General features: G+C 46.0%; 1 protein-coding gene across 1 annotated transcript; it reads left to right on the plus strand.

The window, feature by feature from the left end:
• The first annotated feature begins 11,824 nt into the window (after positions 1-11,824).
• On the plus strand, positions 11,825-99,496 carry LOC126232177 (cell surface glycoprotein 1-like). The gene is made up of 2 exons (XM_049942474.1): positions 11,825-13,057; positions 99,299-99,496. The coding sequence occupies exons 1-2, from the start codon at positions 11,825-11,827 to the stop codon at positions 99,494-99,496; spliced, it is 1,431 nt and encodes a 476-aa protein (XP_049798431.1).
• The last annotated feature ends 44,683 nt before the right edge of the window (positions 99,497-144,179 follow it).

Here is a 144,179-nt window from a genome sequence, read left to right on the forward strand (position 1 = left end):
TGGTCTGCACTGCAGTCGAGCTCTGGCAACGTCGTTCTCTGTTCATTGGCTGACTGTTTTGTGACGTCAGATGCGCAGAACGAACCTAAACTCGGCCGCCGTCGTAAATGACGCGCACTATAGTTGCCCAGAAGGCTTTGTGGACAGTCAGGTGCAACGCCCGGGCCCTCGGTGAGTCAGCTACCCCTACCTCTGGGTTTTATGCAACTCCCAACGCTTTCAAAGCCCGTGCGCAAGATTTTCAATTCCCCCCGCTCGCTACGTGTGAAGTATTAGTCCTGCAGAAGAAAATGAACAGGCCGTTTTTGTAGGAATTCTGAAGTGGTTAAATTTTGTACTGGGATACATTTTCGCTAGACGCTCGGGGCCAGCAGTAAGAACTAGCGAAATGTGTAGCGAAGAAACGAGTGTGGAGGGAAGAAGCGAGAGTGTGGAGGGAAAAAGCGCAGGAAACGGAGGGCGGCAATACTGAGCTAAAGTTAAAAAGTCGAGCCGCGAAAGCCCAGTGGTCCAAGTCCGGTCCCAGGTCGGACGATGGTACTTTGTGTTACTTACCAAAACGGCACCCTGGACAGAACTGTCGAGATGAGATGAAATCCGACACTTACCTGCAAAAGGCAGAGAAGGCCACGTTTTATACACACGAACACACAATGTCACAATTTATCACAAAACATAAGAGAGAAGGAGTGATGAACCTGTCCTGTCTATACTGTGTGTGTGTGTGTGAAAGTCACTACACACCTGCATAAACTGCAACACAGAAGCATTACCTCTGGCTTAGTAGCCGTATGTGGGAACACCGTTATGGTACCGTGTGTGGTTCTGGGGAAATACAACTTTTTTGAACAATTATTCAAAATTCAAAACGAGCAGTATGGCAAACTACGGGGAAATAAGACAGTACGACTGGACGAGGAGTTTTCACATCGTGACGCTTCGGATTTACGAGGACAGTGCTGGCAACAGCACTAGGGGCGTTTGAAAACTCTGTGCAAAACTAAAAACTACTTACGTGTTTGGGGTAAACCTTTTTCATTTTTCGACACACTCTCCTTTTAGACTTACACACTTCGTCCGACGCTGTTCTAATTTGTCGATCAACTGGTTCAACTGGCTCTGAGCACCGTGGGACTTAGACTGCTGAGGTCATCAGTCCCCTAGTTATACCTAACTAACCTAAGGACACCACACATATCGATGCCCGAGGCAGGATTCGAACCTGCGACCGTAGCGGTCGCGCGGTTCCAGACTGTAGCGCCTGGAAGTGCACGGCCACACCGGCCGGCCAAACGGTCGTAAATCAACAGGAGCTCCGTGCTCGATTTATTGTCCAAGTAGGATTGTTACAGCAGTGCCTAAGCTTGCGTTGCAGAGGTAGCGCCCTATCCCGACAACGTTAAATTTAGTCACTTGGCTTCCCTGTATTTCCGGGACCACTGTAGCCATTGGCACGAATCTTTTACAGGACATTAAACTGTATCTTCTGAAGTACAATACTTGCATTTCAGCCACTGCGTTCGAAAATACAATTTCTTAATTACACAGTTAAAATTGTGTACTTTTTTACGTTACCCTAAATAATTTTACTTATATGTAACATTATATTCTCCTTTTAGTTCAGTAGACGCAAGATATGTACGTTATTACTCCCTGGAAGTTTGAATACTCTACTGGAGGTGGTTTGCGGCATTTTGGGAAAAATAAAACAGAACATGTAAATTTTCAGGAACAGCTTCTGAAGTTCCAAGAGACTGTAACTCATTTAGTATACAGGGTGATAAAAAAGTCAGTGTAAATTTGAAAACTGAATAAATCACGGAATCCTTAGTTAGGTTTAAGCTCTAGGGGACTGATTACCTAAGAAGTTAAGCCCCATAGTGCTCAGAGCCATTTGAACCATTTTTTAACAAAGTAAGAGCATATGGACTATCAAACCAATTTTCTGATTGGATTGTAGACTTCTAGATAACGGAACACAGCACGTCATTCTCAATGGAGAGAAGTCTTCCGAAGTAAGAGTGATTTCATGTGTGCCGCAGGGGAGTGCCGTAGGACCGTTGCTATTCACAATATACATAAATGACCTTGTGGATGACATCGGAATTTCACTGAGGCTTTTTGCGCATGATGCTGTGGTATATCGAGAGGTTATAACAATCGAAAATTTTACTGAAATGGAGGAGGATCTGCAGCGAATTGACGCATGGTGCAGGGAGTGGCAATTTAATCTCGATGTAGACAAGTGTAATGTGCTCCGAATACATAGAAAGAAAGATCCCTTATCATTTAGGTACAACATAGCAGGTCAGCAACTGGAAGCAGTTAATGCCATAAATTAACTGGGAGTAGGCGTTAGGAGTGATTTAATGCAACCCAATACCAAAGGAAGCGTACGCTTGTTCGCCCACTGCTCGAATACTGCTGAGCAGTGTGGGATCCGTGTCAGACAGGGTTGATAGAAGAGAGAGAGAGAAGATCCAAAGCAGAGCAGCGCGCTTCGTTACAGGATCATTTAGTAATCGCGAAAGCGTTACGCAGATGATAGATAAACTCCAGTGGAAGACTCTGCAGGAGAGACGCTCAGTAGCTCTGTGCGGGTTTTCGTTGAAGTTTCGAGAACATACCTTCCCTGAAGAGTCAAGCAGTATATTGCTCCCTCCTACGTGTATCCCGCGAAGAGACCGTGAGGATAAAATCAGAGAGATTAGACCCCACACAGAGGGATACCGACAATGCTTCTTTCCACGAACAATTCGAGACTGGAACAGAAGGGAGAAGCGATAGAGATACTCTAGGTACCCTCCGCCAGACACCGTGAGGTGGCTTGCGCAGTACGGATGTAGATGTAGGGGAAGCAGACACGGGGCCCGTGTTGTTGTTTTCAGAGCGGTGTGATGTGCGGGATTACGGCGTTCCGCTAGTTTATAAGGCGTGGCGGGGTGGGGGGAGCAGCAGGTGTTGGCAGCGACCCTGCAGACACCGCAGGCAGCTGCAGCCGCACCTGGCGCCAGCTGCACGCGTGCCGAGCCACGGCACACCTGCCGCGAGCCGGCAGCTGCAGCTGCCTGTGGTGTGTGGTGTGTGCAGGCTGTCTCTGTCACGTGCCGCCCCTGCCACATTAATATGAAGGCCGGCTCACCGCCGCACACTCACACTCTCTGCAGTGGGACAAGCGTCGCCGGGGTTCTGCTACCATGGCGACCTCTGTTCCAACCACTCGAGTCCCAGCACAGGCCGATAGCGCGGCTTTCTGGACCTCTGACGTGCGCGCTGCAGCTACCGAGGAAAACTCGCGCACTGTGCCAAATAGTATCACGGCGCAAAAGGAACAAGAGGAGAGGCACAGAGAAGCAGGAGGCGAGATAAGAACGACTACGGACAGAGAAAACAGGGAGAGTGGGAGGGAGAGAGAGAGAGAGAGAGAGAGAGAGAGAGAGAGAGAGAGAGAGAGGGGGGCATAGAGAGAGAGAGAGAGAGAGAGGGTTGGAGCAGGAAAGTAGAGAATGAAATAGGAACTGAGAGAAGACCAAGTGCGACAGTGTACTTTTTTAATTGCTTAGGCTTCCGCGGCGAGAGGCAGTCGACATGAAAGTTCCTTGAAGATGATGGGTACGAAACCCTTCGAAACGTTGCGAGAAGACGACGCCTTCACTCGGCTGATCACCCGAGAAGATTTCACGAATGAAAGTTTTCTGGCTACGATACCGCGTCACATGGTAAGAAAAAAATGTTTCGGCCACGGTTGCCGCGGCCTTCTTCTGCGTCTACTGGTGACCGTGGCCGAGCTCCATGGGCTCCCTTTGGAGGGTTTGCTTTTCAGTTCTGAACTGCACGTACTATGACTGCTACAGCCTGTCGGTAAACTGAAGAGCGAGCGAGCGAGCGAGTCCCCACTGTGGCTACCCAGCCAGCTGCGTCACGAGGCGCTTCTACAGGCTGTTTCACAACGTAGTGCCGGCCCTGCCGCGGCGCGCGATTTAAATCTGTGGCGACGCCGCGTACAGATACGTCTCGGCTGCATTCATTTTTAGACAAATGCATAAAAAGTAAGGAGAAATTTACAATTTTGTGTGTTGTATTAGTCTGATTTGCAGTACTTTTATTGTCACTGTCTTCGTAAACGTGCCTCTAAAGCATGTGTTCAATGATATGCATATTCGGTATTTACTCTGTTGTCATCTGTCAGAAAGGTTACGTGTGTTTTGGTAGCATCAACGATTCCTTACTTATGCGTCCTATTGGTCGAGACTGACGTTCGCATAAATTGCAGCCCTTTGATTGGGACTGGTAATATTAGCCGACAGTTCTTTTTGGGTCGCCTCTTTAATACACGCTGTAATAATATTAGAGACGATCGAACGCTCGTTTCTCCCCAAATACCTCATCTTCTTCGTATTCTGCACATTTTCTTGCAATGCTAGACGATTATCCATCAGTAAGTATACAAAGTTAACTGACTGACACTGGCAACTGAGATTCCAGGAGCAGAAAGGACGTGTATCACTGCACGCCGACCTACTCCGCTAGACAGGTAACGGGCGACATATTGTGGGTGCCCCTGTAGGCCGGCGGCAGCCTTCTTCCGGGAATGGCCACTCCCCCGCACCAAAAGCGCTGCCCGCTCTCCAGTTTTACAGACAGACTGTAGGTGCCATGCCGCTGCAGATGTGTGTGTAGCAGGCGGACTTTCGGTCAGCGAGAGGGGGGACCTTCCAGAGCCCCCGGAGCGCCGCCACACACACACACAGAGGAGCGGCCGGCTCCAAGCTGACCGCGGCGGAGTCTGCTCTCGGCACTGCTGGACGCTATGGAGTCTGACCCTGGCTGCGGCCAGGGTTTCGCCAGATTACCGTGCTTCTGTTGGCGGCACGGTTGTAACATTTATTTATATATTTATTGCTGCGTGGGACCAAATTAAGGAGAAGTCTCCATGGTCATGGAACGAGTCAATACGTGAAGTTATAACACGATAGTAGAAACAGATAAAATGAAATACAAGAAACGTATTCAGGCCACAATTCGTTAGTTTAAATAAAGAAAATCAACAATGTAACACTGGAATTTGCTTAATTTTTCAGCTCTTCCAGGAGCTCCTCGACAGAATAGAAGAAGTGAGCCATGAGGAAACTTTTCAGTTTGGACTTAAAAGTGTTTGGGCTACTGCTAACATTTTTGAGTTCTTGTGGTAGCTTATTGAAAATGGATGCAGCAGAATACTGCACTCCTCTCTCCACAAGAGCCAAGGAAGTGCATTCCACATGCAGATTTGATTTCTGCCTAGTACTAACTGAGTGAAAGCCGCTAACTCTTGGGAATAAGCTAATATTGCTAACAACAAACGACATTAAAGAAAATATATACTGTGAGGACAATGTCAGAATTCCCAGACTATTGAATAGGGGTCGACAAGAGGTTCACGAACTTACACCACACATAACTCGAACAGGCCGTTTTTGAGCCAAAAATACCCTTTTTGAATCAGAAGAATTACCCCAAAAAATAATACCATACGACATAAGCATATGAAAATATGCGAAGTAGACTACTTTTCGCGTCGAACTGTCACTTATTTCAGACTCTGTTCTAATGGTAAATAAAGCAGCATTTAGTTTCTGAACAAGATCCTGAACACGGGCTTTCCACAACAGCTTACTATCTATCCGAACGCCTAGGAACTTGAACTGTTCCGTCTCGCTTATAATATGCCCATTCTGTCTGATCAAAATATCGGTTCTTGTTGAATTGTGAGCTAGAAACTGTAAAAACTCAGTCTTACTGTGATTTAGCATCAAATTATTTCCCACAAGCCACGAACTTATTTTATGAACTACATTATTTGTAATGTTTCAATATTACACACAAGATCCTTCAGTATCAAGCTGGTGTCAGCAGCAAACAGAAATATTTTTGAATCACCTGTAATACTAGAAGGCATATCATTTATATGAATAAGAAACAGCAGCGGCCCCAGCACCGACCCTTGGGGAACGCCCCACTTAACAGTGCCCCATTGCGACTGAACATTACCACTCTCAATATTGCGGAGAATTACCGTCTGCTTTCTGTTCTTAAAGTAAGAGGCGAACCAATTGTAAGCTACTCCCCTTAGTCAATAATGGTCCAACTTCTGCAGTAATATTTTGTGGTCAACACAGTCAAAAGCCTTCGTTAAATCAAAGAAAACACCTAGCGTTCGTAACCTTTCACTTAATCCGTCCAAAACCCCACAGAGAAAAGAGAATACAGCATTTTCAGTTGTTAAACCAATTCTAAAACCAAACTGTACATTTGACAGCAAATTATGTGAATTTAAATGCTCCAGTAACCTCGTATATACAACCTTCTCGATAACTTTAGCAAACACCGATGGCATAGAAATAGGCTTTCCCGTGTACCGACACACACTCAATGCGTCCCGGACCGCACGTAAGATGAACGCACAAATGTTATTAAATTAGGAATCAAAATTTCCGGGGGCAGAATCGCACAGTGCCTACACACGTTTCTCCAGAGCAAGGACACCACACGACAGTCGCATTTTTGTAACTTCTTACACCGATGGCACGTCTCGAGTTCAAAACTTACATGCAGTTCTGCCAAAGAAAACTCTGAACGATTCTCGAGAATACCGACCACTTCCAATACAGCAATGTAAGGCGGAGTCTTTTTGCGACAACTCGTGTGGTTCTGCGCTGCCGTGCTCGCTCGCTACAGTAGGAGCCTGGATTCGATACCAGCTGTGCATGTTTTACGAGCGGTAAACACAAAAAGACGGAAAAAATTAATTCGTGGCCTTTTTTAACTTTACAATCTCGATTTAGAAAGTTTTTTGATTAAAAATGTTTTACAAAAGATTGGTAACGAAGAGCAGATGTGGTTGGAATTCAAAGCAATAGAATCGGCAGCAATTGAGAGATTTATACCAAATAAATTAACAAAGGACGGAGCTGATCCTCCTTGGTACACAAAACGGGTCAGAACACTGTTGCAGAAACAACGAAACAAACATGCCAAATTTAAACAGACGCGAAATCCCCAAGATTGGCGATCTTTTACAGAAGCTCGAAATTCAGCACGGACTTCAATGCGAGATGCCTATAATAGTTTCCACAACAAAACTTTGTCTCGAAAACTGGCAGAAAATCCAAAGAGATTCTGGTCGCATGTGAAGTATGTTAGCGGCAAGAAACAACGGATGCCTTCTCTCCGCGATAGGAATGGAGATACTATCGAAGACAGTGCTGCCAAAGGAGAGTTACTAAACACAGCCTTCCGAAATGCCTTCACAAAAGAAGACGAAGTAAATGTTCCAGAATTCGAATCGAGAACAGCTGCCAACATGAGTAACGTGGAAGTAAATATCCTCGGAGTAGTGAAGCAACTTAAATAACGTAACAAAAGCAAGTCTTCTGGTCGAGACTGTATGCCAATTACGTTCCTTTCGGAGTATGCTGATGCATTAGCTCCAAACCGGACGATCATATAGAACCGCTCGCTCGACGAAAGGTCCGTACTCAAAGACTGGAAAGTTGCACAGGTCGCACAAATATAACACGTGTTGTCTTCGAACATTATGAATTACCTCAAAGAAAACGGTCTATTGACACACTATCAACATGGGTTTAGAAAACATCGTTCCTGTGAAACACGAGTAGCTCTTTATTCACATCAAGTGTTGAGTGCTATTGACAAGGGGGTTTCAGATCGATTCCGTATTTCTGGTTTTGCGGAGGGCTTTTGACACTGTAGCACAAAAGCGGCTTGTAGTGAAAATGCGTACTTATGGAATATCGTGTCTTTTATGCGACTGGATTCGTGACTTCCTGTCAGAGGGGTCACATTGATAAGTGACGGAAAGTCATCGAGTAAAACAGAAGTGATTTCTCGCGTTACCCAAGGTAGTGTCATAGGCCCTCCGGTGTTGCTTACGTATATAAATGATTTAGGAGACAATCTGAGGAGCCGTCTTAGCTTCTTTGCAGGTCTCGCTGTCGTTCATAGTCAAAGTTATCATAATATCAAAACAAATTGCAAAACGATTTGGAAAAGATGACCCTAAGTAAGGCAAGTGTGACGTCATACACAAGAGTGCTAAAAGAATCTGGTAAACTTGGCTTACACGATGAATCAGTCCTGTCCGAACAAATTACAATTACGAACAACTTTAATTGGAAATAAGAAAGAAAATGTTGTGGAGAAGGCGAAGCAAAAGCTGTCATTTATTGGCAGAACACTTCGGTCTACTAAAGAGACTGATCCTTAGCGTATAGGATTGACGGAGTACACAGAGGAAGTTCGAAGGGGGACAGCACGTTTTGTATCGTCGCGAAATATGAGAGAGTGCCCCTGAAATGATACAGGATTTTTGGGGAGGGGTGGGACACACTAAAACAAAGGCATTTTTCGTTGCAACGGAATCTTCTCACGAAATTTCTACCACCAACTTGCTCCTCCGAATGCGAAAGCATTTTGTTGACGCCGCCCTACACAGGGCGAAATGATCGTGACGATAAAATCAGAGAAATCAGGACTCGCATAGAGAAACTGCTCGCTTTTCCCGCTCGCCGTTCGAGAGTGGAACGGAAGAGAGACACTGTCGATAGGAGAGCAATCACGTGCACGTAGCCGCCAACACCCAGTTAGGAGTCGACACGTGCACAAATTGAACGTACGCCACACGGGCTCCCGTGTCTCGGCCTACGTGTCAGCGCCTCCAGGCTGGCGCGCAGCCTCCCTCGGCCGCTCAACTCGCGTGCAGCGCGGAGTCATTTTCAACGCGGTTCGCTTTCGGCCGCCTTCACGCGGCGTCAGTTGCTTTGCTCGTTGCAGCCTGCTGGAGAGGCGGCGGACACGCACTGCGAGTACGCACAGATCACGTGGTCACGTGGCCACGCCCCCCGGGGCCACGCCTACTCTACAGCACAGTGGATGCTGTACCACGCCTCCCGATCACTGCTTCCAGCTGTGCTACATCTACACTACTGGCCATTAAAATTGCTACACCGCGAACATGACGTGCTACAGACGCGAAATTTAACCGACAGGAAGAAGATGCTGTGATATGCAAATGATTAGCTTTCCAGAGCATCCACACAAGGTTGGCGCCGGTGGCGACACCTACAACGTGCTGACACGAGGAAAGTTTACAACCGATTTCTCGTACACAAACAGCAGTTGACCGGCGTTGCCTGGTGAAACGTCGTTGTTATGCCTCGTGTAAGGAGGAGAAATGCGTAACAACACGTTTCCGACTTTTATAAAGCTCAGATTGTAGCCTATAGCGACTGCGGTTTATCGTATCGCGACATTGCTGCTCGCATTGGTCGGGATCCGATGACTGTTAGCAGAATATGGAATCAATGGGTTCAGGAGGGTAATACGGAACGCCGTGCTGGATCCCAACGGCCTCGTATCACTAGCAGTCGAGATGACAGGCATCTTATCCGCACGGCTGTAACGGATCGTGCATCCACGTCTCGATCACCGAGTCGACGTTTCGAAGACGACAACCATCTGCACGAACAGTTCGACTTCGTTTGGAGCAGCACCGACTATCAGATCGGACACCGTGGCTGCGGTTGCCCTTGACGCTGCGTCGTAGACAGAAGCGCCTGCGATGGTGTACTCGACGACGAACCTGGGTGCACGAATGGCAAAACGGTATTTTTTCGGACGATTCCAGGTTCTGTTTACACCACCACGATGGTCGCAGTCGTGTTTGGCGACACCGCGGTGAACGCACATTGGAAGCGTGTGTTCGTCATCGCCATACTGGCGTATCACCCGGCGTGATGGTATGGGGTGCCACTGGTTACACGTCTCGGTCACCTTCGCATTGACGGCGCTTTCAACAGTGGACGTTACATTTCAGATGTGTTACGACCCGTGGGTCTACCCTTCACTCGACCCCTGCGAAACCCTACATTTCAGCAGGATAATGCACGACCGTATGTTGCAGGTCCTGTACGGGCTTTTCTGCATACAGAAAATGTTCGACTGCTGTCCTGGCCAGCACACATTCTCCAGATCTCTCACCAACTGAAAACGTCTGGTCAACGGTGGCCGAGCAACTGGCTCGTCACAATACGCCAGTGACTACTCTCGATGAACTGTGGTATCGTGTTGAAGCTGCACGGGGAGCTGTACCTGTACACGCCGCCCGAGCTCTGTCTGACTCAATGCCTAGGCGTATCGAGGCCGTTATTACGGCCAGAGGTGGTTGTTGTGGGTACTGTTTTCTCAGGTTCAATGCACCCAAATTGAGTGAAAATGTAATCGCATGCCAGTTCTAGTATAATATATTTGTCCAATAAATACCCGTTTATCATCTGCATTTCTTCTTGGTGCCACAATTTCAGTGGCCAGTGGTGTATAAGCAATTTTAAAACACAGAACGAGAGGTTACGTCACGATCACATGGATACATCTGACAAACTGCATAGAATTGCGAAAAAATGACGACGCAATAGGTTTAAATTGATCGAATATTCACCGAAATGGGGAGAATCGAGGAAGTACTTGCGTACCATCTGGTTGGCGCAGAACGAGTTGCACATGCGAACAAGTAAGCGGCAGCGAGAGGAATCCCAGAAAACGTCGACACGGAAGCGAAGGGAACCGGGGAAGCAGCCAGTTTTCTTTCCGTCGAGGAGCGTTGTGCTGTACGTCTACTGAGGTGCCTGGGCCAGCAGGACAGAGCGGATGAGGTTGTGGAAAGGAGGCCAAAGTGAGTTCCTGTGAGTTGCACTCGACATACAGACTTTGTTTATCGACACACAATATTACAACAATGATGCGAAACACTGAAAACTGCAATCGACCTGCTCTGATTAACGTCAGATCGGCTGAAGGCCACGCTCAAAATCCGAGACGCTACACCTAACCAAGAACTTTAAATACAAGGTCCTTCTGGAGGTTTCACCCAAAAATATTTTATAAATGCTCAATGTAAGCAGCCTGAAGGCCTTACTAATTTAATTTTGATGGAACTTGGCTGGAGGCCGCATATTAAGCAACCAAAAGGCAGAAGGCCTGATCTTAGAACATTTCATATAAAATTCGGCTGAAGACCCCATACAAAAGCTTAACAATCTTATGCCTTAAGGGCAAGACAAGAACATTTATTTAAGACATGTTGATACTCGGCTGAAGGCCACACATCAACCAAATAACTAAAACCCAAACACGAGGAACGGCTGTCACAAGTTTCCAAGGGTCGGCCTGGGGTTGTAAGACTAACGCCCGTTTAGGTGAGACAGGCAGCCTGTCCAGCGACTTCTTAATCTGGTGGCAACCCAACCCACAGACAGCCGACAGACCAATCCACAAAATCAGTTCCGCTCCACGCAACCAGCAAAACGACCACAAGATGTCAATACGACGACACACCCAAAATATTGGCGCCCACAACGACCGACAACACTTCAGCTGTCGAATTACACACCGCGCTGGACAGCAACAACACGATGAAGTTACGTCAAAGACCGGTGCAGGTAACCGGAACGTCAACGGCCACAAGGTAGAAGATACCGCTGGTCAGCTTCGATAAGAAGGAATAAACTAAGTTAAGTTAAACTGCACAGCAAGACGGCTGGAATCTAAGCTGACTCGAATACACACACGTCGTTGCTCGTGGGAATGTCCCAAAAGAGACAACCACGATGAAACGAAGAAATGTAAACAGCTGAGGCTCGATAGTAGGTTAAGTGAGGACTCAACTTTCATCTCCAAGGTCAGCGGGCGACGAACTTCGTAGCACCCGCTAGCAGCACCCCACACTCCAACTGCGGCGCTGGCCAGAGTACCAAGTACACGTCGAATGATGAGACCACCGAACCCGACCCACCCCAACCCGTACGGACCGACCGACCGACCGACCGACCGACCGACCGACCGACCGACCGACCGACCGACCGACCGACCGACCGACCGACCGACCGACCGACCGACCGACCGACCGACCGACCGACCGACCGACCGACCGACCGACCGACCGACCGACCGACCGACCGACCGACCGACCGACCGACCGACCGACCGACCGACCGACCGACCGACCGACCGACCGACCGACCGACCGACCGACCGACCGACCGACCGACCGACCAACCAACCGACCGACCAACCAACCGACCGACCAACCAACCGACCGACCAACCAACCAACCGACCAACCAACCAACCGACCAACCAACCAACCGACCAACCAACCAACCGACCAACCAACCGACCAACCAACCGACCAACCAACCGACCAACCAACCGACCAACCAACCGACCAACCAACCGACCAACCAACCGACCAACCAACCGACCAACCAACCGACCAACCAACCGACCAACCAACCGACCAACCAACCGACCAACCAACCGACCAACCAACCGACCAACCAACCGACCAACCAACCGACCAACCAACCGACCAACCAACCGACCGACCAACCAACCGACCAACCGACCAACCAACCGACCAACCAACCGACCAACCAACCGACCAACCAACCGACCAACCAACCGACCAACCAACCGACCAACCAACCGACCAACCAACCGACCAACCAACCGACCAACCAACCGACCAACCAACCGACCAACCAACCGACCAACCAACCGACCAACCAACCGACCGACCAACCGACCAACCAACCGACCGACCAACCGACCAACCAACCGACCAACCAACCGACCAACCAACCGACCAACCAACCGACCAACCAACCGACCAACCAACCGACCAACCAACCGACCAACCAACCGACCAACCAACCGACCAACCAACCGACCAACCAACCGACCAACCAACCGACCAACCAACCGACCAACCAACCGACCAACCAACCGACCAACCAACCGACCAACCAACCGACCAACCAACCAACCGACCAACCGACCAACCAACCAACCAACCAACCAACCAACCAACCAACCAACCAACCAACCAACCAACCGAACAACCGACCAACCAACCGACCAACCGACCAACCGACCAACCGACCAACCGACCAACCGACCAACCAACCGAACAACCGACCGACCAACCAACCGAACAACCGACGGTCGCCCCGCTCCAATCTCCAGGCGGTCGGCGAGCACTGACTGTCGCCGCCTCTTTCCCCCGACTGCACTGCTGGTCCGTCCCGAACTGACTGCCAGACACACGACGACCCCGAAATACTGTCGGTCGCTCCAGAGACGGCACGACCGTCCATTTATCCGCACGCGCTGCTACTGCCGCTCACGGCAGCAAGTTGGTGACGCCAGTGAATGGAGTAAGGAAACGAGGCGGCAGTACCGTAACAGAATGTGACAAACAATAAACGGCAGGAACACGAGCCGCGCACGGCTCAGTACCACAGGCACACGCGAGTTGACTCCTGTAGCTGAACCGTCCGTCTCTAAACTTGCGCACATCTGCGTCAAAGGACAACAGAGAGTGGACGGGGTGGCGGACTCGATGCTGGACTGATGATGCACTCTAGAGAGCGAGAAGCTGCTGCAGGTCAATTTCATCCGCCGTTCCGTCAGGCTGCGTCAGTCGCGTGACGTAGCCTCCGTTCGACTCGTATACAGCCACGTCTTCTGTATGTGATGTAGAGCACTGTCTACTTGCGATCGTTAACGGCAAAACCTGTCGGACATCAGAGGAGTCCCATCTCGTGTCTAACGAAATGTCACACATTCCTCTAAACAAACTACGATTTATGCGATGTACTCCATCCCCTGCCGGATCTCGAGTGTAAAATCGAGACTTGAGTTTCATAACTAAGTTAGCGATAGGTGCTTGTGAGGCACTGTAATCCCCGTGTATACATTTATTTGACGGATGTGCTGTTTACAGAGTTAGTGACGCAATGACTTAATTTTCGCATGTTTATCTGCTCCCTTGTAAGCTGTATTCGCCGTTACTAACGATCCTTTTCTATAGGGCCGATAAATGCGTAGTATAATTTCTGAACCGTGACTGGATGTGAACAGCGGACACTACGCGTCTCCAGAAAGCTATATTGTACCAGTTTTCGTTTTATGGTTCGATAACACAGTTTATCGTAGAGAAACCGGGAAGAAGGATGTATGTCATGCGCTCGAAATATATTTCACATTGGAATATGGACAGCGCTACATTCCATACGACTGGTAGGTCGGAAACTCGAGCAATCAAACATTATAGCCGGTTTTTAAGTGCGGAACACTCTAGCCTTAGGGGTGTTTACGCTCTCCCTTACCGATAGCTTCCACGTACTGATCCTAGACTGGAATAATACTTTCAAATTGATAGCTCGGTTGATTTACGTAAAAATGCTTCAAATTCCATCCGTCTTGAGCTCCATCGCACACAAAAATCATCCGTTTCTTGTTCTTCTTAACCATCTGCTATTACACCACGATACTTTCAAATCTGTTAGTGTACATCGATAAGCCCACGTTGAGGATCTCGTTCCAAGATTTAATGCTGCCATTTTTACTACTCGAACGGCATCTGAAGAAAGTGACCGTTCGACGCGAAGATTAGTCTATGTTGCTTATTTTCATTCCCTTATGTGGTGTCGTATTATATTTTGGGGTAAGTTCTCCCATTCTGAAAGGATATTCTTGGCTCAGAAACAGGCGCTTCGGGCAGTACGTGGCGCAAGTTCGTGAACCTCTTGTCAGCCCCCTGTTCACTACTCTGGTTATTTTGACAATGGCCCCCACCTCTCTCTCTCTCTCTCTCTCTCTCTCTCTCTCTCTCTCTCTCTCTCTCTCTCTCTCTGGTTCACTGTCGTTTGTTGTTAACAATAAGCAGCTTTCACTCAGTCAATACTCGACAGAAATCCAACCTGCATTTACTTCGGACTTCCTTAACTCTTGTGCACAAAGGTATGCAGTATACTGCTGCATCCATTTTCAATAAGGTACCACAAGAATTCAAAAATATTAGCAGTAATACGCCCTTTGAAGTCTAAACTTAAGAGATTCCTCCTGGGTCACTCCTCCTATTCTGTTGAGGAGTTACTCGAAAAATTAAGCTGATCCTTATGTTATATTGTTGATTGCATTTATTTAAACTTAGCACTTGACTTTTTTCGGCTTCATAAACCTTTTATTTTTATCTGTTATTACTTTTATGTTGTATTTTCGTGTACTGAACGTTGCGTGACCTCTGAGATTTACTGATCTGGTCTTACGGTTGTTATTGTTGTTGTTGTTGTCTTCAGTCCTGAGACTGGTTTGATGCAGCTCTCCATGCTACTCTATCCTGTGCAAGCTTCTTCATCTCCCAGTACCTACTGCAACCTACATCCTTCTGAATCTGCTTAGTGTATTCATCTCTTGGGCCCCCTCTACGATTTTTACCCTCCACACTGCCCTCCAATACTAAATTGGTGATCCCTTGATGCCTCACAACATGTCCTACCAACCAATCACTTCTTCTAGTCAGGTTGTGCCACAAGCTCCTCTTCTCCCCAATTCTACTCAATACCTCCTCATTAGATATGTGATCTACCCATCTAATCTTCAGCATTCTTCTGTGGCACCACATTTCGAAAGCTTCTATTCTCTTCTTGTCCAAACTAGTTATCGTCCATGTTTCACTTCCATACATGGCTACACTCCATACAAATACTTTCAGAAACGACTTCCTGACACCTAAATCTATACTCGATGTTAACAAATTTCTCTTCTTGAGAAACGCTTTCCTTGCCATTGCCAGTCTACATTTTATATCCTCTCTACTTCGACCATCATCAGTTATTTTGCTCCTCAAATAGAAAAGTCCTTTACTACTTTAAGTGTCTCATTTCCTAAAGTAATTCCCTCAGCATCAACAGACTTAATTGGACTACATTCCATTATCCTCGTTTTGCTTTTATTGATGTTCATCTTATATCCTCCTTTCAAGACACTGTCCATTCCGTTCAACTGCTCTTCCAAGTCCTTTGCTGTCTCTGACAGAATTAGAATGTCATCGGCGAACCTCAAAGTTTTTATTTCTTCTCCATGGATTTTAATACGTACTCCGAACTTTTCTTCTGCTTGCTCAATATACAGATTGAATAACATCGGGGAGAGGCTACAACCCTGTCTCACTCCCTTCCCAACCCCTGCTTCTCTTTCATGGCCCTCGACTCGTGTAACTGCCATCTGGTTTCTGTACTAATTGTAAATAGCCTTCCGCTCCCTGTATTTTACCCCTGGCACCTTTAGAATTTGAAAGAGTATCCCAGCCAACATTGTCAAAAGCTTTCTCTAAGTGTACAAATGGTAGAAACGTTGGTTTGCCTTTCCTTAATCTCTTCTAAGATACGCCGTAAGGTCAGTATTGCCTCACGTGTTCCAACATTTCTACGGAATCCAAACTGATCTTCCCCGAGGTCGGCTTCTACCAGTTTTTCCATTCGTCTGTAATGAATTCGCGTTAGTATTTTGCAGTTGTGACTTATTAAACTGATAGTTCGGTAATTTTCACACATGTCAAGACCTGCTTTCTTTGGGATTGGAATTATTATATTCTTCTTGAAGTCTGAGGGTATTTCGCCTGTCTCATACATCTTACCAGATGGTAGAGTTTTGTCAGGACTGGCTCCCCCAAGGCCATCAGTAGTTCTAATGGAATGTTGTCTACTCCCGGGGCCTTGTTTCGACTCAGGTCTTTCAGTGCTCTGTCAAACTCTTCACGCAGTATCGTATCTCCCATTTCATTTCCATCTACATCCTCTTCCATTTCGATAGTATTGTCTTACCGATATGGACGTGTGTATTAAAAAGTAAATAAAGAGTTTCGTGCCTTCGATTTGCTTCTGCTGAACATGTGCTCTGTGCCATGACGGTTGTGCACACAGCCGAAGACATTTCTCCAGAGTGTATGTATTAACAGTTGTGGCGATTAGTGTTAAGAAATAATAAAGAGTTTACGTACTCTCTTCCTTTGACTGCATCTTACATACGTCTTATATACAGCGTCTAGACTGCAGCGCTGTTCTCTAGTGTCCGGTACACTTGTGAGGGATGCGCCACTTCGTGACGGAGGGGATTCCCCGCGCCGACAGGTGAACCTGTGGAGAGTAAACTCTTTGGCAGGGAGGTTCGGAAGCAGCCGACGATCAACGCCGGGGTCGGCGCAGCCACCGAGTGACGTCACGGCGACAGTGGCCAGCCGGCCCGTCCTCGCACGTGGCTGATCAATACGGCACGCGGCGCGCACGTGTGCACGCAGGGTCCACGCCCTCGCGTCTGACTCACGCCGACACACACACACACACACACACACACACACACACACACACACACACACACACACACACACACACTCGACGCCCTGCCAACGTCCACACCTCCTCGCCCCTAGACTGTGATGCGCACAATCAGTTAGCAGCTCAAAAGCGGACGACATTTCGTCGCTACTTAGAGACGGGAGCTCCGTACGTGACAGAGCGTCAAAGTCGACGTTCAGCAGACACTAGTACCCGCAACCAGACTCTTTAAAGACTAACTCCTGCGTAGAAAAAGCTGCAAGCACATCTACACGGACACATTTACGTGCCTGGCAGAGGGTTCATCGAACCACCTTCACAATTCTGTATTATTCCAATCTTGTACAGCGCGCGGAAAGAATGACACCTATACCTTTCCGTACGAGCTCTGATTTCCCTTATTTTATCGTGATGATCGTTCCTCCCTATTTAGGTCGGTATCAACAAAATATTTTCGCATTCTGAGGAGAAAGTTGGTGATTGGAATTTCGTGAGAAGATTCCGTCGCAACGAAAAACGCCGTTTTTTTAATGATTTCCAGCCCAAATCCTGTATCATTTCTTTAATACACTCTCCCATATTTCGCGATAATACCAAACGTGCTGCCTTTCTTTGAACTTTTTCGATGTAATACGTCAGTCCTATGTGGTAAGGATCCCACACCGCGCAGCAGTATTCTAAAAGAGAACAGACAAGCGTAGTGTGGGCAGTCTCCTTGGTAGGTCTGTTACATTTTCTAAGTTGGTTCAAATGGCTCTGAGCACTATGGGACTTAACATCTATGATCATCAGTCCCCTAGAACTTAGAACTACTTAAACCTAACTAACCTAAGGACAGCACACAACACCCAGCCATCACGAGGCAGATAAAATCCCTGACCCCGCCGGGAATCGAACCCGGGAACCCGGGCGTGGGAAGCGAGAACGCTACCGCACGACCACGAGATGCGGGCCATTTTCTAAGTGTCCTGCCAATAAAACGCAGTCTTTGGTTAGCCTTCCCGACAACATTTTCTATGCTTACTTTAGAAATGAGTCACCGCGTTAAATACTTGACGTTAAGCGTGAGAGGCACAATCCGGGTGGAAAGCGTCTCAAGTTACGTTCAAAGTTTGTTCCAAGTCGCTAAGTTGTTCGCAGAATGAAGGCTTTCAGTGCCGAATGACATACCTCCTGCTAAACCTTTCGCGATGTGAGGTCGTGCTGCAAGAAACTTTTCAGTTCCTGACGTTTCGTCCGGGACTGCGCCGGTCATCCTCAGAGGCGCTCCTCCGACGAGTCTGGCCGACTGACCGGTCCGACAGCGACATAAATACTGTCTGAGAGGGGGGCGTGGTCAAAATAGCTCGTCACGAGCAGAGATGATGCATGTTAGAGATAAAACACAACTATCGACAGTCGTCTTGCCGAAGATGAAACTGCCTGGCGATTGTGGAGAGCTAGTGTCCGTATGTCGCCGAGTTTCATTGCCTCGTCTTTCCTATTAAAATTATCCAGATGCTTACAAATTTGGATAATAATATACCGTATTAGATAGAATTTCTGATTCAGGGAAGTTCACTTCGTCCTTTCCTGACTGGAGAGCACGCTCTGCTACAGCCGATTTCGGACGTCCGACCGGTCAGTCGGCAACACTCACCGGAGGAGCGCCTCTGAGGATGACCGGCGCAGTCTTGGACGAAACGTCAGGAAGTGAGGGGTTTCTCGGAGCACGACCTCACATCCCGCAATGTTCGCTAAATTCTCTCATTGCCACAGACTGCATCAGTACGGTCCGGGTAGTTTGCGCTCCGCTTTAAGCAAAACCCAGTCTGTCAGGAATGCACATCTTATGGCGTCCTGTCTGCATAACTGTCTGTCGTATAACGATGTACATTCTGAGGAGGAGGAGGAGAAGAAGAAGAAGAACGAACAAAGTCACACTAGTAAAGGAATTATCCAAATGGGACGGAAATCGGCAGAAATGATGTACATAAAGACAAGAACGAACGACTACAAACTCACAAAACTGGATCATTTATTCTTCCCAACTTGAGCGAGGCAGTAACGTGCTGGTCGACATCTGGCAGTTATGCAAGCAGTTACTGGGCTCAACACCTATTGCTGTATGTCCTTTTTTTCTTGTTTTGTTGTGGTTTTAGGACGCAAAACTGCTACGGTCATTAGCGCCCGGTGTGTCACTTAGGAAAAGGTAAAAGAACGAAACTGGAAACCAGCTGCAATGGGAGCGAAACTCAAAAAATTGGGGACGCTAAAAACAGAAGGAAAGCTTAAAAAACCACTATAGAAGGTGGGTTGTTTGTCCCCCAAAAGGAACTTCAAGTGACTGACGTCATCTCAGAGGCACTAATAAACTCGAGAATGCGATCGGCTGAGCGCGTGTCATCTGCTAAAATGGAAGATATATCAGGCGACAGCTGTAGACGTGCGGGTAACGGAGTAAAATAGGGGCACTCGAGTACAAGGTGTCTTACCGTCCACAGCTGAGAGCAGTGGGGACAGAGTGGGGGAGGATCGCCGCTTAAAAGATGCCGATGGCTAAAAAGACAGTGCCCTATCCGGAGTCTAGCTAAAATCACCTCCTCCCGACGACGCGTTCGGGAGGAAGAGGTCCAAGCACAAGGAAGGGCTTTCACGTCCCGCAATTTATTATTGGGAAGTGTCGACCGATGTGTGTGCCATAAAAGAACAACACGACGACATAAAACACTCTGTAGATCGGCGAAGGGAATCGTGCGAATAGCTGGCCGAAGAAGAGAGACTGCAGCCTTGACCGCTATATCGGCCGCCTCATTTCCACAGATACCAACGTGTCCCGGGAGCCAGAGGAACGCCACAGACACGCCCCCCAGGTGGAGCAAGCGCAGACAGTCCTGAATCCGGTGGACCACAGGGTGGACAGGGTAGAGAGCTCGGAGACTGAGGAGAGAGCCGAGAGAATCTGAACAGATAACATACTGTATCCGCTGATGGCGGCGGATGTATTGGACAGCCTGGAGAACAGCGTAAAGCTCCGCAGTATAAACCCAACACTGGTCGGGAAGCCGAAATCGATTGGGGGTGTCGCCAACAATATAGGCACTACGAACTCCAAACGACGTTTTTGAGCCATCAGTGTAAATAAATGTGGCATCCTTCATTTGTGCGCATAGAGCAGCAAATGCTGACGATAAACAAGAGAAGGGGTACCGTCCTCGGGAAACTGACAAAGGTCACGGAGCAGGCAGGTCCGGGGCTGGAGCCAATATATTGTGGCAAATTCTGTCCAATTGCCGGTTCCGGTTGTCAAAACTCCGAGCTAGTTGCACCGCCCTGCCCATAATGCTCTAAGCGTCGTCGACTAGGGAGAGATTACGCGAGCCTGCTCGCCGAGGTAGAGTTTGATAAGCACGAAGGAGACAGGCAGCAGAAACTGTCGCGGTGTGGGGGCGGCCGTTATCTTGCCGAAATGTGAGCCCGGTACGGTTCTACCGTGATGCGCAACAAAATGGACTTCGTGGAATATCGCCGACGTACTGCAGTGCTGTAAGGATACTGAAGATGACAACTGAATTGGTCCTGAAATGAAATGAAACGGCGCCCCAGACCACTTCTCCTGGTTGTCGAGCCATATCGCTGGCGACAGCGAGGTTGGTACCCCACTGTCGTCAGTGGCGCCTCCGTACACATGCCGGACCTGGGATCCCAGTCACTGGAGGAGAATTGTCTTGAATGGTGAGCCCCACCTCAAACTGAGTCCCGACGAGGAACGTGTCGGACCTGGTATCCCAGTCACTGGAGGAGAATTGTCTCGAATGGTGAGCCCCACCTCAAACTGAGTCCCGACGAGGAACGTGCCGGACCTGGTATCCCAGTCACTGGAGTAGAATTGTCTCGAATGGTGAGCCCCACCTCAAACTGAGTCCCGACGAGGAACGTGTCGGACCTGGTATCCCAGTCACTGGAGGAGAATTGTCTCGAATGGTGAGCCCCACCTCAAACTGAGTCCCGACGAGGAACGTGCCGGACCTGGTATCCCAGTCACTGGAGTAGAATTGTCTTGAATGGTGAGCCCCACCTCAAACTGAGTCCCGACGAGGAACGTGCCGGACCTGGTATCCCAGTCACTGGAGTAGAATTGTCTTGAATGGTGAGCCCCACCTCAAACTGAGTCCCGACGAGGAACGTGCCGGACCTGGTATCCCAGTCACTGGAGGAGAATTGTCTTGAATGGTGAGCCCCACCTCAAACTGAGTCCCGACGAGGAACGTGCCGGACCTGGTATCCCAGTCACTGGAGTAGAATTGTCTTGAATGGTGAGCCCCACCTCAAACTGAGTCCCGACGAGGAACGTGCCGGACCTGGTATCCCAGTCACTGGAGTAGAATTGTCTCGAATGGTGAGCCCCACCTCAAACTGAGTCCCGACGAGGAACGTGTCGGACCTGGTATCCCAGTCACTGGAGTAGAATTGTCTTGAATGGTGAGCCCCACCTCAAACTGAGTCCCGACGAGGAACGTGTCGGACCTGGTATCCCAGTCACTGGAGGAGAATTGTCTTGAATGGTGAGCCCCACCTCAAACTGAGTCCCGATGAGGAATGTGTCGGACCTGGTATCCCAGTCACTGGAGTAGAATTGTCTCGAATGGTGAGCCCCACCTCGAACTGAGTCCCGACGAGGAACGTGTCGGACCTGGTATCCCAGTCACTGGAGTAGAATTGTCTTGAGTGGTGAGCCCCACCTCGAACTGGGTCCCGACGATAAACGTGTAACAGTCGGGTTGCGGCGCCCTGGAAACATATTTCAGTTTCAGAGTTTGTGGGCACCGCTCGGCAATCTGCGGCTCGTCAGCGACCGCCTGAGGCCGCACAACGGGCGGACCGCGTGGCTGGGAGTTCCGAGGTGGCGCTGTGTCGATGAAGGAGACGGCTGCGAGTGCCGATGAAGGCGGACTCTGTGACACACTAATTGCAGACATTACACAGCTCGCATAGAAATTAATAGTAGCCAGGTGAATCGCGATACCCCAAAAGGAAACATGTCCATTGCCATTATTTGCACGACGATTCTGAAGATGTAATCAGATTTTCAATATCTATATACATATAAAAGATATTCGTGTTAGTTACACTGTTTATAACTCGAGAACGGCTGGACCGATTTGGCTGAAAATTGGTGCAGAGGTAGCTTAGAACCGGGAGACGGACATAGGATACTTTTTATCCCGGTCGGCCACTATAAAGCGTGGTATAGCGAAGTGAGGGTTCCTCTCCCCGATGCTATTCAATCTGTATGTTGAGCAAGCAATAAAGGAAACAAAAGAAAAGTTCGGAGTAGGTATTAAAATCCGGGGAGAAGAAATAAAAACTTTGAGGTTCGCCGATGGCTGTGTAATTCTGTCAGAGACAGCAAAGGACTTGGAAGAGCAGTTGAACGGAATGGATAGCATCTTGAAAGGAGGGTATAAGATGAACATCAACAAAAGCAAAACTAGGATAATGGAATGTAGTCTAATTAAATCGGGTGATGCTGAGGGAATTAGATTAGGAAATGAGACGCTTAAAGCAGTAAAGGAGTTTTGCTATTTGGGGAGCAAAATAACTGATGATGGTCGAAGTAGAGAGGGTATAAAATGTAGACTGGCAATGGCAAGGAATGCGTTTCTGAAGAAGAGAAATTTGTTGGCATCGAGTATAGATTTAAGTGTCAGGAAGTCATTTCCGAAAGTATTTGTATGGAAGTGAAACATGGACGATAAATAGTTTGGACAAGAAGAGAATAGAAGCTTTCGAAATGTGGTGCTACAGAAGAATGCTGAAGATTAGATGGGTAGATCACATAACTAATGAGGAGGTATTGAATAGAATTGGGGAGAAGAGGAGTTTGTGGCACAACTTGACTAGAAGAAGGCATCGGTTGGTAGGACACGTTCTGAGGCATCAAGGGTTCAGAAATTTAGTATTGGAGGGTAGCGTTGAGGGTAAAACTCGTAGAGGGAGACCGAGAGATGAATACACTAAGCAGATTCTGAAGGATGTAGGCTGCAGTAGGTACTGGGAGATGAAGAAGCTTGCACAGGATAGAGTAGCGTGGAGAGCTGCATCAAACCAGTCTCAGGACTGAAGACCACAACAACAACACAACAACAACACAACAAAAACGCATCTGGCATGGAATAGCAAAACGCAAATGCCAGCTAACCGTGTACGGTTAAGCATCAGTAAGTATCATTAATTAAAAATTTAAAGAAATAATTTGTATTTTCTTCGAATCACCATTAAAAATGCCACGACCGAGACGATCGAATACTTCTCGACAAAGCCGTAATGCGATAAGGATACAAAACATTGCGTAGGAAAGGACTGAAGAAGAGCAACAAACTGCCCGTGAAGAGCGCCGCGTTAGTATGGCTCGACTTGATGCTTCTCAATCACGAGAGCAAAGTGAGGCAGCCCGTGAAACGGCTCGGTTGCGAGTGCGAAATCGTCGAACGAACGACAGAGATCGACGTGTAGATAATTCAGAATGAGACCATTGGTAAAATGCATTCGTTCAAATCTATTGACAGTGTAACAAATGAAGATGAAGCCACCGACTATCGAACTGAGTTTTTAAACTCCTCGGATGTGCCTGGCTTACCACCGCACAATTTACGCCTAATGGTCGGCTCCCTAGTAGCCGTGCTTCGAAACACAAACCGGCCGAAACTGTGCAACGGTACGCGTTTGGTGGTAAGTAAACTGACGAACTATGTTATTTACGCGTCGTTAATCAAAGGAAAATTCGAAGGTGACGAAGTTCTCATTCCGAGGATCCCGATATACCGTTTGAGTTTAAAAAGACTTCAATTTCCGATCCGTCTTGCATTCGCCGTGACCATTAACAAATCACAAGGCCGATCCTTGAAAGTTTGCGGTTTAAATCTGGAATATCCGTGCTTTTCACACGGTTAATTATATGTGGCATGTTCACGGGTCAGACCGTCTGCATTGTATGTTCTTGCGCCTTGTAATAAAACAGAAAATGTCGTGTATCACAAGGTACTTAATTGAGCAGTGGAAGCTATGCACAAAAAACAAACAATACAGAATCATTGAAATATTTATTTTTTTAATTTATATTTCCCAATAAGAAATTGAACTTAACATCCAAAATGTGATTATTTATTGGCTTTCAGGCGGAACAGAGTTTGGGGGGTCAGCAAGTCTTTACTAGTTTAAAGTTTAGTATCTGACTGAAAATCGTACAAGTAACACGCAGCAACGAATTTCCAAAATCTAAACGGTTCATCCGATTTCTTCGATCTATGTGTCTTTAGAAAGCTATTAGTGTAAACCTAAACTGGTACGAGTTACAGGCATGTAACTTGAGTAGTACACGAGTTACTGGAGGTCAAAATGGCCGATTACTATCGATCGCGTCAGGCCGTAAGTACTCCACAGTTACACGAAAAAACGGTAGCAGCATGCTTATAAACATATTTATTCGTCTATGTCTTTGTTTATATCCGATATATGCTATTCATGAAGAAATTGGTTAAATACAAAATTGTTAAGGCTTTCGTGGCCACTTGTTGACAAACTGCCTATTGGCTTCTGTCTCGGGTTCTTCGGCCGACGTTCATCTAATGATTTTTCTGACGTTTCGCCAGCACGAGTGGCTGGCATTGTCAAAGCTTCACCCGGCAATGGAGGGTGAAGCTTTGACAATGCCAGCCACTCGTGCTGGCGAAACGTCAGAAAAATCATTAGATGAACGTCGGCCGAAGAACCCGAGACAGAAGCCAATAGGCAGTTTGTCAATTGGTTAAATATTTACTGAGTTTTAGAAAGCACAGAAACATTAGGCTACTGGCCCACTTTTGCTTGCTATTCCATTATTATTATTATTATTATTATTATTATTATTATTATTATTTTCGATTATTCCAATTTAAAGAGAGCGTTTGAACTTGAATTTCTTTATGATGATTGTTTGTTTATGTTTTTCCTGAGCCCAAATTTTCTTCATGTGTTGACTGTGTTGTTTCTTTCGCTCCGCTGTCCATTTGCATCCTGGTCTCATCTGTGTTGTGGTGTCAAATTTATGTTTTTTGATGATGTTCTATTTTCTATTTTCTGCATCGTTTACTGTTATGTGTGCTTGTCTGAGGTCCTGTTCAACTTCTTTTATCCGTTTTGTTTTTCCCCTGCCTGAGTTGATGACTTTGAGAATTCACAGGAGCAAATAATAGAATAAGATGGGGCTTAGGTAGTAAGCATTTATGCTCCTGTGAACGTGAACGCGTTATGCAGGTCTCAGAGTCACTCGCATCCATCTAGAAAAGCTTTTACTGAGTTTAAGGAAGGCGATGTTGGCCTGATGTACTCGACGATGACCTTTGGCTACACTGTCTAAAGGATCGTTCTAAGAAATACAAAATTAAGACCAACCTGAAGATGCCTAAATAAGGCGAAACGTGTAGCTGAAAAATAAAAAATAAAATTGCAACCAAGACTGTTTTTAACCAATACTGTTAAGCACTGGTTTGCTGTATGCCACATACGGATTGGAAGAATTTCTACAACATAATAAGTAAATATCGCGTTATATTTAACTATAGATACGGCTGGCGTTAAGTGGCAGTTTCCCGAGTTCCAAAACGTTTCCTCTCAAACGCAACTCCACATTTTTGCCTGTGCTAATTGGCCTACGTTATAACAGTACTTTTCCTGATTCTTTGAATTGTTGTCACTTTGTGGAGCCACTTCCGTCAACACTGACCATACACACGATTTCACTTCCCGGCAGCTCTCGTCATCGGCACGTTGCTGACGCACGCTTCACGGTGCGTTATCCAGAGTCCCTCCACTGCGTCACACGTGCCCAACGGTACACGTTTGTAGGGCAGTTCTGTGCAGTGTCCGTGTGACGCAGCGTCTCGCGTGCTATTCTTTCATCTATCTGTGTTTCCATAACAACGTGGGATCGCGTCTCGTTTCTGACAACTCTCTCTATTTTCGCTCGTTAACCGCTACGCATGCCATAGGATTCGCCATGCAATGTCTTCCAAAAAGCCGCGCGTAAAAACGGTTTTTTTCTGTGTATGTGTGTGTGTGGGGGGGGGGGTCTCATACCTCGCGTTCTGCTGGTGACAGAAAGGTAGGGTCTCGTGTTTTGGTCAGCCCTTGCGCTAGGGACCATTTACACAGAAGGACTGCGTCGCTGTCAGTCGACTTAGGTTAATGGACCAAATCGTCTGGTTCTTTCTGCTACAGACACGCCATAAGTGAGTTATGGAGGTATCATCTAATCCGTGGGCGGTTCCCGAGAAAACCCGAAAAAACATTGTTTTCGAATACCAAAACCGACCTGTGGATTCCAAGAAGGGTACACACACAGCAAACGGCTGAAATTTTTTTACGAGACTTTCTTAGGATCCCGATTTCCAACAACCTTGCAAATGTTCTCGGTATCTCTATCCGTTCGGTTCAATGTTACCTCTCTTGTACACGTTAAATCCGGTGCGAGACGAAAACGTAATTTATGAAGTGACCTAGGACGCAGAAACGTGCTGTAAAGCTGTCGTTACGATAGCAACGCTTGTCGGAACCGCGTGATGTAATACCGAATCACACGCAAAAATTTTGTGCACGTAAAATCTAGTCTGAGGTGCAAAAGTAGTTTCCCGTTATTTCGATCTGACGTAAGTAAATACCTTCAAAACTTTTCCCAAGAACTTTTGGTTCAAATAGCTCTGACAAGGGAACCTCCCCATCGCACCCCCCTCAGATTTAGTTATAAGTTGGCACAGTGGATAGGCCTTGAAAAACTGAACACAGATCAATCGAGAAAACAGGAAGAAGTTGTGTGGAACTATGAAAAAAATAAGCAAAATATACAAACCGAGTAGTCCATGCGCAAGATAGGCAAATTCATGGATAGTGTGAGCTCAGGAGCGCCGTGGTCCCGTGGTTAGCGTGAGCAGCTGCGGAACGAGAGGCCCTCGGTTCAAGTCTTCCCTCGAGTGAAGAGTTTAATTTTTTATTTTCAGACAATTATCAGAGTTCAGGCACTCACACATAATCAACTTCGCTCTCCAAAATTCCAGGACATGTTCAGATTTGCTTGGACATTTGCAGGATTTGACGCTCTACACACGGAAAAATCTGAAAACGTTAAAAACATATGTTTTGACAGAGCACAGGGAAAACTATGCGACTGTGAAACTATTGCATTCATTTCTTGCAGTTTATGTGACAAACTCATGTTTTCATCACTTTTTTGGGAGTGATTATCACATCCACAAGAAAACCTAAATAGGGCAAGGTAGATGAATCTTTTTACCCATTCGCCAAGTGTACAAGTTAGGTGGGTCGACAACATATTCCTGTCATGTATCACCAGTGTCGTATAGAATATATCAGACGTGTTTTCCTGTGGAGGAATCGGTTGACCTATGACCTTGCGATCAAATGTTTTCGGTTCCCATTGGAGAGGCACGTCCTTTCGTCTACTAATAGCACGGTTTTGCGGTGCGGTCGCAGAACACAGACACTAAACTTGTTACAGTGAACAGAGACGTCAATGAACGAACGGACAGATCGTAACTTTGCGAAAATAAAGAAAATGTATTTTTTACTCGAGGGGAGACTTGAATCAAAGACCTCTTGGTCCGCAGCTGCTCACGCTAACCCTTGATGTTGCCTATCTTGCACATGAACTACTCAGTTTGTATATTTTGCTTATTTTTTTCATAGTTCCACACAACTTCTTCCTCTTTTCTCGATTGATCTGTGTTCAGTTTTTCAAGGCCTATCCACTGTGCCAACTTATAACTAAATCTGAGAGGGGTGCGATGGGGAGGTTCCCTTGTGAGCACTACGGGACTCAACATCTGTGGTCATCAGTCCCCTAGAACTTAGAACTACTTAAACCTAACGAACCTAAGAACATCACACACATCCGTGCCCGAGGCAGGATTCGAACCTGCGACCGTAGCGGTAGCGCGGTTCCGCACTGAAGCGCCTAGAACCGCTCAGCTACATCGGCCGGCCACTCGAGAGCTTTGTGGCATGCCAAAATTTTTTTAAACATTTTGAGCAGATGGAGTATCGCGTAGTTGAAAATACAGTGAAGCTGTCATCCACGAAGAGACATGTAAAATTTATGTGACGATTAACCTCAAAAGAATAACAGGTGGAAGGCACTAGATGCTAGGCTGACGAGGAAGACTGCATGCACTGATTGGCTGTCGTCTGGTCTAATAGGGATGTGTTGTATCGCTTTTTTATCCTTGTTAATTAACACGTGGCTGTATCGGTTGGTTATCCGGAGACCCCACTGCAATGTTCCCCCAGCAGCTGTTTATATATAGCGACGCTCGCTTGTAATGCAGCGCCAGTTTGTGATGTATTCCGCACGGGGAGAGGTGGTCTGGTCTAGTCTAGTTGTGCCCGCTTCCTGGCGACCCCAGGAGTCCGGTTACACGAGGGCAGAGGCTAAACGGCACTTCCCGGGACACACTAGTAGCGGCGGGGGCGCACTTCTCACGGCTACTCTCTCTGCTGTCTAGGCTGCTGTGGAGTACCAGGAAGTAGGGGAGAAGGCAGTAGGGGTAGCTAGGGAAGTAGAACGGAGAGACAGAGAAAGTTGAACGAGTACATGGAACAAGTAAAAGAGGGAGCCGAAAAAGTAGACCAGGGAAAAGGGAGACAAAAAATAGAAAAAGTAAGTGAAGACGCAAAAGAGGGAGAGGCAAAAAATCCGGAAGAAATAAAACGAGGGCGGAGAGAGCAAGAAAAGTCAAGCAGATAGAAGTAAATGCTGTACAAACAGGAAAACAGATTAAGTAACACAAGGAGAGATGACAACTCAGAAGAAATCGTGCAAGTAGAAACAATAATGCTATCAAAAGAGACGTTTTCTTAGACAATGGAGAAAAGAACAGCAATCGATCGCCAAATCCGCCGTTTTATTATAGCAGATCTAGATTTCGACTATTACATAGTCATCTGCAGCACTAAAAATTGCAAAACAGGAGAATCGGGAACGAATGTAAGATATTTGATAACGTAGCACCACAGAGTTATATACCATATAACAACAGGTGACATCAGTCCGAAGTGTGACGTAGGACAAGCAGGAGTCTGATACGGACTGAAGCCGTTGCTTATGCGAAGAAAATGTGACGTCTGAGACATACGGTGTCCTATACTGAGCCACCGGTAAATAGTTACACAATAGCGAAACTACATAAATTAAAAAAAACACAAATAACGATTAAAAAACATTACATTCCATCCTGTACTTACTATCATTGGGCGGGCTACACTTACGACACCGATAGTCATTTGTTTCTTGTGGTTTAACTCTCAAATGCTGTTTATACTGTTTCTTTGAATTCGAGCCGCATCCGGTCTACACTTCACTGTTCATTTGGAAGGAGTGGAGACTGTCTCTCAGGAAGGCGTCGAGCGAATTTTTATCTGCTTCCTTCAACAGGTATACTTCGCGTTTATGTTTGCTGGATTTTGAGTCTCGCTACGGCAAGCCTGTGTTTATATCGCCTCTGTGGATGATCGTACATTTTCTACGTGTTTTACGAAGTTTGTTTTATTAGTTCTGCTGAATATTATTCTCGTGAATATGTTGTCAAGTTACAAATGCTGTTTGTTATGTACGAAAGAGAATACGCGCGGAAAGTTAACGTTTTGTAAGTAGACACGCTGGCCTACGCAGGGAAAAGCTATTGTCAGAGAGTGTAATAAACTGTAAATGCATTATCGCTGGACGAGCGAGCGCGCCAAAAAGCAGTAGCAGTTCGGAGTCGCAAGGAGACAATTGGTGTCGTCGGTTGTGTGGATCCGCCGGTGTGGCTTTGCAAAACTGCGGAGACTAAAAGCATGTTTCCGAAGTGCGGAGCAGCGAAAACTGAAATGGTTGTTTAACACGGGCAAGCTAATTGTATGGCGTTTATTGGGCACAGTACAAACGCAGCAAGAGTATTTCACATAACATCGAGAGTACTGTGGACCGTTGGTATTTGCTACGATATGGCAAGAAGATCAACCTGTGCCCTGTTTTACCACTAAATGAAGCCGCTCGACAAATCAACGGCATCATAAAGTAAGATCTACTTTTTTTATAACTAGAAGTGTAATAGACAGACCAGCGTAGTTGGAATTTTTGTTTGAATAACACTGTTTTCGTGCATATTGTCACGTAAATAATTTTGCTAAGTCGTTATCCGAGTAGTATCGATCCTATCCCTTTGTACGAACCGAGATAATGGCGAAAATGAACTGAAAATGTAACGAACATTAATTTATCACATTATCAAAACATAATTTTTCCAACTTTTGGGCAATTAAACAATAATGAAATCTTTGGCTGTAGTACGAATAATGTCAGAAATAGAATGATGCAAAAGCCAGTATTAATTCGTTTCCTAAAAATAGAGTAACTTTCATCATAAAAAAATTTGTAGTAAAACTTTACGTAACTCGGGCACTGAATTTCACAGTCAAAGCACAGTTTGTAATTTATAGCTTGTGGCATAATTTATAACTTTTATTACAAAGAAATGTCAGTGTAACTGCTCGGTAAATGACCGTCCTTACCGACGAGTAAATTAAAACCATCTTTCTGCTCGCTACAGCTACGACAGTCAGAGTTACGGTGAATAACTTAACGACAGGTTTCCGTCCACAGCCAGGAAACAATCTTACTATAATTGATCTTTGAAAATTAATAGAATATGTTGTACGTGTCTACTATTTGATTATTATCCGACTACCGTCACGTGTGATGTGAAGTACTCTAAAGTGTGCGTTAGGTGCTGTTCCTACGTCACGACGCCACTAACTATACTTACGTAAGATTGCTCAGGAGTATAAAGTTCAGCTTCGATTTAATTATTTTTGTTACGATGAGGAACTCACGACCGTCGGTTATTTTCATTAATGACATGCCTCGAAAACCTTTCTTCCAAATTTTCCACTAAATACTGTTAATTAAGAATTAGCTTACATAATAAAAGTATATAAAGTTAACCGAACTGGAGATTACGAGGGGAGCACGAGGGCTGGGCGACAAGACGAGACGAGACGAGACGAGACGAGGCAAGAGCCGCCGGATGTGACGTGGCTGCGCGCAGGAAGCTGCGATCACGTGCCGGGGGTAGGCGCGGCCAGCACGTGTGCGCGCACACCTGGCCGACACACACACATACACACACACACATTTCCGGCGCGCTGACGGCCACTTCCGGTCTGCGACGCAGGACTAGCGCCGCGCGCACTGCCGGACACCTCCCCCACTCCTCCCACACTTCCGCGGTGCCGGGTTCGACGCCCGGCGGCGGTGGAGCCACGCCCTGCGGCAGGCCGCAAACACTACGGGCCGGGCTGCAACTCGCGCGCGCCCCGCACCCACCATTGGACGCCACTGTGCGGACGCTGCTCCACTCACTCACTCATTCATTCATTCATTCATTCGTTCGTTCCCTCGCCGTCCCTCTCACGGCACTGACAAACAAAGGGCAGTTCCGTATGCCACGCCGCCATCTGGACCTACATTTACATCAGTAGCCAGCAGGTCAGCTAACGGTGTGCGCCTGAGGGTACTTCGCCAACCGATCCCCCCTTCCACTCGTGAATGTCGCCTGGGAAGAATGATTGTCGGTAAACCTCTGTACTGGCTCCCATTGCTCGAATTTTCTCCGATCCTCGCCATTTGGCGGGACGTATGCGGGAGGATGTGGTACACTGAGGTCGCGAAAGTCGAGAGACAGCGATAGCGGCACACACTCACACACACGAGGTACGAAAGGCCAGTGGATTAGGGCGAGCTGCCGTTTGTGCTCACGTGAGCCGTCTGAAAACTTCGCACGGTGGGGAGTAACACACTTTGAAAGCGAAATGGCAGCTGGAGGCAGGCGTACGGGAGCTTCCGTTTCGGAAATCGTTAGGAATTCACTATTCTGATATCCACAGTGTCGAGAGTTGCTTCACCTGTCACCAGGGGCAACACAGTGGCCGAAGGGCTTCACTTAACGACCGAGAGCACCGGCGTTCGCGCCGATTTGTCAGTGCTAACAGACGAGCAACACTGCGTGCAATAACAGCACATATCAGTGTGAGACGAACGGCGAACGTATCCGCCAGGACAAGTGGCGAAAGCTGGCGTTAATGGTGCTACGGCAGCAGAGGACCGGCGCGAGGGCCTCTCCCTGGCTCCTGGCTGGCCCCTACACTACTGGAAAACCCCGGCCTGGTGAGGCGAGTCGACGACGCACATAGCCTCTTCTAGCGTCTGCGAGTGCAGTTTACTGGCCACCTCTGTAACCCAAACGGTCCCGTGGCGAAACCCGCCAATGTCCGTCGCATTTTCTACCTGCTAAGCGTTCTAGACCTCTGAACGAGACGGCCTACTGGAGATTCGGCCGAACGGTCGCCGTGTAAGCCACTTCCTTGGCGGACGAGTTACAGTCTTCTTCTGTATCTCCATCTTTTCCCACTGTGTGTTCATTGTACTTGCGATCGCTCTGGATAGTTACTGCTAGATATTACTGTTTCCAGTAATTTGTCACGAATAGTGTAGCTATACATTAGTGAATTCCTTTCCCTATGTATGCGAAATATGTAACATTTGTTCACGTTCAGGGCCTGCACCATTCCCCGACCGTCTGCACGTCGACACAGCCTCCTGGCGGCGCTGCTTCCTTACAGGCAACCGCGTCACCCGCTAACACTGTCCGACAGCTTGCGGCCATTGCTACTACTTCATTTATATTCACTGTAAACAGTAACGGTCCTATCACGCTTCCTCGGGGTTCTCCGGAAATTAGCTTTACCTGTGGAGAGATTTTGTTCCGTTACCAGCGACGTGTACGGCTATCTGGAAGGAAGTCTGGAGTCCAGTAAACAGCGGTGCTGCACTGTGTCAAATGCCTTCGTCAAGTCGAGGGACACAGAATCGACCTGGGCCGTCGTCTTTTCGAGGAACAGATCGAGTTGAGTTTATTACACACGAAATTTTCATTCTCCAAAAATTTTCGACATCGTGACGGCTTTCAACAAAATGACCTAGAAATATGTCTGCAACTACACTTTTCAAATGTGCGATATGTCGTGACAACGGAAGTACTTTTATGCCGTGTTCCGCTGTGTCTCTCGTTGTCCGTTGTCGAGTCATTTGAGGGTCGCTGCAGTAAGAACGAACCACGACAGGTAAGTATGTGCGGTATTTGTAAAGTAACTTTTTACTGATGGAAAATCGAACTGGAGGGGAATAAGCCAGACGGCAGTTTATGCGATAAAATACGGTTCTTCGGTACGCTTTTACGGGGATAGGGCGAGTGGTCGCCGTGGCCTCGACGGAGGAACCGCGCCGGCATTTGTTCGAAATGACTGAGGAAGGCCGGGCAGAGCAAGCTGATTCCTCCCGAATACGAGGTCTGTGTGTCGGCGACTGCCCCGCTCCACTCAGCTGGTCCCCACAGTAGAGCGTGCTTCTGCTTACACTGAGCAGCCAGTACATTCTGACGACCGACCTCCTATCGATATAAACTGTCGACGCGATGGCAGAGTCACCTGGAGAGCAGTGACTGCCGCTGAACGTGCTGTCCCTGTGTACCGGGTGATCAACAAGTCAGTATAAATTTGAAAACTGAATAAATCACGGAATATGTAGATAGAGGTGTATAAATACACACACATGCTTGCAATGACATGGGGTTTTATTAGAACCAAAAAAATACAAAACTTCAAAAAATGCCCGACAGATGGCGCTTCATCTGATCAGAATAGCAATAATTACCGTAACAAAGTAAGACAAAGCAAACATGATGTTCTTTACAGGAAATGCTCAATATGTCCACCATCATTCCTAAACAATAGCTGTAGCCGAGGAATAATGTTGTGAACAGCACTGTAAAGCATGTCCGGAGCTATGTTGAGTCATTGGCGTCGGATGTTGTCTTTCGGCATCCCTACAGATGTCGGTCTATCACGATACACTTGCGACTTCAGGTAACCCCGAAGCCAATAATCGCACGGACTGATGTCTGGGGACCTGGGAGGCCGAGCGTGACGAAAGTCGCGGCTGAGCACACGATCGTCACCAAACGACGCGCGCAAGAGGTCTTTCACGTGTCCGGCAATATGGGGTGGAGCGCCATCCTGCATAAACATGGTACGTTCCAGCAGGTGTCTATCAGCCAGGCTGGGGATGGTGCGGCGTACCTCTCACCCGTCACGGTACCAGTCACCGACGTTTTGCTGTCCAGCGCCATCTGACGGACATTTTGTGAACTTTCTTTTTTTTAGTTCTAATAAAACCACACGTCATTCCAAGCATGTTTGTTAATTTGTACCTCTGTATCTACATTATTCCGTGGTTTATTAAGTTTTCAAATTTTCCCACGAAGTAATGGCCGCTATCGACAGGGGATCTCAAGCTGATTCCGTATTTCTAGATTTCCGGAAAGCTTTTGACACCGTTCCTCACAAGCGACTTCTAATCGAGCTGCGGGCCTACGGGGTATCGTCTCAGTTGTGCGACTGGATTCGTGATTTCCCGTCACGAAGGTCGCAGTTCGTACTAATAGATGGCAAATCGTCGAGTAAAACAGGAGTAATATCAGGTGTTCCCCAGGGAAGCGTCCTGGGACCTCTGCTGTTCCTGATCTATGTAAATGACGTGGGTGACAATCTGAGCAGTTCTATTAGGTTTTTCGCAGATGATGCTGTAACTTACCGTCTAGTAAAGTCATCCGAAGACCAGCATCAGTTGCAAAGCGATTTAGAAAAGATTGCTGTACGGTGTGGGAGGTGGCAGTTGACGCTAAATAACGAGAAGTGTGAGGTGATCCACACGAGTAGATAATATTGTGGGGGAGGCGAGCCGAAGGTTGTGTTTCATTGGCAGGACACTTGGAAGATGCAACAAGTCCACTAAAGAGACAGCTTACACTACACTCGTTCGTCCTGTGTTAGAATATTGCTGCGCGGTGTGGGATCCTTACCAGGTGGGATTGACCGAGGACATCGAAAGGGTGCAGTTCGTTTTGTATTATCACGTAATAGGGGAGAGAGTGTGGCAGATACGATACGCGAGTTGGGATGGAAGTTATTCGAGTAAAGACGTTTTTCGTCAAGGCGAGATCTATTTACGAAATTTCAGTCACCAACTTTCTCTTCCGAATGCGAAAATATTTTGTCGAGCCCAACCTACATAGGTAGGAATTATCATCAAAATAAAATAAGAGAAATCAGAGTTCGAACAGAAAGGTTCAGGTGTTCCGTTTTTCCCGCGCGCTGTTCGGTTGGTTGGTTGGTTGTTTGAGGTTTATGGGACCAAACAGCAAGGTCATCAGTCCCTCGTTTCACATGTGGTCCATTCCGCTAATGTGACATCTCAGGAAAGTCAGAACAGTAAAAAGGAAAAGGCTAAAAGCGTAAAGGAGCAGTCATGTTGTCAATGGTAAAAACAGAACGAGGGAAGTCAGCAAGAGAACGAACCCAACGCTATGCTGAAGCGTGCTGTTCGGGAGTGGAATGGTAGGGAGATAGTAGGATTGTGGTTCGATGAACCCTCTGCCAAGCACTTAAATGTGAATTGCGGAGTAATCGTGTAGATGTAGATACTGACTTTTTGATCACCCGGTACAATGGGGAAGGAGCGCGGTCTGTTCGAGTCCGACTGAGGGCAGACTGTGGCGGCCCGGAGGCTGCACGACACAGGAGTGCTGTGGTGGGCGTCTCCACCACCTGCTGACGTCGTGGGTTGGGCGGTCAGCCCTCAGTACAGATGGCGGGCGCCGTAGGCTGGGCAGACTGGTAAAATAAGACAGGCCGCCAACTGTGGCGGAACTAACTTCGTCAGACTTCAGTCGTGGGCAGAGTACGACTGGGTCTGAACACACAGTCCTGACGGTGGGGCTCCACGGCCCACGATCTGCGCACGTGTCGATGTCGACGCCACCACATCGGCAGCTACCACAAATGGGCGTGCGATCGTTGGCAGAGCACTGGACGGTACGACGAATCCAGACACCTTCTCCGTCGTGTCCACGAGGGGCGGCGAATCCGTCGCCTTCCAGAGCGACACCCGTGCTACGAGACGGAGCGAACTTCTGTGCTCTGGGGAAGACTCGCGTGGCCGTCCCCGGGTCCAGTGGAGCTCGCGCGAGCGACTGCCACGGAGTACCGAACACCCGCCCCTCCGTGACGGTCGCGTTTCTCGTCGGCAGTGGCACTTTTCAACAAGATAACGCGCCGTTTCACGAGGCGAGGAGTGTGACGGAGTGGTTCGACGAACACAGTGCCGAGTTCCGACTGATGTGCTGGGCCCCCAACTCGCCAGAGCTGAACCCGAGCGAACACACCTCGCCTCAGACGTGATTTTGCACTACGCGAAGGAACTTGGCCCCCTTCTTGCCGCGGTGTACCGTAGGTCTCTACGAGAGCGTAGCGTCACAAAGGATTGGAAAAGGGCACAGGTCATTCACCGATTTCAAGAAGGGACGCCGAACACACATGCAGAACTATAGACCCATATCTCTAACGTCGATCTGTTGTAGAATTTTGAAACACGTTCGTATTCTATTCGTGTATAATGACTTTTCTGGAGACTAGAAATCTACTCTGTAGGAATCAGCATGGGTTTCGGAAAAGACGATCGTGTGAAACCCAGCTCGCGCTATTCGTCCACGAGACTCAGAGGGCCATAGACACGGGTTCCCACGAAGATGCCGTGTTTCTCGACTGCCGCAAGGCGTTCGATACAGTTCCCCACAGTCGCTTAATGAAGAAAGTAAGGGCATACGGACTATCAGACCAATTGTGTGATTGGATTGAAGAGTTCCTAGATAACAGAACGCAGCATGTCATTCTCAATGGAGAGAAGTCTTCCGAAGTAAGAGTGATTTCAGGTGTGCCGCAGGGGAGTGTCGTAGGACCGTTGCTATTCCAAATATACATAAATGACCTTGTGGATGACATCGAAAGTTCACTGAGGCTTTTTGCGGATGATTGGAATATTGAGAGGTTGTAACAATGGAAAATTGTACTGAAAAGCAGGAGGATCTGCAGCGATTTGACGCATGGCGCACGGAATGGCAATTGAATCTCGATATAGACAAGTGTATTGTGCTGCGAATACATACAAATAAAGATCCCATATTGTTTAGCTACAATATAGCAGGTCAGCGACTGGAAACAGTTAATTTCATAAATTATCTGGGAGTAGGCATTAGGAGTGATTTAAAATGGAATGATCATATATAGTTGATCGTCGGTAAAGCAGATGCCAGACTGAGATTCATTGGAAGAATCCTAAGGAAATGCAATCCGAAAACAAAGGAAGTAGGTTACAGTACGCTTGTTCGCCCACTGCTCGAATACTGCTCAGAAGTGTGGGATCCGTACCAGATAGGGTCCACACAGAGGCATACCGACAATCCTTCTTTCCACGAACGACACGAGACTGGAACAGAAGGGAGAACCGATAGAGGTACTCAAGGTACCCTCCGCCACACACCGTCACGTGGCTTGCGGTGTATGGACGTAGATAGATGTAGATAGAACGTAGCGTGAAGAGCTCATGTTCCCCCTGTGTGTGTATGGACGTAGATAGATGTAGATAGAACGTAGCGTGAAGAGCTCATGTTCCCCCTGTGTGTGTATGGACGTAGATAGATGTAGATAGAACGTAGCGTGAAGAGCTCATGTTCCCCCTGTGTGTGTATGGACGTAGATAGATGTAGATAGAACGTAGCGTGAAGAGCTCATGTTCCCCCTGTGTGTGTATGGACGTAGATAGATGTAGATAGAACGTAGCGTGAAGAGCTCATGTTCCCCCTGTGTGTGTATGGACGTAGATAGATGTAGATAGAACGTAGCGTGAAGAGCTCATGTTCCCCCTGTGTGTGTATGGACGTAGATAGATGTAGATAGAACGTAGCGTGAAGAGCTCATGTTCCCCCTGTGTGTGTATGGACGTAGATAGATGTAGATAGAACGTAGCGTGAAGAGCTCATGTTCCCCCTGTGTGTGTATGGACGTAGATAGATGTAGATAGAACGTAGCGTGAAGAGCTCATGTTCCCCCTGTGTGTGTATGGACGTAGATAGATGTAGATAGAACGTAGCGTGAAGAGCTCATGTTCCCCCTGTGTGTGTATGGACGTAGATAGATGTAGATAGAACGTAGCGTGAAGAGCTCATGTTCCCCCTGTGTGTGTATGGACGTAGATAGATGTAGATAGAACGTAGCGTGAAGAGCTCATGTTCCCCCTGTGTGTGTATGGACGTAGATAGATGTAGATAGAACGTAGCGTGAAGAGCTCATGTTCCCCCTGTGTGTGTATGGACGTAGATAGATGTAGATAGAACGTAGCGTGAAGAGCTCATGTTCCCCCTGTGTGTGTATGGACGTAGATAGATGTAGATAGAACGTAGCGTGAAGAGCTCATGTTCCCCCTGTGTGTGTATGGACGTAGATAGATGTAGATAGAACGTAGCGTGAAGAGCTCATGTTCCCCCTGTGTGTGTATGGACGTAGATAGATGTAGATAGAACGTAGCGTGAAGAGCTCATGTTCCCCCTGTGTGTGTATGGACGTAGATAGATGTAGATAGAACGTAGCGTGAAGAGCTCATGTTCCCCCTGTGTGTGTATGGACGTAGATAGATGTAGATAGAACGTAGCGTGAAGAGCTCATGTTCCCCCTGTGTGTGTATGGACGTAGATAGATGTAGATAGAACGTAGCGTGAAGAGCTCATGTTCCCCCTGTGTGTGTATGGACGTAGATAGATGTAGATAGAACGTAGCGTGAAGAGCTCATGTTCCCCCTGTGTGTGTATGGACGTAGATAGATGTAGATAGAACGTAGCGTGAAGAGCTCATGTTCCCCCTGTGTGTGTATGGACGTAGATAGATGTAGATAGAACGTAGCGTGAAGAGCTCATGTTCCCCCTGTGTGCGATGCCGACTACAGCGACCTGTCGAGGCCCCACCTCTTCCACGTCACGACGCGTCGCCGCTCCTATCCGTGCCAAAGGTGGGCATACCGAGTATTAGGTAGGTGGCCATTGTGTTCTGGCGGCTCACCGTATACTTCGCATTTCCTCACTAGATTCTAAAATATTATGGTCACGTATTTTGGGGAAATTGTGTGTATTTAGGCAACAGAAAAATATTATTAGGGTAATGGAAGGGGCAGACCAAATATCATCACCCACGCAGCTATTTAGGAAAAATAAAATAGCACGACTTATCTTAGAAAATAGATTAAGAAAAGGCAAGGCTACGTTTCTAGCATTTGTAGACTTAGAGAAAGCTTTTGACAATGCTGAGTGGAATACTGTCTTTCAAATTCTGAGGGTGGCAGGGGTAAAATACATGGAGCGAAAGGCTATTTACAATTTCTACAGAAACCAGATGGCAGTTATAAGAGTCGAGGGACACGAAATGGAAGCAGTGGTTGGGAAGGGAGTGAGACGGGGTTGTAGCCTCTCCCCGATGTTATTCAGTCTGTATATTGAGCAAGCAGTAAAGGAAACAAAAGAAAATTCGGTGCAGGTATTAAAATCCATGGAGAAGAAATAAAAACTTTGAGGTTCGCCAATGACATTGTAATTGTGTCAGAACAGCAAAGGACTTGCAAGAGCAGTTGAACGGAATGGACAGTGTCTTGAAAGGAGGGTATAAGATGAACATCAACAAAAGCAAAACGAGGATAGTGGAATGTAGTCGAATTAAGTCGGGTGATGCTGAGGGAATTAGATTAGGAAATGAGAAGCTTAAAGTAGTAACGGAGTTTTGCTATTTGGGGAGCAAAATAAGTGATGATCGCCGAAGTAGAGAGGATATAAAATGTAGACTTGGCAATGGCAAGGAAAGAGTTTTTGAAGAAGAGAAATTTGTTCACATCAAATATAGATTTAACTGTCAGGAAGTCGTTTCTGAAAGTATTTGTATGGAGTGTGACCAATGTGATGCTACAAAAGAATGCTCAAGATTAGATGGGTAGATCACATAACTAATGAGGAGGTATTGAATAGAACTGGGGAGAAGAGAAATTTGTGGCACAACTTGACTAGAAGAAGGAATCTGTTGGTAAGACTTGTTCTGAGGCATCAAGGGATCACCAATTTACTATTGGAGGGCAGCGTGGAGAGTAAAAATCGTAGAGAGAGACCAAGAGATGAATGCACTAAGCAGATTCAGAAGCTTGTAGGTTGCAGTAGGTACTGGGAGATGATGAAGCTTGCACAGGATCGAGTGAGCTGCATCAAACCAGTCTCTGGGCTGAAGACCACAACAACAACCACTTCGACGTATCTACTTAGTAGAAAATGTAATTATTGCAAAGGAAAAATTAAACTGTTACAGTCCAGACATCACCTCTAGTGAATCTGTGCAGAGGCACCACACAATGCAAGTAATGATTCTAAATGTGCAACACACAGAAATGCGCAGTCTTACTCCACCCCGACATCAGAGTGTAGAAAGCATCACCCGAGCACAGCCGTCAACCGTGAAGGCTTTCTTCGACAAGCATTGCTTCTACACAGTATCTACAGAAACCACATTTTTGCGCCAATTAGGATTGTATCTACATAGTGTATAAAGTAATAAAATATCGTGTAATATTACTTTTTACAAAAATGATGTGGCACTGATTTGGAAAAAGTGCATTAGTAATTAAGGAATGGTGGAATATCTTTCGTACAGGGTACAGTTGTACATCGCAGGACAAATGAATAAAATAAAAATAAACAAATTTAGATGTTGACTACTTTGCTACATACACTTAAGTTGTCTCGCTGGTTTGATAAATGTTCTTTGAATGAAGCGCCGCTATCTTATGTCTTGCTGTAGACTGATCACAGCAGTGAACTGAAAGTCAATAATAGAGAGCCAACAGCGGCGGAGACCGGCGTTCGCTGATGTAATGATTTTACACAGGTAAGACATTTGGGTACAGCCAAGTAAGTCGTCTTGCTAATTTATAAACACAGTCCCTGGCGACTGAGTTTTCTCCATCCACCTTATTAACGTAAGCGTACGTGTCTGCGAGACACTACACATGCGTATTTTTACCATATTTATATTTACTACCAGCTAGTTGCACAGTAATCTAGTGTAGTACAGCCACTCAAATAGTGTCTGCTCTATCTGCTGCAAATAATCGACGACAGACACATACAAACAATAAAGAAATAAAAAGCCGAAAACTTAGTACCATACTTTACCATGACAACGCCAGACCTCACACAGCTTATTATTTGCTGGAAGAAAAACATGGAATTCAAGTCCCATTATCCGTATTCACGTAATTCACTGCCCAACTATTTGTTTTCATTCCCATAGAAGAGCACCTCAAGAAGCTGTTTAGTCCTTGCAAAATCTAGTTCAACAGCTGTCGTCATGCGAGTGGAAAAATATGTTTCGACAATTGGTTGTAACACATGCTGAACTGTGAAAAATTTAAAAGCAAATATTTTGGGAAACTACATAACGATTAGTATTACAAAATGTTTTATTTCATTTTTTGTAAAAAACGTGATAGGCAGACCTGGTATTAAAAACGCAATTAGCGAGATGCAGACACACACAATCTTCAAGTGAAGCACCTGCCGACAGGCAATTGTTGCAAACGCCTCCGCCTGCCCGTTTTGCCGCCAGACTGCGCTGGTAGCACAATGGCGGCAGGCGGCCATTGTAAGTGCAGTTAACGCCGTGCTCGGATCTGCCTGCCTTTCATCTCCCCCCCCCCCCCCCCCGCGCTCGCTCGCACTCTCTCTCTCTCTCTCTCTCTCTCTCTGCAGTTCTTTTACGCGACGTCGCTGTTGCAGTGGCGTGCAACAACTTCCACGCCAAGGAATATCGCTGGTTAATCGCGCGACTAGCAGACGCAAGGACGGGAAACAACGCAAATCTCTGCGCTGGATGTGGGCAAAACACGCTGAGGGGAAGCTTCGTGGTCCCACAATGCAGCGCGCGCCAGACACAATGGGAGGGGACGATAATGAAACGGCAAACGATCCGGCGGCAGTAATTCGTTGCGCCGATGCATATTTCATTGCGCAAACGTCGCGGTGTGCTTTTGCTCGCGAAACACCGCCGGGCAAAGGCATTCTCTCGCTTTCGCCCTGAGGCACTCACTCCCTTTCTTCTTCCCCCAGCTTTTTTTGATAATGCCGGTCTTCCCCAATACGCAAACACTGCTGCATCGAGGGAAAGAATCGAGATACAGCGATACTTCAAACACACGAAGGATGGCCAATGTCCTTCAATTACATGGTTATTGGTGCGTACTGTATAAAAACGTTTTGCGTACTGAATTCTTGCACAATGTATTGGCATTTATTTGAATCTATCACAAAATATTCTAACTTCATTTTTGAAAGCGGTAACTTCGTCTTGACTCCTCCGATCAACGAATTGACGAAATGATCGGCAAATCTTACTCAAAATTATTCGAACTTTTTGTAAGGTCCCCCGCATTACGAATTACAGAGAGTGAGCCGTGTATACGTGTTGAATAAACAACTGTAATACAACAGCCTTCCAAGAACACGCCACTGATACAACAGTGCTACCAAACTGAAGGATCCATGCAATTCACACACTACTTTATCCTGCGAAAGCCTCTCGTAACTATTTCAACCTATATCCTTCGGAACCTGCTTACTGTATTCATCTCTTGGTCTCCCTGTACAATTTTTACCCCCTCCCAATCCACACACACACACACACACACACACACACACTCTCTCTCTCTCTCTCTCTCTCTCTCTCTCTCTCTCTTACTTTTCCCTCCAATACTAAGTTGACGATCCCTCGACATCTCAGAAAGTCCCTTCTTTTAGTCAGGTTGTGCCGCATACTTCTTTCTTCGCCAATTCTGTTCAGTGTATCTCCAGTAGTTACGTGATCTGCCCCTCTAATCTTCAGCTCCACATTTCAAAACTTTCTGTTCTTTTCTTGCCTAAACTGTTTATCATCCACGTCTGACATGGCCAACACATACGAGAAATGTCTTCACAAAATACGAGGGCCGTTCAGAAAGTAACCTCCGGTTGATTTTAAAAAATACACCAAGTTAAATAAAAATATTTTAATATATACATCTTACAACTACATCTTTGCACTATTTTTCTACATAGTCTCCATAGCGGTTGAGGCACTTATCGTATCTCTTCACAAGCTTTGAAATTCCTTCTGCATAAAAATCACCCGCTTGTGCCTGGAGCCAGCCTGTGACCGCATCTTTGAGCTCTTCGTCGTCATCAAACCGCTGTGACCCGAGCCATTTCTTCAAATGCATGAAGAGGTGATAATCACTTGGCGCCAGGTCTGGGCTGTAAGGTGGATGGTTGATAACGTCCCACTTGAAGGACTCAAGAAGGGCCGTTGTTCTGCGAGCAGAGTGAGGACGGGCGTTATCGTGCAAAAAAACGATACCGGAAGTCAGCATACCACGGCGTTTGTCTGTATAGCCCGTCGTAACTTTTTTATTGTTTCACAGTACACGTCTCGATTAATGGTCGTACCACGTTCCATGAATTCAACCAAGAACACCCCTTTGGCATCCCAAAACACCGTTGCCATCAGTTTTCTGGCAGAAAAATCTTGCGAGGCTTTTCTGGGTTTGGTAGGCGAATTTGAATGTGCCCACACCTTTGATTGTTCTTTTGTCTCAGGGTTCACGTACTTAATCCAGGTTTCGTCACCGGTCACGATTCTGTTTAACAACGGTTCTCCTTCGTCCTCATAACGTGACAGAAAGTCTAATGCAGAGGCCATTCTTTGAGTTTTGTGGTGGTCGGTAAGAATTTTGGGCACCCATCGTGCACAGAACTTACGGTAACCCAATCTTGCTGTCACTATCTCGTACAAGAGAGTCTTAGAAATCTGTGGAAAACCAGTAGACAACTCCGACATTGAGAAACGTCGATTTTCACGAACTTTTGCATCAACTGTCTGAACGAGTTCGTCAGTCACCAATGATGGTCTACCACTCCTCTCTTCATCACGAACGTTTTCTCGTCCACTTTTAAATAAACGTACCCATTCACGGACAACTCCTTCACTCATAACTCTCGGTCCGTACACGGCACAAAGCTCACGATGAATAGCTGCTGCAGAATATCCTATGGATGTAAAAAACCTTATGACAGCACGCACTTCACATTTGGCGGGGTTTTCTATTGCAGCACACATTTCAAACTGCCACAAAAACTAAACTAGCGCAGGTACGACGTTCACTCGACCACGGCTTGATGCCGACTGACCTGTTGAGTGCGTGAAAGCACAGATGGCGTTGCTACTCCCCCCACAACCCGCACTGTGACCAATCGGAGGTTACTTTCTGAACCGCCCTCGTATTTACCAACAGTCAAATTTCTACTCGACTTTAACAAATTTCTGTTCCTCGGAAATGTTTTTCTTGCTACTGCCGTTCTTCATTTTGTATCCTCTCTAAGGCACTCTCCACTACTGTCCTTTCTGACATGTTTCATTTATAGGTATTCCAGCTATTCTTTCTCCTTTCTGTTCCTCTGACTGACTTCAAAAAGTGCTCCACTTAGGTATGTGAAAAATCCACAAATATCTAAAGAACCTTAACCGATTCACTTCAGAATTTTACACGTTTCTCTAATAAGCGTTCGGGCGGACAACTGCTACACATTTTTAAATATATAGTGTATATATACACTACTGACCATTAAAATTGCTACACCGAGAAGAAATGCAGATGATAGACGGGTATTCATTGGACAAATATATTATACTAGAACTGACATGTGATTACATTTGCACGCAATTTGGGTGCATAGATCCTGAGAAATCAGTACCCAGAACAACCACCTGTGGCCGTAATAACGGCCTCGATACGCCTGGGCATTGAGTCAAACAGAGCTCGGATGGCGTGTACAGGTACAGCTGCCCGTGCAGCTTCAACACGATACCACAGTTCGAGAGTAGTGACTGGCGTATTGTGACGAGCCAGCTGCTCGGCAACCATTGACCAGACGTTTTCAGTTGGTGAGAGATCTGGAGAATGTCCTGGCCAGGGCAGCAGTTGAACATTTCCTGTATCCAGAAAGGCCCGTACAGGACCTGCCACATGCGGTCGTGCATTCTCCTGCTGAAATGTAAGGTTTCACAGGGATCGAAAGAAGGGTAGAGCCACGGGTCGTAACACATCTGAAATGTAACGTCCACTGTTCAAAGTGCCGTCAATGCGAAGGTGACCGACACGTGTAACCAGTGGCACCCCATACCATCACGCCGGATGATACGCCAGTATGGCGATGACGAATACACGCTTCCAATATGCGTTCACCGCGATGTCGCCAAACACGGGTGCGACCATCGTGATGCTGTAAACAGAACCTGGATTCATCCGAAAAAATGACGTTTTGCCATTCGTGCACCCAGGTTCGTCGTCGAGTACACCATCGCAGGCGCTCCTGTCTGTGACGCAGCGTCAAGGGTAACCGCAGCCACGGTCTCCGAGCTGATAGTCTGTTCTGCTGCAAACGTCGTCCAACTGTTCGTGCAGATGGTTGTCGTCTTGCAAACGTCCCCATCTGTTGACTCAGGGATCGAGACGTGGCTGCACGATCCGTTACAGCCGTGCGCATAAGATGCCTGTCATCTCGACTGTTAGTGATACGAGGCCGTTGGGATCCAGCACTGCGTTCCGTATTACCCTCCTGAACCCACCGCTTCCATATTCTGCCAACAGTCATTGGATCTCGACCAACACGAGCAGTAATGTCGCGATACGATAAACCGCAATCGCGATAGGCTACAATACGACCTTTATCAAAGTCGGAAACGTGATGGTATGCATTTCTCCTCCTTACACGAGGCATCACAACGACGTTTCACCAGGCATCGCCGGTTAACTGTGTATGATAAATCCGTTGGAAACTTTCCTCGTGTCAGCACGTTGTAGGTGTCGCCACCGGCGCCAACCTTGTGTGAATGCTCTGAGAAGCTAATCATTTGCATATCACAGCATCTTCTTCTTGTCGGTTAAATTTCGCGTCTGTAGCACGTCATATTCGTGGTGTAGCAATTTTAATGGCCAGTAGTGTACTACGCAAAGGTGAATCGTTGTCAGCGAAAGTCTCGAAAAGTGCTTCACCAATTTACTTCGAATTTTTGCACAATACTTTAACGAACATTCAGACGGGCACGGGCTATATACACTCCTGGAAATGGAAAAAAGAACACATTGACACCGGTGTGTCAGACCCACCATACTTGCTCCGGACACTGCGAGAGGGCTGTACAAGCAATGATCACACGCACGGCACAGCGGACACACCAGGAACCGCGGTGTTGGCCGTCGAATGGCGCTAGCTGCGCAGCATTTGTGCACCGCCGCCGTCAGTGTCAGCCAGTTTGCCGTGGCATACGGAGCTCCATCGCAGTCTTTAACACTGGTAGCATGCCGCGACAGCGTGGACGTGAACCGTATGTGCAGTTGACGGACTTTGAGCGAGGCCGTATAGTGGGCATGCGGGAGGCCTGGTGGACGTACCGCCGAATTGCTCAACACGTGGGGCGTGAGGTCTCCACAGTACATCGATGTTGTCGCCAGTGGTCGGCGGAAGGTGCACGTGCCCGTCGACCTGGGACCGGACCGCAGCAACGCACGGATGCACGCCAAGACCGTAGGATCCTACGCAGTGCCGTAGGGGACCGCACCGCCACTTCCCAGCAAATTAGGGACACTGTTGCTCCTGGGGTATCGGCGAGGAGCATTCGCAACCGTCTCCATGAAGCTGGGCTACGGTCCCGCACACCGTTAGGCCGTCTACCGCTCACGCCCCAACATCGTGCAGCCCGCCTCCAGTGGTGTCGCGACAGGCGTGAATGGAGGGACGAATGGAGACGTGTCGTCTTCAGCGATGAGAGTCGCTTCTGCCTCGGTGCCAATGATGGTCGTATGCGTGTTTGGCGCCGTGCAGGTGAGCGCCACAATCGGGACAGCATACGACCGAGGCACACAGGGCCAACACCCGGCATCATGGTGTGGGGAGCGATCTCCTACACTGGCCGTACACCACTGGTGATCGTCGAGGGGACACTGAATAGTGCACGCTACATCCAAACCGTCATCGAACCCATCGTTCTACCATTCCTAGACCGGCAAGGGAACTTGCTGTTCCAACAGGACAATGCACGTCCGCATGTATCCCGTGCCACCCAACGTGCTCTAGAAGGTGTAAGTCAACTACCCTGGCCAGCAAGATCTCCGGATCTGTCCCCCATTGAGCATGTTTGGGACTGGATGAAGCGTCGTCTCACGCGGTCTGCACGTCCAGCACGAACGCTGGTCCAACTGAGGCGCCAGGTGGAAATGGCATGGCAAGCCGTTCCACAGGACTACATCCAGCATCTCTACGATCGTCTCCATGGGAGAATAGCAGCCTGCATTGCTGCGAAAGGTGGATATACACTGTACTAGTGCCGACATTGTGCATGCTGTGTTGCCTGTGTCTATGTGCCTGTGGTTCTGTCAGTGTGATCATGTGATGTATCTGACCCCAGGAATGTGTCAATAAAGTTTCCCCTTCCTGGGACAATGACTTCACGGTGTTCTTATTTCAATTTCCAGGAGTGTATTTTATCAAACGAGACTGTACAAGTTTTTTGTTAGAAACCGACTACGGGAAAAAACTGCGGTATATTTTTTCCCTCGCACTCTGTTTTAGCAGAAAATTGCGAAGTTGTGTTTACGGCCTATCGGCTTGAGATTAGAACATTACTACGCGACCTGAATCATCGTACCCGTTTGCAGGTTGAAACTGTGCAATGCAGAGTCACCGGAGCTACTGTCCTCACAGATCTCTCTCTCTCTCTCTCTCTCTCTCTCTCTCTCTCTCTCTCTCTCTCTCTCTATTCATTTCGAGCGACTTCAATTCCGAAACAAGCTTTTGTTTGCAATAACAATAAACAAGGCCCACAGTCCGAGAGAGGGGCGAAGGGAGAGAGGCAGAAAGGTGGGGTAGAGAGAGAGAGAGAGAGAGAGAGAGAGAGAGAGAGAGAGAGAGAGAGAGAGAGATTGAAGGGAACGGAAACTGAACGTTGATCCTGTTCCCACAGTTATTTAGCAGTTGCGAAGCACTGCCCGGTTTGCTAGTTATTAATGTTGTTAGTATTAATCCGTAGGATCAGGAAAACATCGAGAGAACGATAACGCGAAATTGGCGGTTTTCATCGAAGTAATCCGAGATCTACTAGGTTGGTTGGGTTGTTTGGGGAAGGAGACCAGATAGCGAGGTCATCGGTCTCATCGGATTGGGGAAGGAAGTCGGCCGTGCCCTTTCAAAGGAACCATCCCGGCATTTGCCTGGAGCGATTTAGGGAAATCACGGAAAACCTAAATCAGGATGGCCGGACGCGGGATTGAACCGTCGTCCTCCCGAATGCGAGTCCAGTGTCTAACCACTGCGCCACTCCGCTCGGTCGAGATCTATTTTTACGCAATAACGTGATACATTCTCATTTTCCGCTGGAAAAAATGTTACAAAAGTGTGGCCGACAACTTACATCTTACCAATATCCGTAACTGATTGTTATTGAATGGTGAAATGCATTTACCTTCTTCGTTCGTAAAGAGTGAGGTTTTTGTATAGTCTTAAAGTAACAGTTCATTTCCCGCTTACAGTTAACAGATTGTGATAAGTCGTCGAGGACAGAAACGAAATCTGCCAAAACGTAACACCGAAATCGGCAAACAAATTACAGCCTCACTGGCAAAGAACGCAGCATTTCGCAAAAAATTCACCCAATTTGGTAAAAGTAACGCCGGCTCTGCCAAAACAGCAGCACCGGCTCTGGTAGAACCGGGTCGACCGAAAACTAGCAACAGCGAGGCGATACGGGCAAAAACGTAACAAGAGTCGAGCAAAAAGTAGCAGTGAACTGGCGAAAAATATAATTTTAGAAAGTAAAGCACAATTTCACAAGAAATAATGCAGAAGATGGGAAAAAATAATGTCGACATTGGCAAAAAGGACACCGAAATTGATTAAAAATGACAAGTAAAAAGAAAAAACCGTGGAAATTGGCAAAAAATAAGACGGCAGGAAAATTAGGCAACTAACAGCACTGAATCATCATTATCATTTAAGACCGATTATGGCTTTCAGCGTTCAGTCTGGAGCATAGCCCCCCTTATGAAATTCCTCCATGATCCCCTATTCAGTGCTAACACTGGTGCCTCTTCTGATGTTAAACCTATTACTTCAAAATCGTTCTTAACCGAATCCAGGTACCTTCTCCTCGGTCTACCCCGACTCCTCCTACCCTCTACTGCTGAACCCACGAGTGTCTTGGGTAACCTTGCTTCTCCCATGCGTGTAACATGACCCCACCATCTAAGCCTGTTCGCCCTGACTGCTACATCTATAGAGTTCATTCCCAGTTTTTCTTTGATTTCCTCATTGTGGACACCCTCCTGCCATTGTTCCCATCTACTAGTACCTGCAGTCATCCTAGCTACTTTCATATCCGTAACCTCAACCTTGTTGATAAGGCAACCAGAATCCACCCAGCTTTCGCTCCCATACAACAAAGTTGGTCGAAAGATTGAACGGTGCACAGGTAACTTAGTCTCGGTACTGACTTCCTTCTTGCAGAAGAGAGTAGATCGTAGCTGAGCGCTCACTGCATTAGCTTTGCTACACCTCGCTTCCAGTTCTTTCACTATGTTGCCATCCTGTGAGAATATGCATCCTAAGTACTTGAAACCGTCCACCTGTTCTAACTTTGTTCCTCCTATTTGGCACTCAATCCGTCTATATTTCTTTCCCACTGACATTACTTTCGTTTTGGAGATGCTAATCTTCATACCATAGTCCTGTGAACCGTGAACTCAATTTACCGTCAACTGTAACTGCTGTCTGACTATCTATGTAAAGACCTTTAATTGCTTGCAAAAGTTTGCCTCCTATTCCATAATCTCGTAGAACAGACAATAGCTTCCTCCTAGAAACCCGGTCATATGCCTTTTCTAGATCTATAAAGCATAGATACACTGAATGTGGCAATAAATAGCACCGAAATTAACGAAGAGGAGCACCGAATTTGCCAAATAACATCGAGTCTGGCAAAAAAAGAACATCAAGTTCGGCAAAAAATGACAGCGAATTTGGCAACAAAATAAAACAATTTTTTGTGTCCCTATTAATACCAATTTAAATTGACAGTGGGCCGCTGTGACCGAGCGGTTCTAGGCGCTACAGTCCGGAGCCGCGCGAACGCTACGGTCGCAGGTTAGAATCCTGCCTCGGGCACGGATCTGTGTGATGTCCTTACGTTAGTTAGGTTTATGCAGTTCTATGTTCTAGGGGACCGATGACCTCAGATGTTGTCCAATAGTGCTCAGAGCCATTAGAACCAGTTTTTAAACTGACAGTGCTGGCGGCTGCGTTTTGTTGGGCCAAAGTTTCGAGATACGGCGGTACTGTAACCTGCCATGCCAGCAGCGTCCCGGCGTGGCACGGACTTCCAGGGCGCGCCGGTGGCAGATGCCGCTGCTGGAACCTGCTGGAGGCCAGCACCTGCCGCCGTGCTTTCCAGCTCCAGACACACCTGCTCCATGCAAACCTGGAGCGCGGCCGCACCTGCCCGTCTCTCTCTCTCTCTCTCTCTCTCTCTCTCTCTCTCTCTCTCTCTCTCTCTCTCTCTCCCCCCCTCCCTCTCTCTCTCTCCTTCGCACAACTCGCCACTTGTGACATCTCTCACTCGCCTTCCGCCTCCCAACATACGCAGTGATCACAGAGTCCGACAACACATGGTAGGAGGAGGTTTTAACGAGGTCATTACAGTCGTAGCACAAGCTCGGATTAGGGGGGAAGAAGAAGAAAGTCGGCCGTATCCTTGCAAAGGAACCATCCCGGCGTTTGCCTGAAGCGACTGGCAGTTGTAACGCCCCAACGACCACCTTAAAGTCAATGAAGAAAGAGCATGAAGTAGGGAAAGTTTATCTTTGCCGATGAGCTGACACGAAAGAGTTTTGTCAACAACAGCATTGTACACCACTGATCGTATTTGTTAGCGAAAGAGAAAGAAGAAACATCGTATTTCAGCAATGGACAAATATCCGTGTGACAAATGTGAAATTAATATTTCAAAAGTTGAGTCCAAAGTAATGTCATCAGAGATAACTTTTACGTGGAAGAGAGTTGTAGGCGCAACGAAGAAGTTCAACGCGCCTACAATGCACTTCCGCAGAAGAAGTCGCTTGCTAGAACTCATCCAGTGCAGACGTACGAGAGCAGTTCTGATCTGAATTATTGAGAGTGCGAATCGTGACGACATTGTTTTCGAGTTTAGAAGTGTTTGTTGCGTGACGGGATTCACGGCTTAAGAAACTGATTTTATAAACTGAGGCAGGAACAGATAGACTCATTTAAGCGTGCACTACGGGTTCATTGAAATCTAATAACGGAATTAGTGAACATTGGACTTGGCTTTAAATTAGTTGGACTTTAAGGAGAAGTGAACATTCTATGAAAGAATACACGCAATTAGTCTCGAGTAGGACCAAAGAACACGACATCGTGAAGATAAAACAATTACGCTAAAGTGTTGAGTTGTGGTAATTGCCAAGAAGCTAATAACTCAATCGGACTGACTTAACTAAACTATTCTGTGTGCGTGTGGTGCGGGAGTTATAAGTAATTTAGTGACAAAATAACAATAAACTGTTCGTTACCAGTTAAATACCCGGTGTGGATGGACTACATCATTAAATAGTTTGATAAATTACTAAATCAACGACTACTCGTGAAAAACTACTTCACTGAAGTGCAAATATTCACGTCATTAGTTGTGAACTTCTTATAAAGACTGAATCAAAGAGTATCTCTGGATCTCGCTGCATACCAGTACAATTATTCCATAGCAACGAGACAACAGCGTAAAAAAACACTTAACTAAAATATTTCCTCGCAATCAGTGGTGTGTGCTATGCGAACGAGAGAAGAATTAATAACTACTGCAAATCCGGGCAATTAACAATGCAACATTAATAATTAAAAGTATCAATTATACAGGTCGCATAAGTGGAAACGCTGCGGACTTGTAACTGAGATACAACGACTACGCGAGGAACGCCTTTTCGGAAGTTTTTCAGGTTTTTCCTCCCGTTAATCTACGGGTACTGACGTTATATCGCATCGTGTCTGTGCTCTGCCGCAAGAGCTGTGGCGGTAGCAGCTCTACGGCGTCAACTACATCAGCACGCGGTTCGAGTCCGGGGGCGCGCGCCACACAGCTAAGGCCGGTATTACACTATCAAATTTCTTTGTCAAATATCTTTTTCAAAGATATTTGATGGTGTAATAGGAACTTTGTCAAATGTCGTCCAGTATTTGATCAAATCTAGGGCCTCGCTGTAGATTTTATCAAAGAAGTCGCTTGTCTTCTGTTCACTGCAGTGTGACATGTTACCACATGCAGCGCTAGCATCGCTGCAGCGTTCTGTCGTCTGTAGTGTTTTTATAAACATTGCCGGTAAATACAATTGGTGTGTGCCGACAACTACAAAATTAAGAGAGATGTATCAACCTGATGAGGCGCTTTACAACGTGAGGCGCCCTGAATACATAAATAGATTAAGAAGATTGGAGACCTGATGTGACCTAACCTAACCCTCTCCTGTAGCAAGGAGTGTGACAGTGAGCCTGTCTTCTGCAGATGCAGCAGTTCTGAAGTGAATATTGTGCTTTGTGATATGAGGATACACTTCACTCAGCACATACAGAAATGTATGCTCATCCATTCTTAAGTAACTGATGTAGTGCACTACTTGACGTCTTCCACTGTAAGCTCACGTGACAAGTTTTGTTGAATGCTTTTATCGTGTTGTAAAACCCACGGCTTCACCCAGATTAGATTAGTTTTTCGTTCCATAGATCTGTGTTGAGGAGATCCTCGTGGATGTGGAACATGTCAATTTTTTTAGCGTAAATAACACTACTAATGGTATGAATAAATACATCATTTGTTTCTATTAAAAATTTCGTCAATGGAGTAGAAGGAGTTGGCCACTAGTAAGCCTTTCAGGCTCCTTTTAAACTGATCTTTATTTGTAACTAAATTTTTCATGTTTGCTGGCAAATTATTGAAGATGAGTAGTGGACCCCTTTTTCAACTAAAGTAAGTGCTTTTAAGTCCTTGTGCAGATCATTTTTGTTCCTGGTGTTGTATGTATGAACTGAGCTGTTCGTTGGAAAAAAGAGATATATTATTTAGGACAAATTTCATTAAGGAGTAAATATACTGAGAGGCAGTAGTTAGCATACCCAGTTCTTTGAAGAGGTTTCAGCAGGACGTCCGTGAATTTACTCCACAACTAATACGTATTACACGCTTTTGCACTCTGAAAACTTTTGTTTGAATTGAAGATTTACCCCAAAATATTATACCATGTGACATTATGGAATGTGTGGTGTCACCGCTAGACACCACACTTGCTAGGTGGTAACTTAAATCGGCCGCGGTCCTTAGTACATGTCGGACCCGCGTGTCGCCACTGTGTGATCGCAAACCTAGCGCCAGCACAAGGCAGGTCTCGAGAGACTGAGGAGACCTCGCCCCAGTTGTACGGACGACCTAGCAAGGCGCAGTTAATCCATATCTGGAGAGAGATTCATTTGTATCACCATGACATGTACAAGAACAAGCCATTAAAGTTAAGTATGATACCCGCTACGTACTTTTCTTCATAGCATTAATTACTTATCCTGTTCCAGTACTTCACGCCCGTCTGCGTTAGTTTAGCGTGCATTAAGCCACTTCGATCTACAAGGTGTTGGCCCAGCTGCCGACACATCAGAATGAAAGTAGGCAAGCTTTTTCTTTTTTATGTTGCCTATGTCTGCTATTAACACTCAAATTGCAAATACAGATTTGTTAAGGCGTTTCTGCAGTTCTGTGGTGTGCTCCTCCCAACTGAGTTTATTATCAAGTTGTAATCCCAGGAATTTAAAACTGTCAACCTCATATGTACGGTTCCTTTTTTCCCCCACTTCTTTTTCGCATGTGCACACAATGCAATTGCGCTACGTGCAACTGCTGCGCTTAATAACAAGTTGTTGTTGTCAGCCATCTTCAACTTTGACGAAAAATTTGATGAGAGTGTAATACCCCTTCTAGCGCTGCGTCAAAGATCTTTGTCAAATATATTTGACGGAATATTTGATCACATCTTTGATCAAATCTTTGATCAAATCTTTGACAAAGAAATTTGATAGTGTAATACCGGCCTAAGCGACTCACGCTGACGCAGAGTCTGGAATGGTGGAAACTGTGACTGCTGACCAGTGGCGACGGATCTGCAGTTCTGCACAGCCCGCGGATGGCCACCGTTGGCGAGATGTTGGCGACCTGGGAAGAGGTCCGATTCTGACGATGTTTTGGAGACGCAACACGCGGTTACCCCTCGCGTCACGGGCTGTGGAGCCGTCGGGTACGAACTAGAGGCCACGGCTGGCAGTGACTCAGCAAACTCTGGTGACGTGACGTCTCGGGCGCCGGTATCGCGGTTGAGCCGTCGTAAAAATGGCCGATTTGAAGAGTGCGCCGCAGCGCGTAGTGTGAAGCAGTCGCCCTCTGCTTCTGGCGGTGGCGCTGCTGTGGCAATCGCAGCTATGGTGTCTCCCTCTGGTGGGAAAGCGGAAAGGTTGCCTGTTCACGTGCATTTAAGGGGCGCTATGAGCTCGCCAGTCGGTCAGTCTGGGCCAGTCTCTCGTCACCATCGGCTGAAGAGCAGCGCCTATGCTGCTGCCAGCCCGCCCCGATGGGGAATTGAAATACAATAAAGGAAAAAAAAAAAAATCGTCACCAGCTTGCTAGTCTGTCTCTCGTCGAATCTGTCGTGCAGTGAGAGAACTCGGCGAGTGGGGCTTAGTTCCTACACGAGTCTGCCCCTTTAAGGCCCGTCCACACGCAACGATCTGTCTGCGCACATCACATCTGCGCAGAGAGATCGTTGCGTGTGGACAGAAGATTTGCACCGACCTGAGGTGTGTGCGAACCTGGAAGTTGGAGTTGGAGGTTTGAGCGAAACCTCTCAAATCTGTGGGTTCAAACCACGTCTGCGCAGAAAAGTTGGAGCGTGTGGACAGGAGATGGCCGCAAATCTGGCGCGAAACAGCTGTTTGCTCAGTCTAGCGTTTGTATTTGTGCGCACAGGGCATTAAAATGGCTGATACTCGTCACTGTTCTCGAGAGTTTGTTAGTGAATTCATTGAAGTATATAGAAACCACCAATGTTCGTGGAAGACTAAAAGTAAAGAATATAGTGACCGCAACAAAAAGACAGCACCATACAAATGCTCTAATTGAAAAATTGCGGGCAGTTGATGCCTCGACAAACAGAGAAACAGTAAAAAAAAAAAAAAATCGTTGCGAACTGTTTACCGAAAAGAGTTATCCAAAGTTCAGAAATCTAGAAGATCTGGTGTAGGAGTTTTGTATCCTGGAACAAAAGTGGGTAACAGGTTGCTTCTACACAGTAGCGACCTGAAAATGCCTACTCACAAACAAAGTAAACCATAGCTCATTGGCCGTGTAGGTATATAATCTCTAATAATGTAGGCCTGCTGTGTTTCAAACACGTCTACAACACCGAGAATATTATCTGTAACTTGACAGACTTAATTTACTTGACTTGCCTTCATGAACTCGTCCTTCAGGACAGCGTAAATAGCTTCACACGTGTTGGGTATCATTTCACTCAACTCTTGTTTCGATATTGCAGTTGCAAATTCCAAATCCTTGTAGCTCCTTCCTGTTGCTACGAATCTTAATGTTACCGCCATCCGTTCACGAGGAGAAACTGCCCTTCTCTGTACAAGTATTTTGTCTCATAATATGAGGGGGTTACAAGCTTCTAAGTTTCGACAACCATCCGCAAATTATTTCGCCAGTCGTTAGTTTCGACCTGCAACTCTCGCAGTTAATTTACGTGAGAAAACTGCTTTCGCTTTAGCAGCCACTGTCTACACCATTTTGATCGCTTTCTCTGTTTCCTGCGGTTGGTCTGAATGTTTTTTGCAACGCAAGTTGCAAACACAGACCACAACAGAACTTCCTCCATTTCTATGGTTCAAAATAACCGAATTAAATTTTTGACGTTTACGGGGAGCGTAGTCGCTTGCCACTGATATTTCTTTTCTACACAGACAGACGGCGGGCGAGTAGTAGATTGGGGTTTGTGTCGTGTGAACAGACCACATTTGTAGCGATCTTTTGCACGTGGACCGGGTTTTAGGCCGCCAGTCTGCTCGAGTTTGCTCAGGCAACGGCCATTGGTGGTCGGATCGATCGGTCGGATCGGTCGGTCGGTCGGTCGCGCACTGAGACACGAGATGCCTTGTCCGCCTCGAGCGTCGGCGCGTGTTAGGTCGCCACGTGAGTCCAGTGGGCCGCGCCGTATAGCGAGGGTAGTGGCTTCGCGGCCGACACGAGAGCAACAGGAGTCAACCCACGACATCGGTCTGGCCGGTGCGAGCTGCGGCGCCGTGAGACGGGAGATCGGCGCGCCTTCCTGCGTCCGTTGAAGCCGCTGGCAGCGGACGGTTCGGGAGAGCGATTTGGGGCTGCTGCGCCAGGTCTTCACGAGAAGTCGCAGTTTATTAGAAGTGATTGGTGATATCTTGTTTGATTTACTCTTATTAAATTCCACTTGTTTTCTTGGTGAGGTCACCAGCCGTTTTGCTATGGGGTGGTTCCACCATTCTTCTCCGTTTGCCCACCCGCAGGAAGGTGGTTGTTTATCAATTGGGTGGTCTGTTTTTCACTTGTGGAGTAGGGGCGGGTTAGAGCAACCTGCGGTTCGGGTTGTTCGGTAATCTCCATATCAATCTACCATACGTTAGTAGCTGCCTCTCTCATCTTTGTCGGATTTGGTGTGTTAACGAATTTATTGCTTGAAGTGTAACGGCCTAATACCTGAAATATGTTTTGTTCTTTCGAACCTTTGACATTATTGCCTATGACCTTGAGAGGCGGTAACTGTGGACTATAGAGCATCTTAACTATTGTTTGGCCAGCATTGTACAATTTTATATAAGATTGCATTTCGTGGGCTTCTATTTAAATGACCATTTTAGTAAATAAAGTTGCCACCTTTTCACCGTAAGACTTTTCTTAGAACTTAAAATCAAGTTGCACCTTCGGTGGCAAAGTTAATATTTTAATTGTTAGTGTTTTGTACCATTTCCATCCCTCCTACTGGGGTGCACAGTTGTGTGCTTGTGTAAATTGTTAAAATTCTTAGTTTAAAGTTATCTAGTGTGTTGCAGATTTGCACCAGTGTAGTCTTTCAGAGGCTGTTGTGAGCGGTCTGCCCGGAAGCTCATACAGTCAAAACTTCCTTCTTTCTGCCTCTGAATAAATTGTAACTTCATATTTAGACGGTGGTTTCTGATTATAATTTTAAATCTGTTCCTGTTAAAAATACTTTTAAGCACTATTAAAGTGAATAAAATTCCCATTTGTTAAAAGGAATTTGGTTACGATTGCATCAGTTACTACCGTGGCAAATACTTCGACGCTTACATAGTGTGATTAAATGTGTTGACGTTCTTGTCGAATCGCTAGTAAATAAAATGAATTCTTAAGTATAGTCTCTGAAAATAAGTCACGGTTCAGCGGTGTCTTTTTCCAACAGGACAACGCTCGTCCAGACTCGGAACGCGTCACTGTGAAATCAGCGCTCAGGCCAGCCAATCGTTGCCACGGAGACCCCACGTCCGTCCCTCATACAACACGTGTAGCATCACCTGGGACGTCAGACTGTAACACTACAACGTAGCAGTTCGTAATCGTCGCAATTTTTCTTTTCGCACTTTTCATAGGAACTCGAGATCGGTAACGTATAAGCCAAAAGCGGGACAGATGGCGCGGGAGGACAGGCGCCGCACTTCGAGAAATTCGCCAGCAGACATTGTTGTGCGCGCGGCGCTCATTGTTGTCGTAACCGCTGGTGAGATCAGTTGACTCGGAGTTTTTGTACTTCAGGAGCGGAAAATAGAGGAGAAATTTAAGAAAATAGCATTTCGAGACCGAAGTAAGTCAAAATTTTTCACGATTCATTTCTAAAGGCGTCGGTACACGGACCGTGCTGTCGAACATTAACGCTGAGCGTGCCGAGTTCGACGTGCTGCTGAACGCTAAGGAAAGATGCGACTCGTGCACACGGTACGTGGGCCCCGACGTGGTATACGCGATCGCAACGCACTCCAGTGGCAGTTGAGGGATGTTTCTAGTTCGCAAATCACACTGTCTACTAAACGGGCGCGCGTAAAATTCCCACTTCAGCTCTATTAAATCGCTCATTTTCTCCATTGTCCACGAAAAGGAAAGTACCATGTCCGATCAATAAGGACACATGCTTATAGAAGTTCCATTACAAACAGTGCGGTACAAATTTGGAATACTTCTCCGCATAAGATAAACATTATTTCATCATTCCCACATTTACTAAAAACCCCAAGGTCAGTCTTACTTGATCACTGTTCCTACCCAGTAGCAGAATCTTTGCAACATGTGAATTAGGAATCATAAAAGAAGAAGGAGCAAAATATCTTTATACAAGTAGCGCAAGCTGTCCTTTAGATTAAGCCAATCGAACAAAGTCACCCCTCAAAAAAAGGTGAACTTGCATTTACATAACATCAAATATTATAGTCAATACATTAGACTAATAATAAAGTATCAGAACCTAATAAAAACGCGAATGTTAGGGGGAGAAAAATTGGTTGTGTCAGTACGCGAACCACCGACCCCCCCCCCCCAAAAAAAAGGGCAGTAACGCTATTCATTACGCTAAACCAACATCATACATTTAGTATCTAATAATAATATCTTACCATTTGCTAAAAACTTTAATCGTAGATACATTAGTAAATGAAATTTAATTATAACAAATTGTACCAAGAACAATGCTTTTGTGTGGATCTTCAGTGTGTCGCTGCCTTCAAATAGCCTACTCTCACTATACACAAATTGCAATAATTCTTTTGCCACGAATATGTTTCTGATTATTTTATTGGCGCGAATCACACAGTTAACAACGAATTTTCCAGTGATTCTCAATTTTCTAGTGCTCGGAACGGCATATATACATATATGCTTGAAATGAATGCCAATATGACGCCTTACAGCTCTGCACTGAAGGGAGACGGCGTGCGTGTGACGTAGGTGGCGTTGCGCCATGTCATTGGTCGACGCGCAGAATATCTGAGATGCCAGATATTGGCTCAGCACGTTCGGAAAGACTCCCGAACGTGCTATTCCACGGATGCGCGGTCCGTGAGCCGGAGGCTTAATAGTATGTACTAGTAGATACGCGGCTAGTAGCTTAAAACTTTTATTTAGATTGTGCAGTAGAAACATTGTACCTTATGTCGGTCTTGTAATGGCTTCTTCCGATTACGTCTTTGGTGAAAATGGGGGCGCGGCGTCTGTCCCTACGAAACCGGACAGATGACGCGCCATTACTGTGGGACAGATGCCTACCTGCAAACATTGCACAAATTTGGCTACTAATCGACCGACTGATCGAGGCAGCTGCTGTCTGAATGACAACTCAGTGAGAGACTCCATCAAAATTGCTGGAAAAGATTTCACCCGTTCCTATACTGTCTCAGAGAAATCAATCCAAAAGAAAGCAATCAGAAAGAAATATAACATCAGACGATTTTATAGCAACAAAAAGAAAGAAGATCACCGAAAGAAACAAGAAAGGAAAAGCGCTTGTCCACAAAAACGTAGCAGCTAAAAGAAACCAAATCCCGCAAACTAGAAGGCAAAAAACCGCCAAAGAGACGTCCGTCTGAAGCCAGTTTCAGAAGATGATGATGATATTTTCCTACACGGTAGTGTCTCCGAGGAATTAAATTTCAAAGAAAACGAATGTGTAGATTGCCTTGAACTTTACCAATAAACAACGTCTACCGCTAACTGAACTCAATGTGTACGATGTTGTTGGTGACTTCACGAAATCGTGCACTCTCTATGAGAACATGTGTCGTTTGTGTGGACGACTTAAAAATAAACTTGAAAAACAAAAATCAAGGTCAATGTCATTTTCAATGTATTTTGCCATTGGTCATCTGTCCCTCCCCCTTCAGCGGCATCTTGCCCGGCACTTACTAATTAATTGAAATTTCAAAAAATGGTTCAAATGGCTCTAAGCGCTGTGGGACTTAACATCTGAGTTCATCAGTCCCCTAGACTTAGAACTACTTAAACCTAACTGAACTAAGGACATCACACACATCTGTGCCCGAGGCAGGATTCGAACCTGCGACCGTAGCAGCAGCGCGGTTCCCGACTAGAACCGCTCGGCCACATAAGAATGTTCCTTTGTTATAAAGTTTTTTGTAATGCGATGGTATCTATAATAAAAAAAACAATGTTCAAACATCAATCTTGCCTAATTTTATTACGGTTTAAGTGTTTATATATTGATAAAAATTAATTTGAAAAGTGTGCGGCGTCTGTCCCGCCTTTACCTCATTAGTTCCACAACTTTGCTTCCGCCGTTTTACAATAGGCGGCAGCAGCGGCAAGTCTGGTTCAGGTGGTTGCTCATAAGTGTAATACAATAAGCTTACGCATCTGTAAACGTAATGTCATGAAAATATTAGTCTATTTGTGATTGCATCGTAAGGTTATTCTCGATTAAGTACGTCAACTTACATACACATTTCTCGCCATTTGCGGGAAGTTACAATTTTCTGCCTTAACATGAAGAAATCTGTGGCTGTGGCTCTTAAAATGCTGGGTGAGACCAATGGTGAAGGAACTATTAGTGGAAGAACGTGCAGAGAGTGTTTTCAACGCCTCAAGAGAAAAAGGTGGTTTTGATGACAAAGACCTGCACGGCGGGAGAAGACAGAAAGTTTTGGTAGCTATTGAAACAGACGAAGAGAGTCACAGCACATCACTATCGAAAGCAAGTGATGCGTTAGAGCCCAGCACTGAAACACAAAGGGCCACAATACAGCGATAGACACGTGAATGTAATTTTTCAGCAGGTCAGTGCTCGACCCCGTGTCGCAAAACACGTCAAAATATACATGGAAACATTGAAATGAGAAGTCCTATCCCTATCGCCGTGTTCTCCATGCGTTGCTCTCTGACTGCCACCTTTTCCGATCAGTGGCCTACAGTCTGGCTGACCAGCACTTCCGATCGTATGAACAGGTGCAAAATTGAATCGATTCGTGGATCCCCACCAAAGACGCCCCGTTCTTTCGCCACGGGATTCGTATGCTATCCGAAAGATGGGAGAATGTAGTGGCCAGCGATGGGCAACAGCATGAATCATAATTTCTTTACAAGTTCTGCACAATAAAGACCCGAACTTCAAGAAAAAACGGCGGAAGCAAAGTTGCAGACCCAGTATACAGGGTGAGTCACCTAACATTACCGCTGGATATATTTCGTAAACCACATCAAATACTGACGAACCGATTCCACAGACCGAACGTGAGGAGAGGGGCTAGTGTAACTGGTTAATACAAACCATAAAAAAATGCACGGAAGTATGTTTTTTAACACAAACCTACGTTTTTTTAAATGGAACTCCGTTAGTTTTGTTAGCACATCTGAACATATAAACAAATACGTAATCAGTGCCGTTTGTTGCATTGTAAAATGTTAACTACATCCGGAGATATTGTAACCTAAAGTTGACGCTTGAGTACCACTCCTCCGCTGTTCGATCGTGTGTATCGGAGAGCTCCGAATTACGTAGGGATCCAAAGGGAACGGTGATGGACCTTAGGTACAGAAGAGACTGGAACAGCACATTACGTCCACATGCTAACACCTTTTTATTGGTCTTTTTCACTGACGCAGGTGTACATTACCATGAGGGGTGAGGTACACGTACACACGTGGTTTCCGTTTTCAATTACGGAGTGGAATATAGTGTGTCCCGACATGTCAGGCCAATAGATGTTCAATGTGGTGGCCATCATTTGCTGCACACAATTGCAATCTCTGGCGTAACGAATGTCGTACACGCCGCAGTACATCTGGTGTAATGTCGCCGCAGGCTGCCACAATACGTTGTTTCATATCCTCTGGGGTTGTAGGCACATCACGGAACTCATTCTCCTTTAACGTACCCCACAGAAAGAAGTCCAGAGGTGTAAGATCAGGAGAACGGGCTGGCCAATTTATGCGTCCTCCACGTCCTATGAAACGCCCGTCGAACATCCTGGCAAGGGTCAGCCTAGTGTTAATTGCGGAATGTGCAGGTGCACCATCATGCTGATACCACATACGTCGACGCGTTTCCAGTGGGACAAACTCTATTCCACTTCGTAATTGAAAACGGAAACCACGTGTGTACGTGTACCTCACCCCTCATGGTAATGTACATGTGCGTCAGTGAAAAAGACCAATGAAAAGGTGTTGGCATGTGGACGTAATGTGCTGTTCCAGTCTCTTCTGTACCCAAGGTCCATCACCGTTCCCTTTGGATCCCTACGTAATTCGGTGCTCTCCGATACACACGATCGAACAGCGGAGGAGTGGTACTCAAGCGTCAACTTTAGGTTACAGTATCTCCGGATGTAGTTAACATTTTACAATGCAACAAACGGCACTGATTACGTATTTGTTTATATGTTCAGATGTGCTAACAAAACTAACGGAGTTCCATTTAAAAAAACGTAGGTTTGTGTTAAAAAACATACTTCCGTGCATTTTTTTATGGTCTGTATTAACCAATTACACTAGCCCCTCTCCTCACGTTAGGTCTGTGGAATCGATTAGTCAGTATTTGATGTGGTTTACAAAATATATCCAGCGGTAACGTTAGGTGACTCACCCTGTATTTTGTCATTGCAATATCAATACTAATTGCTAGAACTATTGCAATGACCACCTGTGCCAATTGATTTGGAAACTACATTGTAAGTTACGTAGCAGACTCCAAGTTTTTCCTGTGTACAATCGTATCGGCACGGAACTAGGACCGGCTGGCACTAAGACCGCCGACACACGTGGACTTCTTGTTCCTAGGTGGACACCGAGCTACGTCGAACGCGACTAACTGGGAAACCGTGCGCAAAACTTACTGTCCCAACTACATAGTAACGAAATGTTAGGCAAGGCAGTGTGTACGTGGTGTGGGCCACGGTACGGTACTTATTTCGGAAGTGTCTCGAGAGTAGCCGACGCTACCTCAGTATCTGCTCTTCTAGGCAGCTTCGCATACGAGGAAACCAGTTGCGTCTCGATCTGCGGTTACTCGAATCTCAGGTACTGGGGCTGTGCACGGCTTCGTTTTAAAAGAACAGCTCGGTGTAGTCATACGGTCAAGCCCCGCACATCCGCTTCCGTGGCCCGCTGCTAACTGGCTGCAAATAACATCCCGTAGCTGAGATCCTGCGGTCAAATGTAGCCTATGCACTGGCTAGAACTGCGAAATAAAAGTTACACGAATGGTTGTTAACAAGGCTTCTATTCAAACCCCCGTAACTGATATAGACGACAGAGAATTATGTTGAAGAACGTTTATACAAGAAAGGACATCTGAAATACACAGAAAGCGGTCCTACACTATCCAATTAAAATAAAAACAGAAAATAGCCCTATTAGATGTGGCAAAGTTGAGTTGACAGCGTTAGGAGAATCGTACCAAAGTCCTCAAACTAAATAGTCATCAAAGATACACAAAAACCAAGTACATTTCGTGATCAAAATACACAAAATATTCAGCAACTCCAAACATGATTATTTAGAAAATTAACACATGTGACATTACGAGTAGAAACTCATACCCCGTCTGTCGTCAGTTCCGTAATGCGACTGGAGAAAGAGTGGCCTCTTCAGCACCCAGAACCTACAGCCGACACGACCAAATATCGCGTCCTATCGCAGCCACAAGATCCCAACCCAAAAGTGCCCTGTTCAAGAGCCAAACGAAAAATGTTCAGAATAGTTTGACTGCAAAAAACGCCTCTCTCCAGTAAAGGTCCGCCACTGCCTGCTTTCGCATTGGCAGTCGGCTGTCCCCACTAAACATGTATCGTTCTTATGTACTGCAGACACGATTTGATTCCACTTGTCCACCTCCTAGTTTAAACTAACATATTGCAACAAAATTAATTAAAAGAAATGTTATAAACATTTGGTCACACTAAGATCATTCGCAATAAACGATAATAAAGATTTGTTCACAAATAAAGCTAGTATTCTTGTGTAATTGGCTTACATTAAATGACTACTAATTGTTTTTAAATATGGTTTAAATGATTATTTATGTCTTCTTGATGGAAGCGTCTTTTGGTTCTCTTTTCAGATGTGGTGTCAGCTAACAAAGGCAATTGAGCACTTCTTAAATTCCCGTGATTTTTTAATAGCACTTTCAGCATCAAAATGAAATTACTGGAAAAATAGTAAAATGTTCATCAAATTACTACACAAGTATGATAGGGAATGAGTGGTGCTTTCATTTTCTCTGTGATGAAAGAATGAGGGCAACACAAACACCCAGTCCCCGGCCAGAGAAAATCCCCAACGCGGCCGGGAATCGAACCCGAGACCCCGTGATCCACAGGCAATGACGCTAGCCACTGGACCGCGAGCTGCGGAGGACTTGTAAATACTGCTGTGTCATCGAATGGACCTCATTTTTTTGAGATCGCAGATGTATTTGGATTTGCTTTAATGTTTCACTTCGATTTACTGTCGCATTTCGAAGAGCTGTACGAAGCCACCATTCAGCTTGTGCTGGCGCATAGTCGGCCCTGTTATCCTCTGGATAAAATTGTTTCCCAGCAGTGCCACTTGGTGCGCTGTTAGCCAATGGGCAGCTTCTTAACCCAGGAGTTTCTGCAGCGGGAGAAGCAAGCTAACTGGGAATGACGTCACTCGGGGCGTCCGTGCGACAGTCACCATTATTCATTTGTCGCATTTCACGGTTCTCAAATAATGAATGCAGTATGCACTTGCAAGACAACGATACGCTGAAGGAGGTTTATCAGTCTCGATTTCTTATCATTAAATGTCAATGCTGACGCACCAGCGATAAAAACCCTCGAGACATCCGCCGGCGAACAACAGTGTAGCTGGACGTGTTCGTTCAGAGGGCAGCCGAGCCAAGAGTTCGACCGTGACAAATAACGAGAACAGTGACAAACAAAATGGAGAAACAGAAAGGGAAAAACGGCTCGAGAAGAAAGCTGTGCACGTTCGCATCCTGCTCATTCCCATTTTTTTTCTTTTTTTTGCAGTAGCGTTCTTAAGAGATTATCCGTGTTAATAGAAGTTCGTCTGCAGCGCTCGATGTTACATAAGAATTTCTTCGATTTTGTGACTCCTGTCTGGTTTGAAAGCAAACGACGGATTTGTTGCGGCTGGAACGGCCGGCAGTGCAGTTCTGCAGTCCCTTGTGACACCTCCCGGAAAGCCCTACAAAAATCAAACTAAACCTACACCACACGTGTAAATGTGAAGTGTAAAGAAAGTTCAAATCTGAGTGTATTTCTGTCGATAAAAACCGCAGCTAATACGAAAGATAAGTATAAATCTTGCAACTCGTTAATGATATTTTTGTGTTAAAATGTTAATAAAATATATATTTCAGCATCAAAGAGTAACTATACAATCTAAAGATATTCTTTGCAACCACTGACATCTCATTAAGGTTAAAGAAGACTTCTATGTACGTATCTTGTGTTACAATACATAGTAAAAAGTGAATTTCTCCTTTTCTTATTCGAAACCCCTGTGGAAATATTTAAGTGAAAATAAATTTTTACAGTGAGTTTTGTAGATGATTGCCCATCTGACTTTCTTTTGTCGTAATGGCGCCAGGCGGCCATCGTGTGGAATTTAATTAAAATATTCAATATTGGGCTTGACCCTCAACTTAATAAATGCTTCGAATATTGATGATAATTTTCGAGCATTAATATTTGCGATGTTCATTTTATCAGATTTTTTACGGAATTCCAGAGATAAATTTAACTGCGGTAGGCAACAAGGCTTAGGTTTGCTCAACGATATCTTTGAGTTGGCAATTAAATTTATTTCTGTCAAGTAAATGCTTAGCCAAGATCAAGCCAGTGTGATATAACGGAAATTATTTACCGCGAGTACATGTACTTACGGTGCGTAGCCTCTCTCCTCGCAACAATTACATTTTTCGTGCAATAACAATAATAGTTTCACGCTACTTCCGATTATCTTCGAGCTAGCCGCCTGTATGGGTAACGTAATTAAACCACTGCAAGCAAAACTGTTTCTATTTTTGTTAACATTTATCCCTGCGGTTAGGTTAGGTTAGGTTAGGTTAGGTTAGGTTATGTGTCAACCTCATTTACGAGTGTACAGAATACACGCGTCACCAACAGTCTATCAAATGTCTTTTACCTTTTTACAAACAATGCCGACCGCAATCTACATTACAATCTAAACACTTATCTTATTATTGGCCGTCACAAACATTCGGTCTTTTCCTGAAATGTGGCGACGTCCGAGGGTATGGTCAGGCAGGAACCTAATAACGCATCTCAAAACTGCTGCCAGAGAAACGAGCTGGAATTAAATTTATATTCCTCGCTTGTCACAACTATTTGGCTGTTCATTTGCGAATATGTAGCAATTACCGAGAATGTGGTTAGCCAGGAACGTAAAAGAACAGATTAAATTCCTGTCGCAAATGTGTTCACTTGGAACAGCGTCCCTTGTCAGACTGAAAAATGTTTCAAAACACTTCTTCCTAATGAGTATCTTTCGCTGGAAAACTGAGATCGTGCCGGTTTTATATCTTTACGTCGTAGCAACAGCGAGTATCTTTGGCTGAAAAGATTTAGCTGCTCGGGAAACAGGTACTCGCCTGTTAGACGGTTTTCCCCAGTCCCGCTAACCTCTCCCACATACGGATTACTTTGCAAGTCACTGATGGAAGCAGACTGCTTTATGGCCACACGTATTTAATTGTTCTCACAATAAGAACAGTCACCAGCTCACGTTGTCGCATCTGCAGCAGCTCCACCTTAAAACTGAGACAAAAGACTTGCCAACGCAGTTAATTCGTTTCACTGAACATTAGAATTTTTTGGTCAACTTCTTATTCCCATCGAGTGTTAATCATCCTTCTAAGTGGTCATTAGCAATAGTGGGATCCTGTCGCTATCGTAATTATTGTGTGTCGCATTGATGATAAAGAATGGCACATTAAATTCGTGAAAAAGCCACAAAATAAATCTTATTGTCGTCCCAACGAAAGGTAATTGTTGAAACGTAATTCAACGTCCTATTTCAAATTACATTGCCTCCATCATCTTTCTGAGAAGGCCATTATCTGACGAGGTATTATAATTAACTGCTCTACCAAAGGAAATTTCAAAAGATTAATTATCATTACTTTATAATTTTGTGTACTTATGTAACAAGTATCGCCGGTGGTCTAGGTTCGACTAACTGTGAGCGTGTCATAAAAAATGTAACTCCAAGCACAACACGGTGCACGAAATGAGCTGTATGTAAAAAAAAAAGTCACGTTTCTTTAACAGACACACACACACACAGCGTAAAACTGTACCAGAAATTTCAGCCTCAGAAATGGCCTTAGCAAACACTGCACAGTAGACAGGAATTCTACTGAAATAATTCTTTGATTTCTCTTAACTGTCCGGTCTTCAGAGCGAGTCTTTGATATTGTGGTACCGGCGGCAAACGCACGCAAGGTGACTTAAGTTTACTCCTATTAGACAACAGTAAACAGAAAAGCGACGCCAACAAATAACGCAGTGTACAGTCTGTGCGTTGTCCTCTAAGGGTTCGACACAGCGACGTTTTGTTTTCCACTGCAGACATCATCAGAGAGCTAGCAGTTACGCCATTGTAGCTGCATCAGTTACAGCAAATGAACCATCTGCAACGTTTGAATATTTGTGTGTCTTCTGTACCAGAGCACGTGGGGTAGATGTTGGTGGAGACAGAGGGAAACTTTTCTAGTGTGTGTGGTTGTCTACTTCCTTTTCACCTCTATTTACACCTACGTACACAAACGATTGTTATTTTTGTGCACAACTATGGTAAAATACCGGTCGAATAACTTAAGTTTCACTGGCCTCTTCCTATAATTGTTAAAAATCGGTACTTGAGTTTTCCATGTTCACGTGGCAATATCACGATGTTGTGTGATTGTCAGTTTGCGTAGTTCCGGCGTTGGCTGTTTCCATTGATGCTTACTGTCAACTATTCGGTGTCTTATATTTCTGGTAATGACTCTTGTGTATTAGAAAGAAACTCAGTGAAACCTAAAGAGAGTTAACACTGCCGCGTTACTTCTCAATTTTGATTTTGAATTATTACAAAGTGTTCAGTGTGATGTTAAGTGACTTTCAAACGTTTTACATCTTGCCGTTTCAACCGAGTTCTCGCCCGTGTCTTGCCTGAAACTGTAGATAGTGCAAGAACAGGTTAGGCACGTAAACTCAATTTCGACCCAATGCAACCAATTCCACAATTTTTGACCTTATTCGGACAGGTGGCCACGTTATTTCATCGAACATATTCGAGGTCTTAATTAAAATTCTCGTTAACTAATCGTAGTCAATGAGGACACACATTTCTTCTCATTTCGATCGCTAGAAGTGTAACTTGTTTCGTAGGCGTTACAATTTTCACCAGAACCCTTTATTCGCATTCTAGCGGTACAACTTTTTTGGGAATCGATACCTCTTCTAAATATTACAGTACATTAGACACTGTTTCGTATCTATCTGGAGGAAATTATTAATGAAAGTTTTGATGGAAGGAGAGGAGTTTGTATACGGGGTCGGAGAGTGGAGTGTATAAGATTTACAGACGACACGGTAGTGATGGCAGAGAGTGCAAGAGAGATGGAACAAATGTCAGACGATCTAAACACAACATCAGAAGAATACGGAATGAAGATTAACAAGAAGAAAACGAAAAGCACGGTAATTGGAGGAAAGGGGAGAAAATGCCGTATGAATATAGGGGGAGAGGAAATAGGGCAAGTGAATAATTACTTGGGAAGTTTTGATGGATTATATGTATTGTTCGACAGAAATTAGGAAAAGAATTGCAATAGCAGGAAAAGGATTTGAGAGGAAACAGAAATTACTTTGTGGACTACTAAACAATAATCTGAGGAAAAGACTTGCCAAATGTTACATTTGGAGCGTCGCACTGTACGGTGCGGAGACCTGGACACTGAGGAAGGAAGATGAGAGAAGGTTGGAGGCATTAGAGATGTGGATACGGAGAAGAATGGAAAAAGTGAAATGGGAAGACCGAGCAAGGAATGAAGAAGTATTAAGAAGAGTTGGAGAAGAAAGAAACGGAACTGAATTGGACATTGTTTGAGGAGGGACTGTTTATTGAAGGAAGGAATAGAAGGAATGGTGGAGGGAAAAAGGGGAAGAGGAAAACCGAGATATCAAATGCTCGACAGTATAAAAGGAGACAAATATTCAGAAATGGAAAGAGTGGCTACGGAGAGGCAAAAGTGGAAGAGGCTTAACCCGTGGCAGGACCACACTGCTACCCGACCGCGTCACTGGGTGCATCGGACACAGTTGGGCCGGCTGCCTCTCTCCCCTAAGCGAACGGTGCAAACCGACCCCCGGAAACGTACTGCCTTCTCTTATTGGTGTTTGATTGTGGATTTCAATGGCTCGCAGCCGATGCTTTGAATTTGTATGCTTTTAGTTGAGTTTTCAATAATGGGCTTTCAGCTGCTTTCAAAATTACTCGTTACTTGTTAAATCTTTGATTGTTTGGCCCTTCAGCGTGCGTAAAACAAGGTTTAAACATAAACCTTTGGGGCTTCTGCCTACTAAAAATTATTTTAGTTGGTTTGAGTAATCGGCCTTCAGCCGTTTTTAAATTGAAGTTATTGTGTTTCAAGCATCAGACAGTGTAGGGCCTTCTGCCTTGTGCTGTTTTTTAAATTAATTTTTCCTGCAGTCTTAAATTGTGGGCCCTCAGCCAAGTTGTAGAACTAACTTACGTGAGGCCTTCTGCCTTATAAATATTGTTTTGAGTCTGAATTTTAAGTTAATGGCTTTCAGCAGTTTTTCAATGTAAGTGTTTGTGCTCTTAAGGCATTGTTTGGACGACTAAGTAAGATGACATTGTTTGAGTGAAACTGGCAGCCCCCTTCTGCCCCTTTCCACAATTCCAACTACCTGCAGGCCGGTCTCGGTGAGTTTGCTGTACGCCCCTGCCCACGAAACTCGCTGCCTCTCTACCCGCGCTCCTCGCGGCGGTCCGCGCTAGAGACGGAGGTCACCCGGGCTTCTGACGGCTGGCTGGGCAGCGTGAGTCTCGCGGGACGAGCACAAGGAGAAAGCCAGCCAGCCAGACAGACAGACAGGACGATGTTTCGGACGCTTACCGACCCATCATTTTTCCGATGCGACATTCGGGAGTGAAACGGGGGAACGGTCCAGAAGGTTGCTACGGCAGAAGTGTCTGTGTGTGTGTGTGTGTGTGTGTGTGTGTGTGTGTGTGTGTGTGGAAAACTCGCCGTACTCACCACACACCATCGGTTTGCCGATGTGGCCAGAGGCTGCGGCGACTTACCTGCAACGAGAAAGAACAGGGGCGACAGTGAGAAAAAGGCACACAAGTTTGTAGCGTTCTTGCATATTTTTAACACAGCAAAAACTGAACGATATATTGTTTTACGTAAATTAAAGGAGGCAGGAGTGAGAATGGAGAGCGAAGGGAAGGAAGTACTCGTATCCACTGCATCGGCAATCTGTGCGGAATGAGCCGCGCGCGCACGCACACACACACACACACACACACACACACACACACACAGACACAGACAGACACAGACACAGACACACACACAGATACGTGCAGGGTTCGCGGCCCATCGAGCAGACTGTCAGCACAGTTCCCCCATTGGCCGCGTGGCGCATTGCTTAACGCGACTTCCTTGTAAGAGCAGACCAGGGTTCGAATCCCGTCCGGCACACAGTTTTACTCGCCGACGACGATTCCGCGCAAAGTCCCGATGTAGCTGACGTCATTTGTTCCTCCTCTTTCCTTTCCTTTACATATACATCTACATCTACACCCCGCAAGTCACCTGACGGTGTGTGCCGGAGGGTACGTTGAGTACCCCTATCGGTTCTCCCCTCTATTCCAGTCTCATATTGTTCGTGGAAAGAAGCATTGTCGGTATGCCTCTGTGTGGGCTCTAATCTCTCTGATTTTATCCTCACGGTCTCTCCGCGAGATAAACGTAGGAGGGAGCAATATACTGCTTGAATCCTCGGTGAAGGTATGTTCTCGAAACTTCAACAAAAGCCCGTACCTAGCTACTGAGCGTCTCTCCTGCAGAGTCTTCCACTGGAGTTTATCTATCATCTCCGTAACGCTTTCGCGATTACTAAATGATCCTTAACAAAGCGCGCTGCTCTCTGTTGGACCTTCTCTATCTCTTCTATCAACCCTATCTGGTACGGATCAGTGAGCAGTATTGGAGCAGTGGGCGAACAACTGTACTGTAACCTACTTCCTTTGTTTTCGGATTGCATTTCCTTAGGATTCTTCCAGTGAACCTCTGTCTGGCATCTGCTTTACCGACGATCAACTTTATATGATCATTCCATTTTAAATCACTCCGAATGCGTACTCCCAGATAATTTATGAAATTAACTGCTTCCAGTTGCTGACCTGCTATATTGTACCTAAATGATAAGCCATCTTTCTTTCTGTGTATTCGCAGCACATTACACTTGTCTTCATTGAGATCCAATTGCCATTCCCTGCACCGTGCGTCAATTCGCTGCAGATCCTCCTGCATTTCAGTACAATTTTCCATTGTTACAACCTCTCGATATACCACAGCATCATCCGCAAAAAGCCTCAGTGAACTTCAGATGTCATCCACAAGGTCATTTATGTACACTCCTGGAAATGGAAAAAGGAACACATTGACACCGGTGTGTCAGACCCACTATACTTGCTCCGGACACTGCGAGAGCGCTGTACAAGCAATGATCACACGCACGGCACAGCGGACACACCAGGAACCGCGGTGTTGGCCGTCGAATGGCGCTAGCTGCGCAGCATTTGTGCACCGCCGCCGTCAGTGTCAGCCAGTTTGCCGTGGCATACGGAGCTCCATCGCAGTCTTTAACACTGGTAGCATGCCGCGACAGCGTGGACGTGAACCGTATGTGCAGTTGACGGACTTTGAGCGAGGGCGTATAGTGGGCATGCGGGAGGCCGGGTGGACGTACCGCCGAATTGCTCAACACGTGGGGCGTGAGGTCTCCACAGTACATCGATGTTGTCGCCAGTGGTCGGCGGAAGGTGCACGTGCCCGTCGACCTGGGACCGGACCGCAGCGACGCACGGATGCACGCCGAGACCGTAGGATCCTACGCAGTGCCGTAGGGGACCGCACCGCCACTTCCCAGCAAATTAGGGACACTGTTGCTCCTGGGGTATCGGCGAGGACCATTCGCAACCGTCTCCGTGAAGCTGGGCTACGGTCCCGCACACCGTTAGGCCGTCTTCCGCTCACGCCCCAACATCGTGCAGCCCGCCTCCAGTGGTGTCGCGACAGGCGTGAATGGAGGGACGAATGGAGACGTGTCGTCTTCAGCGATGAGAGTCGCTTCTGCCTCGGTGCCAATGATGGTCGTATGCGTGTTTGCCGCCGTGCAGGTGAGCGCCACAATCGGGACTGCATACGACCGAGGCACACAGGGCCAACACCCGGCATCACGGTGTGGGGAGCGATCTCCTACACTGGCCGTACACCACTGGTGATCGTCGAGGGGACACTGAATAGTGCACGGTACATCCAAACCGTCATCGAACCCATCGTTCTACCATTCCTAGACCGGCAAGCGAACTTGCTGTTCCAACAGGACAATGCACGTCCGCATGTATCCCGTGCCACCCAACGTGCTCTAGAAGGTGTAAGTCAACTACCCTGGCCAGCAAGATCTCCGGATCTGTCCCCCATTGAGCATGTTTGGGACTGGATGAAGCGTCGTCTCACGCGGTCTGCACGTCCAGCACGAACGCTGCTCCAACTGAGGTGCCAGGTGGAAATGGCATGGCAAGCCGTTCCACAGGACTACATCCAGCATCTCTACGATCGTCTCCATGGGAGAATAGCAGCCTGCATTGCTGCGAAAGGTGGATATACACTGTACTAGTGCCGACATTGTGCATGCTCTGTTGCCTGTGTCTATGTGCCTGTGGTTCTGTCAGTGTGATCATGTGATGTCTCTGACCCCAGGAATGTGTCAATAAAGTTTCCCCTTCCTGGGACAATGAATTCACGGTGTTCTTATTTCAATTTCCAGGAGTGTATATTGTGAATAGCAACGGTCCTACAACACTCCCCTGTGGCACACCTGAAATCACTCTTACTTCGGAAGACTTCTCTCCGTTGAGAATGACATGCTGCGTTCTGTTATCTAGGAACTCTTCAATCCAATCACACAATTGGTCTGATAGTCCATATGCTCTTACTTTGATCATTAAACGACTGGGGAACTGTATCGAACGCCTTGCGGAAGTCAAGAAACACGGCATCTAGCTGGGAACTCGTGTCTATGGCCCTCTGAGTCTCGTGGACGAATAGCGCGAGCTGGGTTTCACACGACCGTCTTCTTCGAAACCCATGCTGATTCCTACAGAGAAGATTTCTAGTCTCCAGAAAAGTCATTATGCTCGAACATAACACGTGTTCCAAAATTCTACAACTGATCGACGTTGGAGATATGGGTCTGTAGTTCTGCACATCTGTTCGACGTCCCTTCTTGAAAACGGGGATGACCTGTGCCCTTTTCCAATCCTTTGGAACGCTACGATCTTCTAGAGACCTACGGTACACCGCTGCAAGAAGGGGGGCAAGTTCCTTCGCGTACTCTGTGTAAAATCGAACTGGTATCCCATCAGGTCCAGCGGCCTTTCCTCTTTTGAGCGATTTTAATTGTTTCTCTATCCCTCTGTCGTCTACTTCGATATCTACCATTCTGTCATCTGTGCGACAATCTAGAGAAGGAACTACAGTGCAGTGTTCCTCTGTGAAACAGCTTTTGAAAAAGACGTCCTTTCGCGCTCCTCGCCGTCCAATTTACATAATACGTATCACAGTTGCGGATGTCGCACTGTCCGCTTTCGAACACGACCAAAAGAACTCACAGCGTGCATGTAAGTAACACACTCTGCTTTCCTATCTACGGCGGTCTGCCAACGCGGAGGTAACTTCTAGATTCCGCAACCGTGGTTTTCGGGTGAAGAACTCATCGAACCATGTTTGGATCACATTTTCACGCGGAAGCAAAGTTCCTCTAAGATTGTTCGATAGAGAGCGGAAAAGGTGCAGAATCAGGTGGACGGCTCTCCGTACAGTGTTCTTTGTGAGTCTAGCAGAACGAGGGCGGCTGTTATCGTGTTGGAGCGCCAGTTCACGCAGTCTGCGAGACGCCTCAGCTGTTCACAACAAACGTCAGCTCTGACGTTTACACGCCGGGGGAAGCAATTAGGGGTACGCCGCACCGTCGCTGAGCCACCAGATGCTCAACTTTATCTCTCGTGAATGCATGCGTGCCTCTGTACGGGGAAACTGGGTTGTTTTGAAAATGAGCCTTATGCAAAGACAATTACTTTATTTTTGTATTTACCCAGACAGGTTTCGACCATTTTGTGTCATCTTCTGTGGGTGAGATTTTTATTTCTGTGAAGTACAATATGAAATCTATAATAATTTAACTGCTGTAGGCCTAAGAATTACAATATGTGCAATTTGCATTCTTTTGTTTAGATACTCACCTCAAAATTACATTGTGTCAGGCAAATCCAACACCTTCCATGAAAACCCTGACACGATAGCAAATCCGGCAGTATGTCACATAGCTCCGAATAAATCCTGACATTAAATTAACCAAAGTAATACGATCAACGAGTGAGCAAATGGAATACCACAGACTAACACAAGAACGCCTCAATGCATGTCATACCTTCCCACCGTGAAACAGAGGCAGTTCCCAGGGGAGAAACGAGAACAGAAGGCGAGAGCAGAGCCGTGTAGGCTAGGAGGCCCTACGATAAGGGACGGACACCCACGTAGCCAGCCGACCGCCAGGACCAGCCCCCAGCCCATGTTAAAAGATAGAGCCCTCCAGAAGAACAGTATAGATCTTACGATAACACTAAAAGGACCACACCAGCTGCAAGTTTTAGCGTGACACTATAGGTGTCTCTGTTACATATGAAACGTTAAAAACATTGCCCCACCACGAAAAGTATAACGTTTCTCATTGGATAGGCAGAAGTTTTGTAGGCGGAGCTTAAGGTTAACATTGAGACCCTGATTGGTCAGTTGAAAACACAGCCAGACAGCTTTTTCTTAAACCAACTTTGGTAAAGAGATGTTAGAGTGAGTTGCTACCGAGACGGCGAGGTGTGTGGAGCTGCGCCGCCCGCCGCCCCCTGACGCTGCATAACCGACGACAAGGTAATGAACGCACGCGATGCCGCATAACAGCGCATAAGGCTTCACTCAGAACTGCCGAAGTCTCATCTGTTACATCCCATTTTTACGTAATACTAGTGTCGATTGTCAATTAAACTTCGTGGTATTCACATTTGCTACTACAAGTTAAAATCTGAAATGCGATGATTTTTCTGTTAATAATTACTGAGAAGCCACATCAGCCACTGTAATTTACGACAAGTTAAATAAGTAATTAAAGATAATTGAGGGTCACTGTAGACCATTTTGATAGTTTTCTCTTTTATGAAACGTAACTTAAACCTAGATTATAGATGTCATATGGCACAGGTCATCCTTCGAGCCATTGTAGAACTTGGAAACCCATTCACGGAATATTCGTTCACATTTTTGTTGAACGCAGTTGGTTTTTATCATCCTGTATTAATATATTTCCTTTCATCAATAGCGCAATTTATAAACAATGTTTTGTAACTAGAATAAAAATACCAATGGTAAACTTAACTGCTTTTTCGACGTTATTTTACCAGCTAACTAAAAATAGGAAAGCCTTAAACCCTTTCCACTAAATTTAGTTAGTATTAAGATCCTTTTACAGGGAGTGCAGTGGAGCTGACGCTGAAATCATTAAGTATTTGGTTATATCATCGCTAGTCTCACTGAACTCTTCTGAGCTCTACATGTCGTGTGTGGTCTGGCGTCTCCTTACCAGCAACAGGTCCCAGGTTCAAACTAGTCAATCCCCTAAAAAACACGCTCAGAGCGTCGTTGCGCGAAAGTGGTAGGGAGACACGACTTGGAACAGACAGACACCACGCAGCAGAATGTTAGAACATCACTAACTGAACTGTATTATTATGGACCGGTTTCACTGCTATTATCAGGAATCGAATAAAGTAATGTTTACTCACCACTCGCAGTTCTTTTTCGTCCATTTTTTTTAACGATCACTCGACTTCCTCGATTCACACGAATGCCAAACACAAAGAAATAGACCAACATGGCTGAAACTTGGTGTGCGTTCTTTCCAAAGATCCTACTAAATAAACATGACGTCGATATGCGCCGGTGGTGACATCTCTCGGACTTTTCAAACGCCCCACGTACGCCGGTGCCGCACCATTGCTCGCAATCTTTGCCGAATACACGTCACGCCAGACACGGATGTACGGCTCTTGTATGTTGCGGTGGATGGCGCCCTGTCGGACAGAAGTCCCATTTATGCACAGTACTCACGTTTGTAAAATTGGGCTATCTATTAAAGAAATGAGCACGTGGTGAAGTGTTGCAAGGATGGTTTGCAACTGTTCAGGAAGAATCCGCAGGACTTCAACCGTCGTTTCGTCACTGTGGATGAAACACGGATACATTAGTATACTCCTGAGACCAAACAACAATCCAAACAATGGGTTACCAAGGGAGAATCTGCACCAAAAAAGGCGAAGACCATTCCTTCGGCCGGAAAGGTTATGGCAACTGTCTTTTGGGATTCGCAAGGAATAATGCTCATCGACTGTCTGGAAAAGAGTAAAACTATTACAGGTGCATATTATTCATCGTCATTGGACCATTTGAAAACAGAGCTGCAAGAAAAACGCCAATGATTGGACAGCAAAAAAGTCCTTTTCCATCACGACAATGCACCAGCACACACCTCAGAAGTCGTGCTCGCAAAATTAACGGAAACAGGATTCCAACTCGTTTCACATCCCCCCCTATTCTCCATATTTGGCTCCCTCGGACTACTATTTGTTCCCAAATTTGAAGAAATGGCTGGCGAGACAAAGATTTTATTCAAACGATGGGGTGACTGCAGCAACTAATAGCTATTTTGCAGACTCGGACAATACCCTATTATTCGGAAGGGTTCAAAAAATTAGAACGGCGTTGGACGAAGTGTATAAGTCTAAAAGGAGGCTATGTCGAAAAATAAAAAAGGTTTACCCCAAACACATAAGTAGTGTTTATTTTTGCACGGAACTTTCAAAGGTCCTTCGTATTTCTTCCGCGTTTAGGCGTCATTCTGAATCCGGTGGGTTTGGTTGTCTCGCAAGCTGTGACTCGTGTCTGAAGAAACGTCACTTGCTTTACGGATATACACGAGACCAATGACTGAATACGCTTATACTCGATTCGTCGTCTTCATTTATGTCGCTATTTTACAGGAAAACTTACTATTGTGTTGTATCTCTTCCATAGTTTATTAACCTGATGTTTTCGCTATTTTATTTTTCTAAACTTCTTTGTTCAGTGTTTCGTTTACAAACACACAATATTCAATACATACATTTTGCATTATAAGATGTGTGGAGTTAAGTACATTGCACCATATGCCGGGTAAAATGACGCACTTTAATAGTCTCATAATTAGCACGTTTTTTTTTTCTAAAACATACAGCTGTATATTTATGGTTTTAAGTTACGTGACAATGAACACATGCGGCTAATGTTAGACGAAAATTGGAGCCTGTGTACATTACAGAATATAGGTCACAGTCAAAATGCCTTAGGTGCGCTGAATTCCGCCACTCTCTCCTGCTGTATAGAATTAGGGCGAAAACAAATTTATGTAACTCTAGGACGAGAATGGAACGCTCAACAGCGTATATCTCGCGGCATACAGGAACCGTCAGTTTTCTGCTGCAGGGAAGTGTCGACAGTAAAAAAAAAAACTGTAGGTGCAAAGATAGGCCTGACCACACTGACCGAGTTTGAGAGAGCTGCAGGGGTCGTTCGGAGAGGAAGAGGCTTCAGGAGGGTGGAGCAACGCACACAGCTGCAACAGAGCAGTCTTCCGACTGAAACGACAACAACAACAACCTCACTTTGCTTCTCCACCGTTGGCCGCAACATTGCGTGTTAATAAGTACTGGTGAGTGCTGAAAACTAATTCCTTCCAATTTTCTATGTGGAAAATCTTACAACTTGCCAAATAACTTGCCAAATAAAACAACGTTATCAACATTCTACATGTGAGACCTAAACTTTTCCCGGCGAACTGACTGTACAAATAACTTACGGGTTTGCTGCCGGGTGGCGTCGTGGAACACCGCCGATATTTCGACAGGAGCACACCCTGCCATTCTCGAGGCACAAATGCGAGGAAGGAGAAATGTGCAAGGAAATTTAATACCTCGGTTCACAGAGGAGGAACAAGGAAGACACCACTAACAGAGCAAGTGTCAACACACACAAAGATAACCAACATCAGAAATATCGATAGTTACTACGAGGTGCATTCAAGTTCTAAGGCCTCCAATTTTTTTTTTTTTTTTTCTAATTAACTACTCACCCGAAATCGATGAAACTGGCGTTACTTCTCGACGTAATCGCCCTGCAGACGTACACATTTTTCACAACGCTGACGCCACGATTCCGTGGCAGCGGCGAAGGCTTCTTTAGGAGTCTGTTTTGACCACTGGAAAATCGCTGAGGCAATAGCAGCACGGCTGGTGAATGTGCGGCCACGGAGAGTGTCTTTCATTGTTGGAAAAAGCCAAAAGTCACTAGGAGCCAGGTCAGGTGAGTAGGGAGCACGAGGAATCACTTCAAAATTGTTATCACGAAGAAACTGTTGCGTAACATTAGCTCGATGTGCGGGTGCGTTGTCTCGGTGAAACAGCACACGCGCAGCCCTTCGTGGACGTTTTTGTTGCAGTGCAGGAAGGAATTTGTTCTTCAAAACATTTTCGTAGGATGCACCTGTTACCGTAGTGCCCTTTGGAACGCAATGGGTAAGGATTACGCCCTCGCTGCCCCAGAACATGGACACAATTTTTTCAGCACTGGCGGTTACCCGAAATTTTTTTGGTGGCGGTGAATCTGTGTGCTTCCATTGAGCTGAGTGGCGCTTTGTTTCTGGATTGAAAAATGGCATCCACGTCTCATCCACTGTCACAACCGACGAAAAGAAAGTCCCATTCGTGCTGTCGTTGCGCGTCAACATTGCTCGGCAACGTGCCACACGGGCAGCCGTGTGGTCGTCCGTCAACATTCGCGGCACCCACCTGGATGACACTTTTCGCATTTTCAGGTCGTCGTGCAGGATTGTGTGCACAGAACCCACAGAAATGCCAACTCTGGAGGCGATCTGTTCGACAGTCATTCGGCGATCCCCCAAAACAATTCTCTCCACTTTCTCGATCATGTCGTCAGACCGGCTTGTGCGAGCCCGAGGTTGTTTCGGTTTGTTGTCACACGATGTTCTGCCTTCATTAAACTGTCGCACCCACGAACACACTTTCGACACATCCGTAACTCCGTCACCACATGTCTCCTTCAACTGTCGATGAATTTCAATTGGTTTCACACCACGCAAATTCAGAAAACGAATGATTGCACGCTGTTCAAGTAAGGAAAACGTCGCCATTTTAAGTATTTAAAACAATTCTCGTTCTCGCCGCTGGCGGTAAAATTCCATCTGCCGTACGGTGCTGCCATCTCTGGAACGTATTGACAATGAACGCGGCCTCATTTTAAAACAATGTACATGTTTCTATCTCTTTCCAGCCCGGAGAAAAAAAATCGGAGGCCTTAGAACTCGAATGCAGCTCGTATTAATCAACAGGTGAGGTAGCACAAATTCTGTCCCTCTGTTTTTTGATGAGAGAGAGCCGGATTCCAAGCAGCATTTAAAAAAAATCCACCATCTCTGTTAATAAGTTTGCTTGACAGTCTGATTTCAACAGCTTCCTTAATAACACTATCCCAATAGGTGGACGTGCAAGCCAGAATCTCCGTGTTGTTGTATTCCATAGGATGACCGGTGTCAAGGCAATGTTCTGCAATAGCGGATTTGCTCGGCTGTTGTAGGCGTGTGTGACGCTTATGTTCAATACACCGGTCTCCCACAGTCCTGATTGTCTGATCAACATATGACATGCCACAACTGCAAGGAATACGATAGACCCCAGCCTTACGCAAACCGAGATCATCTTTTACGGACGCCAACAGGGCCTTAATCTCAGAAGGTGGTCGAAAAACACATTTCACATCATATTTCCGCAAAATACGGCCAATCCTGTTGGAAATGCTTCCTGCGTAAGGCGAAAAGTCCGTAGACTTTGGAGCCACTTCGTTGCTATCGTCACTCACCCGTTGCACAGAAGGCTCATGGTGCAACGCACGTTTTATCTGCCTCGCGCTATAACCATTCTGACGAAAGGTGACTTCGAGATGCCAAACTTTCAGGGTGTGAGATAACGTGGGCCCTGTGAACCAAGGTGCAAAGTACTCCTTCAAACTTGCACATTTTGTCTTCCTCGCATTTGTGCCTTGATAATGGCAGGGTGTGCTCCTGTCGAAATATCGGCGGTCTTCGACGACGTCACCCGCTAGCAAACCCGTGAGTTATTTGAACATTCTACGTATCTGAGCCTTCTGCCCCTAGACGGCTCCGAATTGTAGCGTGTAACACGGCTGTGTACGTAACTGTGTCGGTCCACGAGGAGCAGCGTGCTGGAATCGACTTTCTGACAGCAGAACAGTTTCTCCACACACGGGGAAGCATGACAGATTCGTACCACTCGCGAACGCTCGGACATCTGCAACAATCCTTTCCAAAACTCTAACAAGGGAACCACCCCATCGCACCCCCCTCAGATTTAGTTATAAGTTGGCACACTGGATAGGCCTTGAAAAACTGAACACAGATCAATCGAGAAAACAGGAAGAAGTTGTGTGGAACTACGAAAAAAATAAGCAAAATGTACAAACTGAGTAGTCCATGCGCAAGATAGGCAACATCAAGGACATTGTAAGGAGCGCCGTGGTCCCGTGGTTAGCGTGAGTAGCTGCGGAACGAGAGGAACTTGGTTCAATTCTCCCCTCGAGCGAAGAGTTTAATTTTTTATTTTCACACAATTATTATCTGTCCGTCCGTCCGATGCGAAGTCACTGCGCCGTAGTATGGGGACGCTACACTTAAGCGGAAAAAATTGAAAACGTTCAAAACACATGTTTTGACAGAGTACAGGGAAAACTGTGCGACTGTGAAACTGTTGCATTTATTTGTTGCAGTTTATGTGACAAACTCTTATGTTTTCATCATTTTTTTTTTTGGGAGTGATTATCACATCCACAAAAAAACCTAAATCGGGCAAGGTAGAAGAATCTTTTTACCCATTCGCCAAATATACAAGTTAGGTGGGTCGATAACATATTCCTTTCATGTGACGCACACGCCGTCACCAGTGTCGTGTAGAATATATCAGACGTGTTTTCCTGTGGAGGAATCGGTTGACCTATGACCTTGCGATCAAATGTTTTCGGTTCGCATTGGAGAGGCACGTCCTTTCGTCTACTAATCGCACGGTTTTGCGGTGCGGTCGCAGAGCACAGAGACTAAACTTATTACAGTGAACAGAGACGTCAATGAACGGACGGACAGATCATAACTTTGCGAAAATAAAGAAAGTAAACTTTTCACTCGACGGAAGACTTGAACCGAGGACCTCTCGTTCCGCAGCTGCTCACGCTAACCATGGGACCACGGCGCTCCTGAGCTCACATTAGCCTTGATGTTGCCTATCTTGCGCATGGACCACTCAGTTTGTACATTTTGCTTATTTTTTTCGTAATTACACACAACTTCTTCCTCTTTTCTCGATTGATCTGTGTTCAGTTTTACAAGGCCTATCCACTGTGCCAACTTATAACTAAATCTGAGGGAGGGGGGGGGCGATGGGGAGGTTCCGTTGTAAGAACACGTTCGAGGGCCTCGCTTTGATAGTGGCGTAGCAGTGTAAGCACGGGAGAGGTTGTGGCCGCGGAAACAAACACTCTACATTGACTGTATCGACAAATTGGCCTGTCACTGGGAGAGATGTGTTCGTCGCCAGTGAGACCGCACTGAGAAAAAAAAAAAATGTAGACCTGAAGAATGCCAATAAATTGCGTTTTATTTAAATAGCGCTAAGAGTCTGAACATACAAAATTCGGAGCGACTACTTTTCAGCACACCTCCACCCTCGTAGCTACGAGTTTCCCAGCACGGAAGGTCGTCCCCTGTTCTCCACTCGCGTATGCAGCCTGCCGCACAGACGTGCGTGGCGGGCAGCATGTGAGCGAGTGTGCAGGCGCTAACAGAGCACCCCCAGCCATGTAGCTCGCCGGCCCAGACAACCTGCTGCAGTGAGGTGCACGGCGGCGAAAACCCCGGGCAACAGTTTCCACTGGAACGCTGACTGCCTGTCCCGCTTGTCCAATATGTGTCTCCAGCCAGTCTGAGTACGAACATTTATCATTCGCTTGTACCGAAGTAAGCATCTTGCTTGGAACTAATTTCGTAACGGAACAGAAATTGTCGATCATACAATGAAGGCTTTCACGTCCGGATGGTACTGTTGTTGATAATTCTTCCGGGTTATATGGCCGTGGTCCATGGAATTCTTCTATTCCTAACGTTTCGTCCAATACTACGTCGGACATCTTCACAGGTATGGCTGGTCCTGCCGAGTCCTGCAGACTGGGGAGTCGGGCGTCGGAGAGCGGCCTAAATACCGAGGAGAGTGGGCGTGGTCTAGCTTGCACATAGTAGCAGAGAGAAAACTAGTCAAAGATAACATGTAACTATCGATAATAGTCCGTCATAGATAAAAATCCATATCTCGCTTAATTGCAAGGCCACTTCTTTTGTATTAAAATATTAAGCGATATATGGAGAGTGGCGTTACAGAATCGATAACTGATTTTTATCTATGAGGGACTATTATCGATAGTTACATTTTATCTTTGACTAGTTTTCTCTCTGCTAGAGCACGCCCACTTTCCTCGGTATTTATGCCGCTCTCCGACGCCGGACTCGTCAGTCGGCAGGACCAGCCATACCTCTGAAGATGTCCGACGTAGTATTGGACGAAACGTTAGGAATTGAATTCCATGGACCACGGCCATATAACCCGAAAGAATTATCAACAACAGAAATTGTCGACTTCTATGACGTTAACAGGATGTGAAAAGTTTAGAATGGCTGACTACGTGTCTGGGTACGAGTTTACGTCTAGTCGACCGTGCTCGTAGGTGAATGACGGATAAACCTTCTGATTCACTCCTGCAGACTGTAAAGTAGCACAAGTCACACCAATATTTAAGAAAGGAAATAGCAGTAAAGCATTGAATTACAGACCCCTACCACTGACCTCAATTTGCAGTGGGATTTTGGAGTATATACTGTACTCGATCGAACATTATGAATCGCCTTGAAGAAAATGACTTATTGATACATAACCAACACGGATTCAGAAAATATCGTTCTTGTGCAACGCAGCTAGCTCATTATTCCCATGAAGTAATGAGTGCTGTCGACAAGGGATCTCAGATCGATTCCATACTCCTAGATTTCCAGAACGCTTTTCATACCGTTCCACACAAGCGACTATTAATCTACTTGCGTGCATACGGAGTATCGTCTCAGTTGTGTGACTGGATTCGTGATTTCCTCTGAGACAGGTCACAGTTCGTAAATCATCTAGTAGAACAGAAGTGGTATCTGGCGTTCCGCAAGGTAGTGTCATAGGCCCTCTCCTCTTCCTGATTTACATAAACGACCATGGTGATAATCTGAGCAGAGCCCTTAGATTGCTTGCAGATGACGCCCTAATTTACCGTCTAGTAAAATCATCAGACGATCAATTCCGATTACAAAATGATCTAGAGAGAATTTCTGTATGGTGCGAAAAGTGGCAATTGCCACTAAAGGAAAGTGCGAGGTCATCCACATGGGTACTAAAAGAAAACCGATAAATTTACGGTATACGATAAATCGCACAAATCTAAGGGCTGTCAAATCGACTAAATACCTAGGAATTACAATTACGAGCAACTTAAATTGGACAGACCACATAGATAATATTGTGAGGAAGACGAAACAAAGACTGCGCTTTGTTGGCAGAACACTTAGAATGTCCGACAAACCTACTAAAGAGACAACGTACATTACGCTTGTCCGTCCTCTGCTGGAATATTGCTGCGCCGTGTGGGATCCTTACCAGATAGGATTGACGGAGGACATCGAAAATGTGCAAAGAAGGGCAGCCCGTTTCGTGATATCGCGCAAGAGGGGTGAGAGTGTCACTGATACGATGCGCGAGTTGGGGTGGCAGTCACTGAAACAGAGGCGGTCTTCTTTGCGATGAGATCTATTTACGAAATTTCAATCACCAACTTTCTCTTCCAATTGCGAAAATATTTTGTTGACACCCACCTACGTAGGGAGAAATGATCATCGTAATAAAATAAGAGAAATCAGAGCTCGGAACGGAAGATTTAGATGTTCGTTTTTGCCACGCGCCATTCGAGAGGGGAATAATAGAGAATTGTGAAGGTGGATCGATGAACCCTCTGCCAGCCACTTGAGTGTGAATTGCACAGTAAAAATGTGGTATGCTCTTCCCAACTGAATTTATTATCGAGTTGTAGTCCCAGAAATGTAACACTGTCAACATTTTCGATTCTTCACATGTTATAAACATGCTGTAGCTGGAGAAATCTAGCAGTTTCCAAATCTGACATAAAACTTGGATTAGCGTACTCACACTTTCCCCAATGGGACTAGCTTTTACAGCACAAGAGTAAACGAATCTGTCACATTACGTAGATTTTTTGTTGTATTACAAGGCTGTACACTTTATTCTATTGTGTGAGCAGCACAAGAAATTAAACTTCGAATTTAACCTAAAGTTCTCAGTTTACATATTACTTCATACTTAAAAACGCACGTTGTTAACATTTTACTTAAACAGTGCTGTGGCGAAGTTCCGCGTACTTTCTGATGCAGCTACGAAGATAATAGTTCTAATAGCGACCGATAACCTACAAACATATAATATGAAACACTAATAATCGTTCTAACATCAACTAAAATGTACCCAGAGTTAATAACGTAAGGTTGTGACACGATTCATACGACATTCCTGCCATTTCACACTACTCGCAGTTATACTGACAACTAAACTGATGGATTCCAACTATGTCGTTATTTAACTGTCGGCGTATTCGGTATTCGCTAGCGAAAAATAACTTAGCAGTTATTAATAACAATAACGGTTATCAGAGAATAACTGGAACTGTGATAACGGTTAATCCAGAGTAACCGTTTGGCCCACCTCCAGTGATGCTACCGACTAAACGTGGCCTCGATACACGCCGGTGGTGCCATCTCTCGGACTTTGCAGGGACTTTTCAAACAGCCATCGTAGATGCGGGAGTATATTTCAGAGCGAAAGAAAACAAAAACTCCACAACCTATCCGAAGCTGATAATAGTTGCGGTCGTATTCCGACCGTTTGCCTCGCCCCCGTGCTCACCTTTCTCATCATTTTTCCTCAGAGCACAACTGCTCACGTCGAGTTCAGATAGTGTTGCGTCAGGGTTAATTTCGAGAAAGTTCCAGCAACATCGACTCTTAATGAGCGCTCTCTGAGAAGTTCCACCGCCACGAAGGATGCACTGCCCAGCTTCCTGGAAAAAGTCTACTATGAGCGTGTCCCGTGAACCAAGGGCAATTACAAAAGAGGGAGAAAAACAGCGTGTTGAGCTTGAAACACCGATTATGTAAATAAATTTGAAACAGTACAGGACAAAAGGACGTTAAATTTAGTTAGTATTGTGTACGAAAAAATGTAATTATGTGTTATTTAAAGTCCATAGAAGCCATGTCCTCAAACTTCCTTGACAACTCTGTCTTTGATGTAAGAGGCGGAAGGCTACAAGTGTATTTTCTGTACGGCCCGTGTACACAGACAGGGTGTCCCACTCAAACCTCCCAGATTTCAAAGGCCCAGGAAGAAAAAGAACCACAGTAGATACGACAATGAAAAATGCACCACATTGTAGAGCATCTCAAAGAATTTATTTATTTATCATCAATACACCTCTACGTGTGAACTATTTGTACCACGAAGAATATCGAGTCTACATTCAATTTCTTGCCAAGTTCGTGACAACGTGCAGATTTTGCGAACGACGAATCCGAAAATTTTGCTTCTTAACCTTTCCTGATAGATGAAAGGTTGCCTCATCTGAGAATAAATTCGGCGTCAGATGCAGCGGAATTTGCACTTTGTAAGCACACATACGAAGACGCTGGCGAACTTCACGATGCAATGAAGCAGTATCTAAAGCCTGCTGTTACTGATGAAAATAAACCACCTTTATTCCTGTGAATGTTCACAAACCACGTGGTCCCTGGACCACCGATTTGAGACGGCAGTGACCACCTTCAGATCCGTTTGACAACATGTCCTAGTATCATGGCGGCGTCGTGACCGAAACCTGTAGTCTAAGGACCAGACGTTTTGTGGTCGTTGATAAAAATGAAAGAAATTTCTTCTTCGCTTCCGCGACCCTGTCGCAGCTTGTGAAACTGATGAAAATATTGCCGCTGTTCGAGCAACGTCTGAACAAGATCGAAGAAGACCTTTACGAGATTATTCAGCCGACATTGGGCATTTGTATGAGTCAAGTCCGAAACATGTTATATCGACACCTAGACTTAACAGAACTTAGTTCTCGGTGGTTTCCATATAAACCTAGTTCCGATCAGAAACAACAACGCACTGATTGAATAGAACAACTCTGGAAAACCTCCAAATGGTACTTTACATTTGGTTTGGGGTAATGAATCTTGAATTTACTGTTATGGCCCTGAAAAGAAAAGCCAGTCGGATCAATGGGTTTTTCCGACAGGGTCTAATCTTAGGAAAGTCCGAATTCGCAGGGCTAGTTAGAAGTTTTGTTTTCGTTCTTTACGGAACTGGTCATGTTGCTACTATAGCATTAGACGATATACTGTATGTACCGTTAGTGTCTGTTAACCACAAATTCTTGAAAAATTTCGTGGAAAAACGGCCAAAAGGAAAAATAATTTACCACCACGACAAAGCAAAACTGTAACTGAATATTTGCATGGCGTATGTGTGGTGTCACCCCAGACACCACACTTGCTAGGTGGTAGCTTAAATCGGCCGCGGTCCATTAGTACATGTTGGACCCGCGTGTCGCCACTGTGTGATCGTAGACCGAGCGCCACCACACGGCAGGTCTCGAGAGACGGACTAGCACTCGCCCCAGTTGTACGACGACGTTGCTGGCGACTACACTGGCGAAGCCTTTCTCTCATTTGCCGAGAGACAGTTAGAATAGCCTTCAGCTAAGTTAATGGCTACGACCTAGCAAGGCGCCAATTGTAACAGTGCATGTATCTTACGAGTCTCATTTGTATAGTCAAGAGAGAGATGTATCACAAGGAGTGATTAAAAGTTAAATATATTCCAAAGCTACGTATTTTCTTTATAGCAGTCATAACGTATCCTGTTCCAGACTTGACGCCCGTCGGCGTGTGTGTACGCGTGCCTTCCGGCTTCCTTCTCAGTGTGGCGTAGCTAGCTTGTTACGCCACAACAGTATGGATCAGCTCCATGGCCTTTTCACCATACAGACGTGTCCCAGCACTTTGTGTTCCCAAAAAAGATAAAGAAATGAAGTAGTGGAGTATTATAATAATCTAGTTTCTCGAAGTTGTTTAAGAAGAGTGGTATGTTTACTTTAAGGGCTGCTAAAGGGGAGTATTTTGCAAAGAAATGAAGTCATTTAATGTATTTTAAACTAGCCGTATTGCAATTGGTAAAAATTCCCAATTTCACCGTTGTAGCCTTGAGAGATGGAATTACTAAAGTTAGTAGAACAAAATTAATAAAGAAATTCAGTTATTGATTGAACAGCTGAATTAATTACTAAAGATGAAAACATAAGGTTTCAAGACAAATCTACACAAAAGTCCAAACCCCTCATCTCTGAAGAAGAGAGGAAAATAAGATCAGAAAGAATGAAGAAATACTGGGCCCTAAGAAAAGAACACCACACAATGAAATGAGTAATCCAGCGTACCGCAAACAGGGTGAAACGAAAGAAGAAGAAACAAATTGAAATGAAGCTGTTAATCAGGTACTTCAACGTCATATTTCTCTCGGATAATAAGTGTCGTAGATAAGGTCTGCAGGTAATTTCTCTGTTTCTTTTCAGAACTTAGTGGCCTAAGGGCGCGGCACCCCTTTTTCCTGTGGGAACACATTAGACGGAACTGTTTCATCGTGCAATTTAACCCAACTACGTGGTAGCACTAAGAAAAATGAAAGTTGAAAGTTAAGAGTGGCCGATGTGTACATGAAGGAACCGAGGTATCAAATAGCTCACGATGACGACGATTCAACACAATATCTTATCGTATATTGAAAGGGCGGCTTATTATCGATAAATCGATTAAAAAAGATACATATGGAAAAAACGCAGGGCTGCCAACAATAAAATATAACCTATCAATGCAATAGCCGGGACCGGTGCAACAACTGTCGGAGCTTCTGCTCTCGCCATCTAGCGGCGCCCGAGCGGAACTAGGCGGGCGAAGCGCTGCGAGGTTGCGCCGCGCGCCCGCCAGGTGGCTCTGCGCTGCGCTCGGCTGCCGAAGCTCCGCTGGGCAGTCGATGTGCTCCACGCTCCTCCCTGGACAGTTGGCGGCGCGTCGACGTAGACAGACAGGGAGACAGGGAGGGGGGGAGGGAGGGAGTGATGTACGCCACCCCTCCCACAGCCACCACCACCTGAGCCCCCCTCGAATTCGACCTTGACAGTGGCGGAGGTTTTTTACGACCCCGGCGAGGCCGCTCATGTAAACCGCTTCCCTGCCCCTATAATATTTACGTGTCTTCCGTCCGCGGTCGGGGCTCGCCTGCGGCTGCCCGCGCGATGCAGTATTCACAAGACGCGGGGGAGGGGGAGGGGGAGGTGTGGTCCGCTGCACACAGCGGCACGTGCCCCGGCGTGCGTACCACAACACAGCCACTGTGCGAGCACACCACACCGCTGGCAGCCAATGACGGATGTTACCCTCAGACTTCAAGAAGAATATAATAATTCCAATCCCAAAGAAAGCAGGTGTTGACAAATGTAAAAATTACCGAACTATCAGTTTAATAAGTCGCGGCTACAAAATACTAACGCGAATTCTTTACAGACGAATAGAGAAACTGGTAGAAGTCGACCTCGGGGAAGATCAGTTTGGATTCCGTAGAAATGTTGGAACACGTGAGGCAATACTGACCCTACGACTTATCTTAGAAGAAAGATTAAGGAAAGGCAAACCTACGTTTCTAGCATTTGTAGACTTAGAGAAAGCTTTTGACAACGTTGACTGGAATACTCTCTTTCACATTCTAAAGGTGGCAGGGGTAAAATACAGGGAGCGAAAGGCTATTTACAATTTGTACAGAAAGCAGATGGCAGTTATAAGAGTCCAGGGACATGAAAGGGAAGCAGTGGTTGGGAAGGGAGTGAGACAGCGTTGTAGCCTCTCCGCGATGTTATTCAATCTGTATATTGAGCAAGCAGTAAAGGAAACAAAAGAAAGCTTCGGAGTAGCAGAAGAAATAAGAACTCTGAGGTTCGCCGATAACATTGTAATTCTGTCAGAGACAGCAAAAGGACTTGGAAGAACAGTTGAACGGAATGGACAGCGTCTCGAAAGGAGGATATAAGATGAACATCAACAAAAGCAAAACGAGGATAATGGAATGTAGTCGAATTAATTCGGGTGGTGCTGAGGGAATTAGATTAGGAAATGAGACATTTAAGGTAGTAAAGGAGTTCTGCTATTTGGGGAGCAAAATAACTGATGGTGGTCGAAGTAGAGAGGATATAAAGTGTAGACTGGCAATGGGAAGGAAAGCGTTTCTGAAGAAGAGGACTTTGTTCACATCGAGTATAGATTTAAATGTCAGGAAGTCGTTTCTGAAAGTATTTATATGGAGTGTAGCCATGTATGGAAGTGAAACGTGGACGATAAATAGTTTGGACAAGAAGAGAATATAAGCTTTTGAAATGTGGTGCTACAGAAGAATGCTGAAGATTAGATGGGTAGATCACGTAACTAATGAGGAGGTATTGAATAGGATTGGGGAGAAGAAGGGACCGGTTGGTAGGACATGTTCTGAGGCATCAAGGGATCACCAATTTAGTATTGGAGGGCAGCGTGGAGGGTAAAAATCGTAGAGGGAGACCAAGAGATGAATACACTAAGCAGATTCAGAAGGATGTAGGCTGCAGTAGGTACTGGGAGATGAAGAAGCTTGCACAGGATAGAGTAGCGTGGAGAGCTGCATCAAACCAGTCTCAGGACTGAAGACCACAACAACAACAACAACAACAACAACAACAACAACAACAACAACCACCCTATACAGGGTTTCCGATCAGGAAAGGACAGAACTCGGCGATATATCACGAATGATCATTCCCAGGGAAAAACTGAGGTAAACATGGGGTCTGAAATGGGTACCGTAAGACCTATGAGCACTTTTTCATATTCGATACGCTGAAAAAAAAAATAAATAAATAAAAGAGAACCTATTAGACTGGTGCATAACTTCGTAGCGTATTTGGTTTGTATGTTGGCATTCCGTTTGCTGCAGGTTTCTTTATCGACTGACATTTTTTATTTTTAGTTCACTGTTGCTATTTGCGTATACAAATTGTCACTGTGTCATTTGCAGATAGTGAGTGGAGGTGTGGACGTCAGGAAATGGAGTGCCAATTGCAGAAATCGCAACACTTCTGACATATTCTTCCGTAGAATTTCAAGGCAGCCAGAAACATGTGCGCCGTGTGTGCGTTTAATGACACTGGACACAGCAGGACAAGAAAATGGTTTTCTCGTTTCGAAGAGGGTCGTTTCGACACCAGTGAGTCTCTACGTCGAGGTAGGCGGGCAGGGTCTGATGGAGATCGTTGTAATCCGTTAATCCACGATGATCCTCGTGGGTGTACTCGGGAACTGGCATATGTGACGCGACACACACACACACGCATGCCCGAGGGAGGACTCGAACCTCCGCCGAGGTGTAACCATCAACAACTGAGACATCTTGCAGACGCAGTGCAAGAACTATGACTGGCAAGGCTGCGCGAAGTGACCTTACTCCACGATAAAGCGCGGCCGCATTCTGCTGGACTGACAAAAAACACTACACACGAGTTAGGCTGGCAAGTCATTCTACGGCCACTGATGTTGCGCCGTGAGATTTTCACCTTTTCCTCTGTCTACGGGAAAACATTCACGAACTTTCTTCTTTACCAGGCAACAGCGAGTTTCTTACTGGACACGTGCTAGACATCTAGCAGCTGTAGCAGATTTGCGTGAATTAAAAAAATCGTGGCTCGTACGGTGCGAACTAGCGCCAATGCACTTCGCTAACATACACGCGCATTGTGACGGCTCGTTCAGAATGCGAGTTTCGATTTGACGAACTTGACCGGTACTCCTGCGCGCTTGTTTGACAAACCCGTGTAGGGGGGAGGGACAGCCCGAGTCCTTTCCCCGTCTAAATATACCGTGACGTGCATAAACGTCTGTACGTTTTCCTGTTAATAAGGGGTGATTCTGAAACGATTCTACAAGTTGACTTAAATACAGACTTATACTGAGACGACTTGGCGTGAGGTTAAGGATCCATCCAGTAGCAAAACGCATCGTCTTTTCACTCACTTATTGTTGCAGTACCGAATTCAGCCACTAGGAACGACAAAATGGTATATTATGTAGCTGCAGAAGTGATGCCGGATAGGACGAATAAAAGTGTGGGAAGGTTAGGTTAGGTCAGTGTTTTTTGACGTCTCGTCGACAACGAGGTCATTAGAGACGGAGCGCAAGCTCGGGTTAGGGAAGGATGGGGAAGGAAATCGGCCGTGCCCTTTCAAAGGAACCATCCCGGCATTTGCCAGTGTGGGAAGGAATTCACTCCAGATGCGAAATTTGTTGTACGAGCAATAGCAGACGCATTGAACTGAAGTGGAACTCAATGTACGGGTTGAAACTTTCAGTATTTTGCCGCCAGGTGGCACCTCTACTACCTGTACGAGGCTTCTCGATGCAATTCTGTACTCGAGAGGGGGCGTTTATGAAAAACACAGAGCACTTAAGAGATGCACCAAATCCACAACTTTAAAGATAATGCACAGAAACTTTTTACCGCTATTTACACGAAATTAACACATTTACTGTAAAGTTTCTTGCATTATATATAAAATATTTACCTTTTTATGTAATTTAAAAATTTTCTTTACAAACAATATATACCTTTTCCTCAGAAACTATGCGTGAGATTTCTATAAAATTAGGCCTGTTTAATCTTTCTGCATACAGTAAGCCCTTATGAGACTTTCTTTTAACATATCGAATAGAAGAATTTTAATAATTTCCGAATTCAATTCTCTGAGTGAAATTCTTGCAAAAACCAACCATTCTGCTCCATATCCTACCTTAAAATAAAAATTTCAAAATTTGCTCTTTACACAACATTTATTGGGTTTATAGAAATGCGCACAAAATCTCACGGTTCTAGCCTTCAGATTCTGAGAAAAAAGGTGCATAAATTTTAAAAAATATATAATTTTCTGGAAACGCAGTTTATAGTTCAACCTAACCTTTTTTTTTTCTTCTGGTGTCACCTCTTCAGAAGGCCCCAGATTTGTACTCGGGGTCCTGCTTCCCTTCGAGGCTCTTCTGCTGATTTCCTTCTCCAAGCTTTCTTTGCTTCAGCAGGTCTTCAACTGACTTTTCAGCTGCAGACACACACAGTGAATCTATTCTTAAGAGGTCTTCAATCGAATTTCCTATCTTACTGCCCCCTTCTCTCTGATAACTTCATCCTCCCTACGTTCCCATCGTTAGAAACAAGAAGTGCATCATAACAGAACACTTGCCTAAATCTCAGAGAGTAGCACACGGCAAAACAAGAACTGGTTCCTCTTAAACAAACACCAGGTTTCTTATTGTTTCTAAGACGATCTATAAAACCAAAGACTATAAACACTATGTGATCAAAACTATTCCAACACCCCGAGAAACATCGCTTTTTCATATTAGGTGCACTGTGCTGCCACCTACTGCCAGGTACTCCATATCAGCGACCTCAGTAGTCATCAGACATCGTGAGAGAGCAGAATGGGGCGCTCCGCGGAACTCACGGACTTCGAACGTGGTCAGGTGATGGGGTGTCACTTTTGTGTCATACGTCTGTACGCGAGATTTCCACACTCCTAAACATCCCTAGGTCCACTGTTTGCGATGTGATAGTGAAGTGGAAACGCGAAGGGACACGTACGGCACAAAAGCGTACAGGCCGACCTCGTCTGTTGACTGACAGAGACCGCCGACAGTTGAAGAGGGTCGTAATGTGTGATAGGCAGACATCTGTCCAGACCGTCACACAGGAATACCAAACAGCATCAGGATCCACTGCAAGTACTATGACAGTTAGGCGCGAGGTGAGACAACTTGGATTTGACTGTCGAGCTGCTCATAAGCCACACATCACGCCGGTAAATGCCAAACGACGCCTCGCTCTGTGTAAGGAGCGTCAAGATAGGACGATTGAACAGTGGAAAAACGTTGTGTGGAGTGACGAATCACGGTTCACAATGTGGCGATCCGATGGCAGGGTGTGGGTACGGCGAATGCCCGGTGAACGTCATCTGCCAGCGTGTGTAGTGCCGACAGTAAAATTCGGAGGCGCTGGTGTTACGGTGTGGTCGTGTTTTTCATGGAGGGGGCTTGCACCCCTTGTTGTTTTGCGTGGCTCCATCACAGCACAGGCTTACACTGATGTTGCAATCATCTTTTTGCTTCCCACTGTTGAACAACAATTGGGGGAAGGCGACTGCATGTTTCAACACCATCGAGCACCTGTTCATAATGCACGGCCTGTGGCGCAGTGGTTACACGACAGTAACATCCCTGTAATGGACTGACCTGCACAGAGTCGTGACGTAAAGCGTACAGAACACCTTCTGCGATGTTTCGGGACGCCGACTTCGTGCCAGGCCTCACCGACCGACATCGATACCTCTCCTCAGTGCAGCACTCCGTGAAGAATGGGCCGCCATTCCCCGAGAAACCTTCCAGCACCTGACTGAACGTACGCCTGCGAGAGTGGATGCTGCCAGAGTGTAATATCGCAGCGTTAACCCATTAGCGCCGTGCGTTGCCATATCGCAACATTTGTAACACTTTTTTTAAAATCGTTGATTCCACGACATCGACGAAGCGAGAGTGTTGGCACCACTGGATTCCGTTCCGCAAGACTGTAAAGATCACTACAATGGAACTGTTTCAACAATACATTTAAATTCTGCGGCGTAAGCACTGTTGGAAGTCGTCGTTTGCTGAATGATGAAGAAAAATGGAGTATAAGTTCGAGTAAGTACGTTTCACACAGTAACTTACGGTATATAATTTAGTTTTTTAGTACGGTTGTGCTTTAAATACTCAAATATATATTCTTTTGAGGTTACTGCTTGCCGTGAAATAAATTACGTTCATTTAGGCCGTTTGAACGTCGGTGTTGCCATATGGCAACGCTAGGCGCTTGTACTCAGTAAAAGGACGAATGTTCTCTTTTTGTTTTAGAAGAGGTTTCTCGCTTGCTGAGGCGGTGGAGATTCTTTATAATGACAATATTGAAGGTGATGTGTTTGCTGAGCCCCCATATTTTGAGACAGCAATAGAGAAGAATAACGGATTATTGTATGTGCGGTGGCTGGACAACTCAGTTGTCACAATGGTCTCTTCTTCGACCAAATCAAGAGATTCTTGCAAGAAGAAAAATTATGGTTCGCAGGCCAAAACTGGTAGCCAAAGATAATACATACCTGGGAGGTACTGATCAGAATCTAGCGTGCTATCGCATTGCAATAAGAAGCAAGAAATGGTACTGGTGTGTCTTTACATAGATGTTAGATGTCGCTATAGAAAACAGTTGGATTTCATATAATAAAGCAAGAAACCAATCTATTTCTCAGCTCGATTTCAAGCGAGAAGTAGCAGTAGTGTACACGAAGAGACACCAAGCTTTAGCGAAAGGAGCCGGGAGACCTGCGTCGAGGGCGTGTTCCGACAGCCGCACATCAGATTCAATTGGGTTTGATAAGACTGACCACCTCGTCCAGCACACAGAAGGAAAGAAGAAGAAGAAAAGGTGTGCACACAAGGACTGTAAATCTATTGTGACAACAATGTGCTCAAAGTGTAATGTGGGATTGTGTACTGACTGTTTTATTCCATTTCATGTAAAATAATGCTGAGTTCAAGGTCTGATTTTTGATTATTAATTGTACTGTGTTATAAAGTACGAGTATCAATTGTACGATGAAGACTGAATAATAAATTTGCAGAAAACTTGTATATGTAATAAGAAATTTCAATAACCTACTTATTTTAGTTGAAGTTGTAATCCATATAAATGTAGGTAGTGAAAGCGCCTAGCGTTGCCGTATGGCAACATCCAATATCTCAGTAATGGCGGTGATGATTTTCGTCGAAACAACTGTTGCGTAATTTATGCGTTTTACAGCCATAAAAACGCAATTTCTTTAAAAAATCACGAAAAAATTAATTCCGGCGCTAATGGGTTAATTTGAGCGCAGCAGTTTGTTGTGCTGGCAGCTGAACGTCCCCAGCAGTAGCCGACACACACTGATACTGGTGTACACTTGTCTGGCATACCCGTGGCCGTAGCACCATGGTAGAAGGCCTTTGCGTGATGTACTGTGTCTCTTTGGCTGCAGAGGGGAGAGAGAGAGAGAGAGAGAGAGAGAGAGAGAGAGAGAGAGAGAGAGAGAGAGAGACGGGGGGGGGGGGGAGGAGACAGAGAGAGAGAGAGAGAGAGAGAGAGAGAGAGAGAGAGAGAGAGAGAGAGAGAGCGCGCGCCTCGCCGCGATCTCTTTGATTCAGCAGTCGCCGCATTTCTGCCACTGCACGTTGCGACCTCGCGTAATTAATCAGGTACGCGGCTGGCGACCACAGGCGGCGCCTTTAATAAAAACGTTTTATTCGGAATGTCTGTTAGGCAGCGTTTGTGACACGTCGGTAAGACGGATCTGTAAATAAAAAAAAAAAAGACCATTTACTGATATATCCGATGAATTCGCAATTGCGAATGAGGACTACGATCGGCTGTAGAACGGTACGACGGCGATGAAAATTTGTGCCGGACCGGGAATCGAACCCGGATATGGCGCTTATCGCGGCATGTGGCTATCCGAGCACGGCGCGCGGCCGGGCCCTAGCTTCCACACGTCGCCGACCGTATAGTTCGTAGCTTTATACGAACGTAGCATGTGTTCCCGAAACGTCAGGTACCACCGATCGAACGTGCAGCTTCTGCAGAATGAGATGATAATCAAACAGACACCCCAGCTGCAAACAGGCGTCTACATACATCATTGGGGACACGCAAGCGCGTGCGAGGGATGAGTCCCCGCAGGCGAACTATCCTCTGTGCCCTCGGTGGCTCAGATGAGCTGGCTGACCTCTGTTACAGAAAACTGCGTCCAACGATGAGCAAACGAATTTAACGAATCTCATGTGACGTGTCTTGAAAGGAGGGTAATAAGATGAACATCAACAAAAGCAAAACGAGGATAATGGAATGTAGTCGAATTAAGTCGGGTGATGCTGAGGGAATTAGATTAGGAAATGAGACACTTAAAGTAGTAAAGGAGTTTTGCTATTTGGAGAGGAAAATAACTGGTGATTGTCGAAGTAGAGAAGATATAAAACGTAGGCTGGCAATGGCAAGGAAAGCCTTTCTGAAGAAGAGAAATTTGTTAACATCGAGTATTGATTTAAGTGTCAGGAAGTCGTTTCTGGAAGTATTTGTATGGAGTGTGACCAATGTGATGCTACAAAAGAAATGCTGAAGATTAGATGGGTAGATCACACAACTAATGAGGAGGTATTGAATAGGATTGGGGAGAAGAGGAGTTTGTGGCACAACTTGACTAGAAGAAGGGATCGGTTGGTGGGACAGCGTGGAGGGTAAAAATGGTAGAGGGAGACATGAATACACTAAGCAGATTCAGAAGGATGTAGGTTGCAGTAAGTACTGCGAGATGAAGAAGCTTGCACAGGATAGAGTAGCGTGGAGAGCTGCATCAAACCAGTCTCACAAGGGAACCTCCCCATCGCACCCCCTTAAGATTTAGTTATAAGTTGGCACAGTGGGTAGGCCTTGAAAAAACGGAACACAGATCAATCGAGAAAACTGGAAGATGTTGTGTGGAACTATGAAAAAAAAAAATAAGCAAAATATACAAACTGAGTAGCCCATGGGCAAGATAGGCAACATTAAGGATAGTCTGTGCCCAGGAACGCCGTGGTCGCGTGGTTAGCGTGAGCAGCTGCGGAACAAGAGGTTCTTGGTTCAAGTCTTTCCTCAAGCGATAACTTTATTTATTTTCGCAAAGTTATGATCTGTCCGTTCGTTCATTGACGTCTCTGTTCACTGTAGTAAGTTTAGTCTCTGTGCTCTGCGACCGCACCGCGAAACCGTGCGATTAGTAGACGAAGGGACGTGCCTCTCCAATGGGAACCGAAAACATTTGATCGCAAGGTCATAGGTCAACCGATTACTCCACAGGAAAACACGTCTGATATATTCTATACGACACTGGTGACGGCATGTGCGTCACATGACAGGAATATGTTGTCGAATGGCGAATGGGTAAAAAGATTCTTCTACCTTCTCCGATTTAGGATTTCTTGTGGATGTGATAATCACTCCCAAAAAAGTGATGAAAACATAACGGACAGACAGATAATTGTCTGAAAATAAAAAATTAAAATTTTTCACTAGAGTGCAGGCTTGAACCATGGACCTTTGGTTTCACAGCTGCTCACGCTAACCACGCGGCCACCGGGCTCATGCGCTTACATGTTCCTTAATGTTGTATATCTTGTGCATGGACTAATCAGTTTGTATATTTTGCTTATTTTTTCGTAGTTCCACACAACTTCTTCCTGTTTTCTTGATGATCTGTGTTCAGTTTTTCAAGGCCTATCCACTGTGCAACTTATAGCTAAATCTGAGGGGGGTGCGATGGGCAGGTTCCCTTGTCAGTACTAAGACCACATGTGACGTACGCAACGACCAAACAACGAAAAAAAAGAAAAATAAAAAAAAGAAAAATAAAAAAAAATAAAAAAAATTAGATGAATTGAGCGTCTGCCACGTAAGCAGATACCGTGTTCGAGTCCCGGTTGCGGCACACGTTTTCAACATGTCCCCGATGATGTATACGAACGCCTGTTTGCAGCTAGGGTGCCGATTTAAAAATCATCATATATTTTATTTATAATCGTTTCGAAGCTATTTCCCCTTAGTCTAAAATGCCGAATTACCTTTCAAGAGTGTGTTTTGTCCCTTAAAAGTTAAAGTGGGCACAAAAAAAAGGAAATAACTACTGCGGTACTTAGCACCCTCTACACACCCAGCAAATTTCATGAAGATCGTTTACTGACACCTGCGAATGTAAACGGACTACACCTGCCACTGTGTATCGACCGGACCTGCAGCTCAGGGGGAAAATACGCACTACTGTCTCATTGTTGCCACGTGTACTGACCCCAAAACCTGCAGCTCCTAGCCGCTGTAATTACCAGTCTGCAAATCGAGTAGACACCGATACAACGCTGTTCAGTACACCACCCCCGACACCCCGTGTAGGGGCAGCAGAGTACAGCAGCCACGGACGCCCCCGGCCACCCCCGCTGCCCGGGCAGTCCAGTTCAAGGCCGCCGGGGTGAACGGCCGCAGGCGCGGGGGTGGCCACCCCCACCCCCACTGGGCGCGCCGTCGGCCATCGATCACAGCCACCCCCTGCCTGCAGCCTGCCGGCCCTGCACCCCCACCCCCACCCCCTGACCGCTGCATCGTTCTCTTCCCGCCAACTGCTAAGCCCTCCACAAGGAAATCGCTCACCGAGTATTTCGAGCCTTTCGTAATAAAATGTCGCCAGCCGTTTCACTACGTAGATCGTGTTACACTCTTACAAAATGTCTACTTTTATGAAACAGTAACCTTTACACAGAGGTGGTTTGAATGACGCTTAACCGACAGAGTGCAAAGAATTGTGGTGAATAATTCAGACAATGTTGAAAGGAGAGAGAACTTTAATGAATGAACTTCTTGTAGCTGGGATTCACAGTCATAAAAAAAAAATTTAAGGACATCATCTTTCCGCCAGTGACTGTTATAAGTTTCGCAAAATTTTGTACACGGCTGCACGTTCAGAGACCGTGAATACTTGCAATTAAAAGAAAACAGCCCTCAGACACTAATTTTTAAGGAATTAACCGGGTTTCGAAACTGCTAGGAGTGTCTTCCTCAGAATTTAAACTAAAGAGTGGTCTATAATACGGTCACAGATTTATGACTAAAAATGTATTATACAAATTGTAAGTACGGAATTATCCTGAAAGACTGGCAGTACTTACATGTCATTTATAAAATAATAAATATGCCAAAAGGGCATTAGTCACAAAGTCCGTTTACAACCTGCACCACGCAAGTAACGAGCAGCCCTTACTGGCTCGCCGTCACACTTTTTATCTTAAATATCTTTGTGACTAATGCCCTTTTGGCATATTCATTATTTTATGAATGACATAAGTACTGCCAGTCTTTTACGATGATTCCGTACTTATAATTTGTATCATACGTTTTTAGTCATAAATCTGTGACCGTGTTATAGACCACTCTTTAGTTTCAATTCTGAGGAAGACACTCCTAGCAGTGTCGAAACCCGGTTAAGAGCTGCTGAAAAATACAGAATGTTTCAAAAATTATTTTACAGATTCATTACGCATCTCGACGTTGTGCCGATTGTACAAAACATATTAACTAAGTAGCCACGTTACTTACATAAGCCATGCCGACGTAATGTAAAGTGACACATTTGTATGTCGTTGTCAATACTGTTAAATACGCTCGTGACGTCGTTACACAGTGCGAGCATACGTATTCGAACGTCGTAAAACAACATAATCTGTGAGTGGACACGTCCGTTAACCCGTCGCCCAGTCACAAATGCATCAGACCACAGCTGCAGACTACTAGTAACCGTCTTGGCGCGTAAACGGATCACAGATATTGTTTTTCCATCAGTGGAGCGCCATTGCAGTCCAACGACTCTACTAGCAAACAGAGACTATGCACAATTATGAGGTCTGCTATGTAATCTTACGTAACTCATTCTTAAACCGTCACATATCAACGTGAGAATTACACCTTGAATTACATACGTAAGGGTTATACATCGTTATAAATAAAATCTTATGTGACTTATTTTTAAACGGTCACGAATAAACGTGAGGATTATACGTCAAATTACACACATAAGGGTTAAACATCGTTATACATAACTGTAGATATTCTTCTTTGCCCACTCTCGGTGCTAAATTTGTACGGGATGTATAGTATTACATCGTAGGTTTATTGTACTGACACTGTATAACCAGAGACAGTCAGATGTCACGCTACCAAATCAGTGGCACCCTCCCGTGGAACTACCCTCAGATCCAACACACCTGGCGTAACGTTTTGTCACCTTTACATACATTTTCAGTACATACATTGACGCTCGACATAGCAAACGAAAGTAGTATGAAAATACAACACAGTACGTCTTCTCTTTGTCAGTCATATAAAAGGCGCTACCGGCATCGAAGACGAAAATAATAAATCGTAAAAAAGTGTACAGTATAGTTTTGACGGGAGTTCGTCATTTTATAAAATTCATTCTACACTGCATTAATATTCGTCGTCGTATAAAATTCATTATACACTAAATTAACACATAAACCTGAGCCTAAGTCTCAGCTACTATTAGCGTGTGCATCTTAAGATCGAGTAAGAATTATCGAAGAATCGTTTGTTTCTCAAGTCGGTTTCGTCGCTTAGAAGATTATGGAGATTATTTCTGAGATGGTTGTATTTTTCCATGTCTTCAATGAAGTGCGCAGAGAAAGTCACAGAGGGCGGTGCACACGGTTCCACTTTGGATCCACTCCCATACCTTATTTGGGGTATCCCACACAAATCCGGAGCACCTCATCACCCGTCTATCATCTCTAGTCCAAGTTGTTCTGAAGTGGCAACACTGTCTCGAAAGTTGGCTACACTGCATTTCATCGGAAAGTTGAGTGCAGCTGTGTGTTGGTGCGTCAGTTGGGAGAAGCTCGTATTATTGAGCTGTTACAGAATATGGGGAAGTTTGCATTAGAAGAGCGAACTGATATTGTCGAGTGTTTTTTTTTTTTAGTCGGGCTTCACCAATGGAATGTAAGAAAAAAGTGTTTCGAGCCAAGTATCCGGGCAGGAAAGTCCCCACGACTAACACTGTTGGAGATCTGTACAAGAAGTGCAGGGCTGTAGGATTGCGTTCAGTAAACCACAGACACAACTCGCACGGACATTACGACAAGTATGTAATGTACATATAAAACATGTATCGTGTCAACTGTCATAAAATTGCGGGAAACATTTACATTACTGGCCATTAAAATTGCTACACCAAGAGGAGATGCAGATGATAAACGGGTATTCATTGGACAAATATATTATACTATACTAGAACTGACATGTGATTACATTTTAACGCAATTTGGGTGCACAGATCCTGAGAAATCAGGACCCAAAACAATCACCTCTGGCCGTAATAACGGCCTCGATACGCCTGGGCATTGAGTCAAACAGAGCTCCGATGGCGTGTACAGGTACAGCTGCCCGTGCAACTTCAACACGATACAACAGTTCATCAAAACTAGTGACTGGCGTATTGTGACGAGCCAGTTGCTCGGCCACCGTTGACCAGACGTTTTCAGTTGGTGAGAGATCTGGAGAATGTCGTGGCCAGGGCAGCAGTAGAACATTTTCTGTACCCAGAAAGGCCCGTAGAGGACCTGCAACCTGCGGTCGTGCATTATCCTGCTGAAATGTAGGGTTTCGCAGGGATCGAATGAAGGGTAGAGCCGCGGGTCGTAACACATCTGAAATGTAACGTCCACTGTTCAAAGTGCCGTCAATGCGAACAAGAGGTGACCGAGACGTGTAACCGATGGCATTCCATACAGTCACACCGGGTGATACGCCAGTATGGCGATGACGAATACACGCTTCCAATGTGCGTTCAACGCATTGTCGCCACACATGGTGAAGCTGTAAACAGAACCTGGATTCATTCGAAAAAATGACGTTTCGCCATTCGTGCACCCAGGTTCGTCGTCGGGAACACCATCACAGGCGCTCCTGTCTGTGATGCACCGTCAAGGGTAACCGCAGCCACGGTCTCCGAGCTGATAGTCTGTTCTGCTGCAAACGTCGTCGAACTGTTCGTGCAGATGGTTGTTGTCTTGTAAACGTCCCCATCTGTTGACTCAGGGATCGAGACGTGGCTGCACGATCCGTTACAGCCGTGCGGATAAGATGCCTGTCATCTCGACTGTCAGTGACACGAGGCCGTTGGGATCCAGCACGGCGTTCCTTATTACCCCTCCCGAACCCACCGATTCCATATTCTGCCAACAGTCATTGGATCTCGACCGACGCGAGCAGCAATGTCGCGATACGATAAACCGCAATCGCGATAGGCTACAATCCGACCTTTATCAGAGTCGGAAACATGATGGTACGGATTTCTCTTCCTTACACGAGGCATCAGAACGTTTCACCAGGCAACGCCGGTCAACTGCTGTTTGTGTATGAGAAATCGGTTGGAAACTTTCCTCGTGTCAGCACGTTGTAGGTGTCGCCACGGGCGCCAACCTTGTGTGAATGGTGTGTAAAGCTAATCATTTGCATATCACAGCATCTTCTTCCTGTCGGTTAAATTTCGAGTCTGTAGCACGTCATCTTCGTCGTGTAATAATTTTAATGCCTAGTAGTGTACATTATATTATCAAAATACTACGCCACACTATAAAACACCACAAAATCGACGTGAAATCGATATTTTACGATGCCACCTGAAATATAAGGAGAACAATCACCAGATACATTCAGGCCAGATGTTTCACTGAAGCGCCAAAGAAACTGGTGTAGCCACGCGTATTCAAATGCAGAGATATGTAAACAGGCAGAGTACGGCGCTGCGGTCGGGAACGCCTGTGTAAGACAACGAGTGGCTGGGAGCAGCTGTCGGCTCGGCTACCGCTGCTGCGACGGCAGGTTATCGAGACTGTAGCGAGTCTGGACGTGGTGTTGCAGTCGGAGGTAGCGGCGAAGCGCGGATTTTCCCCTACGTTCCACGGTGTTGTGGGCTGTGTTTACATGTAACGGACCGGTTGCTGTGTTCCAACTCAACCTGTCATTCACTGCAAATTGCTATTTCCAGTTGCTTGGATATCATTTGCAGCCGTCTATGGACCTGAATGTTCCAAACATGGATGAAATTTTTGTGGATGACAACGCGGCGCGTCACCAGGCCACAACTGTTCGCGAAGTGTTTGAAGAACATTCTGGCAAACTCGAGCCGATGACGCCAGACGTGAATCCCGTCGAACGATTACAGGAGATAAGCGAGAGGTCGCAGTCGGTCCACAAAATGCTGCAGGGGCGGCTTGTGTCGTCGAGACGGGCTGCACTGTGCCGACACCATGTTACGAGGTGTCCCGCGACTTGTGGCACCCTACAGTAGTTCGCTTTGAACTCTTGTGATTAATTTACTCGAACCACTAACCCAGTCAGCGAACTACTATATTAGTCGAAAAACTGAAAACGGGAAAAATTTGGAGAAAATTTCTGATATGGAATCCTACAAAGACGGTAATAACAATACGAAAGGAACAACCACTATAACTGTTTCACTATCTCGCTAATACGTCAGATCCGAGATTCAGAGGCAGAATATTAGCGGCTGGGCAAGACGAAAGTGTAACGAATCTGCCCCACAGAGATGCATTCAGAATGGATTGCAAATGTTCTCTTTCAGCTGCAGGGAATGGCAATTGAATCTCAATGTAGACAAGTCTAATGTGCTGCGAAGCCGGCCGAAGTGGCCGTGCGGTTCTCGGCGCTACGGTCTGGAACATAATTTGTACGTCGATTGAGTTTCCATAATTTTTTCTTACTAAGCGACGCAGATGACGATGAGACAAGCGATTTAATGTAAGATGCGCGGGACCGCACGTGTCGAGAAAGTGCCCCAAAAGTGGATGACAAATGTAGGACATGTGACGTCACCATACGTCGCTACACGTGTAGCGGTTGGATTTGTCGATCGTACAGTCGCCGGCGCAGCGCTACACGTCGCTCCGCTGGGCTGCTCCGTTTTCGCACACCTTTTGTAAACGACATCTGCTGCAAGTGTAGAGGTCACAAAATTATAGCCCTGGCTGTAGCCGAGCAGAAGACGTCCTAATTTTGTGTCCCTTTGCTTTTCCCTCTCTTCCTTATTTACAGGCCTCATTTAGCAAAGAACTCGTAGGTAATTTGTTGGCAGCGATGAGATTCGGAAGCTTATTTACTTGCGATGCTGCACGGTGTACTCTGCAGTTAACCAGCAACGACCGAGAGAGCTGTAAATAAAACAATAACGGAGGTTACCTCCCTCAACGTAAACACGTACTATTGTCTAACGCAATGAGAAAAGGATTTTTCGGAATTCCAGCACTAACTGGGTGAAACAAGAGTTTCCAAAACAACGAAAAACTGTGTTTGGTTCCTCAGTCAGGAAAAAAAAAAACTGCTTCTAGTGTCCCTTTTGCAATACTCACCATTATCGAGGTGAAACATAAATAAAAATGTCTGTATGTGACTCAAAATGAACTGCAAACATCGATTTATCTGCGAAAGGTAATAACACTACCTGCAAAAATATACAATGTAGATCGATAGATGCAGAAAAGACATTTTCATTGTATGAGATAATGTGTAAGTAATTAAAATAAGTATTATTATCTTTGTAAGAGTATAAAACACAATGCAATGCTCATTCTTGTGTCTAGTCTGTTTTGTTCTGTTCGTTCTGGTGTTAGCTGGAATAAGGTACGCAAGCTATTGTGCTGCGCTAGCATTTGTTTCTGTCGTAACGTAATTGCAAATATTTAATGGTGTAAACTGTGTTCTATTAAGAATATATTAGTATAAAGTGATCTCCGTGTGTTATTTCGAGAACCTACGCCACATTTATCTTACGAAAAGAATATTTAATGAAAATTATTTTGCTCGTTTCCAGCTGCTGCGGAGCGCGTAACAGTCATCTCTGACTTAACAAATAGCCGCCTTTACGCAGCACATTTAAAAATATTTTTTCACAGCACAATGTCTGATAGCCGGAGCGGAAGAAATTATGTAAGAATATTCAGTGAGATTAATTGCAGGAATCCAGTGAAATAATTTTATTAAAACTCGCCTATTTTCTGTGATAGTAATAATTTCAGATCAGTGAACTGGAGCGGAGTAATACTACGCTACTGCATTTACAGTAATTTGTAGGGAGCCTGGCGCTCGATAAAACCATATATAATACGTAATTGGCAACCTACGAAATTCATTATTTTGCTTATTATATCTCTTTCGTATTTTTTTGAAAGCTAAACGTAAAAACTAACTTCACTAAAAATCAGTAACATATCACGATAAATTAAAGGACAAACAAATTTACTAGGAGAGTGTTTCCTCTAAATAAATAGTTACATTTTTTTAAAGAGATATAATATGCTTCAGCATTTTAAGGGATTCAGCTCATAAGGGGATAAAATAGGAGATGACGATTCTTACGAAAAGATTTCCTTATATTAAAACATTTTTAGAGCTAAATCTAGGAAAAGTGGTATTTCACTCGTAAACAAATATGTGTTGGGGGGGGGGGGGATTAAAGTTTCTTTGGAAATATCACCACTAGGGCTGAGAATTATCGAACATGTCCGACTGGACTGCAGCTACCGGAATCGCTTTTTGGCCAGAAGTACATTCGAGAAAGACCATCTCTCTATGGCCTCAATAAGCGTGAAAAAAAAAAAAATGTTGAAATGGCTCTGAGCACTATAGGACTTCATATGAGGTCATCAGTCCCCTAGAACTTAGAACTACTTAAAGCTAACTAACCTAAGGACATCACATACGTCCATGCCCGAGGCAGGATTCGAACCTGCGACCGTAGCGGTCGCGCGGTTCCAGACTGTAGCGCCTAGAACCGCTCCGCCACTCCGGCCGGCAATTAGCGTGAAAAGCTTAGAAGTTTTTGCTATTTGCGAAGAACATAGAATTTCGATTAAAGGAAAAATGAAAAATATCGCCATCGAAAATGTAAGTAAACGTATTAATATATATTACCTTATCATGCTATTCACATAATGTATTCTTCGACACAGGTTTATTTTTCGATTCTTGACCCCACCTGCACACACAGCTACTGTAGATAACCTATCAGTGGATGTATAAGTAACTGTATAATGTACCTGATGATGGCAGCATGCTGCCGAAATGCATTATGCTAAAAATGTTACTAAAAAGTGACTGCAGCAGTATATAATTATTCCACATAAAGATATCGGTGTAGACCGTGCAGTGTACGCGAGCGAAGCAGAGGGTGAGTAAGGTAGTCGAGTACAGTTGCGTCTTATTGTTTTCTTTTTAAGGGGCTCCGGAACGCTCTATACTTGCAATGTTAAAATAACGCTTATAAATTACATCTTTCCTCACAAAGTATTTGAGGTAGGAAGTTGAACTTTTTACAGATTATTTATTAGAATATGGGCTACAACTTAACACAGGGATTTTACAAAATTTTAGTTCAGTTATTAAAGATGATTTTTTTTCAATTGTAATGAGAATTCACAACATTTTTTTTGCAATTTTTTATTTATATATTCAAAAATATACAGTTTTTTGGAAAAAGGCTGTGTTAAATTATGCAGAAGGTACTGTGTAACATTTACTGAAAGTTTGAAACAAATATGTTTGGAAGATCCTTAGAAAACATGTAATTAGTATGAGAAAATAAAAGTTTTGGGAATCGAGCGACAAAGATTGGATTAACTTTTTAGTGCATTCCAGGTCCATAGGATGGATTATCTTCATCCTCTGCAAACTCCTCCTCCAGCTTCCTCTTGTTCCTCCTCCTGTTTACTCTTGCTTGTATTTCTAGACTCTTTACAGCCCTGTCTGCAGCCCGAAGGCGTTCCTTGTCTAAAGCAAGCATCGCTCGTTGTTGTGTTCGTAGATTTTGCTACCATTTTCTTCAGTTGCAGTTACTGCAACACTGTTCCAAAAGGTGGTCACGTATGAACACTTATCACATTTCAGTTGTATTTCACTAGCAAGTCCTACGTGCTTTATTATGGAGAGTTCCAGACCAACTTCACTACAATGAATACATCTTATACAGTTTGGAAAAATTCCTTTGAGAACCGACATATCAAATATTTCATTCACATCCGATTCGCCCATAAAACATTCATAGTTTTCACTCATTGAACCAAGCTTCTTCTGTGAAGGATTTTCTTTCCCACTTTGACTGCTATGGGCAGGTGTACTTGAGAGGTTAGGTTCACTCACTTGGTTATCGTCTTTATTGTTTACAGTAATAACACATACCTTTGGCTTTCCAACATTTCTCCTTTTCTTAAAAGCCTTCAGAGGATTTCTAATAACTTTACTTTTAATCATTATTATACTTCAACAAAACAGAGACTCAAGAAACAGAATTAATTAGGAATATTTTCGAGATAACGACAGAGTAAATAAACGTGAAACAATCGACAATCACACCAGCGATATATATTGAACCATCACAGGTTAGCCACAACACATACTTTATCTCACATCACTAAAATGTACCTGATGAACACGGACATTAATAATAACACCATTTGACAGCAGTTTAACAGCGCCACAGTGGGTCACGCCCATGTAGAACACATTTCAAAAAAAATTGAATAAATTATATATCTATTAAAAGGTAATAGTCTGCAGATTCAGAAAACGCAAAAAAGGAGAAACTGAACTTTTCATGATTTTGAGCCTTTCCGGAGCCCCTTAATGTATTGAAAAACCTCGTGCTTCTTTTGGGTCACGTTAGTCAGCGTCGTTGTAATCTGTCAGGCAGGGGCGCTGCAAAACTTGACCAACTGGCCACTGTGTTCTGGTTCAGCAGACTGTGTGTGTGTGAAGCACGCAGCTGACACAGCCGCCCTGGATGCAGGCAGTGTTGCGGACGCAAGGATACGGGCCGCGGAAACACACTGTAGTCTCCCGGGGGTGGTGGCGGATCAGCCGGAGCCGGAAGATGCGGGGGCGGAAATCTGGAGGCAGCCGGCGTAATGAGGAGTGACGGGCCGCCCCCAGCTCTCGCCTCCACCCCGCAGGGAGGCGGACGCGGCGTCAGTGGTTAAGACGGCGGGGGCGGGCCGCCACTGGCTGGCTGGCTGGTTAACGAGTCGTGAGGCGGGCAAAGCGCCGCAGTCGGTGGAGAGGAAACGCAAGTAGCAGGGACAGGTGGAGGAGATATGAGAGAGAGAGAGAGAGAGAGAGAGAGAGAGAGAGAGAGAGAAAGAAAGAAAGAGAGAAAGAAAGAAAGAGAGAGAGAAAGAGAGAAAGAGAGAGAGAGAAAGAGAGAGAGAGAGAGAGAAAGAGAGAGAAAGAGGGGGGGGGTGAGAATGTAACAACTGAAACATACGCTGAAGCGCCAAAGAAACTGGTACAGGCCTGCGTGTACAAATACAGGGATATGTAGACAGAGTCCGGCGCTGCGGTCGGCAACGCCTGTATAACACAGCAAGTGTCTGCTGCAGTTGTTGGATCGGTTACTGCTGCTACAATGGCAGGTTATCAACATGTGAGTTTGAACGTGGTGCTGTAGTCGGCGCACGAGCGATGCGACACACGGCATCTCCGAGGTAGCGATGGAGTCGGGGATCTTGCCGTACGACCGTTTCACGAGTGTGCCGTGAATATCAGGAATCGGGTAGAACATCAAATCCCCTACGTCGGTGCTGCCGGAAAAAGATTCTGCGAGAACGGGACAGACGACGACTGAAGAGGACCGATCGACGTGGCAGAAGTGCAAGCCTTCCGCTAACTGCTGCATATTTCAGCGCAGGGCCACGAACAGTCGTCGCGTCAGACCGACTTTTGCTGCGTATGGCGGTACAACATGCAAAGTGTGGTTTTCGTGAGCAATAAAAACGTCGGAAATGACGTTTATATTTATCTCTATTCCAAATCTCTGTACAGGTTTCGGAACTCTCGGAATCGTGGTGATGCAAAGCGATCCCGTGACGAAACGCGCCGCTCTTCGTTCGAACTTATCCATCTCCCCTGTCAGTGCCACCTGATAGGGATACCAGATGGATGAACAGTACTCGAGAATCGGGCGAATAAGCGCCTTACAAGCCACTTCTTCCGCAGATAAATTTCCTTACGATGAATGTGCGTCTGGTGTCTGCTTTCCCACTACCTTTATATTGTCATTCCACTTAAGGTCGCTCTCGATTGTTAAGCCTCGATACTTCACGACAGACTCTGCCTCCACGTGTTCGTCATCAATAGTGTAGCTGTACAGTAGTGGATTTCTTTCCATGCGTCAGCGCAATACGTCACATTTCTTTACGTTCAGCGTCAACTGCCGGAGCCTGCGTTAATTCGTCAGTTCTCTGCAGGTCGTTCTGCAAATTCTTACTATCTTCCCGCGTTGCTACTTTGGTATAAACAACTGCATCATCAGCGAATACCCTTAAAGAGCATCCGACGCTTTCTACTAGATCACTTATATAAATGTAGGGTGGTCCATTGATAGTGACCGGGCCAAATATCTCACGAAATAAGCGTCAAACATAAAACCACAACGAACGAAACTCGTCTAGCTTGAAGCGGGAAACCAGATGGCGCTGCCATAGGTCAAACGGATATCAACTGCGGCTTTTTGTTACTAGAAACTCCCACTTTTTATTACATATTCGTGTAGCACGTAAATAAATATGAATGTTTCACTCGGACCACTTTTTTCACTTTGTGATGGACGGCGCTGTAATAGTCACAAACATATGGCTCACAATTTTAGACGAACAGTTGGTAACAGGTAGGTTTTTTAAATTAAAATACAGAACGTAGGTACGTTTGTACATTTTATTTCGGTTGTTCCGATGTGATACGTGTACCTTTGTGAACTCATCATTTCTGAGAACCCATGCTGTTACAGCGTGATTACCTGTAAATACCACATTAATGCAATAAATGCTCAAAATGATGTCCATCAACCTCAATCCATTTGGCAATACGTGTAACGACATTCCTCTCAACAGCGAGTAGTTCGCCTTCCGTAATGTTCGCACATGCATTGACAATGCGCTGCCGCATGTTGTCAGGCGTTGTCGGTGGATTACGATAGCAAATATCCTTCAACTTTCCTCACAGAAAGAAATCCGGGGACGTCAGATCCGGTGAACGTGCGGGCCGCGGTATGGTGCTTCGACGACCAGTCCACCTGTCATGAAATATGCTATTCCAACCGCACGCGAGCTATGTGCCGGACATGCATCATGTTGGAAGCACATCGCCATTCTGTCATACAGTCAAACAACTTGTAGTAACATCGGTAGAACATTGCGTAGGAAATCAGCATACATTGCACCATTTAGATTGCCATCGATAAAATGGGGGCCAATTATCCTTCCTCCCATAATGCCGCACTATACATTAACCCGCCAAGGTCGCTGATGTTCCACTTGACGCAGCCATCGTGGATTTTCCGTTGCCCAATAGTGCATATTACGCCGGTTTACGTTACCGCTGTTGCTGAATGACGCTTCGTCGCTAAATAGAACGCGTGCAAAAAATCTGTCATCGTCCCGTCATTTCTCTTCTGCCCAGTGGCAGAACTGTACACGACGTTCAAAGTCGTCGCCATGCAATTCCTGGTTCATAGAAACATGGTACGGGTGCAATCGGTATTGATGTAGCATTCTCAACACCGACGTTTTTGAGATTCCAGATTCTGACACCTGCATGATGTCGTCCAGGATACCGAGCAGCATACATAGCACACGCCCGTTCGACATTTTCATCACAATAGCCGTACATCAACACAATATCCACCTTTCCCGCAATTGGTAGACGGCCCATTTTAACACGGGTAATGTATCACGAAGCAAATACCGTCCACACTGGCGGAATGTTACGTGATACCACGTACTTGTACGTTTGTGACTATTACAGCGCCATCTATCACAAAGCGAAAAAAGTGGTCCAGCTAAAACATTCCTATTTATTTAAGTACTACACAAATATTTAATAAAATATGGGGGTTTCTATTTAAGAAAAAACGCAGTTGACATCCGTTTGACCTATGGCAGCGCCATCTAGCGGGCCAACCATAGCGCCATCTGGTTTCCCCCTTCAAGCTAGACGAGTTTCGTTCTTTGTAGGTTTTTCGTTTGACGCTTACTTCGTGAGATATTTGGCCCGGTCACTATCAACGGACCATAAACAGCAACGGTCCCATCACATTTCCCTGTGGTTCTCTGGATATTACGTTTACATATGTCGATTTACTTCCGTTAAGAGCGACGTGTTGACTTCTGTCTGCTAGGAAGTGTCGAATCCAATCGCATATCTCCTCTGATACTGCGTCAGCTCGTACTTTTTTCATTAAACGGCAGTACGGGACTGTTCAAATGGTTCAAATGGCTCTGAGCACTTTGGGACTTAACTTCTGAGGTCATCAGTCCCGTAGAACTTAGAACTACGTAAACCTAACTAACCTAAGGACATCACAAAGATCGATGCCCGAGGCAGGATTCGAACCTGCGACCGTAGCAGTCCCGCGGTTCCGAACTGAAGCGCCTAGAACCGCTCGGACACCGCAGCCGACGGGACCGTTCCAAACGCCTCACTGAAGTCGAGGAACACGGCGTGAGGAGCAGAGAGCAGCGCGTTTCGCAGGATCTCTGTTTACGGAATCCGTGTCGATCATCATAGACGAAAGGTTCATTTTCCAAAAAGGTCAATTCTTGAGCATAGAACATGTTTCACAATTTGACAACAGATTGACATCAACGATATAGGTCTATCGTTGTGTGGATCTGTCTTACGGCCTTTCTTAAAAACGGGAATGACCTGCGCTGTTTTCCATATCGTTAGGCACCTTCTGTCGCTCTCTCGATCTACGATGAACTACTGCTACAAGGGGAGGAAGGTCTTTCGCACAATCTTTATGGAATCTTACAGGTATGTGATGTGGTGCTGAACCCTTTCCGCTGCTTTTCAGTTCCGCAGTTCCTCAGTATCTGCCATTTCGACGTTCTCGGGACGATTGTGTTTCGATCTTCCGCGGTGAAAGAACTTCGAATGCAGTATTTCGGCCTTCTCTCTGGTATCTTCCGTTTCGGTGTCAGCGTGGTCGCTGTGAGAACGAATAGATGACTTTCGCCCACTTACTGATTTTACATACGACCAAATTCTCAACAACCAACATCTACATCTACGTGATTACTCTGCAATTCACATTTAAGTGCTTGGCAGAGGATTCATCGAACCACAATCATACTATCTCCCTACCATTCCACTCCCGAACAGCGCGCGGGAAAAACGAACACCTAAACCTTTCCGTTCGAGCTCTGATTTCTCTTATTTTATTTTCATGATAATTCCTACCTATGTAGGTTGGGCTCGACAAAATATTTTCGCACTCGGAAGAGAGAGTTGGTGACTGAAATTTCGTAAATAGATCTCGCCGCGACGAAAAACGTCTTTGCTTAAATGACTTTCATCCCAACTCGCGTATCATATCTGCCACACACTCTCCCCTGTTACGTGATAATACAGAACGTGCTGCACCCTTTCGATGTCCTCCGTCAATCCCACCTGGTAAGGATCGCACACCGCGCAGCAATATTCTAACAGAGGACGAACGAGTGTAGTGTAAGCTGTCTCCTCAGTGGACATGTTGCATCTTCCAAGTGTCCTGCCAATGAAACGCAACCTTTGGCTCGCCTTCCCCACAATATTATCTATGTGGTCTTTCCAACTGAAGTTGCTCGTAATTTTACAACCCAGTTACTAAGTTGAATTGACAGCCTCGAGAATTGTACTATTTATCGAGTAATGGAATTCCAACGGATTTATTTTGGAACTCGAGCGGATGACCTCACACTTTTCGTTATTTAGCGTCAACTGCCACCTGCCACACCATACAGCAATCTTTTCTACATCGCTTTGCAACTGATACTGGTCTTCGGATGACCTTACTAGACGGTAAATTACAGCATCATCTGCGAACAACCTCAGAGAACTGCTCAGATTGTCACCCAGGTCATTTATATAGACCAGGAACAGCAGAGGTCCGAGGACGCTTCCCTGGGGAACACCTGATCTCACTTCAGTTTTTCTCGACGATTTTCCGTCTATTACTACGAACTGCGATCTTCCTGACAGGAAAGCACGAATCCAGTCGCACAACTGAGAGGATACCCCGTAGGCCCGCAGCTCGATTAGAAGTCGCTTGTGAGGAATGGTGGCAAAAGCTTTCCGGAAATCTAGAAATAACTGAATCAACAGAGCACGAACCAGGCGCAACGTTGAAAAAAACTGATCGAAAAAACCGCCCGGCTACCCTGATGATGTGTGACGGACACACACACACACACACACACACACACACACACACACACACACACACACACACACACACACACATATATATATATATATATATATATATATAGTTGGCCACAGCGAGCTGTGTGTGTTTCCTATCGCCGCCACCAGGTGCCTCTGGCGGCGCACCCTTCCCTCCCCTCGGCTACAATAACGCCCGCCACACAATGTACGGAACAAAGCGGACAGCTATCGACGCCCGCTGTGTAGGCCTACCCGGGTATACTGCATACCCTGTCACAATGGACGGGAGGGGCATCCCCCGGCCAGGGGAGTTTATTACTATACATATAAAACGGCACCGGTAGAGATTTACTTCTTCCCCAGCTCCACGTCGACTGGGAACAATCAACCAAATTCCGAACAATACGCCCCGCGCCTGCTCCGGCGTCTCGCATTGTGTCCGGTGTCCAATACTGCCAGCACCTGAGGACGACCACTAACGCTCCGAAACGTGACGCGAGTGGCCGGGCAGCAAGCCGGGTCTACACGTTTGCTGTCATTCTGCTGCATCGCCCGAGGCAAACTTCCCTCACGCAGAAAACCGTCTGTCTGCAAATCGGCACGGATTCAGAGGGGGTCCCTCCAGTGAAACTCAGCTCGCCCTTTTATCAAATGCTGTACCGAGAACCATGGAGCAAGAGCGACAGGCAGAATCCACGTGTATTCGATTTCCCGAAAGCGTCTGGACACGGAGGTACGAGCGCAGAGAGCAGATTCCCAGCCACGTGAATGGCTGAAAGAGTTCTCGAGTAACAGAAGCCGGTATCTTTCGAAAAAGTTAGTGGTGCCTTCAGTTGCCATTCTCTGTATTTCCATGTACGATTGAACAATTTCGGCCTTAAGCCATTTTCGGGTATCTAAATGATGATGATGGTAAGGACGCATTATACATCAGATACATTGTAATTTTGATGTGGGAACAACTCGTACTTGTAGATATACTAGGCGCATTGTAACTTACTTTATGGGTGATTTTTTGGTAGTAAATTATCCCATGTATGTCGTTGCTCCTGTGACTCCACGTTATGCTATTAAAATAAATCCGAGATGTTTTACGTTATTTTAGGAGTACGTTACTTTCGAGCACTTGTAGCAAAGCTCTTTTATATAAGGCCCATGTTTTAACGTACTTAACACCAGGAAGATGTTAACTACCCAGTATGTAGTGCGTCAGGACCAGGACGTGGGCAGAAGCAGTCGAACGTGTGAGAGACGGCCGTTTACACAGCTTCTTCAGTATGAGCACCGGAGACATCAACAGCGCTAGGTCTACACCTGGTGGCCAAAATTGGAACTATTTTTTTTTTCAGGGTAAATAAGTTGCACAGTAACGCGTTAGCCTCTCTACCAACTGTTCCCGCCATACGATACTTAGAGCCTGGACGCCAGTAGTTACACTGCAATTACAACTTTCTGCTAGGTCGTTACTCGAGAAGTATCTAAAAACAATGAGTCATCTGCATTAAACACTCATAATGGATCTACTTTAAATACCTTATTTACGATATTTCATTGAAACTTTACTGCACAAATTCTCGAAAGAACCGACATGTTCCTTACATTGGTCTCAGATTCTCATCAGAAGCAAAGACAATTGGGCCTTGGAATCACGCATTAGAATTATTTATGCCTACTATCGTTTGCCTTCCCTGCAAATAGCGACGACTTTCGAGAATATGTAATTTGCTAAATGCGACAGACAGAACTTCTCAGCGTGGAACACAAGAAACGTCATTCCAGTCAGAGCTGTGATGATTTTGAGTAAACGCTACAAAGCAACTCGCCGTCATCTGCTGCGTGCATTACATCGCTAATTACGCAAATGCGCGCCTTTACGTGACAGTAAAGTCACCAGAACAATGCAGCAGCCCGCACATCGCAAGTATCTTGCTCGAAATGCCACAGTACGCGGAAAATCATACTGCGATGTATTCCTTGAAATGAGTCTTAGGACAATAAATAAAGATGTAATTGTTTGAACAAAAATGTGCTTGTAATATGTGACTACGATTTTAAAAGGAAGTATAAAGTAATTTCTCCTAGTCCCACACAGATAGGACTGAAAATCTGTTACTGTGAATTTTTAGTAGCTATGAAAATTATTCCAAGATTTAAAACGAAAAACGTGTGGCACATGCAATACTAACTAATAAGAAAATTAACTACTAGTCCATCAGTTATCTACTGCACACACCACGTCTTTCGTTTTAAATCCGAGAAGTATTTCCACAGTTATTAAAATTTCACGAGGGGAAATTTTTAGGACTATCTGCATGTGCGAGGAGTCTGTATGGGGGCTAAGAGAAATTTTTTATACTTCCTAGTCCCGCTTGAAAACGTGATACATTAAATATTCTTTTTGACTGAAATAATTACTTACAATTTTTTTTTGTCTTGTGTACGTAAAATTTCTCAATCGATTTCAAACATTTTGATGAGATTACGAAAGAAAGATGTGGTAAATGTCACGTTTATTGGAATTTTTCTTCGTCCGAGTCAACTAACATACCACTTTCTCCTGCATGTAGCTCCCGAAAATACCGCGAGCGTAAAACTAAGAGAAGTTCGATCTCTCGCAATGGCTTGCCACCAACCGTTCTTCCTGCCAACCATTCGCGACTGGAACAGGAAAAGGGGAAACGCTGGTGAAACAAAGTACCCTCCACCACACACCAGACAATAAAACAGAGTTAATACAGCTGTGCCATCCGTTTCTGCCCGGCCAGAGTGGCCGAGGGGTTCTAGGCGCTACAGTCTGGAACCGTGCGACCGCTACGGTCGCAGGCTCGATTGCTGCCTCGGGCATGCGTGTGTGTAATGTCGTTAGGTTAGTTACGTTTAAGCAGTTCTAAGTTCTAGGGGACTGATGACCACAGCAGTTACCTTCCTTAGCGCTCAGAGCCATTTGAACCATCTGTTTCTGAGCTATATTTGTAGTTTGAAGCCTCTAGTTCATTGTAAAGTTAGTATAAAATTAGTTGAAAATCTGTACAGAAACCGACAGACAGAGAAGAAAGCGATATTCACCTGCGCGCACTGCCTGTCGGATCGAGCGCCGCCTGCGACGCACTGCGATACTACCCGCACAACACGGCGGTCGTGCAGGGCAGCCGAGCTGTCAGGCGTTACCAACCTTTTCGGCACCACTGCGGAACGGCCCCCGCAAGAAAGCAGGAGTAAGTTAACCCTCGGAGTACCTAAACCACCGTGTGCCTTTTCCACGAAACGACTGACGGTATTGCAAGACAGAGACACCTAGTGTTATTCCTAGGTACTTCTATGAATATAGTGCACTGCAGCGGTCGCTTCCAGCATTCGGGGCAAGATTCGGCACGAGTTTTTGCAACGTGGTTCCAGGAGATGGTGGCACGTCGTTTTTTGTATATAGTGATCATATCGAGGAGATGACTGATGCTGAAAGCAAGTACATCTAAAGTTACTCTTAAGTAAATTACTGCTTTGACAATCAAACAACTGGAGCAGTTTTTATGCCAATTTATCAAATTTTGGGGTAGCTCCCGATTGTTGCTTAGGACTATAATTTGTTTTAGACGTTACGAGTTCACGGACGTTTCGAGGTGTGGGATCGTGTCTGGGAAAATTGCGAAAATGCTTTCAAGTACAAGGTGTAACACTGCAACAGGTATTTTTACATGTGGTACCTTAATACAGTCGCGCACCAGTGTGTCGGTCGGTTGATATTCCTCTGTGTGGAACAGATGTCACAAACACGTCAAAGACTTTATGACCTGACTTTTCTTCACGGATGTACTGGTGCCACGAAGTGAACGACGCCTGTTAATGTAGACTGTATTCCGTTCACGCATCCATACTGCAGCACCCGACATACTGCCTAGGGGAAAATAAAGAGCTTGCCACATGTACCTGGACGTCCTGACCAATCTAAACGCATACCATACATTAGTAAATACGTAAATACAGATGCAATGTTGTTCAGTACACGATTCTCGTCCAGAAAAAGAAATATCTGCAATTTTACTCGTTACGTGCTATGTTTCTCGTGAAATAATTGGTTTTTTAAAACTGAGTATGTCCCAGTGGTTCCAAAATGAAACCAGAGCTCTGAAACAATTGACTGTTCACTTTTTGCCGATTTGTTCTTGTATTCGTTGCTTACTATGATAAAAGTCAATTTTGTGAAAATTTTTATTTTTACTTTTCATATTGTTGGGAGTAAAAGGGTTAATAAACGACTGGTGAGGTATGTAGAAATTTCAAGTTTAGCTCATCAGGAAGTTTGTTTAACATCACTTGCAAAATTTGTACCACACGGACAGATAAGAAAGGCACCTAGTAAAAACGTGCTGCATTCGCGAGTGCCAGCAGCAAAAGAAAACCGTGTGATTCCCAGCTAGCAGAGGACCAGTATATCACCAAACATGGTGTTGCAAAAACAATGGCGGCCAAGTCTCCAAACTGGCTTCAAATATGGCGACTACCTGGTCAGTCTACGTTGTTTTCGTAGGTGGCTGGTCTGGAGCGATGTGGATGGTCAGTGGAGAAGAGGCAGGTGCAGCGTGGAGAGGCGTCGCTGAGGAAGTGAGCGAGTCAGCGAAACGTGTGACGCGTCGGGAAGTCGCCTGCTATTTGAGAGGGCGTTGCTCATGCCTGGGCCGTTTCGCTGTGTTAAAAGCGTGGTTCGCACTGCTGTCATACTGGTCGTTCACAACGTTCGAATAGTGTTTTCGGTCCCTATTCTCGTAAAATATCTGCTATTTTTACGTAATTAAAGCTTAAAAAAACATTCAATTTCAGAATTTGGTCACGTGATCGAAAACTCTGTTGTTGGCTGAAGCTCTGTTGACGTCAGCAGTCGCCGACGTTTTTCACTGCTTTTTCTCCGAACGGTTTAGTTATTTCGTGAAGGAAAAGGAATATACAACTTGTACGTAACAATGGAAAGGAATTTTATGAAGACTCATAGTGGAAACCTTCCACGAGTCGGTGGCCTCTTCGTTCTTCAAAAACAATCGATATCTCTGTGTTCAGGAAGTAAGAAACGTGAGAACCCGCGTGGCGTACAGATTGGGACGGCAGAGTGCGTGGGGGGGGGGGGGGGGGGGGGGGACAGCAGAATAACTCGCGAAAGTGTCTCAGCACTGTGAGGCTGTCTCGATCTGGGTGTGGATCGTGTGCTCGGACTGTGCTGAAGAGGTTCCCCCAGAATACTTCTAAAACATTGTACAGTGGAACCGTTTTCACTCAGAGTGTACTTGTGGTTGTTAACTGTTCTGGTTGCAGCCACAAATACTGTTGTTTTCCAGATACCTCATCCCTCAAATTTTAGATTTTAAGACGGCGTCGTAACACTCGTGGTGGACCGGAGAGAATCACCGAGTCTGCCTTCAGTAGCTCTACACATTTCAGTATTTCTATTCCTCCAGGTAATTAATTTAAACTGCCGGAAAACTGTGGCCACAAAATATCCACTTGATGCAGCAGACGGAAGTGTCTGCTGACGTGCTGCTTGCTCAAAATGCTGCTTTCATTTTGGCATAGTACCCATGACTCGTTATACTTCCACATAGCTTCCAATCAATGTTCAATCCCCTCTTTCTGAAAAGCATGCAGTTTCACAGTCGGCTCCATGCAGTCCATTGGTTTGCAAAGCACAGTGCGGTTGGACATTGTTAAATGGTTTCTGAGATTCTTGAGAGCAGGAGCTACAACATGCATGAAATGCGGCACCCTAGTGCCACCCTTGCGATTCATTTCAAACTGAACAGGCGTGAAATGAAGTATATAAATAAAAATATACACAACTGGCCATTAAAACTGCTACACCGAGAAGAAATGCAGATGATAAACGGGTATTCATTGAACAAATATATTACACTAGAACTCACATGTGAATACATTTTCACGCAATTTTGGTGCATAGATCCTGAGAAATCAGTACCCAGAACAACCACCTGTGGCCGTAATAACGGCCTCGATACGCCTGGGCATTGAGTCAAACAGAACTCGGATGGCGTGTACAGGTACAGCTGCCCGTGCAGCTTCAACACGATACCACAGTTCATCGAGAGTAGTGACTGACGCATTGTGACGAGCCAGTTGCTCGGCCACCATTGACCAGACGTTTTCAATTGGTGAGAGATCTGAAGAATTTGCTGGCCAGGGCAGCAGTCGAACATTTTCTGTATCCACAGAGGCCCGTACGGGACCTGCAACGTACGGTCGTGCATTATCCTGCTGAAATGTAGGGTTTCGCAGGGATCGAATGAAGGTTAGAGCCACGGGTCGTAACACACCTGAAATGTAACGTCCACTGTTCAAAGTGCCGCCAGTACCGATGGCACCCCATACCATCACGCCGGCTGATACGCCAGTATGGCGATGACGAATACACGCTTCCGATGTCCGTTCACCGCGATGTCGCCAAACGCGGATGCGATCATCGTGATGCTGTAAACGGATTCATCCGAAAAAATGACGTTTTGCTATTGGTGCACCCAGAGTCGTCGTCGAGTACACCATCGCAGGCGCTCCTGTCTGTGATGCAGCGTCAAGGGTAACCGCAGCCACGGTCTCCGAGCCGATAGTCCGTGCTGCTGCAAACATCTACATCTACTTCTACATCTATACTCCGCGAGCCACCTTACGGTGTGTGGCGGAGGGTACTTATTGTACCACTATCTGATCCCCCCTTCCCTGTTCCATTCACGAATTGTGCGTGGGAAGAACGACTGCTTGTAAGTCTCCGTATTTGCTCTAATTTCTCGGATCTTTTCGTTGTGATCATTACGCGAGATATATGTGGGCGGTAGTAATATGTTGCCCATCTCTTCCCAGAATGTGCTCTCTCGTAATTTCGATAATAAACCTCTCCGTATTGCGTAACGCCTTTCTTGAAGTGTCCGCCACTGGAGCTTGTTCAGCATCTCCGTAACGCTCTCGCGCTGACTAAATGTCCCCATGACGAATCGCGCTGCTTTTCGCTGGATCATGTCTATCTCTTCTATTAATCCAACCTGGTAAGGGTCCCATACTGATGAGCAATACTCAAGAATCGGACGAACAAGCGTTTTGTAAGCTACTTCTTTCGTCGATGAGTCACATTTTCTTAGAATTCTTCCTATGAATCTCAACCTGGCGTCGTCGAACTGTTCGTGCAGATGGTTGTCGTCTTGCAAACGTCCCCATCTGTTGACTCGGGGATCGAGAAGTGGCTGCACGATCCGTTACAGCCATGCGGATAAGATGCCTGTCATCTCGACTGCTAGTGATGCGAGGCCGTTGGGAGCCAGCACGGCGTTCCGTATTACCCTTCTGAATCCACCGATTCCATATTCTGCTAACCGTCATTGGATCTCGACCGTCGCGAGCAGCAATGTCGCGATACGATAAACCGCTATCGCGATAGGCTACAATCCGACCTTTATCAAAGTCGGAAGCGTGATGGTGCGCATTTCTCCTCCTTACAGGAGGAATCACAACAACGTTTCACAAGGCAACACCTGTCAACTGGTGTTTGTGTATAAGAAACCGGCTGGAAACTTTGTTCATGTCAGCACGTTGTAGGTGTCGCCACCGGCGCGAACATTATGTGAATGCTGTGAAGTGCTAATGATTTGTTTGTCACAGCATCTTCTTCCTGTCGGTTAAATTTCGCGTCTGTAGCACGTCATCTTCGTGGTGTATCAATTTTAATGGCCAGTAGTGTTTATATTAAAATGTAATATGAAGTGGAATTTATGGGTGTCAGATAAATGTATTACGGGGACAGGAGAATGAAGCGGAGAGAAGAGGAAGGGAAAGGAAGGGAGGGGAGGGGAAAAAAGCACCGCATCTGAAGCCTACGGCGCTACAAGCGACAACAACGAGTGTTCAGTCAGGATGGTCCTCACAGAAACAAACACACTTACTGATCACTGTCTCGATTGGATCAATGAGAGCGTATTTTAAGCACAATCTCATTTTTGGAACAAAAAAAAGTTTTACAGTCTTTATAGACATATTTACAGAGACTGTGTTCTCAACACATCACTTGTAACCCGTTTTGCGAGACGTAAATTCGAAAACGAGACAACGCTGTGAACGACCGTTACGTCAGCAGCAGCCAGTGACGTCACACGTGTCAATTTACTCAAATGGTCCTTTTTTAAAAAATAATTAGTAAATTCACGCGGAAAAATGCATTAACCATTTAGAAGGGTTTTTAACACTCTGACAGTCAAGACAGACGGAGGACAATACGGTATCCAGAATGAGATTTTCACTCTGCAGCAGAGTGTGCGCCGATGCGAAACTTCCTGGCAGATTAAGACTGTGTGCCGGACCGAGACTCGAACTCGGGACCTTTGCCTTTCGCGGGCAAGTGCTCTACCGACTGAGCTACCGAAGCACGACTCACGACCCGCCCTCACAGCTTCACTTCCGCCAGTGCCTCGCCTCCTACTACGGCCACTTATTGTCCACCGGCTGGGACGGGCGACCCTGGGAAGTGACAGAAAGCCGTGCCGAGCTGCGGAATGCCGCCCCTGGTGACGTCACGCGCCTACTGCCTCTGCTAATATCGCCCGCTCGCCGAGTGGTGCGTCGGCGCACACGCGCACGCACGCACAATCCTGGCGCCCCCTCCACTCACCCAGATGAAGCTCCGTGCCCCACGTAAGTCCACCGGCAAATATCTGCGCACAACTCGAGCGGATGCAGACACACGTTTGCATATAACTGCCAGTATCTGGGGGCCGTACGTCACACAGACGCCAATGAGACTGTAATGAATATGAAGAGCTCAGGTGGAAACCCAGTTCTAAGCAAAGAAGGGAAACCACAAACCTGGCAGCAGTATATAGGTTGTCTACACAAGGGCGATGTACTTGAGGACAATATTATGGCTATGGAAGAGAATGTAGATGAAGATGAAATGGTAGATACGATACTGCGTGAAGAGTTCGACAGAGCACTGAAAGGCCAGACTCGAAACGAGGCCCCCGGAGTAGACAACATTCCATTACAACTACTCACGGCCTTGAGAGAGCCAGTCCTGACAAAACTCTACCATCTGGTGAGCAAGATGTATGAGACAGGCCAAATACCCTCACACTTCAAGAAGAATATAATAATTCCAATCCCAAAGAAAGCAGGTGCTGACAGATGTCAAAATTACCAAACTATCAGTTTAATAAGTCACGGCTGCAAAATACTAACGCGAATTCTTTACAGACGAATGGAAATACTGGTAGAAGCCGACCTCGGGGAAAATCAGTTTGGATTCCGTAGAAATACTGGAACACGTGAGGCAATGCTGACCCTACGACTTATCTTTAGATTAAGGAAAGGCAAACCTACGTTTCTAGCATTTGTAGACATAGCGAAACCTTTTGACAATGTTGACTGGAATACTCTCTTTCAAATTCTGAAGGTGGCAGGGGTAAAATACAGGGAGCGGAAGGCTATTTATAATTTGTATAGAACCTAGATGGCAGTAGTAAGAGTCGAGGGGGATGAAAGGGAAGCAGTGGTTGGGAAGGGAGTGAGACAGGGTTGTAGCCTCTCCCCCATGTTATTCAATCTGTACATTGAGCAAGCAGTAAAGGAAACAAAAGAAAAATTCGGAGTAGGAATTAAAATCCACGGAGAACAAACGATAACTTTGAGGTTCGCCGATGACATTGTAATTCTGTCAGAGACAGCAAAGGACTTGGAAGAGCAGTTGAACGGAATGGACAGTGTCTTGAAAGGAGGATATAAGATGAACATCAACGAAAGCAAAACGAGGATCATGGAATGTAGGTCGAATTAAGTCGGGTGGTGCTGAGGGAATTAGATTAGGAAATGAGACACTTAAAGTAGTAAAGGAGTTTTGCTAGTTAAGGAGCAAAATAACTGATGATGGTCGAAGTAGAAACGATATAAAATGTAGACTGGCAATGGCAAGGAAAGCGTTTCTGAAGAAGTTTGTTAACATTGAGTATGGATTTAAGTGTCAGGAAGTCGTTCCTGAAAGTGTTTATGGCTCTGAGCACTATGCGACGTAACTTCGGAGGTCATCAGTCGCCTAGAACTTAGAACTAATTAAACGTAACTAACCTAAGGACATCACACACATCCATGCACGAGGCAGGATTCGAACCTGCGACCGTAGCGGTCACGCGGTTCCAGACTGAAGCGCCCTGAAAGTGTTTGCATGGAGTGTAGCCATGTATGGAAGTGAAACATGGACGATAAGTAGTATGGACAAGAAGAGAATAGAAGCTTTCGAAATGTGGTGCTACAGAAGAATGCTGAAGATCAGATGGGTATATCGCATAACTAATGAGGAGGTATTGAATAGAATTGGGGAGAAGAGGAGTTTGTGGCACAACCTGACTAGAAGAAGGGATCAGTTGGTAGGACATGTTGTGAGGCATCAAGGGATCACCAATTTAGCATTGGAGGACAGTGTGGGGCGTAAAAATCGCAGAGGGAGACCAAGAGATGAATACACTAAGCAGATTCAGAAGGATGTAGGTTGCAGTAGGTACTGGGAGAAGAAGCTTGCACAGGATAGAGTAGCGTGGAGAGCTGCATCAAACCAGTCTCAGGACTGAAGACCGCAACAACAACAACAACAACAACAACACCATGTCTGCACATTGAACATATAGACAGGGTGAGTCACAAAGACAAGCAAATATTTTAATATACTATTCTACAAGTAAAACTGAAGATATAAGTTCATACAAACATACACTATGTGATCAAAAGTATCCGGACACCCCGAAAAACATACGTTTCTCGTATTAGGTGCACTGTGCTGCCCCCTACTGCCAGGTACTCCATATCAGCGACCTCAGTAGTCATCAGACATCGTGAGAGAGCAGAATGGGGCGCCCCGCGGAACTCACGGACTTGGAACGTGGTCACGTGATCTGGTGTCACTTGAATCATACGTCTGCACGCGTGATATGGCAATCCTAAGGGCCCGGAGTCGATTCCCGGCTGGGTTGGACATTTTCTCCGGTTAGAGACAGGGTGTTGTCCTATTCATCATCATTTCATTCCCACGGACACGCAAGTCGCCGAACTGGCGTCAAATCTACAGACTTGCACTCGACGAACGGTCTACCTACCCGATCGTAGGCCCTAATTACACGACATAAGCGAGATTTGCACACTCCTGAACATCCCTAGGTCGACTGTTTCCGGTGGGACAGTGAAGTGGAAACGTGAAGAGCGAGGTCCAGGTCCAGGCAGATTTAGTTTTCTGACCTTCTCCGGGGTGTGCAGGAGTAGGAGCAGTAGTTAGTTTGCGTTTTTGTGACGACGACGACGCTGACATCGTGTTCTTCAGTTACCTTGACTGTTGAACACTGCACCATAAGGGAGGAGATCAAACAGAATAAGCCGTTCACTGACTGCCTCATAAAAACGTCAGCACGACTTTACTGGCTGAGAGTGCAGACGTAGTGTGAGATCGACTCCAGGGACTGGCATTTCCAAGTGATGAACTTAAGTTGGATCGCCTGTGACAATATTGAAAAAAAAAAAAAATTAGCACGATCGGCCTCGTAACGCGCAAGCAATTCGTTGCAAATGGTCTTTCACTGCTGGTTATTCTGTTCTGTTAGGGGTTAGGTATTTCGAATTTTGTTCCATTTAAGAAATTGTAGAAAAATACAGTTTCTAAGTATTATTAGAATGTGGTGACTGGCTAACAATACGAGCCCCTGATTACTTGTGCATTCTGTGAAAACCGCGCATCAATAGGATTTTCCGCTTCCGCAGTATTTCCGGTGCAAGTTTTAGGTGTGTATAATGTGTATAATGTTCGGAAATTTCCGTGACAGACTTCTAGGACCCGTAGAGGGCAGAGAGTACGTAATATTCTGAACAGGAACCCGTGTCGGGGGAAAGTACCGTCTCTGCGTTCTACCACGGTTTCAAACCAGCTCCTTAACTCATCCTGCTCCGCTCGAGGGAACGTATAGGCGTGCCGCAGTACGGTTATTAGGTGTAACAGTTGGAGAGGAAACATAACGAAACATTTATTTAGCGCTTAAGAACGTCTGTGTTGTCCACAGTAAAACATTACGCCTTTACGTTGTTCCAGATAACTGGACACTGCCGGTGCGTGACACGGCAGCGGCTGGATGTGTCGGCCGCCAGCTCCGTCCCTACAGACACTGTACCTGTGGAGCACGCTGTGGGGCGCGCCCCTGACAGCCGCAGCCAGCGGACCGCTGAGTCAGACAAGCTCGCGCGACGCTCTTGCGATCTACATCTACGTGATTACTCCGCAATTCACATTTAAGTGCTTGGCAGAGGGTTCATCGAACCACAATCATACTATCTCTCTACCATTCCACTCCCGGACAGCGCGCGGAAAAAACGAACACCTAAACCTTTCTGTTCGTGCTCTGATTTCTCTTATTTTATTTTGATGATCATTCCTACCTATGTAGGTTGGGCTCGACAAAGTATTTTCGCATTCGGAAGAGAAAGTTGGTGACTGAAATTTGGTAAATAGATCTCGCCCCGACGGAAAACGTCTTTGCTTTAATGACTTCCATCCCAACTCGCTTATCGTATCTGCCACACTCTCTCCCCTATTACGTGATAATACAAAACGAGCTGCCCTTTTTTGCACCCTCTCCACGTCCTCCGTCAATCCCACCTGGTAAGAATCCCACACCGCGCAGCAATATTGTAACAGAGGACGAACGAGTGTAGTGTAAGCTGTCTCTTTAGTGGACTTGTTGCATCTTCAAAGTGTCCTGCCAATGAAACGCAACCTTTGGCTCGCCTTCCCCACAATATTATCTATGTGGTCTTTCCAACTGAAGTTCTTCGTAATTTTAACACCGAGGTACTTAGTTGAATTGACGGCCTCGAGAATTGTACTATTTATCGAGTAATGGAATTCCAACGGATTTCTTTTGGAACTCGTGTGGATCGCCTCACACTTTTCGTTATTTAGCGTCAACTGCCACCTGCCACACCGTACGGCAATCTCTTCTAAATCGCTTTGCAACTGATACTGGTCTTCGGATGACCTTACTAGACGGTAAATTACAGCATCATCTGCGAACAACCTAAGAGAACTGCTCAGATTGTCACCCAGGTCATTTACACAGATCGGGAACAGCAGAGGTCCCAGGACGCTTCCCTGGGGAACACCTGATATCACTACAGTTTTACTCGACGATTTGCCGTCTATTACTGCGAACTGCGACCTTCCTGACAGAAAATCACGAATCCAGTCGCACAACTGAGACGATACCCCGTAGGCCTGCAGCTCGATTAGAAGTCGCTTCTGAGGAACGGTGTGAAAAGCTTTCCGGAAATCTAGAAATACGGAATCAACTTGAGATCCCCTGTCGATAGCGACCATTACTTCGTGCGAATAAAGAGCTAGCTGCGTTGCACAAGAACGATGTTTTCTGAAACCGTGCTCATTACGTATCAATAGATCGTTCCCTTCGAGGTGATTCATAATGTCTGAATACAGTATATGCTCCAAAACCCTGCTGCAAACTGACGTCAATGATATAGGTCTGTAGTTTGATGGATTACTGCTACTGCCCTTCTTAAACACTGGTCCGACCTGCGGAATTTTGACAGACGTCTCGCCCAACGACTCCGTGCTTTTGTTCCCTGCCAGGTCGCCGTAGACATTTTGGAAGCGCCTACGATTGTCTGCGATGCGCCGGTTTTCCATCGAAAGAAACTCAACGGCAGCTCTCTGCTTCAAACACTGCTCGTTTTAGAGTCGACGTTTGCCGGACACTTTTTTCTTGTTTTCGTCCACACTGCCAAATCTGAAAATTGCCTACCCAAAAATGTTAGGAACAACAGTCTCGGTAGATGTATTGCAAGGTGTGGGAAACGTTTTCTCTTGTAAGTTTCGACACGTTCGTTTCTGGTAGAGGGATCCTCGATGAAACTCGTTCCTTTATCCTTGTCTGTCATCGTAAAAAGTTTACATCATCGTGGCGGAATGAGCCTGTGTACAGACACAATTATACGGGCCGGCGTCCGTAAGTATGACGCTGTGTAGCGACATTGGATCAGACTTCGGGACACACACGTTCGCCTGTAAAACTTTATCTGCAAAGTCACTTGTGCAACCTCTGAAAGTGTGTAACGTGTATTGTGAAACGGCCGATGTGTGCACGGTGTAATAAAGGCATTTTCCATACGAAAAGTGACAGCGTATGCCAATTTTGGAAACGGCCTGACGGACGGTTTTTTGCCGTTTCCACCCACGTTTTCGGAGTGTGAATCCAGACACGAATCCATTGTGTAGTTTTGTCCACAGTATTTCTTATTGCAGTTGTCAAATATCTGAGTGATGACAAAAGTAGAGGATAAGAGGTTATAAGATTCTGACGGGACTGCTGAAGGCCGCTGAGCTGGGCTGCGTGGTTCGGCAGCGCTACAGCCAGACAGAGTAGGGAGTAGTGAGTAGGGAGTAGCCTACTCACCCCGGTGAGAGAGTGCAGCTCGCCCAGCCAGGCGTTGAGCAGCTTCTCGGGGTCGTCCTCGGCGTCGGACTCCATCTCGTTCTCGCTGGTCGAGTTGTAGGACGAGTCCTGCTGCTGGTGGTGGCCCTCCATGGCCGCCGATCTGCAACACACACACACACACTCAGCCTCTCACAAACTGCTAACTGCAGACTGGAGCTGGGGGTCTCGTTATGTCGCGGTCAGCCCGCGTGGACGCCGCCACACAAACCCTGCAGAGAGAGATATCGTTTATACACTGGTGAGAGAAGAGAGTGAAGCACCGACACGACGGGGTTCTGCGTCAGCGCAACGTCGCAGGCACCATCGGCGGCGAGTATACACCTAAGCTGAGCGCCCTCCCCGACACAAACTCGTTCCCTCACACGGTGTCACCACTGCTAGGGCTCTCCGATACTGGCAGGCACCCCGGCATTGGACGTAATGGGACGTCCTTGTGATCTTATAGATCTTATAATTAAATCTTTCCCTCAGACATTTAATTCTCTTTTTATTATCTACGATAACCGTCGAATCACACGAGACGAATTAAAATTTGTGCTGCGGCTGGGACTCCAACCCGGGTAAGGGAAAAATAAATTGAAGTTAGTGTCGGTGAGAGCACAGGTAGTTCGTGCAGCAATCTCCACCACCGTACTCGCCTAGCGAGCAAAAAGACCGAGGTTCGAGTCCCGGGCGCAGCACAAACTTTAATTCATTCCTGCCGCTTGCGTGATTATCGTAGATAATGAAGACACTTAAAAGCCTTAGGGAAACATTTCATTATGCTACAAACCGGTTACTTCGAGGGTAGCTGCGAGCCAGACGCCCCGCAGCGTGCATTCCGACGACCCCAAACCACTGCACGCCCGTTGTGTTTCCCGACGAAAGCTGGTTCTGCCTGGGGCCAGTGATCGCCGTGTGTCGGTTAGCAGGAAGCCAGTCGAGGGCCTGCAACCGACCCGTCTGCGTGCTGGACACACTGCACACCGACACCTGGAGTTACGGCCCGGGTTGCGATTTCGTACGACAGCAGAAGCGCTCCCGCGGTCATCCCACGCACGCTGACTGCAAACCCCCGTGTCAGTCTGGTGATTCCACCTGCATTGCCACTCACGAACAGCATTACATGGAGTGTTTTCCAACAGGATAACGCTCGCCCATACACACCGCTGTTGTGACACTACACGCTCTACAGAGCGTCGGCGTGTAGCTTCGGCCTGCTCGACCACCAGACGTGTGTCTCCAGTGGAGCACATACGGTACATCGTGGGACGACGACTCGGGCGTCATCCACCGACACCACAAACTGTCCCTGTATTGACCGACCGAATGCAAGAGGCACGGAACTGCATCGAACGGCCCTTTACAACACAGTGCATACACGTTTGTCTACTCGCGTTCGACGTTCTGGCCGTTACATCTGTTACTGATGTGCGGGGTGCACTCGGCCCTGCTGAGGCAAAACCAAGGAGCCACTCGACTGAGCCGATCTCGGCAACTGAGAGCCGTGTGCAGACCCCGCGACCCTCCGCATCCGCATCCGGTGACGCCTGTGAGCCGAGGACGACACGGCGGTCGGTCGGTCCCGTCGGGCCTGTTCGGGAGGAGTTTGTTTATGTTTCAGATTTGGAGCGGCTTATCTCGCGCTTACATTAACCTGTCATCTTCCAGTGTCCATCACTTACATGTGAAGGGCTCGTTTCAATAGTGGCGCAAGTCCGTTTTTGTTCATTTTGGGACAGAGAGTCCTGAAGTTAAATGAGCGCTGAAAAATCTGAAGTCGAGATACCAGAAGTATTCGAGCATACGGCTTCTTGCTAGAGATGAACGTCTCTTTCTGTTTGTTTGGATCATTAATGTCAAAACCGTTACAGGCAGAGAAGTGCAGGAAATGGACTTGTAAGACTATTGGAATAAGCCCTTCCGTACCAGATTGGGTTGATAGAACAGGCAGAGAAGATCCAACGGAGAGCAGCGCGCTTCGTTACAGGATCATTTAGTAATCGCGAAAGCGTTACGGAGATGATAGATAAAACTCCAATGGAAGACTCTGCAGGAGAGACGCTCAGTAGCTCGGTACGGGCTTTTGTTGAAGTTTCCAGAACATACCTTCACCGAGGAGTCCAGCAGTATATTGCTCCCTCCTACGTATATCTCGCGAGGAGACCGTGAGGATAAAATCAGAGAGATTACAGCCCACACAGAGGCATACCGACAATCTTTCTTTCCAGGAGCAATACGAGACTGGAATAGAAGGGAGAACCGATAGAGGTACTCAAGGTACCCTCCGCCACACACCGTCAGGTGGCTTGCGGAGTATGGATGTAGATGTAGATATGTTACGTAGACAAATGTATTCCGGAAATTTCGTTAATTATTTCTCGGTGTCGGGATTTTTTTTGAGTCGATGTTGTTTGCCGTATTGGTCGGTCGCGTCTCAGAAACTTGGACATATGATCGCCGCACACCACACGTGACTCCTTTCGGACGACATTGCGAACATCGAGATAGCAGTTTTCTGCAGAGGCCACTCGCCGTACACACGTGGGCAGCCGTCCACGTGGCAGGTCGCAGCCGGCGCCCGAATGCTGCGGCGGAAGCTGCGTGGCAGCCGGCGTGAATGGAGGGGGTGCGTCAATGGCCGGACGCGCGGTGCGTCTGTGCGTGAGCGTGTACGCGTGAGCTGAGCGGAAGGCGCGTGACGTCAGAGCACAAAGGCGCCGACTGGAGTTCCAGGCAGCCGCGCCTCCCCCGCAGAGATGGGCGTCGTTTGGCCCCGCGGCCGCCTGTACGCCTACGGGAAGATGCGGCGTGGCTGCAGCTAGGCGCTCAACGACACACCACCTCCGGCCCAGACAAACTTGGCCAATCAGCTGGTGCTGTTACGTTAGGTGTGGACCTCGGAAGGCGTACACACCCTCCATTTCTTATTCTTGCTTTGTAAATAAAACCGCCTTTCCTTGCTGCAACCGCATTTATCTAAGTTACAATATTCACGTTCATTAAAAGCACTGAAACACCTGAGTCGAAACAAGGCCCATTAGAACTACTGACAGCCTTGGGAGAGCCAGTCCTGACAAAACCTTACCGTCTGGTGAGCAAGATGTATGAGACAGGCGAAATACCTTCAGACTTCAAGAAGAATATAATAATTCCAATACCAAAGAAAGCAGGTGTTGACAGATGTGAGAATTACCGAACTATCAGTTTAATAAGTCACAGCTGCAAAAAACTAACGCGAATTCTTCACAGACGAATGGGAAAACTAGTAGAAGCCGACCTCGGGGAAGACCAGTTTGGATTCCGTAGAAATGTTGGAACACGTGAGGCAATACTGACCTTACGACTTATCTTAGAAGGATTATTAAGGAAAGGCAAAGCTACGTGTCTAGTGTTTTTATACTTACAGAAAGCTTTTGGAATGTTAAGTGGAATACTTTCTTTCAAATTCTACAGGTGGCAGGGGTGAAATACAGGCAGCGGAAGACTATTTACAATTTGTACAGAAACCAGATGGCAGTTATAAGAGTCGAGGGACATGAAAGGGAAGCAGTGGTTGGGAAGGGAGTAAGACAGGGTTTAGACTCCCCCCGATGTTATTCAATCTGTATATTGAGCAAGCAGTAAAGGAAACAAAGGAAAAATTCGGAGTAGGTATTAAAATCCGTGGAGAAGAAATAGAAACCTTGAGGTTCGCCGATGACATTGCAATTCTGTCGGAGACAGTAAAGGAGTTGGAAGAGCAGTTGAACGGAACGGACAGTGTCTCGAAAGGAGGGTATCAGATGAACATCAACAAAAGTAAAACGAGGATAATGCAATGCAGTCAAATTAAGACGGGTGATGCTGACGGAATTAGATCAGGAAATGAGACACTTAAAGTAGTAAAGGAGTTTTGCTATTTGGGGAGCAAAATAACTGATGATGGTGGAAGTAGAGAAGATATAATATGTAGACTGGCCATGGCAAGGAAAGCCTTTCTGAAGAAGAGAAATTTGTTAACATCGAGTATAGATTTGTCAGGAAGTCGTTTCTGAAAGTAATTGTATGGAGTGTAGCCCTGTGTGGAACTGAAACGTGGATGATAAATAGTTTGGACAAGAAGAGAATAGAAGCTTTTGAAATGTGATGCTACAGAAGAATGCTGAAGATTAGATGGGTAGATCACGTAACTAATGAGGAGGTACTGAATAGAATTGGGGAGGAGTTTGTGGCACAACTTGACTAGAAGAAGGGATCGGTTGGTAGGACATGTTCTGAGGCATCGACGGATCACCAATTTAGTATTGGAGGGCACCGTGGAGGGTAAAAATCGTAGAGGGAGACCAGGAGATGAATACACTGAACAGAATCAGAAGGAGTGTAGGTTGCAGTAGGTACTGGGAGATGAAGGAGCTTGCACAGAATAGAGTAGCATGGAGAGCTGCATCAAACCAGTCTCTGGACTGAAGACCACAACAATACACAAGTTCACTGTTCAAACAGCTCTAGCGAGTCTGCAAACAATAATAGTACACCACAAAAAAGAAAGAGAAACATGGTGAACGGCGTGAGAAAGTGCGGAACACAAAATTGCGCTTATGTGTTGGAAATAAAGTGGCAGTGCGACCCCCCTATCATGTGAGAGGAAACGCACAGCATAACCGTAAGTAAGTACTTATTTACATTAGAAAAATCGCGACGTGAACTGCTTGATAATCTAAAAATAACAAAACTGTATCGCTGTACAGCCCACTGATGATGCCTTAGAGCAACAAAAAGGCGTCTGAGAAAAATAAGTTGCAGAAAGAGAAGGCGGTTTCATTTGCGAGACAAGTACCCCTGTGCCCGCTGCGGACGATGGCCACGCAAGCAAACCAACGTGTGCACCGTTTGTTCGCGGAGGTTTCCCGAGAAAAAACCAAAACTCCCTAACTTTTGGGGGTACGAAAAGTGCCAGTCGTTGGGGGGGGGGGGTCTCGACTTGTGCAATTTCCTTTCAAGTAAGTTGGCGGATCGTGACAAACGCTCTGCCTGTGCACGAGCCGGCATCTCCCCTCTTAGCGAGACCGCTTCGAGGATCCCCAGCACGCCTGCACGGGCGGTCCACGCTCCCACGTGTCTCGTAGTCTGAAGGACATCGTGTTGTGAAGATGCACGCACTGCACAAAAACAGAAATTCCAACCACCGACGTCCTATAAATTCTGTTCGAGGTAGATCGTCGAAATTTTTATCACTTCTTCGTAAGATGATGTTCTCGGGAAGACTACATCTAGAGGTTCAAAGTTACCGTGCATAAACACTTAATATTCCGTCTGATGTGTAAATTTAGTTTTAACTCGCGAAGGGAACACACGGTAAGGGTTCTCGACTCACCAAACTGTGCTATTAGACGCCATTTCTACACGAATGTTGACCAGGTCTCCACGCCTAGACAAGTATGCCGAAAGTGGTACCGAAGTGATAAAAAGTGCGTTAAAAAGTCCGTTAATAGGCTGGAAAAAACTTGTAATGACTGCTGAAAATTGTATAGAATTGAATACACTGCAAATTCAGTACAATGTTTCTAACCACATTTTTACTATTTTTAAAATAGAGTCATAAGCCGGGCGTTTTGGACGAATTGCGATGGATGAGCAAAAAAAAAAAAAAAAATTTAAAGCAGACAATTCTGTGTTGATCTATCACGCAGACTAATTTGTTGTTTCTGAATGTCAATTTATATAAATATGTCTAAGCATATAGATAAAGTGTCACGACTTTTCTGAACTGCAGAACTCCGTTTTATATAAGCAGCACATCTCGCTGTACCACGGAAATTGCTGCTGTCGGAGCACAAAGCAGGCGAATACACTCCTCTTTGAAAGACTGTGACGCAAACTGGGCAACCAGCTGCCTGAATCATGATACGCCATCCCTCGACAAAAATTTTGCTATGTCAAGGTATTCGAAGTTTTTTGTGCTGAGAGAGTGAGTATAAAAGAGGCAGAGAACGGGGACAGTGGGGGAGAGAGAGAGAGAGAGAGAGAGAGAGAGAGAGAGAGAGAGAGAGAGAGAGAGAGGAGTGGCAGTGAGAGAGAAAGAAAAATGGATGGAGAGTCAGGGAGGAAGTGATGGTGAGTGAGGGTGGCAGTGAAACAGAAAGAAAAATGAAGAGGCAAAGAGAGGAAGTGACGGTGGGTGAGAGTGGCAATATAAGAGAAACAGAGGCGGAAGGAGGCTTAAGCAGCGGCAGCAAGTGACGGAGACGATGGAAATCAAAAACAGAGGTCAGTGGAGACCACATATGGCCTTCAGATGGTGGGAAGGGGGCGGGCTCCACCCCTCAAGAGCGAGGGACATTTAAGACGGTAAAGTTTTCCCAATTTACCCCATCTCCTATGCATGGTCTAGTGGTCAGAACCGTAAGATAGTCGTCCTCAATGGCGTGGGCGGAGAGGAGACAATGGTGGTTAGAGAGAAAGACGGCAGACTGCAAGCCGGAAAGAGGAAGTGGTGATGGGAGAGAGAGAGAGAGAGAGAGAGAGAGAGAGAGAGGGACAAACATTGGCGCGGAGAGGTAGCGGAACTGAGAGAAGGGAAGGCAGTGGCTAGAGCGAAAGACAGATAGGGGTTATAAAGAGAGAGAGAGAGAGAGAGAGAGAGAGAGAGAGAGAGAGAGACCCAGTCGGTCAGTCTGTTTGTTTGTTGGGCAGTTAGTGTCTGTCTGTCGTTGAGGGTGCTAGTACGTCTGTACACGAGAGCAACAGGAGTCAACCCACGACGTCGGTCTGGCCGGCGCGAGCTGCGACGCCGTGAGACGGGAGATCGGCGCGCCTTCCTGCGTCCGTTGGAGCGGCTGGCAGCGGGCGGTTCGGGAGAGCGATTTGGTTGTGCTGTGCCATGTCTTCTCGAGAAACCGCAGTTTATTAGAAGTGACTGGTGATATCTTGTTTGATTTACTCTTGTTAAATTGTTTTCTTGGTGAGGTCACCAGCCGTTTTGCTTTGGGATCGTCCCACCATTCTTCTCCGTTTGCCCACCCGCAGAAAGGTGGTTGTTTATAAATTGGGTGGTCTGTTTTTCCCTTGTGGAGTAGGGGCGGGTTAGAGGAACCTGCGGTTCGGGTTGTTCGGTAATCTCCCTATCATTCTACCGTACGTTAGTAGCTGCCTCTGTCATGTTTTTCGGATTTGGTGTGTAAACGAATTTATTGCTTGAAGTGTAACGGCCTAATACCTGAAATATGTTTTGATTTTTGGAACCTTTGACATTATTGCCTATGACCTTGAGAGGCGATATCTGTGTACTGTAGAGCATCTTAACTACTGTTTGGCCAGCCTTGTAGAATTATATATAAGATTGCATTTCATGGGCTTAGTATATAAATTTGCCACCCTTTCACTGTAAGACTTTTCTTTGAAGCTAAAATCAAGTTGCACCTTCGGTGGCGAGGTTAATCTTTTAATTGTCAGTGTTTTGTACCATTTCCATCCCTCATACGGGGTGTGCATAGTTTGTGTGCTTGTGTAAATTGTTACAACTTGAAAGGTGGCTACACTGAGCCACAGCGCCAGAGATCGCTAGAGAGCATTGTTCCGCCGCCTCCACGGGAAGTTATTATTGAGGTGTCGTAGTGAGCAGTGCTTGTCCAGGACTCGTAGTAGTCAGTTGGTGTTGAGATGTGCTAGTAAGGAGTGCTTGCTGAGATATGATACTAGAAAATTCTTGTTGAGATGTGGTAATAGCGAGTCTGTGTGGAGATATATTGTAATGATTAGAGTGATTTTGGTCAATACATGAAGGTAACGAAACTTGATTTATTTTTCATTATTTCCATGTTTTAAATAATGCGTCATTACAGGTTCAGTCAACAAAGCATCTGGCTTGTGTTCTTGGATTAGAGTGTAATTGTGGTTCTCTTGAGTAATTATGATATTTTTATTTCTTTAATTAATTCAGTATAAATGATATTTAAAATTTCTTGTGTTGTTGAAGAAGAACCGTGCCAGATGCGTACGTTGAGTCATACTTCCACACACAGAACAGTTACACTTGTGCTTTGGTTTCGTAGGTTTTATAGTTGCTGGGGACTTAATTAATTAATTGTGTTAATGAAAATTTCCATTTCATTCTTGGTTATTGTTCTATGCAGTCAGATAGCGTAATAATACTAGTCAGGGCCAACCGTTACGAGACTTCGTAATCGGACAGACAGCTACTAAAGCAGAAATTAAAATTATTATCATTTCATATTAATTGAGCCCCCATGCAAACTCTTAGTTTAAAGTTATCTGCTTTCCACCAGTGTAGTCTTTCGGAGACTGTTGTGAGCGGTCGTAACTACGGCCGTGTCAAAAGGGAGCGGCAAGGTTCTCTGCCCGAAAGCTCATACAGTCAAAACTTCTTTCTGCCTCTGAATAAATTGTAAGTTTGATATTTACAGGGTGCTTTCTGATTATAATTTTAAATGTTTCTTTAAAAAAATGCTATTAGGCACTACTCAAGTGAATAAAATTCCCATTTGTTAAAAGAAATTTGGTTGTGATTTCATCAGTCAGTCCCTGGGAACTACTTCGACGCTTACATAGTGTGATTAAATGTGTTAATGTTCTTGATGAATCGCTTGTAAATAAAATAAATTCTTAAAAATATTCTCATATGGTTCTGCTCTCGTCTTTTCCGGGTTTCGCAGTTCTAGTTCGGCTACTGTTCAACGCTGTGCTGCAAACGTACGTTCTCATAAATGTCTTCCACGAATTACTGACCACGGTTGACACCAGCAGACTCCTGTTGGCCCGGAATTCCCTTTTCGCCATTACTGCTCTGCTTTTGACGTCGTCGGTGCTTGGTTATTTCGGTGCCTAGGCAGCAGAGTTGCTCGACTCTCTGATCACCCACCCCACTGCCCAGTTTCACGCTCTTCCCATTTCTGCTACTTCCCACTGCTTTCCTCTTCCTTCCATTTACTCTCTACCCATGTTCGGTACTGATTAGGCTGTTCATTCCCTTCAGCAAGTCGTTACCGTCGGAAACTGCCGTCGGGCAACATACGTACCAAAACTATATACATGTATTTGTTTGGCGTTCGCCAGCTCGTGTACTCATTTGAACGAACAGTTTCGGAAAACCCTGTACACATCCCCGAGTAACGGCTTGTCCCGTGGGCTGCCTTTCGCTGCCCGTGTTTCACTGTTATTGCGCACTTTCACGCAAACCGCTATCTGTGAACTTTCACACCCGTGGAAACAAAACTGTCTGATTTTAGCGGCGCGCCCGTAGCAGAGCGACAAAAGTCTTTAGGGTGCCCTGTCGGCGGCGGTATGAGGGTGGGAGGGAGGGAGGACAGGACAGAGCACGTGACGGCCGCGTGTGTGTACCCTCCCCCCATCCACCACCCCTCGGCGTTTTTCCAGTCACGCAGGGCTCCGGAAATAGAAGCGTGATGGATGCAGGCAGGCAGCCTGGAGCCGGCGCGGCACGCCTGGAGAATCCTCCAGCAGCAGCCGGCGCAGTACGGGCAGTTCCAGTGCTGCACTGTAGTGTGTGCGCGCGCACACACACACACACACAGGGCCTGCTGTTCCACGTAGCGCAGACCGTTCGTTTCGCCGTGTCCGCCTACTATGTTGTATCAAGCCTAATGCTTATTAGCAACCTCCGGATGCCGGTGTGTATCTAACACGCACGCGATGTATACAAAAGTAACATGTTTGTCTATATATGCATTTCCATGTCGGCGACACACACTGTGCAGTGACGTGTGAGCACGTGTGAAAAGCCCGATCGACCAGCTCTTGGAGCGCAGGTAGGCAGGCAGTGAGGTGGTGGGAGGAAGCAGCGGGGGGTGCACAGCCGCTGCGTTCCAATCCCGCCAGTTCGGTGGCCGGGGTCCCTCTTCTGTGTCTTTCCGCCACTGTGCCGATCGTTTCGGTACTCAACAGGGCCGAACGGTCTAGGACTCGAATTTGAGTCCCGTCTTTATTCAGTATGCACTTCGGCAGCGATACCGTTCGGGGCTACAGAACCGAAGTGGTGTCGTCGGTTCGTGTCACGCAAGCCAATCAAAAGCGAGCGGCCGCACATCCGCGCATGCGCACTGCAGGGCGCACAGCGCCACCGACACAAAGCGGCTGGCAGACGGCACAGGCGCACCGAAAAGATGGCGTATCTGACTGTATTCTACAGATTGTCGTAAATGCCGCATTATGTCGTCTTATTCACACTCACATCGTGTTTTGGATTTTACGTTTCGAAAAATGAGTTAGCAATAGTGTGTAGTACCACATTGTACTAAAACAGCTATGAAAACACCCGAAAAATTGATTCTGAGAGTTTCAAAGAACAAGAAGATAAACAGAATGTGGTTATAATTCGCTCCTAGAGATCCAAAAGATTAAGTAGCCCACTTCCCCATGTGATGTGTCAACGATTTGGATCTTAAAAAGAAAACTGAAAAAAAAAACGCATTTTCGAGAGCTCCTGCATTTCGTCGAAGTTCATAACATGCATCTCATGAATGAAAATGTTTCGTATATGGTGCTACAATGTAAAAATATTATGGCGGAGATCTTTCATCTCTGTATACTGTGTATACTGTGGTTGAGGATTCGATCGCAGATAAAGACTGGTTACATTCCCAGTAATTTAAATTGTGCCCTTGGATTCCTGTCTAACCGCATACTCGGAAATCGCTACATCTTCGGAAAAAATGGTGGATTATTTGTGACAAGAAAAAAATATAAAGGCCACTGTCGGTTGTTTCACTCACAGCAACTTCATATTTCGTATTTTAGACACACAGAAATCACGAAATCATTACTGAGGAAGTGCGCTCTTACATGTAAGTAATAACGAATATTGCAGAAAAATCTTAACTTACGCGAATAACCGTGTCTCAGAACGTATTCCGTATGTGAAGAGGAAAAAAAAATTTTTTTAATTTGCAGACATCCGCGCGGGTACCCGTGTCCTTACATATCTCATTCCCGCGCGCTAACCACTTTTTTTTTTTTGCTATTCCAAACAACAGCCACCCCGGGCTGAATTCTTGTACTGTTGCGGAGGAACGTAGGCTGACTCCGTTGTCAAACGGTGCTGCGTATAAGTCATAAATGCGTGATAGTTTAGAAGGTTTGCAATATCAGGCTTCACATAATTACCGAGCGAGGTGGCGCAGTGGTTAGCACACTGGACTCGCATTCGGGAGGACGACGGTTCAATCCCGTCTCCGGCCATCCTGATTTAGGTTTTCCGTGATTTCCCTAAATCGCTTCAGGCAAATGCCGGGATGGTTCCTTTGAAAGGGCACGGCCGATTTCCTTCCCCATCCTTCCCTCACCAGAGCTTGCGCTCCGTCTCTAATGACCTCGTTGTCGACGGGACGTTAAACACTAATCTCCTCCTCCCCCCCCCCCTTCACATAATTGCTTTCCATTGTTACTTGAAAGTTGTAAACACGTTTCGATAATTACTAACTAACGCACTTGTATGAAGAAGAAGTGGTACACAAAGGCACCAGCAATGTCAGTTCACACGCATGTAATATACGTAAGCACAGCCGATGTCTTCATATTTAATGATGTTTAAACTCTTATTTGCATTAAAATAAGACGTATTTTGAGAGAATATCGATCGAAAACCTTTTTTTTTATTTAATCATTCACAATAACAACATAACCATTTTGTAACAAAGGAAAATGGTCTATTATGAACTCACTTTCCAACCGGCTGCGTTCTCTGGTGGTTCTTTAGTAACACAATCACTAAATCCAAAGCTGAAATCGCTAAATGTGTTTAAAGTGACAAATTATAGGTGTACATAAACGACAGCTCACCGATCGACAGGGCCAGACCGAAACCCAGATCCTCTCGGGAGGACCGTTCGGTAACAGGTCTGAGAAGCTTACTGAATACGATATTTCGATAAGGAACCGAAATATCGTCACTACCGAGACTAACCTACTGCACCGATCGGTACGAACAGTGCCGCAGGGGAGTACGGCGAACTCGTCCTGGTGTTCTCCGCACCGCGCACGTACACCGCGAGCTGGCCGGCACGGCGCGTTGTCGTGCTGGAGAGTGCCATCCAGCTGCGGCGAAGCAAACTGCGTGCAGGGCTCGACACAGTCCCTGAGGACAGACACACACACACACTTTCATTCACGCTCTGTGTCTTGCCGAATAGCGAGGTCACCCGGCGAATACGACGGAGACATTCCCCACACCACAACGCTCCGGACGACTGTGGGAAGGTGTTTGCCGTACGCAGCAGCGGCCGGCCACCTGCCCCGTGGAGCTCAGCACGTCTCGCCATTCACTGCAGCTCCAGCTGTGTGGGCCACTGCCGTCCACATCCTGGCCTTCGTCTCCGACGAACGCCAGTCGGCGCCGTTACCAGTCGGCACTGTTGCACGCATGCTGTGGACGCCTCTACACAGCAACGGTCGCCGACTGGATGCTGTCGGTAACCCTTTTAATCTGTTCTTCTGGGCGGACAGTCGCTCAACAGTTCCACGTCTCTTCTGCTGCCATCTTAGTACGGCCCGTGGTCCACCACAATTGTCTCCGTGCCGGTTACGGGTCGGGTTGTTTTGGGGGAGGTGACCAGACAGCGAGGTCATCGGTCTCACCGGATTAGGGAAGGACGGGGAAGGAAGTCGGCCGTGCCCTTTCAAAGGAACCGTCCCGGAATTTGCCTGGAGCGATTTAGGGAAATCACGGAAAGCCTAAATCGGGATGGCCGGACGCCGGATTGAACCGTCGTCCTCCCGAATGCGAGTCCAGTGTGCTAACCACTGCGCCACCTAGCTCGGTCTGCCGGTTATGCATGGCGCCATTTTGTCGTGTACTTTAACCACTCCGGTTCGCGAACAGTTTACAAAGTTAGCCGCCACGGAACTGCTTCCACCCTTCGGCAGAAAGCCGACAGCCTTGCCCTTTGGTTCGTCAGGCAAACCGCTCCCTTTCCGCATTACGGCTACTACTGCACTGTTTTCCGCCCCACACACACACACTCTGTATACCCTCCCACTGCTAGTGCTGCCGCCTTCCGTGTTGGGACTGGTTGTTGCACCGTCAAGTCGACCACACGCGGTGGTCATCACATTAATGTGACGGGACCCTCTATGAGCAATATGAGTGGACCGCAGTTACCGGGACTGCCTACGCTTCTTACACGGTTTATATTATTCACCGTAAGTTATTACATTCTGTTTCTTAAGTAGGCCTATGATTCAAAGCAGGTGCGCCTAAAGGCAATAACTCCATAACACTTGAATGTTTTTGAATGAGAGTAAATGGTCTACACGCTCAAACAGCAAACCTGAACAACACCTATATGCATAACGATGATTCACGAAGATATGCAAACGTTCTGATGTGTTATTCTACAACAAAAAACTTCATATAAATTTAGGTCTCCAAAGGTTTACTAGCGGAAATACGGCTAATAAGAGATTTTTCCTGAAATTTAGTAATTTCCCTAATGTCAATCCATTGCAAAACTGTACGCGGTTAAAGTAAACCACGATTTCCATGTATTTCGCTCTTATACGTCTGGTGAATCTAATGAAACATGTCCCACACGTGTATCTGCAGTAGTTTTCCAGAAAATCCACAGAGGCAAAGATTATTGTACGAGTATATTTGTTTACTTTCCATTACTCGTGTAGAAACGTTGATGTCATTGTTGGCAACAGTTAGTGAGTTGTTTCAGTCGTTCCCTAACCTTGAAACGAGTTACTTTCCCGTATTGTTCAGTGACTGAACATAACGACAACAGTGTATTTAAGTGAAACCACGTAGTAACTGTCGAATTTCCTAGATTATTTATGAAATGGGGATGCCTTTCAAGTTTACGACAGAGCAATACGCCGATACGGCCGGTATTACACTATGAAATTTCTTCGTCAAAGCTAATATGACAAATATTTATGTCTAAGAAGTTTCATGGTGTAATAGGGCACTTTGTCAAATCTCGTCTGTCGTCAAATAAATTTGATCAAATGTAAGGCCTCGCTGCAGATTTGATCATAAAAGTCGATTGTCTTCTGTTCACTGCAGTGTGACTTGTTACCACGTGGAGCGCTGCCATCGCTGCAGCGTTCTGTCGTCTGTAGTGTGTTCATAAAAATGGCCGGTAAATACAATTGGTGTCTACCTTCGACTACAAAATTTATAGAGATGTATGAAGCTGATGAGGCGCGTTACATTGTGAGGCGCCCTGAATACAAAAATACATTAAGAAGATTGCAGACCTAACCCAACCCTCTCCTATAGCAAGGACTCGGAGCAGTTCTTAAGTGAGTATTGTGCTTTGTGATACGAGCATACACTTCACTGAGCATGTACTGAAATGTATGCTCATCCATTCTTATGTAATCGATGTACGACTTGACGTCCTGCACTATAAGCTAACGTAACAAGTTTTGTCGAATGCTTATACCGTGTGATCGTAAAACCCACGGCTTCACCCAGGTAAGTTTCCTTTTTTTCCCCGCTTCTCTTCCGGATGCGCACACAGTGCAATTCTGGTACGTGAAACTGCTTGTGGTACAATTTATTGTCGAATGCGCTCTCCAGCTTTGACGAAAAATACGATGACAGTGTAATACCCCTTCTTAGCGCCACGTCAAAGATCTTGGCCAAATATATTTGACGGAATATTTCATCTTATCTTTGTCAAAGAAATTTGATAGTGTAATACCGGCCAATGGTATTTGTTTATGGCGAATGTCACGTTCTGGAAAACTACTGCAGATACACGTCTGAGACATTTTTTATTAGATTCGTGAGATCAATAAAAACGAAAGGTATGGAAATGGTGTTTTACTTTAAACGTACAGTTTTGTGACGGCTTCGAGTCAGCCAAGTTGCTACATTTCACGCAGTATCTTTTTTTAGCCGTAACTTCGTAACTAGATATTTGCGGACCTATTTTTATATCAACTTTTTTTTCTTTAGTTTCACTTGTAGAATAATATCTTACAATATTTGCATATCTTGGTGAAATCACCCTGTGTACTACCCGTCTTCCCCTACAGCTTACCGCTGCCTTTCTCAGAATCCGAACACGTGCAGCACGCACCTGATCTCATAATTACCACTATAACGGGCAGTTACGACCGGCGCTCGGGGGTTTGCGGCAGCGCGACGGCCACGGATCCAAAAATATCCGGGCGAGATCTCCAGGCGCCGCGGGCTGGAGACATTCCAGCAGGGGGCGCGGCCGCCGGCCGGGCATAACGAGGCGCTCTGAGTGGCGGAGGGAGGCTGTCACTGTGACGTATCGCTGTCGCGGCGGAAGAAGCGGCCGGAGGAATGCGGAGGGTGGGAGGGAGGGAGCGCTGAATGAAGCCGATTGTTGCGGTCGACCGCTGAATGGCGCCGATTGTGATGTATGGCGCGTGGCGTAGGCCTACACGGGCGCTTCACGTCACATCACATCATGGTGGGGGGGGGGGGGGGGAAGAGAAACTCACCAACTGATCGACCGACACGTGCATGGGCGTGCTCGCCGTCCCGTCCCCGAAAC

This window comes from Schistocerca nitens, unplaced genomic scaffold, assembly GCF_023898315.1.
Source record: "Schistocerca nitens isolate TAMUIC-IGC-003100 unplaced genomic scaffold, iqSchNite1.1 HiC_scaffold_465, whole genome shotgun sequence".
NCBI lineage: Eukaryota > Metazoa > Arthropoda > Insecta > Orthoptera > Acrididae > Schistocerca > Schistocerca nitens.

What these genes read in the sequence shown, in the direction of transcription:
- LOC126232177 (XM_049942474.1), top strand. Translation starts at nt 11,825, where the DNA reads ATGAGACCACCGAACCCGACCCACCCCAACCCGTACGGACCGACCGAC. An exon ending in AACCAACCGAACAACCGACG is followed by an intron (nt 13,058 to 99,298) that starts GTCGCCCCGCTC and finishes CACCCCGTGTAG; the next exon opens with GGGCAGCAGAGTACAGCAGC.